Raw genomic sequence first — 144,179 nt, 5'->3', positions numbered from 1 at the left:
TGCTGTTCCTCCGGATGGGATTCAAGGCTTGGGTGGACAAGGAATCCTGTGATCTGGTTAGTAAAAATAAAATACTCTAGTATTCGATGAAGAGTGTCTGTAGATAATATTAATTTACTACACTGTAATTGCAGATCATGGCACAAGACCCTCTGCACTGGGCATGGACAAGAGAGCGGCAGATCCATCATGGTGCGGCTGTTCGCTCATTCCGGAGAAATGATGAGGAGTTCACCATCTATGGCCCATGGAGCATCCCTCCATCCTACCCCATCTGTGAGACCATCCTTCTCCATCCATGTGAGGTGAAAGAGGCTGAAAACATCGTGTGCCAGGCAGACACAGAGGAGGAACCTGGAACCTTACAGTCATAGTCATCTCTGGTAAGAAAAAGACTGGTGTGGAACCTACAGTATATTTAACATATATCATTAATGCTAAATTACTATTATGCACTAAACATTATTAAAACCATACTTGAAGACCTTAGCAGTGCGGCATTTGCCCTGTACACACTGTGAGGCTGATGTATGTACTGTAATGCACAAGTGCAGGCAGATTTTAGTCTGCACAAAGACAAAATGTGGATACAGCGGCTCAATGACATCATAGGCAGTGGGGGATCAGTGACATCGATGGCACAGGAGATGGAACTGGGGGTCCAAGGAGAGGAACTGGGACCAAGAAAAGTGGCTGATTTGGGCTCTTTGAAAGATTTAAAATGGCTTGCTGGGCACTTGGTTTCCTTGTTTTACATGTAGTATCACATCTATCACTTCTCTCTTTAGGTTTGATAATATTCATGTTCTGGTGCTTAGAATAAATATTTTCATCTACTTTCTTTATTTATCTATTTATTACCAAGCTATACTGCTGCCAAGATGGAAGACAACAACTTCAAGACCATCAAAGAAGAGATCTCCAAGACCAGATGGATGAAGACCACCAATATATCCTTTTTTTGGTCACACACATGCACATAGACGTCACACGCTCATGAAACATACTCATATAGGAACATCCACTCATTGTTACACACACAGTCCCAGCACATAATGACAGACACAATCACTGTAGGTAGACACATGCAGACACTAGAGGTAGTCACACACACCTGCACTACACACATTTGTATAGCGGTCACCTCCCTTAGTATGCCTGGAGGAAGGGCAGTACAGCGGCCATGGCTTCCCACAGGTTTCCTCCACAGGGGGTTTTTCCTGTCCTGAGTGTCGCTCTACACTCTTCGTGAGTGATGAGAGGTAACAACATATACACACACATATAATAGATATACATAGAATAAATATCACATTATTTTACACCTTATACTGTGTCTGACTCATTTCTTTTATTTCTGTGTGTGAAAGCCAAAGGTCATTTAAAGGGATTCTCTACAAATACTAATCAATGGCATATCTAGGATATGCCATCGATATGATGCAGGTCCGAAAAACTGGGACCACCACTGATCAGGAGTAGTGATGAGCGGCAGGGGTTATATTTGAATTTGTGATATTTCGCAAATATTTTGTAGAATATTCGTTGAATATTCCCAAATTCGAATATTCGTTATATTCCACACTCTTTTCTTTCCCTCGAAAATCGGCAAGGTAATGATCACGTAATATGCGAATATTACATGATCAATACAGGCGTGTGTTAAAAACGAATATATAGCACTATAGAAAATAGTGTTAAGTGTTCACTTCAGATGGAAAAAAATTACAACTATTCTAAAATACGAATATATAGCACTATATTCAACATAGTGCTATATATTAGTTTTTTAGAATATTCGTCATTTTTTTCCATCTAAAGTCATGATTCCTCCCTGCTTAAGTTGCTTGTGGGCCAATGACACATTAGCCCACAAGCAAGGAGGAATCATGTGTTCAGATGGAAAAAAAAAAAAGAATATTCGATATAACAAATATATAGCACTATACTCAAAATATTCGCAAATTCTCGAAGTGGCGATATTTGAGATAAAAATTAGCTTTTTGAATATTCATGCTCAACACTAATCAGGATAATGCAGGGTCTGCTGCAGTTGGTGGTCCATTGCAGTCCTTTCTCTTGCTTTATATCTTATTAAATCTCAGTTTCAGCTCAGTCCCATTCACTTGAATGAATGAAGATGTCACAGTTCAGACCCAACCTGATCATATACTAATAACATATCCTAGTGATCTGTCATCAATTTGTATTAGTCTAGCACAGATACTTAAACTCTGGTAAAATTAGATGTTTCATGTGTGGTTTACATTTCCCCTTCTTACACTCCTAGTCCTACCAGTATAAGGAACACTATTCTACTGCGAGACCTGCATGTGATACAGAAGACAGGACTGTAGGAAGAAGATCTCATAATCTGTCATTCTGCCACTTATCTCCAATCACAAGATCATCAGTCATGGGGACATTTTACTGGGGGGCTGATTAGTTTTGTTCCAAGAGCTGTGACATGGGACATGGCTGGATATATTCTGAGGTCTCTTCCTTGTCTTTGTATCTGCCATATTCATCACCACTTTGTGTGTATATATATATATATATATATATATATATATATATACTGTATATATGCATATATTAAGACAATTGTGGATATGTCAGCCCCTTTAAGCAGTTTACAGGTTGGGTGATATGTTAAAAGTCTAAAGCAGCCAGGTACTATTTATCCTCAACATTGTTAAATGCTCTTATTTAAATAAAATATACATATTTCTTGTTCTTACAAGTGTGGTAGTGTCATTGATTGGTTTCTAGTGATATTCTAATAGAAACAGTTAATATGTACTAGTATAAAACACCTGATATATTAAACATATTTTTTTCTATGCTATCTAAAACTATATATGAAATAAGATCACAAACCAATTAGAATCCCAAATAAAAAAAAATAAAAAAAATTACAGAGAAAAGACATAATGAAAGGCCAGCATGTGGCAGGCGCAGCACTATGAAGTGCCTTTTGCGCTGTGGCATTAGAGGAATTTTGATATCTCTTACTTTTAGTATAACCAGACTGTCTGTTACTCTGTAATTCCTCTACTGCCGTTCTATGGAAACAGTAGGTTTAAAGAGCACACCAAATGCTTGAAATAACTTCTTTATTAACTTCAACTTTTCTTCATATAACACTACCGACTCCGCAGAAGATAGTCCATGTACATAACACATGTTGAAAAGATATCACAAAATGGCGGTATGATTAAGATGGTGGTTCAACTGTTCAATCTTGTCATTCAACACAAAACGGTGGATATATTTCTCTCTTGAGTATCTGTACTCTCACTTCAAGTTATTTAAGCACTTTATGATCTCTCTGAGAGGTATATCTGAGGTCTAACTAATAGTTCTGCTTGCTCAACTTGGTTTGCAGTTTGCAGTATGCAATTGCTTATGATCTGGTGTTCGCAGGCCTCTTGTTCCCATAAAACTCAGCTCTCAGTGGAGTGAATGTCTCTTTAGCTCCTGTATTTGGTGAATTATGATTCTAGCAGCAGGAGCTGGGGGAATTCCCAGACAGGCTGTCTGTGAGGCTGGCTGTAATTGGTGAAAACTTTTGCTGTGTGAGAAGCTAGCTGTGATTGGTCTAGACTTCTGCCTAGCAACAACAGATTAACACTATGCTTTCTGTTGTTTTTGCTGTGTCACTGAGCTTACCTTACGCTATAAAATGAATCTTAAAGGCATATTATCTTTTTCTGCTTCTGTGAACACAAAATATAACAGTTATATGACATCCAAAACATGTTGTCACAATAAATAACTCTTCTTTTGTCTTTAACACATAAACATAGGAACTGTATTAAGGCTATTGGCAGGTCCAGCTGCATAAACATACAGGCTATATTAGCAACCTAGGACAGGTCTTAGCTGGCCAGCTACACAGCATAACTCTAATGATGACTTATAAAATGTAATCATCTTTAGTAATATATCCATTAGGCATATGCAGGATCTGAAGTACAGACAAAACAAAAAAAGCAGACAAGTGGATGATGCCCCTGATAATATAACCACCAAAGAAGAAGTGGAACAAGTGATATTGAAGTATGATCATGTGGGCTGGAAATGCAGTGGCCATGACCTGGTCAAAACATGCAGCTTCAGTTAAAGAGGCCCTTAACAAAAAAAAGTGACCAAATTCAGATTTGGCAGGTGTTATCTCCACTGCAATATTAATAATGCACCATAGCACCACTACAATATGAACTTGTTCACCATTCTGATAGAAAGTATATAGAACAGCGCACAAGTTATCCATGCCTGGTGCATTATGAAAGCAATGTACCACGCTGTGTCAGTATATAAAATGTTCAATGCAAATTTACCATCAAGTATGATCAGTTGAATATAAAAAGCGGAGTTTTAAGAAATATTTGTGAAACATCTGATATTACTCTACATACACTAAGCAAAAATATAAACGCAACACTTTTGGTTTTGCTCCCATTTTGCATGAGCTGAACTCAAAGATCTGAAATATTTTCTACATACACAAAAGACCCATTACTCTCAAATATTGTTCACAAATCTGTCTAAATCTGTGTTAGTGAGCACTTCTCCTTTGCCGAGATAATTCATCCCACCTCACAGGTGTAGCATATCAAGGTGATTAGACAGCATGAATATTGCACAGGTGTGCCTTAGACTGCCCACAATAAAAGTGAACTCTGAAATGTGCAGTTTGATCACACAGCACAATGCCACAGATGTCGCAATGTTTGAGGGAGGGTGCAATTAGCATGCTGACCGCAGGAATGTCCACCAGAGCTGTTGCCCATGCAATGAATGTTTATTTCTCTACCATAAGCCGTCTCAAAAGGCGTTTCAGAGAATTTGGCAGCACATCCAACCGGCCTCAAAACTGCAGACCCGGTGTAACCACACCAGCCCAGGACCTCCACATCCAGCATGTTCACCTCCATGATCATCTGAGACCAGCCACCCGAACAGCAGCAGCAACAATCAGTTTGCCTAACCAAAGAATTTCTGCACAGAAACCATCTCAGGGAAGCTCATCTGCATTCTCGTCGTCCTCATCGGGGTCTGGACCTGACTGCAGTTCATCTTGAGTGGACAAATGCTTACGTTCGATGGCATCTGGCACGTTGGGGAGAAGTTCTGTTCACAGATGAGTCTCGTTTTTCACTGTTCAGGGCAGATGGCAGACAGTGTGTGTGGCGTTGTGTGGGTGAGCGGTTTGCTGATGTCAATGTTGTGGATCGAGTGGCCCATGGTGGCGTTGGGGTTATGGTATGTGCAGGCGTATGTTATGGACAATGAAAATAGGTGCATTTTATTGAATGCATTTTGAATGTACAGAGATACTGTGATGAGATCCTGAAGCCCATTGTTATGCCATTCATCCACAACCATCACCTCATGTTGCAGCATGATAATGCATGGCCCCATATTGCAAGGCTCTGTACACAATTCCTGGAAGCTGAAAATATCCCAGTTCCTGCATGGCCAGCATACTCACTGGTCACCCATTGAGCATGTTTGGGATGCTCTGTATCGGCGTATACGACAGCGTGTTCCAGTTCCTGCTAATATTCTGCAACTTCGCACAGATATTGAAGAGGAGTGGACCAGCATTCCACAGGCCACAATCAACAACCTGATCAACTCTAGATGACGGAGATGTGTTGCACTGCGTGAAGTAAATGGTGGCCACACCAGATACTGACTGGTTTTCTGACACCCCCAGTAAGGCAAAACTGTGCACATTTCAGAGTGGCCTTTTATTGTGGGCAGTCTAAGGCACACCTGTGCAATATTCATGCTATCTAATCAGCACCTTGATTTGCCACACCTGTGAGGTGGGATGGATTAACTCGGCAAAGGAGAAGTGCTCACTAACACAGATTTAGACAGATCTGTGAACAATATTTGAGAGTAAATGGGTCTTTTGTATAGGTACAAAATGTTTCAGAACTTTGAGTTCAGCTCATGCAAAATGGGTGCAAAACCGAAAGTGTTGCGTTTATATTTTTGCTCAGAGCATAATATTCTTCACACACAATTCATTCTGAATTTCCAGAACGAGGTTGCTTACAAGATTTGGTCAAGAAGGATCTTGTTAAACTTAGTAATTCTGTGGCTTGCAGTACCAAGATAAACCTGTCCTGATCTTAAAAAGGACCCATAACCTCTCCTGACAGGTCTGTTTTAGTAACTACTCATATTCAATAACAATTCTTATGACTCTGGAATCTATTCTTATGAATCTATGTTGTGTTTTTCCTTTATTATTCATTTGTGAATATATCTTAAAAATCACAGAAAAAAATACAAAACATCCTGCACAATATGATAACTAAATATGCGGATGTCCATGGCTACATTTTGTGACACAGTGTGAGATTTGGTCTGGAAAAACAGGTATTTTCCTCCCAGCATGTGTTGCTGGGCTGATTTATAGCCAGGTGAGGTCAAATACCAGACGGGATTTTAAGTGCAGGTCAGGGTTTTGGCAGCACCTGGTTATCCTTGATAGGCAGCTGGGCTTAGAAGCCATATCTTTGTGTTGGGATCTGGGAGCCTTGTGTCTAGATGAAGGCTTGCTATCTGTTTGGCGTGAAAACAGGTTGGTGCTGCTATGAGCAAGGACATTTTGAGGCAGAATTGCTGCATAGTGTGAATTACCACCAACACCGCAAGGTGACTTTTTGTTTGATTATGACTGCTTGTTTTGTCACTTGCCTAAGTGTGAATAAAACACTGAACTGGTTGATCCAAAGAACTTGTTGTTGCCTCTATACTGCATCTGCTAATCCTGTCTACTAGAGTGAGTCACCACAATTGGTGGAGGATGCGTGCATCAGCAGTGAGGCTAGCGTGATCGCCAATATTTTTGGTTTCTGCATTTTTCAGGCATGGTTGTATGTTGTATATTAAACCAGCTGTATTATAAGCAGTGCCCCACGAAAAAATGGAGGCTGTTGTGAAGGTCCTCATGGAGGCTAATCTGCAGCAGCGAGAGACAAACCTGCAGCAACGCAAGGCTAATAAGCAGCAGCAGGATTCTAACCAGGTGCTGCTACAATACATGATGGCTTTGCAGACAGCAGGAGCAACCCCGAGCGTCCAGGATGCCCGGACCACCGCAGTCTAAGATGACCCCCGCAGACGACATTGAAACCTACCTGGCGATGTACGAGAAAGTGGACATCAGGGAAAAGCTACTCCGTGACCAGTGGGCTGAGGTCGTCGTTCCATTCCTGGCATCCGATTCCCAGCGGGTGTATTTTGACTTGCCGATCGATCAAGCGGCCGACTACCAAAAAGTAAAGGGTGAGATTTCGCAAGACTGGGGGGAATGTGTTGGTCCAGGCCCAGGGCGTGCATCAGTGGGGGTTTAAGCCGGCTGAGCCTGCGAGGACCCAGTATTATGACTTACTCCACCTCTTGCAAAAGTGGCTACAGCCTGAAGTGCTGAGTCCCTCGGCTATGCTGGATAGCCAATATGTTCTGGAGGGCTTTGCCATACCCTCTCCAGCACTGGATCAGTCAGTTGTCACCTGGCAATGCCCTTGAGATGTGGACCTGGTGGAATGCTATGAAGCTACCAGGAATCTAAAGGAGGGTTCTGTCGGGAGAGGGGTCGGCAATACCCGGAAATCTCCACCCCAGGCCCAGAGATTTGAGCCGATAAAACCCGCTCGGGATGTACCCACGGCAGACCTGGCTCCGATAGTCTGCTGGTGGTGTCAAGAGCCTGGCCATGTAAGGGCTGACTGTACCCATCAGGTTGAGCACATGGACACTATGGCTATCGTCAGTCGCTATATGCCAGGAGGCTGTGTGCAACAGGTACCCCAGTGTCTCTAGATTACTTGTACCAGGTGGAAGTGGGAGACACTCCGGCGGAGGCTCGGCTGGACTCAGGGAGTCTGGTGACCCTAGTAAGGGCTACCCTGGTGCGGTCCACTGAGTTTACTGGCCGGAAAGTCGGGGTGATGTGCATCCACAGAGACTTAAAAGACTACCCCACTGCACTGGTGTCTCTAACCATGGAGGCTGGTAAAATGATCCACAAGGTGGCTGTCGCCACAAATCTGCATTATGAACTTATAATAAGGAGAGACTTCCCGGGCTTCCCGGCACTGTGGCCTGCTATGAGAGTGACTGATACCTATGAGACAGGGGTAACCCAAGAGACAAGTGTGATGGTGGGAGACGTGGAGGACTTGCCGCCGGGTCCTGAATTGGCAGACCTCAATGTCTCCGGGGATAATTTTGCTACCGCCGAACGTCGGGACCCAACCCTATCCTGCGCCTGGTAAAATGTGTTAATAGTAGATGGTGAACCACAACAACCTGGAGCAGAGTCAGTGTTTGCCCGTTTTGTGGTTCATCAGGATATGTTGTATCGGGTAAAGCAACTACAGGGTGATTCTATTGAGCAGTTGGTGGTCCCCAAGGCTTATCGCAAGCTTGTGTTAGATATAGCCCACTAAAATGTTCTCGGGGGTCACCTGGGGCTGCAGAAAACTTAGGATCGTATTCTACAGCGGTTTTACTGGCCCAGCATATTCAAAGAAGTGGAAGAGTTTTGTAATTCTTGCCTGACCTGCCATATAACTAGCCCCCAGCCAAATTTCTGTAGTCCCCTAGTACCTCACTCGATTATCGAAGTACCGTTTGACCGAATAGCTATGGACCTCATAGGCTCAGTACTGAAGTCCGCCAGAGGGCATTAACACATCTTATTCATTTTAGACTACGCCACTACCCGGAGGTTGTGCCACTGCGACATACCTTGGCCAAACTCATAGCTAAGGAGTTAATTGAGATGTTTTCCCGAGTAGGACTACCTAAAGAGGTTCTGACCGACCAAGGGACCCCTTTTATGTCCAAGGTGATGGGGGAACTCTGTAAGTTGCTGCACATAAAACAACTACGGAAGGTGTGGTAGAACGGTTTAACCAAACATTAAAAAATATGTTGAAAAAGGTAGTGTTTAAAGATGGGAAGGACTGGGACCTTCTTCTGCCCTATCTCATGTTCGCAGTGCGAGAGTTACTCTAGGCCTCTACTGGATTCTCGCCCTTCGAACTGCTGTATGGCAGACACCCTCGCGGTATCTTCGACGTGGCCAGTGGAACAACAATCCACTCCACATAAAAGTGTCATTGAGTACGTTACCCAGATAACCAAAAACACACATATAATGTAATGACATTTTATTGGTAGAAATACACTCAACACAAATTAGACATCATATAAAATGTAGAAGCAAATACATAAAGTGCAATGACAAGAAACGACTCCCATACAGGTAACCTAGTTAGATGTAATTACTCAGCTATGGAGTCCCCGGTTTTGGTGACTCCCGCTTTCAAAAGGGAGTTTATAGTACAGACCGATGCCTCCGAAGTCGGCCTCGGTGCTGTATTGTCTCACTGTCTCAGAAAGTCAACAGGGGGGAGCATCCTGTTGTATTCCTCAGCCGTAAGCTCACCCCAGCCAATATCCGGTATAGTATAGTGGAGAGAGAGTGGCTGGCTATCCAGTGGGCACTTGAATCTCTCTGCTATTAATTATTTGGGAGAAAATTCCGCCTGGTGACTGACCACTCCCCTCTCAAGTGGATGAGCCAGGCCAAGGAGAGAAAGGCCCGGGTCACCTAATGGTTTCTCTCCCTGCAAAACTTTACGTTTTCGGTGAAACAAAGGGCAGGCCAGTTACAGGGAAATGCGGATGCCCTGTCCCAGGTACACTTTCTGGAGTGTGTTCACCCCCTCAGGGTTGAACAAAGGGGGGGTATGTGACACAGTGAGATGTTTGGTCTGGGGAAACAGGTATTTATCTCCCAGGATGTGCTGCTGGGCTGATTTAAAGCCAGGTGAGGTCAAATACTGGACCGGATTTTAAATGCCGATCAGGGTTTTGGCAGAACCTGGCTGTCCTTAATAGGCAGCTGGGCTTAGAAGCCATGTCTCTGTGTTGGGATCTGGTAGCCTTGTGTCTGGAATTAAGGCTTGCTACAGATACTGTAGCAGGGGTAACACACACACTCTTAACTCAAATTTCTTAACTCATCATGTTATCTTGAAACAAAAGCCATTGAAAAGCAATTGCTTAACGCTTTTAGTTACATTTAGTTTAGATAACATGTCTCATAAAGCATGTGTGTTAACCCTGCTACATCCGTACCTGTTTGGCGTGAAAACAGGTTGGTGCTGCTATGAGCAAGGACTCTTTGAGGCAGAATTGCTGCATGGTGTGAATTACCACCACCAACACCGCAAGGTGACTTTTTTGTTTGAATATGACTGCTTGCTTTGTCACTTGCCTAAAGTGTTAATAAAACACTGAACTGTTTGATCCAAAGAACTTGTTGTTGCCTCTATACTGTGTCCGCTAATCCTGTCTACCAGAGCGAGTCCCCACAATTTATAAAATAAAAATCACAGAAAATAATGCACTCATACAATCAAAAATCTGAGACTCTCATCCAATATATTTTGATCAAAACGCATCTGTGCCCACCTACCAGCTCCAAGGTGGTCTCCGTCAGGCAGGTCCTACTCTACACCTACCTATGCCATTGGGCATCTATTTTCAGGAGAGCAGACCCTGCACATATAGTGTGCTGCTCCTGGTTACCTCTGTGTGCATCGCCTGTGGGATAGGCGGGGTAAAAAGTGAATAAGAATGCTACACCCAAGATAAAATAGGAGCGCATTCACACATGAAGGTGCCACTCCTTCAAGAACATATACTTTAAAAATCACAGAATAAAAATACAAAACATACTGCACAATATGATAACTAAATATGTCTATGTACATGGCAAAATCACATAAAATAATGCAGTCATACAATAGATAAAAAAAATTATATATATGGACTAAGCCCTCACTCTGATATGATAAAATCTGAGACTCTTGATCAAAACACATCTCTGCCCGCTACCAGGTCCTACTACGATTTTTTTTTTTGTGAATTTATAGAAAGCAGCTACAGTATGTTCCTGATTCTGATATCTCATCATGGTTATGAGGAAATAACAGGCATATGATCAAGTGATGATGACGACATTCAAGCTAATGATGAGCTGCCAATCTCTTGTACATTCCTACAAAGAACGCTGAAGCCTTGCAGCCTCTGGTGAGAGACCTAAATAAAATAAACCAAGATGTGAGACAAATTGGTTTCAGATTAGAGGTTCTAGAAATGAGTTGAGATGCAAGAAAGAATGCTGAAGTAATCTTAAGTGAGCACTCTGATGCACAAATGTTCCAACAATGTCAATCCCATATAAACTCTCCATATAGCTATATACATGATCAAGACAATAGAGGCAGAAGGAACAACCTCAGGATAAAAGAAATAACCAAATCTGTCCTATCAATAATGCTACTATCAATGGTGATATTGCTCCCTCCGCCCTAAACATAACTTGACAAACCTCTCAAGAGATGCCGTTTCATGTCTGTTAGACTTTAGAGTAAAAGAGGCAGTTTGAAAAACAGGCAAGGAGTGCAGTTCCCTTTGGGTTACAAACAGTAGTAGGTGGCAACCGTTACACCATTAACCAGATTGAAGACACTAGGAACCTCATGCCTTCCACTGATAAGCCTGTAAGAAACAAACCTCACACCAGGAAATTCTTTATGGAATGCATATTATCACATGCTCCTGGATGAATCCAACCACATAGTAGAAGTGGAGCCCTACTGGAGTTCCTACTTGCTGGTGAAGTAACTGGCTTTCATGTATATCACATATCAGTTCATATGCTTTTATCTGTTTTCCTTCTTTACAGGTACAGTATCTACAGTTGATTTGGGTACCCCTAAACTTTTGACCATGTTATGTCTATGTAATATTTTTGTCAATTACCCTGTTGTATACTGCATTGTAGTGGGAGAGGCAGGTACCATGTTTATGGACATATGTACATACTATCTCCTTCTATGTGCTTACATATTCTACTGGCTACCCTATCGGTTATTTTACCCTATGTTTGAGCCTATAGTTCTCTCTCCCTAATCTATGCGTGGTAAAAGTGTTGTATGTAGGGTTGAGCGAACCCAAACTGTAACATTTTTGGACCCCGAACCCGAACATTTCAGTGAAAGTTCGGGTTCGTTGTTCGGCGATTTCTGCAGAGCAGCCAATCAACAAGCGTTTAACTGTGTGACCTTAGAAGCCATCACAGCCATGCCTACTAATGGCATGGCTATGATTGGCCAGTGCAGCATGTGACCCAGCCTCTATATAAGCTGGAGTCACTCTGCTGTTCTTAGTGTAGGGAGAGGATGCTGCTGCTGTGAGGGAGAGAATAGGACAGAATCTGTTATTAGATTGAACTCTAATTGAACTCAGCGATCTACATAGATTTAGTTGTGTGGGTGCAGTGCACAATCTTATTACCCTGTTCTGAGCCCAGTGACAGAGAAAAATTACTTTTATCCGTCTGTTAGTTAGGTGGGCGGCGGCGGCCATTTTATGCAAGCTCAGTGCAACAGCACTGCATCTGAGCTTTTGTGACATTTAAATCCAAGCTTGGAATGCTGCACTAATAATCTGGTTTTAAAAAAACACCCTTTTTTTTGGCAATATACAACATCTGGTGCCTTTGCAGGATTAGTCAGTGTGCAATTTGAGCTAGAAATACAGCCATAATTTTCTGGGTTTTTAAAAGCACCCTTTTTTGGCAAAATACACTATTTTACAGTCGTTGCTGCATCTGCACGTGTGAAATTCAAGCGTTACCGTATTTTTCGCCCCATAAGACGCACTTTTCCCCCCCAAAAGAGGGGGAAAGTGCCCTTGCCTCTTATGGGGCGAATGCTGGCGATTTACATCGCAGTCTGCGATGCTGCAGCATCACAGACTGTGATGTATTAGTGAGGAGGGAGGAGAGACTGTAGTATGCAGGGAGAGCGGCGGGGCAGTGCAGGCACTGTACTCTGACCCCACAGCTCAGTATGTACTGTATTATACGTAGTGTTAATCATCAGATCTAAACAGAATAATGATGCGCTCCCCCTGCTCCCCATGTGTACCGTACTTACCGGTACATATCACGCTCCTGTAGTAAGCACTAGCAGCTAGCAGGCAGGCCGGGCGGCTGTAACTCACTGAGGTCACGTGCCTGCTCTGCCTACTTTATGAATGAAGTAGGCGGAGCAGGCACGTGACCTCCGTGAGTTACTGCCACCTGCCGCCCGGCCTGCCTGCTAGCTGCTAGTGCTTACTACAGGAGCGTGACATGTAAGTACGGTACACATGGGGAGCAGGGGGAGCGCATCATTATTCACTTTAGATCTGATGATTAACACTACGTATAATACAGTACATACCAAGCTGCGGGGCCAGAGTACAGTGCCTGGACTGCCCCGCCGCTCTCCCCGCCTACTACAGTCCCTCCCTAGGAATCTGTGAATGGTATAATGATAGGGAGGGTCTGTGGATGGCATTATGATGGGGGGGATCTGTGGATGGGACTGCTTTGGGGGGATCTGTGGATTACACATATAGCAGTGTCATCCACAGATCCACCACCCCATAACAGTGCCATCCACAGATCCCCCCATCATAATGCCATCCACAGATCCCACCCACCATTATAATGCCATCCACATATCCCCCCCCCCACCATCATAATGCCATCCACATATCCCCCCTACCATCATAATACCATCCACAGACTCCCCCCATCATAATGCCATCCACAACTCCCCCATAACAGTGCCATCCACAAATTCCCCACCCCATAACAGTGCATCATCCACAGATCCCCCATAATAGCATCATGCACAGACCGCCATTAGTTCAAACCCACCAAAAGCACACCGTTTGGTTATTTTCTTATTTTCCTCCTCAAAAACCTAGGTGCGTCTTATGGGCCGGTGCGTCTTATAGGGTGAAAAATACGTCTTATAGGGTGAATATATACAGCTTTCATATTCTGTTAGTAAAAAAAAAAAAAACAGAACACTTTTTGGGCAGTATACAACATCTGGTGCCTTTGCATGATTAGTCAGTGGGCAATTTGAGCTAGAAATACAGCCATAATTGTCTGGGTTTTTAAAACACCCATCAGTACGTGTGAAATTCAAGGGTTATATACTGCTGTCATATTTTGTTATTAAACAAACACCCATTTTGGGCAAAAAACCTTAATTGCGGCCTAGTCTGCATCTATACGTGTGAGATACACCCTTTACATACTGTGGTTGTATTCAGTTATTTGAAAAACAGCCATTTTTGCAAAAAACTTTAAACTGTGGCCTAGTGTAGATCTGTACGTGTGAGATACACACTTTACATACTGTGGTTCTATTCTGCTATTAATAAAACACCCATTTTGGGCAAAAATCTTTAATTGTGGCCTAGTCTGCATCTGTACGTGTAAGATACAACCTTTACATATTGTAATTCTATTCTGCTATTAATTAAACACCCATTTAGGGCAAGATCCTAAATTTGAGAAACATGAGGAGAGCGTCAAACAAGGGACGTGGCCCCGGTCGTGGTGCTGCTGGTGGAGCTCCTGTTGCAGGGAGAGGATGTGGTCCATCTGTGCCAGCTACACGCACAAGTGAAACACCTTCCTCAGGTGCGAGTAGGCAACAGAACCTTTAGCGTTATTTGGTCGGGCCTAATGCGGCTCTACGAATGGTGAGGCCAGAACAAGTACAGGCGATAGTAGATTGGGTTGCTGACAGTGCCTCCAGTTCCTTCACATTGTCTCCCACCCAGTCTCCTGCTGAAAGATCAGAGTTGGCACCTGCAGCCCATGGCCATCGGTCTTTCACCTCACCCCCTTGCAAATCAGCCAAGCAGTCTGAGCCCCAAGTCATGCAGCAGTCTCTTCTGCTTTTTGATGACTCTGCTAGCAGGGTTTCCGAGGGCCATCCACATAGCCCTGCCCCAGAAGTGTAAAAGATTGAGTGCACTGATGCCCAACCACTTATGTTTCAAGATGAGTACATGGACCATCGCAGCACGTCTCGGATAATGAGGAAACACAGGTGCCAACTGCTGGGGCTTTCGAAAGTGTGCAGACTGACAAGAGGGCAGGGGTGAAGACTGGTTGGAAGATGATGTGGAGGACGATAAGGTCCTCGACCCCACATGGAATCAAGGTCATGCAAGTGACCTGTGTAGTTCGGAGGAAGAGGCGGTGGTCGCACAAAGCCACCACTACAGCAGAAGAGGGAGCAGGGTACAAAAGCGGAGCGGCCGTCACCTAGACAGTACGCCTGCTACTGCCCCCTTCAGCAAGGGACCAAGCAAAGCAAAGCAAGCTCCAAGGAGTTCCCTGGCGTGGCAGTTCTTCAGACAATGTGCTGACGACAAGACACAAGTGGTTTGCACGCTGTGCAATCAGAGCCTGAAGCGAGGCATAAACGTTCTCAACCTGAGCACAACCTGCATGACCAGGCATTTAAATGCAAAGCACGAGCTGCAGTGGAGTAGACACCTCAAAATCCAAGAAAGGTCTCTGGCTCCTCCTGCTTCCGTCTCGGCCTCTTCATCCACCTCTGTAATGACAGTGCCACCCCGCAAACAGAGGATCTGCCAGCAACACCACCACCTGGGTCACCAAGCATCTCCATAATGTCCCACGGAAGCGTTCAGCTCTCTATCTGCCAAACACTGGAGCGGAAGAGAAAGTACCCCCCTACCCACCTGCGATCCCTGGCCCTGAATGCCAGCATTTCAAAATTACTGTCCTTTGAAATGCTGTCATTTAGTCTGGCGGAGACAGAAAGTTTTAAAAGCCTTATGGCGGTGGCTGTCCCACAGTACGTCATGCCCAGTCACCACTACTTTTCCAGGCGAGGGTTGGACGATATCAAAAATATTCAGACGATAACGATATTTAAAAAATTATCGCGATAACGATATATATCGCGATAAATACCCGTTTAAAAGAAAAAAAAACACAAGGAGACGTTATACTGTATGGGGGCAGCCACAAGGAGGCGTTATACTGTATGGGGGCAGCCACAAGGAGGCGTTATACTGTATGGGGGAAGCCACAAGGAGACGTTATACTGTATGGGGGGGCCACAAGGAGACGTTATACTGTATGGGGGGCCACAAGGAGACGTTATACTGTATGGGGCAGCCACAAGGAGACGTTACACTGTATGGGGGCCACAAGGAGGCGTTACACTGTATGGGGGGCCACAAGGAGGCGTTACACTGTATGGGGGCCACAAGGAGGTGTTACACTGTATGGGGGGCCACAAGGAGGCGTTACACTGTATGGGGGGCCACAAGGAGGCGTTACACTGTATGGGGGCCACAAGGAGGTGTTACACTGTATGGGGGCCACAAGGAGGCGTTATAATAAGGTCTTGTGGCCACAGGCCACCACACATGCAGTAATACTTTGCGATATACCTTTCCCGCGGCTGCCTCGCTTGTGTGCTCTGATTCTGACATCAGATGCCGGTGGGCAGAGATTTGAATATAGGAGCAAGGAGGAGGGAGAGCCGGGGCAGCCGCTGGGGAAGTAGTACGTTTATAATTTCGTCACCAGAGCACACACTAGTGAGGCAGCCGCAGGAAAAGTCTCTCCAGAGACACCAGTACTCACACAGGGGATCGATTCGCCACATATACAATAGAGCCGGCACTGGTGGGTGACGGACGGTGATGATGTCAGATGGTGGGTGGAGACTTGACTAAGGGAGGCGGAGCAAGAAGGAGCCAGGCCAGGAGCGAGAGGAAGTAATGTTACTCAGCGGCAGCGCTATGCAAGGTGCAGGGGCGGGAGGGCGCACGTTTAGAAGCGGTCAGCGCACAATGTGCGCTGACCGCTTTGATGACGTCACAAAATACCACAGTATTTTGGAAACAGCGATATCGCCGTTTTTTTTAATACCGCAGTATATCGTGATACCGGTATATCACCCAACCCTAGGAGTGCCATCTCTTTCCTGCACAACCAAGTGGGGGACAAAATCAGGTGTGCACTGCTCAACGCCATCTGTGGCAAGGTGCACCTCACTACGGATACGTGGACCAGTAAGCACAGTCAGGGCCGTTATATCTCCATAACAGCACACTGGGTAAATGCAGTGGCAGCTGGGCCTGAGGCGGATAGCAGTTTGGCGCATGTCCTTCCACCACAGAGGATTGCAGGGTGCTTCAGTTTGCCTCCTGTTGCTTACTCCTCCTACTCTGCTTCCTCATTCTCTACCAGCTCATCATCCGGTCAGCGTAGCACCTTCACCACTAACTTCAGCACAGCCAGGGGTAAACGACAGCAGGAAGTTTTAAAACTTATCTATTTGGGGGACAAACCCCACACTGCGCAGGAGCTGTGGACGGGCATTGAACAACAGACCGATGAGTGGTTAGTGCCAGTGACCCTCAAGCCCGGCCTGGTGGTGTGCGATAATGGGTGAAATCTCGTAGCAGCTCTGGGACTAGCCGGTTTGACGCACATCCCTTGCCTGGCGCATGCACTGAATTTGGTGGTGCAGAGATTCCTTAAAAATTCCCCCGATATGTCAGAGCTGCTGCATAAAGTGCGGGCCGTCTGTGCACGTTTTCGGCGTTCTCACCCTGCTGCTGCTTGCCTGTCAGCGATGCAGCGTAACTTCGGCCTTCCCGCTCACCGCCTCATATGCGACATGCCCACAAGGTGGAACTCCACCTTGCACATGCTGGCCAGACTGTGCGAGCAGCAGCAGGCGATAGTGGATTTTCAGCTGCAGCACGCCCAGGTGAGTCGCTCTGCAGAACAGCACCACTTCACCACCAATGACTGGGCCTCCATGCGAGACCTGTGTTCCTTGTTGCTCTGTTTCGAATACTCGACCAACATGGCCAGTGCCGGTAACGCCGTTCTCAGCGTTACTATCCCACTTTTATGCTTCCTTGAAAAAACGCTGCTGGCGATGATGGAAGAGGATGTGGCACAGGAGGAGGAGAAGGAAGAGAGATCATTTCGTAGGGTTTCCGGCCAGTCATTCACAAGTGGCTCCGAGGGTGGGTTCCTGCACCCACAAACGCCAGGTACACTATTGTCCAGCCAGGGCACAGTTCTGGAGGAAGATGAGGTGGAGGATGAGCTGATGGAAGAGGAGGAACCATGTTCACAGCAGGGTGGCACCCAGACCAGCTCATGGCCATCACTGGTGCGTGACTGGGGGAATACAGAGAACACAGGCGAGATACCTCCAACAGAGGACAGCTTTTCGTTCCCTCTGGGCAGCCTGGCACACATGAGCGATTACATGCTGAAGTGTCTCCGCAACGACCGCCGAGTTGCCCACATTCTAACTTGTGCTGATTACTGGGTGGCCACGCTGCTGGATCCCTGTTACAAGGACAACGTACTGTCCTTAATTCCTTCACTGGAGCGTGATCATAAGATGCGCGAGTACAAGCGCACGCTGGTAAAGGCGTTGTTGGTAGCACCTGACAGCGGGGGCACAGTGGAAGCACAAGGCGAAGGCAGAGGAGGAGTAAGAGGTCGCTAACGCAGCTGGGGCACCGCCAGCACCTCAGAAGGCAGGGTTAGCATGGCCAAAATGTGGAAAAGCTTTGGCAGCACGCCACAACAACCAGTACCACCAGCTGATATGGAACGTCTTAGCAGGAGGCAGCATTTCACCAACATGGTGGGGCAGTATGTGTGCACACGCCTACACATACTGAATGACGGGTCTGCCCCCTTCAACTTCTGGGTCTCCAAATTGGAGGTGCTGGCCTGCCCTGCAGCCAGTGTATTATCTGAATGTGTGTTTAGCATGGCAGGGGGCGTTATCACAGACAAACGTAAGCCGCCTGGCCACAGCCAATGTGGACAAGCTCACGTTTATTAAAATGAACCAGGCATGGATCCCACAGGATTTATCTGTACCTTGTGCATTATAGACATTTATACCGGCCTTAACAGCCACTGTTATACTACAGCGCAATTGCTCACTCTTGTATTTTGGATATTTCACACTCTTTTGGAGTGTACCTTAATTTAAAAAAATGAACTACCTCGTCCTCCTTCAACGCTGCTTCCACTTACACCGCTACATTCAACTCAAACTCTTACTCCGTATGGACCTCCACCTCATTTTTTTTTTACATATTTAATTTTATTTCATGTCATTTCACTACTTTGTCTTTTACATTTTCGGGTGAAATTCACCAATTTTTGGGTGTAATGTACCACTGCTATACCTAGTAGACAGGTTAATAAATTTCACTAATATTTTTTTTACATTTTCGGGTGACATTAAACAATTTTTTTTGTCATAGACCCCTGCTCTACCAAGTAGACAGGTTAATACATTTCACAATTGTTTCTGTTACATTCTTGGGTTAACATTTTACAATTTTGGACGTGAATAAACCCCTGCTCTGCATAGGTAACAGGGAATAAAATTTCAGAAATTCTTTACTTGATGTGCGCCACCTCCTTTCATTTAATGCTTAAACTTTAACAAATTGTCCCACATTTGCGCTTTAATAATTTGTCCCACATTTGCGCTTCAATAATTTGTCCCACATTTGCGCTTCAATAATTTGTCCCACATTTGTGCTTCAATAACTTTTCCCATATTTCCACTCGATCAAAATAAAATTTCATCCATTTATCTCCCTTGGATGTGGTCTCTCTTTCTCACACTCCCTCTCCGGCGTGGAACCCTGATTCGCCGATAACTGTGATCAACATGGTAGGCTCAGAAAAGAACATCGAAAGTTGATAGAGAAGATATCCAAATGGATTGTGGACGTCACGGGAGCACCTCTGCATAGGTGACAGGAACATAAATTTAAAAAAATCGTCTGTTACATTGTCAGGTGACATTTTACCGGATAGAAACCCCTGCTCTGCATAGGTGACAGGGAATAATATTTCAGAAATTCTTCTGCAATTGATGCGCGCCACCTTGGATGTGGTCTCTCTTTCTCATGCTCCCTCTCCGGCGTGGAACCCTGATTCGCCGATAACCGCGATCAACATGGTAGGCTCCGAAAAGAACATTGAAAGTTGATAGAGAAGATATCCAAATGGATGGTGGATGTCACATGGACGTGCGATCAGGCAGAAGTTATCTAGAGTCAACAGTCAAAGTGGCAGCAGGGCCTCTCCTGGCTAACGTTTCCAAATCCAAAATACTGCAGTGACATTCCCTATAATTTTTTATTAATCATTTTAATAACAGGGCATTTTAAGAGTCCTGTATTGTTATTTATCGTCACTACCTCCCCGAGTCATGAGTGGGTAATTGCCGCGCGCCCCCTTCTTAACTTGGAAGCTTATGCTTCAATACTTTGTCCCACATTTCCGCTTGATTATATTTCATTTCATCCATTGACCTCGATTGGATGTGGTATCCCTTTCTCAGGCTCTCTCTCTGGCCTGGAAACCTGAATCCCCGCCACCCGTGATCATCATGGAAGGTGCAGAAAAGAACGTTGAGAGTTGATAGAGAAGATATCCAATTGGATCGTGGACATCACGGGGACGTGCGACATGGTGGAGCAGTATGTGTGCACATGCCTACACGTAATGAATGATGGGTCTGCACCCTTCAACTTCTGGGTCTCCAAATTGGGCACATGACCTGAGATTGCCCTTTACGCCTTGGAGGTGCTGGCCTGCCCTGCAGCCAGTGTATTGTCTGAATGTGTGTTTAGCACGACTAGAGGGGGTTATCACAGGTTATATTTCCCAATGTTTTGGGGTGTACCCTAATTTGAAAATATATAAATAAATTTAAAACCAAAAAACGGTGTAGGCTACCTCCTCCTCCTCCATTGCCGCTTCCACCTACATCGCCACATCCACCGCCTCCTCAACCTCCTACTCCATATGGACCTCGTCCTCCTAGATCAAGATTATTATTTAAAAAAATTACGAATTTTATGTTATTTAAAGTAATTTCCCTATCCACTTTTGTTTGCAGAGCACTTGCCATGCTCTTAACCACATTTTGCTGGTATTTGCAGCCATCTAACCCTTTCCATGACATTTTTACAGCCATTTTAGTGCTCAAAAGTTCGGGTCCCCATTGACTTCAATGGGGTTCGGGTTCGGGGTCAAGTTCGGGTCCCAAACTCGAACTTTTTTGTGACGTTCGGCCGAACTCGAACATCCAGGTGTCCGCTGAACTCTAGTGATAAGGATAGATATGAACCTTTGCTCTGCTCAAACTATGACCAATCTCGGATATCGGGTAGTATTGCTACATAAGTTATAAATTATCAAGCCTGATATGACTATGGGATGATTATTCCAATCAGAGATTCTCTCTGATATCAATATTAGATCTTTTATTCAGTAACATGCATCTTTACTGAATAGTGCTAATATTGATGTAGTACATCTAACATTACACATCCGCAATAAAGCGGGAAGTTTTTAAATATTAGGCCAATTAATTAAATTGATACTACACATAATAAAGTTATACGTTACCCGAGAATGCAGATGATATGCATGATTCTAAGGGAAGTCAGCTCTAAGGTCCGTTCTGATCATGGGGAATTTTCTCCTGGGGTCTCTCATTTCTTTCTTTCTTTCTTTCTTTCTTTCTGTGTCTACTGTTGCTCCCTGTTGTTGTTTTTTCCCCTTCATGATCAGAAACTTATCAGTTAGACACACCTTCCTAACTTGGAGTTTTCCAATCATTGTCGGTTAGACATGTACATATGATAATGACTGTGATGTCATTGTATCACCCAGAATGCATTTCAGCTGTTGGTGCAATGTTACCTACTCATACCTAGGTGGCACTATTGAATAAGCTACTAGCATCATCACTATTAAGGGTTAACTGTCCAGGTCAGATTTCTCTTACATTCTATACACATAATATATGGAATCCTAAATCAAAACTAAGGAATTATCTTTGACACATAAACCAATTAAGACATAGACTTTGTGGTACCATTTAGACTTTTCCCATACTCTCAAATTTATGTATCGATAAGAATATAATGGACCTTCTAAACAGATGCATTGACGTTCATAATATTCAACAATATAGTACAATACATATGTCCTATTGATTATCTTATACTCAAATGTAATGTTCATTATACATGTACATCACAGATTTTCTGCTTCATCAATAGACATTGAACCATAGGGATAATTAGTACCAGATACGTCTAGAAAATATTCTTCTCTCAGTCATAAATCTATAAGGAGACAAGAATGACTCTTCTCAGACTAGTATATCTACAGAGAAGAAATTATATGAACTCTGTGCTCTCCATGAACCTATTTCGGCCTACTTTAAAATACATACACAATGGTGAATATAACACAATATTTATAAGGAATTAAAGTGGGGCACTCACTAAAAGTATAGGGATCTTGAATTTATTTGAGACAATAAAAGTACAATAAACGTCATAAAATATCAATAGTGCAATAAAATAACAAGGTTATGCTAAAATTGAATAAAGGAGATACGGTACTATCGATTATGGGCAATAATAATAACAACAATAAAATGAATAAAAGAGAATTAAATACAATAGATAGATGAATAAATTGATAAAGATCCCGATGGATATGATTAAAATGTAAAGTTCATGCAGCAACTGTGAAAGCGTTCACTAGTTGGATCCTGAAGAAAAAGTTCTGTGTGTGATAATCCGTTCCGGCAAACAGTCTTTAAGTGATTGTCTCAAGCAAAAGGGATCAGGGTCCCAAGCGTATGCAGCTAACTGCCTATGTTATGTGACAGTTTGGCTGCTAGTACGCACAGCGGCGTCCCGCTGTAGTGGTGCGATCGCTTGCAAGTGGGATGTACAAGTGCTTACCCGAGGCTTCTGGATGGTGATTCCTCGACACGGTGTGTTGGTATACTATACCGGTCTCAAGGGTTGGTAGCTTATTTCAAATTTGGCGCCAGTTAGAAAGTTTGTTGCACGCGGTTTGGGTTACCTGCGTGGTGCAATACCGATAGTTCCGGTGATTGCTCTGGCCCGCAGATGATAGCTTCCAGGCTTCTCGGACTTGTAGACCCACTTTGTCCTGGTGGGGGGAAGGATACCAGACGCGTTTCGGGGATTTACAAAGCAGACCCCTTCCTCAGTGGTTAACGGCCCCCTGTTCGTATTCCGTCTTTATAGGGCATAGGAGACAAGGAAAAACTGGTTCGGAATTCGGATTATAAGAATTAGGATCAAATAGGACTGTCTGTTGTATTATATCCGGCATATCGTCAGTCATATCGTTCATATAGTTAGATAAGTACATCATATAGGTAAAGAGCATCAAAATAAAAATAAAATGTTAGTATAAAACCGTATATACATATAAGCAATTACGGGCTCTCCATTTATAAAATCCTCCATATCCTGTTAAGGTGCACACCATAGCGGTTTCTCTGGAATCACATCAAGTGCAATATATATCAATCTAACAGATGAGTCCATGCGGTTCTACCGCGTCTTTTTATACAGCTATTGGGAAGAAAAAGACGCAGTCTTTTCAATATGTATTCATAATTTAGATACACATATTATTGATATGGTTACGGAGGAAGATAATAACCAAACATGATAATTTTAGATCCCAAACATTACATGGAATGTCTATATAGGGACAGAAAAAATGGTTATAAATAATCCCCATATATACAAAGCTATCAAATAAAATTCCAATGCTCATTTGGCAATCTCATCATACAAAAAAGCGCATCAATAATCGCACGTGTTTTTATGCGTTCACGGTGCGTCTTTTAGTGATGTAGTGCTATTTTTATTTTTATTTTTTATTTTCCACCTAATTTTTTTAAAAGCAAATAAAATAATTTTTGTGAGATTCCTCAGAATAAGTCCCTTGTTTTTTACCAGTATGTCTTTATATTCACAACTTCTTTCAAAACGGTTTGTGAAGATATAATGGATGGGGACCAACTGTAGAGGAAGAACAGCACGACTTTAAATATCGTGCTGTCGATCATCGACAGATGGCGCCCATCCTATAAGAAACCAAATAATTCGAAGTCAGCATTTAGGCCTGATGGTTGTAGTGTATTTAGCTCGAAAATACGTTTGGTTTCTAAACGTGACATTTTTTCCACGTGGTTACCTCCTCTCCAGTCTTTATGTACCTTATCAATTGCTGAGAATGTCATGCAAGAGGGATCTTGGTTGTGAGTTGTTTTAAAATGGTATGACAGGGAATGAGTTTCGAAGCCTTTCTTTATGTTGCCTATATGTTCCGCAATGCGCTTTTTTAAAGTTCTTTTAGTCCTTCCTACATATTGAAACTTGCAAGGACATTCTATTACGTAAATCACATCCTCTGTGCTGCATGTAAGAAATTCATTTATTCGGTGGCAATGTTTATTTGTCGTTGATCTAATTTCCGTAGTTTTTTTTAGGGAACGAAGTTAATTTGCAGTTGCCACATTTACCGCAGCGATAGAAGCCTTGAATATGCGCCCAGGATTGGATATTTAAGGTACAGCTTTTCTTCTTCTGAACCGTCGGTGCAATTTTTATGCTCAAATTGGGGGCCTTGGTGAACACAATTTTAGGTTTTACTGGTATCACGGTATTTAATGTCTTATCATTTTTCAGTAAATGCCAATGTTTTTTGACAATATTCTGGATTTTCCTAAAATCTCCGTTAAATGGTAAAATCAGACGTAAATTGGAATCCACAGGTTCAACCTTTTTACTTTTGACTTTTTTGTCTATAAAAAACTCTTCCCTGTTCATCTCTTTAACTTTAATAAGTGCCACATTTAAGCTCTCTATCGGGTAATCCTTAACAAAAAATTGGTCTGTCATGGCTTTAGCTTCCTTTTCGAATTCAGTGTTCAATGTACAATTCCGTTTGGCTCTTCGTAGCTGTCCCTGCGGGATGTTGATTAGCCAATTAGGGAGATGACAGCTATTGAAGAGGATGTAGCTGTTACATGCTGTAGGCTTCGCGAAAGTTGTACATTGTAATTTTCCCTCCTGATTTAAAATTCGTAGGTCTAAAAATTCCAATGAGGTCTGACTGGTATTTCCCGTAAAAGTTAAGTTCCACTCGTTAACGTTAATATCAACTAAAAATTGTTGCAGGGATTCCCTACCTCCCTGCCAAATAAAAAATATATCATCGATATATCTTTGCCAGAGCACCAGACTCGTCCCCAGCTTGGGTTGAATGTTTTCATATTCCCACTGTGCCATAAAAAGATTGGCATAGCTGGGGGCGAATCTGGTGCCCATGGCCGTACCTTGTGTTTGAATATAAAAATCTCCTGCAAAGTTAAAATAGTTATGTGTTAAGATAAAATGTATAGCTTCAACCACGTAGTCAATCTGGGTCTGCTTCAGAGTGCCCTCCATTTGTAATTGTGATGCAACTGACTTTTTACCTTGTTCGTGTTTAATTACAGTGTAAAGTGACTGAACGTCAAGGGTACCCATGATCCAATTTTCATTAAACTCCAATGGTTCAAGGGTTTTTATGATCTGTGTGGTATCCTTGACGTAAGAGGGCACTTTTTTCACTCTAGATTGTAAAATAACATCTACGTATTTTGATAAATTTGAGGTTAATGAGCCGATCCCTGATATAATCGGGCGGCCAGGTGGATTGGTAATGTCTTTGTGAACCTTAGGTAGGCAATAAAAAACAGGAGTGCGTGGGAATCTATTCATTAATTTTTTTTTCTCATCATCAGTTAAAATACCTATATCACCACCCTTAGTGCATAAAATATTAAGTTCTGCTAAGAATGACTCTGTTGGGTCATTCGTGAGTCTTCTATATGTACTACTATCAGAAAGTTGGCGCAGGCACTCGGAGTTGTAATGTTCAAGGTCCTGCACCACTATTGCTCCTCCTTTATCCGCAGGGCGGATCACAATGTTTTCTTCCTTTTGTAGTTCTTTCAGGGCCTTCACTTCAGCATTAGTTAAATTATTACGTTTATACCTAACTTTATCTTTTAGTTTACGGATATCATATTCAACGTTTTTTTTTAAACTCACCATTTCTTGACTTATCTCGTTTATAGGGTATTTTTTTTGACGTTTTCTTGAGATCAGTGTGGACAAATTGGTTATTATTTGATGCTTCTCGATTCATAGGATTTTTCATAAAGTACTTTTTTAGACAAAGACGTCTTATAAATTTTTCAATACCTATAAAGGTGTCGAATTTATTTAATTTATTGGTGGGGGCAAATTTGAGGCCTTTATTTAGTAAAGTGATCTGTGCATTGGTCAAATTTTTAGTGCTTAAATTAATAATAGAGTCATTAGTGATTATAGTACTATCTATCTGTGTCTTTTTCCTTTTCTTTCTCCCTCCTCTACGTATCTTTCTCTCTCTCCGTAATTTCTTGTCCTCATCCGATGCTCCTGATTGTTGTAGTGTTCTTGTATCTGTGTTTTCTCTATTCTGTGGTGTTGTGATCTGTGTAGTTCGTGTGGAGTTTGGGGTCTGTACCAATCCACCTGGCCGCCCGATTATATCAGGGATCGGCTCATTAACCTCAAATTTATCAGAATACGTAGATGTTATTTTACAATCTAGAGTGAAAAAAGTGCCCTCTTACGTCAAGGATACCACACAGATCATAAAAACCCTTGAACCATTGGAGTTTAATGAAAATTGGATCATGGGTACCCTTGACGTTCAGTCACTTTACACTGTAATTAAACACGAACAAGGTAAAAAGTCAGTTGCATCACAATTACAAATGGAGGGCACTCTGAAGCAGACCCAGATTGACTACGTGGTTGAAGCTATACATTTTATCTTAACACATAACTATTTTAACTTTGCAGGAGATTTTTATATTCAAACACAAGGTACGGCCATGGGCACCAGATTCGCCCCCAGCTATGCCAATCTTTTTATGGCACAGTGGGAATATGAAAACATTCAACCCAAGCTGGGGACGAGTCTGGTGCTCTGGCAAAGATATATCGATGATATATTTTTTATTTGGCAGGGAGGTAGGGAATCCCTGCAACAATTTTTAGTTGATATTAACGTTAACGAGTGGAACTTAACTTTTACGGGAAATACCAGTCAGACCTCATTGGAATTTTTAGACCTACGAATTTTAAATCAGGAGGGAAAATTACAATGTACAACCTTCGCGAAGCCTACAGCATGTAACAGCTACATCCTCTTCAATAGCTGTCATCTCCCTAATTGGCTAATCAACATCCCGCAGGGACAGCTACGAAGAGCCAAACGGAATTGTACATTGAACACTGAATTCGAAAAGGAAGCTAAAGCCATGACAGACCAATTTTTAGTTAAGGATTACCCGATAGAGAGCTTAAATGTGGCACTTATTAAAGTTAAAGAGATGAACAGGGAAGAGTTTTTTATAGACAAAAAAGTCAAAAGTAAAAAGGTTGAACCTGTGGATTCCAATTTACGTCTGATTTTACCATTTAACGGAGATTTTAGGAAAATCCAGAATATTGTCAAAAAACATTGGCATTTACTGAAAAATGATAAGACATTAAATACCGTGATACCAGTAAAACCTAAAATTGTGTTCACCAAGGCCCCCAATTTGAGCATAAAAATTGCACCGACGGTTCAGAAGAAGAAAAGCTGTACCTTAAATATCCAATCCTGGGCGCATATTCAAGGCTTCTATCGCTGCGGTAAATGTGGCAACTGCAAATTAACTTCGTTGCCTAAAAAAACAACGGAAATTAGATCAACGACAAATAAACATTGCCACCGAATAAATGAATTTCTTACATGCAGCACAGAGGATGTGATTTACGTAATAGAATGTCCTTGCAAGTTTCAATATGTAGGAAGGACTAAAAGAACTTTAAAAAAGCGCATTGCGGAACATATAGGCAACATAAAGAAAGGCTTCGAAACTCATTCCCTGTCATACCATTTTAAAACAACTCACAACCAAGATCCCTCTTGCATGACATTCTCAGCAATTGATAAGGTACATAAAGACTGGAGAGGAGGTAACCACGTGGAAAAAATGTCACGTTTAGAAACCAAACGTATTTTCGAGCTAAATACACTACAACCGTCAGGCCTAAATGCTGACTTCGAATTATTTGGTTTCTTATAGGATGGGCGCCATCTGTCGATATTTAAAGTCGTGCTGTTCTTCCTCTACAGTTGGTCCCCATCCATTACATCTTCACAAACCGTTTTGAAAGAAGTTGTGAATATAAAGACATACTGGTAAAAAACAAGGGACTTATTCTGAGGAATCTCACAAAAATTATTTTATTTGCTTTTAAAAAAATTAGGTGGAAAATAAAAAATAAAAATAGCACTACATCACTAAAAGACGCACCATGAACGCATAAAAACACGTGCGATTATTGATGCGCTTTTTTGTATGATGAGATTGCCAAATGAGCATTGGAATTTTATTTGATAGCTTTGTATATATGGGGATTATTTATAACCATTTTTTCTGTCCCTATATAGACATTCCATATATCACAAAAATTATATGTAACCATAATGTAATGTTTGGGATCTAAAATTATCATGTTTGGTTATTATCTTCCTCCGTAACCATATCAATAAGATGTGTATCTAAATTATGAATACATATTGAAAAGACTGCGTCTTTTTCTTCCCAATAGTTGTATAAAAAGACGCGGTAGAACCGCATGGACTTATCTGTTAGATTGATATACATTGCACTTGATGTGATTCCAGAGAAACCGCTATGGTGTGCACCTTAACAGGATATGGAGGATTTTATAAATGGAGAACCCGTAATTGCTTATATGTATATACGGTTTTATACTAACATTTTATTCTCATTTTGATGCTCTTTACCTATATGATGTACTTATCTAACTATATGAACGATATGACTGACGATATGCCGGATATAATACAACAGACAGTCCTATTTGATCCTAATTCTTATAATCCGAATTCCGAACCAGTTTTTCCTTGTCTCCTATGCCCTATAAAGACGGAATACGAACAGGGGGCCGTTAACCACTGAGGAAGGGGTCTGCTTTGTAAATCCCCGAAACGCGTCTGGTATCCTTCCCCCCACCAGGACAAAGTGGGTCTACAAGTCCGAGAAGCCTGGAAGCTATCATCTGCGGGCCAGAGCAATCACCGGAACCTATCGGTATTGCACCACGCAGGTAACCCAAACCGCGTGCAACAAACTTTCTAACTGGCGCCAAATTTGAAATAAGCTACCAACCCTTGAGACCGGTATAGTATACCAACACACCATGTCGAGGAATCACCATCCAGAAGCCTCGGGTAAGCACTTGTACATCCTACTTGCAAGCGATCGCACCACTACAGCGGGACGCCGCTGTGCGTACTAGCAGCCAAACTGTCACATAACATAGGCAGTTAGCTGCATACGCTTGGGACCCTGATCCCTTTTGCTTGAGACAATCACTTAAAGACTGTTTGCCGGAACGGATTATCACACACAGAACTTTTTCTTCAGGATCCAACTAGTGAACGCTTTCACAGTTGCTGCATGAACTTTACATTTTAATCATATCCATCGGGATCTTTATCAATTTATTCATCTATCTATTGTATTTAATTCTCTTTTATTCATTTTATTGTTGTTATTATTATTGCCCATCATCGATAGTACCGTATCTCCTTTATTCAATTTTAGTATAACCTTGTTATTTTATTGCACTATTGATATTTTATGACGTTTATTGTACTTTTATTGTCTCAAATAAATTCAAGATCCCTATACTTTTAGTGAGTGCCCCACTTTAATTCCTTATATTTATCCTCCTTTTCAGACTGGGTGCTGTCTGTTAGTGGGTGCACCCGTTTTGGATCCCCTTCTCATTTTAGTGCGACATTTCCTTGCATTCAAATAACACAATATTTATTTATTTTATGCACTTATATAGCACTACTATATTCCACAGAGCTTTACAGACATTAGCATCCAACTGTCCCCAATGGGGCTCACAATCTAAGGTCCCTATCAGTATGTCTTTGGAGTGTGGGAGAAAACCGGAGTACCCGGAGGAAACCCACGCAAACACGGGGAGAACATACAAACTCCATGCAGATGTTGTCCTTGGTCAGATTTGAACCTAGGGCCCCAGTGCCGCAAGGCACCAGTGATAACCACTGAGCCATCGTGAATATATCAAATCGATTATAATTAGGATATTTTGATATAAATGTTATACACCTATGAAAAGGCATAACACTATGAAATGTTCCATTCCACTCCAATTCCTGCTGGGCCTACAGCAGTCATGTCCTGTTCGTCAGTCATGGGACACAATAGACAACCACTAGCATTGACATGCCTGCTAAAGCCAGTGAATGGCTGTTGTGGTCACTAGAGATTGTCTTGCAGTTCGCCCGGCGGTTGTTTCGCTGCGAACTTTGCTTGTTCGCCGAATGGGCGAACATATGGTGATATTCGCGCCTGCCATATTATTTTACATTGTGAAGAACTTTGACCCATGACACATCCATCAGGTAGTACAGGCCAGCCAATTGAGACGTTACAGCACATGGACATACCCCCTACCTTATAAATAAACCTGATCTGGCCGCCATTTTACATTCAGTCTTTTGCCAGTGTAGGGAGAGGTTGCTGTGTGGAGCAGGGACAGACTGTTAGGGACACCAAACGCTAGCTAATAGGGCCACAAAAGTCCTTTTAAGGACTGGTTTAGGTGTGCTATCGATATGTGAGATACACAGAGGGGTGCGATATACTTATAATATACTTTCTAACATAGAAAGTATATTATAGTGCAATTGTATTGTGCAGCAGTTGTTTGCGGTTTTGCTGCGATACTGCAGCCACACAGAGTGTCAAACGCTATTGGAACAAATAATTTCTACTGGTGTGATTTACCAATTGCCCCCCCCCCCCAATAAACTGATTGAGGCAGGAGTGTTATATACCAATAATATTCTTTCTATATAGTGCATTTAGGTAGTGCAGCATTTGTTTGCGGTTTTGCTGCGTTACTGCATCTACACAGAGTAACAAACGCTATTGGAACAAATAATTTCTACTGGTGTGATTTACTAGTTGCCCCCCAAAAAAACTGATTGAAGCAGGGGTGTTATATACCAATAATATACTTTCTATATAGTGCATTTAGGTAGTGCAGCATTTGTCTGCGGTTTAGCTGCGTTACCTCAGCTACACAGAGTGACAAACGCCATTGAAACAAATCATTTCTACTAGTGTGATTTACCAGTTGCCCCCCCAAATAATTGATTGAAGCAGGGGTGTTCTTTACACTAAAATCATTTGCAGTAATTTCTTGTGAAAGAGCATAGGGCAGTATTTCAGTAATACACAAAACATTTAAACGCACTGCACGGTTGCATTGATTTCTGGTGAAAGAGTATAGGGGCTTATTTTATTAAGAAAATAAAAATACATACGCTGGTGAAAGCATAAAGTGCCCAAAAGGAAAAATTAATTTTCAGTTCACTTCTGCAGTTATTTCTGGTAAAAGCGTATAGGGGCGTATTTCAGTATTACAAAAAATATATATTCTCAGTTCACTGTTACAGTTATATCTGGTAAAGCCTTTACTGGCGTATAGCAGTAGAAAAAGAAATACACATTCGCCATTCACATTTATTGACGCATATCGGTAGAAAAATAATAATATATTCAGCTTTCACTGTTGCAGTTATATGAGGTAAAGCCTTTAGTGGCATATTTCTGTACAAAAATCAAGATATATTCAGCGTTCAGCACTGCAGTTATATGCCGGAAAGTCCTTTTTGCGGTATGGACTGAATTACAATGTGTTAAAATTTTGTATTCACGTTTCACAGACTACGCGCTTACGTTACGACGTCCATAAGAGCGGTGCACCAATACAGGTGAATACACTATTCACTAACCCTGCACAAAAATGCTAAATAATTCACACCAGCCCGCATCTATCTACGGTATTGCTTACTGGACACTACGGGGACTTTTCTGCAGCACAGAAACCGCACAAACTCTGCGTTTCGCTCTTCCAGCGCGGACCTACTTCCTCCGCTACGTCCCGTTCACTTCAGAAAAAATATTGTATTCTGTGTTAACCGCTGCACTGATATGCGCTAAAATTTCTTTAGAAATATTTGGGTGGCAAAGAATATTGTATTCAGCGTTAAGCATTGCACTGATATGCGCTAAAAAAATTTTTTTATATATTGGTTGTTAAAATAACTTGTAAAAATGTCCACCTCCTCCATTAACTTTCTCATCTCTTCATTAACATCCGACACACTAACTTTACACCTCCCCAGATATATATATATATATATATATATATATATATGTGGTTCCTGCACCACCTAGTGGCGAATAAAGGCAAATGATCCTGCCTGCCTGTTAACGGGAACTACAGCATGATACCACAATACATTTGATATGACATTTAGCAAGAGTTTAATGTGCCCACATATAGCACATAGTGGGACACTGCATCAAGATGAATCAGGCGTGGATCAGCCAGGATTTCAACACACCAATGCCTGATGCATCAGACTAGATTATCCATGGTGCCACACCAACATTTTGACAAAAGAGACCGTTTTCTTCTGGCCACCTGCCTCAGCTACTATTCTGATGCTGTTTCCCGCCTGATGCTAAACATCTGATGCCAAGTGCTCCTTCTTTCACCCACCATCTTCAGCGAGTACTAGTATTGCCACCCACCTCCACACTGTCACCTTGCCACTCTGTGGCCTACTGATGCTGCCATGTTCACACTATGTCACCTTGCCATTCTGTGGCCTCTTGGTGCTGCCATATCTACACTATGTCACTGTGCCAATCTGTTGTATCATGCTGCTGCCATGTCCACACTATGTCACAGTGCCACTCTGTTGTATCATGCGGCTGCTGCCATCTCCACACTATGTAACCTGGTCACTTGCTGGCCTCCACATACTGCTGCCAACTAGATACTCTGTGATTGTGCCACTTGGTGGCCTCCTCATACTGCTGCCACCTCCATACTGTTATTGTGCCACTCTGTGGCCTTCTGATGCTGCTGCCACCTCCAGACTTTGTCATTGGGCCACTGTGTGGTCTCCTCATGCTGCTTCTACCTCACCACTCTGTCATAGGGACACTCTGTGGACTTCATGCTGTTCACACCCTCCCCACTTTATGACTGGGCCACTATTTTGGCTTTCGGCCTGGCTGACATCATCATTTATTTGACCTTTCTTCTGATCTGTCAGAAGGAAGGAAAAATGAGATGCAAAATGGGTACAAAACATAGAAGACATGCAAATATTCCATTCACGTGTCATCTTTGTTTTAGATCCACTCCTGTTTTTATTGGCATTAGCAATACTGAGCAAATGTTGACCGGGTGAAGGGGTATGTTCCAAAGACAGGATCCGTTTTTTGTGGGTTATTGTTCTGATGGATCATAGGAAGGGCAAATTAATTAGTGACGTCAATACAAACTTACTGCTGACTCTCTCTCCACTCTGTCTGGGGGCTCTACTTGTATAATAGTTTAATAAAACAGGTTCTGTAGACATCTATGTGGAATCAGCTGACAAGGGTGTAAAAGGAGTGCACTTCTTCTGGACAATAACATCAACCTTTAAGGCAGAGTTCATACTTGAGTTATTAGGCCAGTTTTGGCAAATTTAAGTATACTTTCTTATAATTTTAATCAAGTTTTGGTTTAATAAAATGAATGTTAAAATATTTAATAAATGTAATAATAAAAATTAAATGTTGCGTAAGACAGGAGAGAATCGGCCAATCTTCTGTTTATTCAACGATGTGGTGATGCGATGGAGGAAGCATAAAAAAATATATATATTCTCCACCTGGAGCCGAAACCTGTCAAGATTGATGCAAGAACGGCATTGGCTGCTCATTCAGCAAGATACTTCTGGTGGAATTTTCCTGGCATGCTTAGGCCTCTACTAGCAACAGACAATGAGAAGAAGACCAAGTTTCAAGATTGCTTGGAGCCCGGAAGAGTTGCGAATTTAATCAAGATTTAAACCAACCAGGGCCCAGTCTCTTTGTCAGGGTTTCCCAGTCATCATGGAATAGAAAGGAGGGCATTCTTATTATATTTAATACATTTAATAATAAAATGTTTAATACATTTTATAATAAAAATAAAAAATTTCCTAACACAGGAGGAGGACATCCTGTGGTGCACGGAGATGGAGATGGTCTTTGGATTCCCACACAGACGTCTCAGAAATGAACCGTGGCTCCCAAAAGCAGCTCCTGGGAAGATCATGGAGCATCCCGATCATCCGTCATCTTTTCCCCCCACTTTATTTTGGAAGTGTGTAGAACCTGTGTGGGACCCCCATGCTGCAGATTGATCATGGAGACACCGAATTTTATAATATATATGGAATCAATTTCATAATAAAATGTAATTATTTTTTTATAATAACTTAAAGGACGTGAAGGGTGTTGCGATGGAGAAAGCATTCCAAAAAAACAATTGCTCTACACCTGGAGCCGAATCCTGTCAAGATTGATGCAAGTGTGGTATGGGCTGCTCATCCGGCAAGATACTTTTGGGGAAACCTGCCTGCCAGGCTTAGGCATCTACTAGCGACAATGAAAATAAGACAAAGCTTGTTCTTTTCTGTATATTGAATTAATAATTTTTAGGGCCTGTACTCCACTGGCCTGCAGCAAAATTTATAATCACTAGATCTTTTCTGTCCGTAGGATGCCTTATGTTTCGGGCCTGTACTCTCGTGGCCTAAAATAACATTTTCAAGGCTCCAACATGGCACATTTTTGAGAGTTTTAATTTAAGACGCATAAAAATGGCCCCTGATTAAAATACATATTTTTGGTGGGAATTTTTGCCATTGATCACCCTCAGGTATGTCACTGTCCACGTTGTGGGACGATTTGTGCACTCCTTGTAATTATTTGGTAGCTGCAAATATGAGCTGAAGGTTTTTCAGGTTCGCCTGCCATTAAAGTGAATAGGGCCCACCGCGAACTTGCGGTTCACAAACTGTCCCGGGCCAATGTTCGTCCATCATTAGTGGTCATGGGACCAATAAACATGACATCAGCAGTACAAGTCCAACTGCCATCAGGGTCATGGACAATGAAGCTAAGGTATGGAATATTTTAAGGGTGAATGGTTTTCTACATCATTTTAAAAATTTGGGGAGAATTGCTAATGCACATCCCTAAGTTGAAGTGTCTTTGTAAATAGCATTCTGTCCCTTTCATTCCTATAATAGGAAACAACATCCCTATTTGCCTCGGCTATTGAGAACCTGGCCTTCTTGCCTGTTTGACAGCATTTAAGGGGTTGTCTGAATGTTTTATAATGATGATCTGTCTTCAGTAAAGGTCATCAGAATTTGATTATTAGGGATCCAACTTCCAATCAGTTTTTTGAAGTGAGCACCACAGCCTATTCCTAGGCCAGTAACATCACGTTCATAAATTCCTGTGGCCTAGGTACCGCTCAGTCACATTCATGTGAATGGGGTTCAGCCGCAATACCAAGCACAGCCCCTATCTAATGAATAGCACTGTGATTGATGACCTGCAAGGAGGCCACAGCCTATTCAAACAGCAGATTGGCAGGGATGCCAGGAGTTGGACCCCCACTGATCACTTATCCTGAGGATAGCTCATCAGTATGTAACCCCCCACCCCCCATCAACCCTTTTAAAATTGTCTATAAACTATTGGTATTTTCTGCAAACCTGGTAATAATTAGGGATCAAGCTTAAGAGAGTCGCTCAGGTAACTGCAGTTATTTGTCAGTTTAGATCCTTCCCTAATGCACTTTTGCGTTTTTTGCACCTGCATTTTTTGTGATAAAACCTCCAGGGCCAGATGTTAGCTGAAGGTCTATGGGAAATATAAAACACTGCACACAAGCGGCTTTTTTTCAATAAGATTTTTTTTGTCTGTCTTCATTTCAAAAGCAGCATGCTGGATATCTGGTCAGTTTTTTCAGGTGTTTTCACATTACCTTCTATGTAGGATAAAAATGCCACAAAGAAAATGCCAGTGGTAAGGCACATTGTATGAAATTGCCAGAAAAATAAAAACGAAACCATGCAGGTGCTAAAAAATAAAATAAAAATTGACGTATTTTAGGTGTAAAAAAACAAACAAAAAAACTTTATGGGTGTAGGAAAGGAGTCTATCTCAAGTTTGTCCACAGACATCAATAATAAGAAAGTTCATTTTCATTCTAGTTTTAATCCAGCTTTATTGTTGTAATAAAAAAATAATAATAATCTAAACTTTATTGTCCAACAGTTTTATTATAAACCATATATTGGAAAGACAGAAATATGTTTAAATATAAGACTTAAAGAGCATCTGTCACCTGAGACCATATTTAAATACCACCTGGTAGACTTGATGACAGTGAATCACCCCTCATGGCCTGTTTCACAGGGTCAGGCACCCTCAGGCCTTGTTCACACTTCAGTGTTTAGTCAGTGATTTCCATCAGTGATTTGTGAGCCAAAACCAGGTGCAACTCTAAACACAGAACAGGAGCAGATCTTTCCCTTCTACCTCATGTCTGTGGAGGCTCCACTTCTGGTTTTGGCTCACAAATCACTGATGGAAATCACTGACCAAACACTGAAGTGTGAACGAGGCCTCACTGTTCGGATGCCTGGCCCTGAAATCTCATGTTTGCACTTGATGCATGTGCAGTTGATCTCACAAGGCTCTCCCTGCTGGGATATGCTCTGTGTAAGCGTTTATGACAGGGGTCAGCAACCTCCGGCACTCCAGCTGTTGTGAAACTACAAATCCCAGCATGCTCCATTCACTTCTATGGGAGTTCTGAGAACAGCCAAGCAAGTGTGCATGCTGGGAGTCGCAGTTTCACCACACCTGGAGAGCCGAAGGTTGCTGAGGCCCATGATGTCAGTCTGCTCCCAGAAGCATCTTCTCCTTCGGGAGTAAACGGACATCATCAGCGCTTAAAGGGGTTATCCGAGCCTGGAAATGCCCCCTCACACTGATTCTACTTACCTATCTCCTTGCGCTGTTCCTGGTCCCTGCACAGGCGCTGCTGCCTCTCCCTGTGCGCCAATGAAAACATCTGGTGTCGGGGGAAGCGGTCAGCCAATGGCAGGCGGTGACGGGGACAAGCCTCCCTAGCATCGTAGGTGACGCTAGGAAAGCTCGTCCTCATCTGCCATTGGCTGCTCCCCTCCCCAACAGCGGATGTTTTCATCTGCGCACGGGTAGAAGCGTCAGTGAGGGGACCAGGAGTGGTGCGGGAAGCGGGGTAAGTACAATCAGTGTGAGGGGCCTAAGCATATGGGGGGGCATTTCCAGGCTCAGATAACCCCTTTAAGGAGTGCAGATCTCAGCGGGGGAAAGCCTCATGAACCGCACATGCGCCAAAGTCTCACCAGTGCAAGCATGAGAATTCAGGACCGGGCTTCTAATAGTGAGGATGCTCAACCCTGTGAACCGGACCATACAGGAATAGCAATGGGGGCCGAGGAGGAGGTAAAGTGGTGCTCCAAAGGGCTAGGCCTGCTTCCCAGTGCTCTAAGCACCTCAATTACAAAAGTAAAGATTTTGCTGCAACCATACTGTCACGAGGGTGTCAAGAACCACGCCTCACTCCGTTATACCCGGGGCCAGGAAATCGCAGCGGTTGGCTGCGCGCTCTATGTAGGAAGATAGGGCTGTTTCTTTATGGTAGCTTTCTGGGTTTGCTTTGCAACCCTTTTTGGCTCACTCAGGGATCCGTAGCTCCTTCTCCTCATCTGTTCCTTGTCCAGCACTCCCAACATCCTTATATTCTCCTCTCCCACTTCTCTGGTTGCCAGATATAGAGCTTCCTGCCTGGACTTCTATACTGACCCACTGGAGCTGTGTTGCTGCGTTCCCTGGTTGTTGTTCCAGAACGTTACCCTCCGGATCCCTGTTGGTGTTGTCGCCCACCTGGGATTATATGTTTGTCTGTATTGTCTGTCCTCTCCTTGGTGTTTTCCTCTTAGTGTCAGTGGTGCGGACTAGCGATCCCACCGGCCCGTTCACTACCTAGGGCTCATCTTAGGAAAAGCCAGGGTTTAGGCACGTGATCGGCGTACGGGTGAGGAACCCGTCTAGGGACGTCAGGGAAGTCAGGTGCCAGCCGCAAGGTGAGTCAGGGGTCACCACCTTTCCCTCTCCCTTGGGCAGGGCCTTCCCTTTTCCCTCCCTTTGCGTGACGCCGGTCATTACATTATATCTGGCCCTTATTTGTGTAGGTAAAAAAAAACAACTTTTTTTTACCTACTTAGAATCCAGTATGGATCCAATTGCTGCTTTGTCAAAGCAATTTCATGGCCTGTCTTTGGAGGTGGCAGGATTAAAGGCGTCGGTCCTTCAGCAACAGCAGCAATTACAACTGACCGCAAGCCCAGCGGTTGCTACAGGTAACCAGGTTGTTGCAGAACCCAAGGTTGCTCTCCCTGACAGATTTTCTGGGGGAAGGGACAAGTTTGTGACATTCCGTGAGGCCTGTAAATTATATTTTAAGCTGCACCCTTACTCCTCTGGTAATGAAGAACAGCGGGTGGGGGTTGTTATTTCCCTGCTGCAGGGGGACCCGCAATCCTGGGCGTTCTCTTTACCCACTGATTCCCAGGCTCTCCGGTCAGTGGATGAATTTTTTTGGGCCTTGGGTCTCATATATGACGACCCTGGCCGAGTTGCACTGGCTGAATCAAAATTACGGAGAATCTGAACTAGGGTTGGGCCGAGTATATGTTCGGAGACAATGAACATTAGTTAACCAGCAGGGCAAACAGTCTCTCTCTCTTAGGATATTGATAGACTTGATAGACTTAAATAGTCTTACGAATGGGCGTAATTGATAGACTTAATAGTCTTATGAATGGGCGTATACATTCCCCCCCCCCCCCTTTTCCTTTTTTCTTTTTTTCCCCTGATCTCTTCTTTCTTTCCCGTCTCAACTTCTCTTTCCATATTATTTTCTTTACATTAATGTCTATGTCTTCTGTTGCACATATGTAGCATATGACCTACATTTCGTCATATAGCCAGGAGGACCCTAAATAGTCAGAATTATGGTACTTTGGACTTATGACTGTTTAATTGAATGTAGCATATAACTATGTACCTTCCACAGCTTATTTGGCTGCCGTTATTTGAGTGTCTTTGACATTACTGTATGTTATTCAATATTGTCATGCCTGGAAAATCTGTAACCCCCTTTCTAGATGTAAACTATTGCTTCCAGGATATCTTTTGTTTGTATCCTCATTAAAATTCTGAAAATAAAGAATTTATAAAAAAAAAAATAATAATTACGGAGACTCCTACAGGGAGAGCGGCCAGTAGAGGAGTATTGCTCTGAGTTCCGTAGGTGGGCTACGGATACCCAGTGGAACAACCCGGCTCTCAGGGGTCAGTTCTGCTCTGGGTTATCCGAAAGGGTTAAGGATGCGCTTGCGCTCTACGAGACCCCCTTTTCCCTTGATGCGGTTATGTCCCTTTCTATCCGAATAGATAGACGTCTTAGGGACAGATTGAAAGACCCGGAGCAATTGGTAACCCCTCCCAAGCAGCAGTTAGTCTGTACAGACTTAGGGTCCATTCACACGTCCTGTTTTTTTCCATCCTGAAAAACGGTCCGTTTTTTGCGGATCCGTTGTTCCTGAAAATGTTTCCGTATGTCATCCGTTTTTTGCGGATCCGCAAAAAACGGGAGCATGTATACATTTCAATAATCAAATAAAGTTGTTTGGATTTCTTTGAAAAAAAATTGGAAAAAAAAAAAAAAAAAAAAAAATTTGTTATGTGTTTCCAGGAACGGAATCCGCAAAAAACGGATGACATACGGAATGACATCCGAATGTCATCCGTTTTTTGCGGATCCATTGACTTTGTATTGTACCAGGATCCGATTTTTCAGGACAAGAATAGGACATGTTTTATATTTAAACGGACATGCGGAACGGAACAACGGAAACGGACAGCACACATTGTGCTGTCCGATTTTTTCCAGGACCCATTGAAAATGAATGGGTCCAGATCTGGTCCTGATCTGTTCCTGAAAAAACGGAACAGATCAGGAAAGAAAAAACGGACGTGTGAATGGACCCTTAGACGAGCCTATGCAGCTAGGAGGAACTACTCGTCAGGTCCATCCTCCTGAGGTTCGCCGTAGGCGTGGGGTTTGTTTTTTCTGTGGGGAGAGGGGTCATTTCATTAATGTCTGTCCTTCTTTCCTCGAAAACAAAAGACCGTCGGAAAACTACTAACCCCAGGCTGTGTGGAGGATGTCAGCCGGGGGGTATATGTTTCCTCCATACGTACATCGCAATTTGTGTTACCAGCGGTTGTTGTTTTTGGCGTTAAGACGGAGACTATTTCTTTTTTTTTTAGACAGTGGAGCAGGAGTAAATTTGATAGATGCCCATTTTGCCCACACTATGGGTTTGTCTCTCTGTACGCTACAGAGACCTATTCCCATTTTCGCTATTGATTCTGCTCCTCTGTCTCAGAGAAACCTCACCCACGTTGTCCATAACTTACACCTTCGGGTAGGGGACCATCATAACAAGATGCTTTCATGTTATGTTCTGGAGGGGCTTCCCACTCCGGTGGTGCTGGGCCTTCCCTGGTTGGTAGCGCACAATCCAGTGGTGTATTGGCAGGCCAGGGAGATATTGGAGTGGAGTGAGCATTGCAGAGAAAATTGCTTAAATAGCAATTGCTCAGTCGCCTCCATAGCTACCCTACCTACATTTGTTTTGGACTTTGAGGACGTTTTTACTGAAAAAGGTTGTCAGAAGTTACCACCTCACCGTCCTTATGATTGCCTGGTTAACCTTATTCCCGGCGCAAAATTACCCAAGACCAGGTTATATAATCTTTTGGGTCCGGAGAGACAAGCCATGAAAGATTATATCTCCGAGAGCTTGGCTAAGCGACACATCAGACCCTCTTCTTCACCCGTGGCTGCAGGGTTTTTCTTCGTTAAAAAGAAAGATGGGGGCCTGCGTCCTTGCCTAGATTTTCACAAATTAAACCGGATAACCATCCGAGACCCATACCCTCTTCCTCTCATTCCTGACCTGTTTAATCAGATTGCAGGTGCTAGGTGGTTCTCCAAACTTGATCTTAGGGGGGCCTACAATCTGATTCGTATCAAGGAGGGGGATGAGTGGAAGACAGCTTTTAACACCCCTGAGGGGCATTATGAAAATCTAGTCATGCCTTTCGGTCTGACCAATGCTCCTGCTGTCTTCCAACATTTCGTTAATGATATTTTTAGTCATCTTATCGGCAGGTTTGTGGTGATATACCTAGATGATATTTTAATTTATTCGTCTGATCTGCAAACACATGAGGTACATGTCAGACAGGTACTGCAGGTCCTACGGACAAATAAATTATATGCTAAAATTGAAAAGTGTGTCTTCGCCGTTCAGGAAATACAAGGTTATTTATTATCTGCTTCAGGTTTCCGTATGGATCCTAGGAAGGTCCAGGCAATTTTAGATTGGGATCTTCCCGAGAACCTCAAGGCACTGCAACGGTTCTTGGGCTTCGCAAATTTCTATAGGAAATTCATTAAAAATTATTCAGTTATTGTAAAACCCCTTATTGACATGACTAGGAAGGGGACTGATTTTTCTAAATGGTCTGACGCCGCTAAAATAGCTTTTTCCTCTCTAAAAGAGAGGTTTACCTCGGCACCTGTACTAGTCCAACCTGATGTCTCCCAGCCTTTTATTGTTGAAGTCGATGCGTCAGAGGTGGGAGTGGGGGCTGTGCTGTCTCAGGGTCCGTCTCCTGGCAAATGGCGTCCTTGTGCTTTCTTTTCTAAAAAACTATCTGCAGCAGAAAAGAACTATGATATTGGCAATAGGGAACTATTAGCTATTAAACTAGCGTTTGAAGAATGGCGTCACTTTTTAGAGGGGGCAATCCACCCCGTCACTGTGATTACGGACCACAAAAACCTTCTGTACCTCGAATCAGCTAAGCGTCTCACTCCTAGACAGGCTAGGTGGTCGCTATTTTTTACCAGGTTTAACTTTGTTATTACCTATCGTCCTGGGGCAAAAAATACCAAGGCTGATGCACTATCTCGTTGTTTCCCTGGAGGGGCTAATGTGAGTGATCCGGTACCCATTCTACAAAGAGGAGTGGTTGTCTCTGTGGTACACTCTGCTCTGGAGGGGAAGGTGTTAGAGGCCCAGGGGGGCGCCCCGGTCTCTTGCCCCTCAGAGAAATTGTTTGCACCGTTGAACCTGCGTTTCGAATTATTAAAGGAACATCATAATTCGGCACTTGCTGGGCACCCGGGTAGTAAAGCAACCTTGGAGCTATTGTCTCGTCGTTTTTTGTGGCCAAGGTTGCGTCAGGATGTAATGGATTTTGTGTCTTCTTGTTCTACTTGTGCGCGCGCGAAAGTCTCTCATACACGTCCTGCAGGGTCTTTATTGCCACTTGTCATTCCCAATAGACCATGGACACATCTGTCAATGGATTTTATCACTGACTTACCTTTGTCTGCGGGTAAAACAGTTATTTTGGTAATAGTGGACAGGTTTAGCAAAATGGTACACTTCATTGCGTTACCCGCACTACCTAATGCTAAGACTCTTGCTCAGGTTTCGGATCGGGGTACCCAGTTTATTTCTAAATTTTGGAAAGATTTTTGTTCCCGTTTGGGTGTACACTTGTCGTTTTCCTCAGCTTTCCATCCTCAGTCGAATGGACAGACTGAGCGTACCAACCAAAACATTGAGACATATCTAAGATGTTTTGTGTCTGAAAACCAAGAGTTGTGGTCATCATATTTACCGTTAGCTGAGTTTGCCATAAATAATCGTCGTCAGGAATCCACTGGCAAGTCACCATTTCTTGGTGCATATGGTTTTCATCCCCAATTCTGTACTTTCAAAGAGGGGGGGGTCTTCTGGGGTTCCCGAAGAGGAACGGTTTTCGTCATCTCTTTCATCGGTATGGCAGAAGGTGCAAGCTAACTTGAAAAATATGGGAGGTAAATACAAATGCATGGCTGATAAGAGACGGTCGCCAGGTCCGGACCTAGGAGTGAATGACTATGTATGGTTGTCTACTAGGAATATTAAATTAAAGGTTCCCTCTTGGAAACTGGGTCCTAGGTTAATTGGCCCTTACAAAATTGTAGCCATCATTAACCCCATGGCTTTTCGCCTGGAGCTACCTCAGACTTTTAAAATCCATAACGTCTTTCATAAGTCGTTACTCAAGAAATATGTTCCACCTCTAGAACCGTCACCGCTGCCATCCCCTCCTGTTGTTGTGGATGGTAATCTAGAGTTTCAGATATCCAAAATTGTTAATTCTCATCGGGTCCGCCGCTCTCTTCAATATCTGGTGCATTGGAGAGGTTACGGTCCTGAGGAAAGAATGTGGGTTCCTGAGTCTGAGGTAAACACCGACAGGCTAGTTCGGGCTTTTCATGCTTCTCATCCTGAGAGACCTGGTCCTGAGTGTCCGGAGGCCCCTCGTAGAGAGGGGGGTACTGTCACGAGGGTGTCAAGAACCACGCCTGACTCCGTTATACCCGGGGTCAGGAAATCGCAGCGGTTGGCTGCGCGCTCTATATAGGAAGATAGGGCTGTTTCTTTATGGTAGCCTTCTGGGTTTGCTTTCCAACTTTTTTGGGCTCACTCAGGGATCCGTAGCTTCTTCTCCTCAGCTGGTCCTTGTCCAGCACTCCCAACCTCCTTATATTCCCCTCTCCCACTTCTCTGGTTGCCAGATATAGAGCTTCCTGCCTGGACTTCTATACTGACCCATTGGAGCTGTATTGCTGCGTTCCCTGGTTGTTGTTCCAGAACGTTACCCTCCGGATCCCTGTTGGGCCTTTGTGGTCTGCTGTTGTCGCCCACCTGGGATTATATGTTTGTCTGTATTGTCTGTCCTCTCCTTGGTGTTTTCCTCTTAGTGTCAATGGCGCGGACTAGTGATCCCACCGCCCCGTTCACTACATAGGGCTCATCTTAGGAAAAGCCAGGGTTTAGGCACGTGATCGGCGTACGGGTGAGGAACCCGTCTAGGGACGTCAGGGCAGTCAGGTGCCAGCCGCAAGGTGAGTCAGGGGTCACCACCTTTCCCTCTCCCTTGGGCAGGGCCTTCCCTTTTCCCTCCCTTTGCGTGACGCCGGTCATTACACATACATCGGATTAATTAAAACAGAAAAGAAAGGGCACACTCAAAAGGGATGCACACTTTTATTTATGCTAAAACACAACCCCTAAAATCTATAAAACATGCAAAGGGCTCAAATGACATAGATGCCCTCTAGAGCTATGAGGAATAAGTCCCGTATATTGAAGCACCTATCTCAAGGTGATGGCTACACCTCGATAAAAGCCGCACAATTCTGTGTATAATACATTTACTCCAATCCCAAAATGGTGATAACTGCACCTTCAATACCGGCAAAATGCCACGCTGATTCACAGAGCCATTAGTCCATCCAAATCAATGGTGTAGTACCTGGAATAAAATTCTTAGTCCATATGCATCAATAGTATGATGCTGGGAATAAATCAGTATGTCACAGCAGATTTCGTATGTGTATATAACGATTGCAACTGTCAGGGAGCACAGCTCAATTGTATGGCGATGTTCCACCTTTAGTTTACACAGCAGAAAAGTCTCCTGGTACGTTAATGTAGACTCCACAGGAGTCGGGTCTTACCCATCTTCACTGCCTAACTGCAGTGTTGATCCCAGGCGGCCGCACACCAGCGGTGTCCCACGTGGTGTGCTCGACCTTAGCGTGGCGTCCCACGTAACCTGGTTGCTCGGGAGACCGACTGGAAGCTATAATGACATCACTGGTAGGCGACTGCTTCCTCCGGCACCGGATCCAGATAATTCCCTTTAGTCTTTCTGCCTATTGCTTGTAACCTGGGAGATTTTTTGTTCCTTTTTCTTTGTCACAGATGTGCTAATACCGCTCACTCTACGGTGAGAGGGTGAGCCGCTGAGTTTTTCAGATTCTCATTTGATTAACCTTGATCAACCATATTAGGCAGTATTAAAGGGAATCTGTCAGCATGATCTTGGACGTTTATATGCAGCACTACAGACACAGAGTCCAGATCACCATTTTTCTCCTAATGCCCCACATTACCCCACTGTCAGTGCTCAAAACTGCACTGAAATACACAGCCAGGACTGTAATACTGGCTTTAATAAGGCCGACCATAGTGACTAGGGATGAGGAATTTCATATTTTTGAGTTCGTGTGCAGGGTCGTGTTGTGGTATTTACTGAATTGCGTTATGGATTCCGTTACCACGGACTATAACGCAATTCCATGACTGAATGCCTTTAGAGGCATTCCGTTATTCATTCCGTCATAATAGAAGTCTACGGCCTGCATAACGGATCCGTCCAGTTTACGATATGCAGGAGAGGACTACCACAACACAAACCCACACACGAACTTCAAAATATGAAATTCGCTCATCCCTAATAGTGACAGATGCTCTTTGACAGCATAAATCTGTAAACTGAAGACACTTTGTAAATTGGTGACATTACTAATATAGGGGAGGGGGACAACGCTGGCATTAATACACTTGGGCTGCTGTTCAGTGTTACACGTCAGGCACTCATCAGATTCACCGACCACTTCTCCAAGTTCCTGGGCAGTTCTGTAACAACGCTGAGTGTTCATAGGATGGGGAGGAAAAATAATAAATGAATAAAGAGAAAACCAAAAAACGTTACAGCCCTATAAACACAGCTTTATGGCCTCTTTCACACTGGAGTGTGCGGCCCGTTGCCATTGCAAAATGTGGGCTGCAATACACAAGCACAGTCCGTGGGGCAGTCGCAGCGGATCACGGACCCATTTAGATCCGGCCGTTCCGCAAAAAGATAGGACATGTTCTATCTTTTTGCGGAACGGAAGTACGGGACGAAACCACACGGAAACACTCCTTGGTGCTTCCGTAGGGTACCGTTCTGCACCATTCCGCATCTCTAGATTTGCGGACCCATTCAAGTGAATGGGTCCGCATCCGTGATGCGGAATGCCCACGGAACGGCACCCGTGTATTGCGGATCCGCAATACGGCAAAGGCCCGCACACGCCAGTGTGAAAGAGGCCTTATACCTAACTGAAGCAACTCCATTTTATGGGCCCCCAACAAAGAGTCCTATTATGCAAAACAGCCCTACCTCCAATGTACAGTCCCATGTAAATAATGTCATTCCCCTCCAACATACAGTACCAGGTAAATAAAATAATTCCCCTGCCCATATGGAAGAGAAATATATTTCAAATATATTTAGCAAAATAATTTATATATAAATGATTTTGCTAAATATATTTCTCTTCCATATGGGTGCCTTCAACCCCTCCAACACAGACCCATATAAAAAAAACAAAAAAACACCACTCCCCTCAGTTCAGCCACCTATATTATATATATATATATATATATAGATATATATATATATATATATAGATATATATAGATATATATAGATATATATATATATCTATAGACGCTCCGACCAGACTCCGCCTTTTCCTATGACATCATCCCTACAAGGAGCAAGTCCATTCTAGTCAGTACCATGTGACCTATGTAAGGTCCTTGCAGGGTAAAGGAAAAAGTGATAAGAAACTCGCTAACCGTCTCCTCCGAGCGCTACAGCTTCCAGCCAATCACGTCTCGCGGCTCTTCTTCTTGCTTGTGAAGTCTGTGAAGTCCTCGTCTGTGGTTGAGTGGAGACATGTGATTGGATGCTGACAAACTACAGTGGGCGGGAATGCAGGCGGCAGCGACGTGTTGTCCCGGTTACCAGCTCCCAGCCGGTTCCATGGCTTCCTGCGAAATGCGTAGTAGCAGTTGGGAGGCTGAGGGTTGGTTTGTAGTGTAGTCTGCCTGCAGGAGCCATGGCTCTCCGGGTGTCTAAGGAGGATCTGGATGAACAGTTTGAACAGTTCTTAAAAGAGGTAATCCACCGTGTATCCAGTGTTACTGAGGGACACTGGGGCTTCGTGTCATTGTCACTTGTGTCACATGTTCCATCTGATGAGGTATATATACGAGGGGTCAGGCACCTCCGCCTGCTGGGTACTAACATTATACACCAGTAGTTGCAAATTGTGGCGCACATAGTGTTGAGCGAACTTGTGTTTTAAGTTTGGCGTCCAAAGTTCTGGTTATCTAAGATCCCATCATGGATTCCGCTAGCACGGACCATATCGGCATTCTATGACGGCATGCACCGCCGCAGCCTATAAGAGGCCTTCCGTCATAAATGGACGTCCATGGGCTCTTTCACACTTCGCGTTCTTTTCTTCCGGCATAGAGTTCCGTCGTCGGGGCTCTATGCCGGAAGAATCCTGATCAGGATTATCCTAATGCATTCTGAATGGAGAGAAATCCGTTCAGGATGCATCAGGATGTCTTCAGTTCAGGACCGGAACGTTTTTGGGCCGGAGAAAATACCACAGCATGCTGCGCTTTTTGCTCCGGCCAAAAATCCTGAAGACTTGCCGCAAGGCCGGATCCGGAATGAATGCCCATTGAAAGGCATTGATCCGGATCCGGCCTTAAGCTAAACGTCGTTTCGGCACATTGCCGGATCGGACGTTTAGCTTTTTCGGAATGGTTACCATGGCCGCCTGGACGCTAAAGTCCTGTTTGCCATGGTAAAGTGTAGCGGGGAGCAGCATACTTACCGTCCGTGCGGCTCCCGGGGCGCTCCAGAGTGACGTCAGGGCGCCCCAAGCGCATGGATCACGTGATCGCATGGCACGTCATCCATGCGCATGGGGCTCTCTGACGTCACTCTGGAGCGCCCCGGGAGCCGCACGGACAGTAAGTATACTGCTCCCCACTACTACTATGGCAACCAGGACTTTAATAGCGTCCTGGGTGCCATAGTACCACTGAACACATTTTGAAGACGGCTCCGTCTTCAAATGCTTTCAGTTCACTTGCGTTTTTCCGGATCCGGCGGGCACTTCCGGCAAATGGAGTACACGCCGGATCCGGACAACGCAAGTGTGAAAGAGGCCTATGGCCAGCATAACCTTCTGTTATGACGGAATGCCTCTTATGCTGTTATGGTCCGTGGTAGCGGAATCCATAACGGAATTGCCAAACTTGAAACTAACAGTGAGCGATGCTGTAACTTACAGGGAATCTGCCAACCCGATTCGGCACTACTATCCGGATTAACACACATTGTAAGTCAGGACGGATCCGTTTGGCTCTGCATCTTCAGGCGGACATCAAAACGCTGCAAGCAGAGTTTTGGTGTCCACCTCCAGAGCAGAATGGAGACTGATCGGAGGCAAACTGATGCATTCTGAGCTGATCCTTATCCATTCAGAATGCATTAGGGCAAAACTGATCCGTTATGGACCGCTTGTGAGAGCCCTGAACGGATCTCGCAAGCCGACCCAGAAACGGCAGTGTGAAAGTAGCCTTAGTATTACTACACATAAGGATTTTCCTACTGCCCCCTTCCCCCACGTTCCTCCTCTGCTGGGGCACATTTTACTGAAGTGTTGTTTTTAAGTCTCATTTATCAACTGTTTTTGCACCTATTTTGAGTGTTAAGACAAAGGTCCACAGGTCCACCCTGCATGCAGTCGCCAGCTAGAATGGTTGTATGCAGAGGGATTCTTCCGGTTCCCTCTGATGCTGTAGCGCTGCCATTGGCGTTGTTCCAGCCAATCGCAATGCTGGCAGGGGACGCCAAACAATGGAGTCCCCTGTCTGACCTGGAGGGAGACAGGTGCTGGCTAGTTAAGCACAAGTCACCTACAAATGACCCGCCCCCCACTGCAGCGCCATACTGTGCTGGTCCTTAAGTCATGTCCCTCTACGCCTTACCTCTACCGGTTAAATTCACTTTTAGGCTACATGCACACGAACGTTGTTGGTTTCTGTGTCTATTCAGGTTTTTTTTTTTTTTTTTGCAGATAGGATGCGGACCCGTTCATTTCAATGGGTCTGCAAAAAATGCAGACAACACGTCCGTAATGGTAGCCCCGCAAAAAAAAAATAGAACATGTCCTATTCTTGTCCGTTTTAGGCATTGTTACAACGGATCTGCAATTTGCGGACCACAAAACACATACGGTCGTGTGCATGTAGCCTTAATGTTTTTTTTATTTTTATCTTTTCATTTTGAGGTCAGTTGTTGCATTTCCTGTACTTACCACTAGAGAGAGCTGTTTGCTTAAATTTGTAGTATATGAGAATACTTTTATAGACTGTCCTTGTTTAAGGCTACTTTCACACTTGCGGCAGTGTGATCCGGCGGGCAGTTCCGTCGTCGGAACTGGCCGCCGGATCCGCCGATCTGCCGCTGACTGAAAGCATTTGTGAGACGGATCCGGATGCGGATCCGTCTCACAAATGCATTGCAAGGACGGATCCGTCTCTCCGCTTGTCATGCGGACCGACGGATCCGTCTTGTACATCTTTTCTCATTTTTACCGATCTGCGCATGCCGGAACGACGGATCCGGCATTCAGAATACCGGATCCGGCGCTAATACATTCCTATGGGAAAAAATGCCGGATCCGGCGTTCAGGCAAGTCTTCAGTTTTTTTTCGCCGGAGAGAAAACCGTAGCATGCTACAGTTTTCTCTTTTGCCTGATCAGTCAAAACGACTGAACTGAAGACATCCTGATGCATCCTGAACGGTTACTCTCCATTCAGAATGCATGGGGATATACCTGATCAGTTATTTTCCGGTATAGAGCCCCTGTGACGGAACTCTATGCCGGAAAAGAAAAACGCAAGTGTGAAAGTACCCTAAAGGGCTTCTGTCACCCCACTAAACCGTTTTTTTTTTGGGGTTTACTTATAACCCCTATAGTGCGATTTCTGCATACATAAGCTAAATAATCATTTCGGTTCAGTAGAATTTGTTAAAATCGTAATTTTAAAATATGCAAATTACCTTGCTACCAGCAAGTAGGGCGGCTACTTGCTGGTAGCAGCCGCATCCTCCGATCCTAAAGACGCCCCCTTCGCATGCTGATTGACAGGGCCAGGGAACGGGATCGTTCTCTGCTGGCTCTGTTTGAATTCAAAATTTCGCGCCTGCGCCGTACCTGTCTTCAATCGGCGCAGGCGCACTGAGAGGCGGCCGCTTCATCCTCAATGCGCCTACGCCGGGTGTAGCTGTGACGTCATCGGCGCAGGCGCATTGAGGATGGAGCGGCCGCCTCTCAGTGCGCCTGCGCCGACTGAATACCGTTACGGCGCAGGCGCGAGATCTTGATAGCAAAAAGGGCCAGCAGAGGACGATCCCGTTCCCTGGCCCTGTCAATCAACATGCGGAGGGGGCGTCTTTAGGATCGGAGGATGCGGCTGCTACCAGCAAGTAGCCGCCCTACTTGCTGGTAGCAAGGTAATTTGCATATTTTAAAATTACGATTTTAACAAATTCTACTCAACCGAAATTATTATTTAGATTATGTATGCAGAAATCGCAGTATAGGGATTATAAGTAACCCCCCCCCAAAAAAAACAGTTTAGTGGGGTGACAGAAGCCCTTTAAGACTCTGTTTATATAGGAAGACGCAATGCTGTGTTGGGTCTGACACATGACTGACACCTGTGGTACCCAGCAGACCCCACTAACTTAAAATAGTTTCTCTCATGTTCCACCAAGGTACAGCACTATATTTTTTTTTTTTTTTAGAACTGGGTAGTCGGTGACTTTACATTGTGACCTAATAGGGTCTCAGGGCAGGGATCCTCTGGAAGGTCATCCACATAGCAGAGCTCTAGTTATGAGGGCCAGATTGAGACTTTATATTATTTTATTTTATTTTTTGTCTTCTTGCATACTATGTACACTATGGGGCACATTTATTAAGACCAGCGTTTTAGACCCCCAAAGCTGGTGGTGGTTCCGCTGAAGTTATGAAGAGGCAAGGCCACTCCTTAACTTCAGGGCATCCATTGCCAGTTGTAAATGTAAGACCCCTTCCTAGCTAACTTACACTTAAACAATTTTCTACGAAGTCGCAGATAGCGGCGCAATTAACCATTGCGCTGCCATGTGCATTTGAAATGCGTTTAATTTAGTCGTATTTCAGAATAGTAAATGACCCCCCTATATATTTACAGTGTCTCACTATTTGAATTCCCCTTAGTCTCTTTCAGATGACTCATTTGACAGTAACAAAAAATCAGTTGTTCTTGAAAATCTTGGAAAGCCTAAAGTTACAAAAACAAAAAAGAAAACCGCTTCTCCTTGGTGGATGACTGAAGATGACTCTGATGATGGAGGTATGTTAAAGGGAGCTTGTCCGCAGATATTATACTGGTTGAGGGACCAGTATTTAAATTTTTCCATCCATGTGACTCAATTGGGGTCATTTATAAACTGGTGTAAAGGAAAAATGGCCTAGTTGTCCATAACAACCAATCAGATTTCACCTTTCATTTTCCAAAGGAGCTGTCCAAAATGAAAGATTTAATCTGTATGGTTGCTGTGTGTAACTAAGCCACTTCTACTTTACACCAGTTTGATAAATGAGGCCAAATAAGTTTGAGAATGCTGGACAACATGGGCTCACATCTGTGGGGCTAATGAAAACATGTACAGTTTTCTGATATACTTTCCTCTCAACCCCTTCAAGCGACAGCCTGTTTGGACCAAATGCCGGAGCCCCATTTTTCAAATCTGACATGTCACTCTATGTGGTAATAATTTTGGATCACTTTTACTTATCCAAGCCATTCTGAGATGGTTTTCTCGTGACACATTGTACTTCATGATAGTGGTGAATTTGAGTTGATACATTTTATCTTTATGCATAAAATAAATCCCAAATTTGCAGAAAACTTGGAAACATTCGCTATTTTCAAAATTACAATTTCTTTGCTTTTAAGACAAATAGTGATACTTCATAAAATATGTATTACTTTACATTCCCCATATGTCTACTTTATGTTAACATCATTTTGTAAACGTAATTTAATTTTTTTAGGAAGTTAATTAGGAAGTTAAAAGGCTTAGGCTAGTTTCACACTAGCGGCAAGGAACTCCAGCAGGCTGTTCCAGTGGGTGACCTAGTGAACGCGTGCCCCCGGACTACCGCTCCGGCCCCATTGACTCATAATGAGGGCGTGCCGGAGTTCTGGCGGCAGCACCACAAACATGCCAAGAGGCGGCCGGAATAAAACTACGACATGTTGTAGTTTTATTCCGGCCACCTCTCGGCATGTTTGCCGTGCTGCCGCCAGAGCAGCCTGCCGGAGTTCCTTGCTGCTAGTGTGAAAGCCAAAACCCACTTTTTTATGAAGTCACTTTGTGGGGCTTACATAGTAGAAACCACCCATAAATGGCCACATTTAAGAAACTGCACCCCTCAAGTTATTCAAAACTGACACTACAAACGTTATTAACCCTTTAGGTGTTCCACAAGAATTAAAGCAAAATGAAGGGGGAAATTTTAAAATTTCTATTTTTGGGGGCAGATTATCCATTTAAACCCAATTTTCCTGTAACACATCAATGGTTAACAGCCAAATAAACCCTAATATTAATTATCCTGATTACAGAACCCCCCCCATATGTGGTCATAATCTGCTGTATGGGCACAGGGCAGGCTCAGAAGGAAAGGAGCGCTAAATTGTTAACGGGGTGCAGATTTTTGCTGGAATGGTTTCCAGGTGCCATGTCATGTTTGAAGAGACCCTAGAAAGAGGACCCCATTTTGGAAACTACCCCCTCAAGGAATAAATTTAGTGGTGAAGTGTATGCTTTGACCCAACAAGCGTTTCATAGAATTTAGAAACAGAGGAAAAAATTTACTTTTATTTCCAATATAAAGTTGCTTTAGACCCAAATTGTTCATTTTCACAAGGTGTAACAGGAGAAAATGCACACCACAATTTGGCAGTCTTTAATATTGATTGGACCCTGGGCAAAAATGTACTTGGGCCCCCTGGATCCCAGTTTCCCACACCCTAGCAGGCAATCACGCCCTCCACCACAACACACACACACACACACACACACACACACACAAAAAATCCACACAACTGGTAGAGTACAGTGAATGACTGTAAATACTTCCGGTTCTGAAGACTCCAGCGGCTAAAGGTCAGTGCTCTGGGCAGCTGGGCTCAGGGCTGGAAGTGGGCACCGCTCTGCAGGAAGAAGACCGGGGCTCGGCTCACCCTAGCGTTACAGAGCACCCCACAGTATGCAGTATAGCACCCTATAGTATACAGCACCCCACAGTATACAGTAGAGCAGTATAGCACTCCACAGTATTCAGGAGAGCAGTATAGCACCCCACAGCAGTGATGGCCAGTTTGCATTGTTCGGCTGCGAACACATTCAGGCTGCCATCTTTTCTCACAAGTCCGGCGAGGCACAGTTTTTTTGCGGAACGGGCTGTAGTTTTTATTGATATAATTTTGGGGTACATATGTCTTTTTGATCACTTTTAATACCATTTTTTGTGGAGTTGAAGTGGGCAAAAATGGCAATTTTGTCAGTGTTTTTTATTATATTTATGGGGCTCTTCTTGTGGTAAATATGATATGATTATTATTCTGTGGGTTGATACAGTTATGGCAATACCAAATTTATGTAGTTTTTTTTCATGTTTTACTACTTTATCAGCCAAAAAATCACTTTTGTGTTAAAAAATAAATTATATTTTGCATCGCCATATATAAAAGTCCATAACTTTTATTTATTTATTTTCACCAATGTAGCTGTGTGTATCATTTTGGGGTACAGATGTCTTTTTGATTACTTTTTTTTTTTTTGTGGACGTGAGGTGACAAAAACAACAATTTCCATCATTATTTTTTTTTTTTTTCAACATTATTTTCTTTACGGTGTTCTCCGCACGGGATTAGTAATATAATTTTATAGATCAGGTCGTTACGGACACGGCGATACCAATTATGAGTTTTTTAAATGTTTGAATTTTTTTTTTTATGACATAAATGAACGGATATGAGGAGACTATTTTTATTTAAATTTGTATTTTTATTTTTTTTTTTCACTTTGTTTCAATACTGTATGGAGCAAGCGCTCCGTACAGTATTAGAATGTATTGGCGCCGATGAGCCGTAGTTATTACTTTGTGAAGTCTCGCGATTTATACTGTAAAAAAACATTTCCCATGCTCTGGTTCGGTTCCAATGTACCACTTGAAGCTAATACTGTACATGGAGCACTCACTCCATACAGTATTGAAACTAAGTTTAATGCGAATCGACTTCAGATGTTTCATCCAAAGTCGATTCGCTCATCCCTAATCAAGACCCATCTGGATCTTGAAGATCCAGTGGGCCTGATGGCTATACAATGCATTCCAATAGTAGTCTATTGCAGTTACCTCTGATCAGCCTTAGGTACATGGCAGCCCGGACACCTTTTGTAAGGTGTCCGGTTGCCATGGCAACCATCACTCTCCGCTGATGGCAGTGGCTCCATTTCTGAGCCGCTGCCATCACACTGAGGCCGGCTGGCAGAAGGCAATGTGACCATTTGCTTACCCTGTGAATGGACAGGGGAACTAGAACATGCGCAGTCCATCTATGGTGTAAGTGAATGGAGGCCTCTGGTGGACTACACTGGTCATTGATCCTCCATCGGTGGCCATTTTGCGAACACAGTGCCAAAAAGCAGGTAAGAGGGCTTGTTAATAAACACGAATTAGCCATATTAAACCATTGTGCATTGGCACCAAAGACCTAATAACGCCTGTTACTAGCTGCATGTTTTATTGTACTCCCAGCACATGTACAGTAGTAATATATAGTGGCCGCCACCTTTATTCAACTTTCTGTCTATCTTCATCTTTTTACTTACTTGGCTTTCTTTTTGTTACCTTGCTTTCTGTCTTTTGTTCTTTAAGCACATCAACCAAGATCATATTTAAAAAAGAAGAAGCAAAAGAGCCAGGTGATGGCAGACAGAGATCTTTCTGGATTGGATGATAGAGAGAGATCTGCTCCAGGCTTCCAGACTGGTACTTTTATTTAGGGCTAGTGCATTAGTAGTAGACATTCCAAGGACCTGTCTCCACCAAGTGCAGTGGACAGGCTTGATGGTCAAGTCTCTTCCTATAGGGAGTTACTATAGAGTAGCGGCCTGCAGGGTGAATGCATCCATTGTTTAACTCGCTATCTATATTCAGAGAACCAGAAAGTAGTGAAAAATAAGCATAAAGATTATATCAGAAAGTATAGTATCAAAAGATTACACATTTTAAAATTACAGCAATTGCATCATAACTTTATGAGCTTCAAACTAGTGGATGTAGAGGAGAATGCCGACACTAGATCGCACACATTTGCTACACGTGAAGCTTAGTATTCCTTGTATTTGGCACAAATACATGAAAAAAATAATTCTGTACTGCTCTGTAAACCCGGGAGCAGTCAGAATTCAATAATCTGCTAAATCGTGTCACACAATACTTAAAGGTGTTTTCCAGGATTTTTTATTAGCCCCCATAGCACATGGTGCCTATTGAAAGAATCATACTCGCCCAGTCCCCACTGCTCCATTCCGGTGACCTATCTCTGTTTGGCAAACTCCTGGTCCCTTGCTTGTTTGCTTCCAGCCGGGGTATAGACAACAGGGGCAGACCAGCCATAGACCCTTCAGGGAATGTTCCTGGTGGGCTGATGTCCCGTACCCTCCTCACTGCTGCTGGCTAGGTACATACAACTGGGGGAACTATAGGGCTCCTTATTAGAGGAAGCCCAGGCAGCATGTAAAAGTATGGCTGGCTTGGTGCTGTGGCCCACATCTCACCTCCTAAGGGTCCCTTCACATGTCCGTAGAATGGGTCTGCATCCGTTCCGCAATTATGCGGAACTGGTGCGCACCCGTTCATTCTCTATGAGGCAGGAAGAGATGGAGACATCACACAGTGTGCTGTCCGCATCCGTGTTACTGGAGCGGGGCCCCAATCTTCCAGTCCGCAGCTCTGAAAAAAATAAATAAAGCATGTCCTATTCTTGTCCGCAATCGCGGACAAGAATAGGCATTTCTATGGGGGTGCCGGCCGGGTGTATTGCGGATCCACAATGTACTACGGACGTCTGAATGGAGCCTAAGCTCCTGTTTCATTAGAGACAACTGGAGAAGGAGGACAGAACATGGCAGCAGATGGTATTCTGTGCTGCACTATGGTATTACTGATCCTGCCAACATCAACTCGTGCTGCCCAGCCTTCTGTCAGTTTGGATCCACCTACAACATCTGGGCCTATTTTTATTTTATTTTTTTCAGGGCCACTTTAAGTTTCCAAGGTCACGTGCAGCTAATCAGTGGTGATGTGTCCCCAAGCAGAGGAACTAGAATATCACCAAATTAAACCAGATCAGTTTGTAGCTCACATGTATGATTCTTCCATTAGGTACCACAATCTACTGGGGCTAATTAAAAGAAAGCTCTGCTATCTAGGGAACATGGGTTCCAGGATTAGCTATTGCTTTCTTTCCTCTTTTTCCTCTTATTTTGAACATTTAATAACTCACTCTTATGTTATCCCATATTCAGATTTCCTCCTGATCTTTCTTTTTCTTATCCCGTCATATTTCCTGCCCCTTACCATACACTAGAACAGAGTCCCCGTAGTTCATCTCTTAACAGGATACTGGATAAATCCATGAAATTGGAAAACTATTACAAGTCAAAACAGAAATTCGGCTTTGATGAACAAGAGGACACTCTTTCTTCTGACAGTTCTGAAAGCCCTGATGGTAAAATATCACTTCATGTCTTCTATGTTGTTGTAGAAGTACATTTTACAGTATATAAAATGGATAATGTAGTTTTATGATTGGAATCACTGTCCGCAATGGCATGAGAAGGTTTAGTAAAATAAGGGGTGAGTCATTTTCTCATTTGAAGTTCATAGGGCCCCATAGCAAAATTTAGTCTGTCTTCACTAAGTTTTCCATTACACATGCAGCAATCGCTCTCGGGCAACGTGTCAGATTTCTGCCAATTTTTATTTTTTATTATTTGTATTTAAAGTACCAGTAACTTTTTTTTTTTTATTAAAAAAAAGTCCCCCACCTTAACCACTTTATTTGACTGCTATGTTAGGAAAATTAGAATAGGTCCTTCATAAATATGACACTCATTTGGAGCACCTTTTTTTATTTTTTTATTTTTTTTCTCTCCAATGTATTTCTTCCAAGCAACTGACAAAGTACATTGATAAATCTGCTTCCTTTCTATTAGCAAAGCTGGTTACCTGCAGCCACCTTTAGGGGCAGCTCGGCTCATACAAATTTAACCCCTTAAAGACCCTGCCATATTTAACCTTAATGGGGTTATCTCATCTTAGACAATGGGGGCATATCGCTAGGATATGCCCCCATTGTCTGATCGGTGCGGATCCCATCTATGGGACCTGCACCTACAAGGAGAACGGAGTCGGGGAAAGTTGTGGCTGGAGGACCCCGGATTTCCCGGGGTCCGTCCACCACCAGGCTCAGCTCCCCACCTCTCCCATTGAAGTGAATGGGAGCGCACCGCCGCAAGCGCGGCCACTGCTCCCAATCATTTCTATGGGGCCGACGGAAATAGCCGAGCCAGCGCTCTGCTATTTTCGACGGCTCCATAGAAATGAATGGAGGGCGGCTGCGCATGCGCAGTGCGCCCTCCTCAAGTTTCTCTGCTCTGTTCTCCTTGTAGGTGCGGGTCCCAGAGGTAGGACCCGCACCTATCAAACAATGGGGGCATATCCTAGCGATATGCCCCCATTGTCTAAGATGGGATAACCCCTTTAAGGACCAGGCTATTTTTGGAAAATCTGTGTCACTTTAAGTGGTGATAACTTTAAAACGCTTTTACTTATCCAAGCCATTCTGAGATTGTTTTCCCATCACATATTGCACTTTATGACAGTGGTAAATTTGAGTCAAAATATTTCATTTTTATTTATTAGAAAAAAGCCACATCTACCAAAAATGTTGAAAAAATTAGCAATTTTCAAAATTTCAATTTCTCTGCTTTTAAAACAGATAGTGATACCTCCTAAAATAGTTATTACTTTATATTTCCCATATGTCTACTTCATGTTTGGATTATTTTGTAAAAGCCATTTTCTTTTTTTGGGACGTTAGAAGGCTTAGAAGTTTAGAAGCAAATCTTAAAATTTTTAGGAAAATTTTCACTTTACATAATAGAAACCACCCATAAATGGCCCCATTTTAGAAACTACACCCCTCAAGGTATTCAACCCTTTAGGTGTTCCACAAGAATTAAAGGAAAATGGAGATGACATTTCAGAATTTCACTTTTTCGGCACATAACTGAGCTGAACGGAGCCTACGGACCGCATAGACTATAATGGGGTCCCTTAGGTTTCCGCTCAGAAGATGATTTTGGAGCAGAGACAAAAGTTCTGCGCGCAGGGGTTCATATTCTCCGTTCGGCTCAGTTGTGTGCCCAATCCGTCCTTTCCGTTCTCCTGTTCCTATAACGGAGCAGGAGAACGGAAAGGCTGAACACTGATGTGAACCCAGCCCAACAAAGCAAGGGTTAATGGCCAAACAAAACTCAATATTTATTATCCCGATTCTGTAGTTTACAGAAACGCCCCATATGTGGTCGTAAACTGCTGTATGGGCACACGGCAGGGCGCAGACGGAAAGGAATGCCATATGGTTTTTGGATTTCAATGGGATAATTTTAAGTTGCCATGTCACATTTGTAGACCTAGAGTAGAAACTCCAAAAGGGACCACATTTTGGAAACTACACCCCTCAAGGTATTCAAAACTGATTTTACTAACTTTGTTAACCCTTTAGGTGTTTCACAAGAATTAAAGGGGTTGTCCAGGTTCAGAGCTGAACCTGGACATCCCTCCATTTTCACCCCGGCAGCCCCCCTGACATGAGCATCGGAGCAGTTCATGCTCCGATGCTCTCCTTTGCCCTGCGCTAAATCGCGCAGGGCAAAGGCATTTTTCTGAGTTCCGGTGACATACCGGGCTCTCTATGGGGCTGACAGGCAGCCCGGTGACGTCACCGGCACTGATGGGCGGGATTTGGCTCTGCCCTAGCCAGTAAAACGGCTAGGGCAGAGCTAAAGCCCGCCCCTCAGAGCCGGTGACGTCACCGAACACACTGCTGGGCGGAAGTTACCGCCCGGCAGTGTGTTATTGAAAACACAAGAGCCTGTGCCCTGCGCGATCTAGCGCAGGGCACTGGAGCGCATCGGAGCATGAGATGCTCCGATGCCAGGCTCAGGAGGGCTGCCGGGGTGAAAATAAGGGTATGTCCGGGTTCAGCTCTGAACCCGGACAACCCCTTTAAAGGAAAATGTAGATGAAATTTCTGAATTTTACTTTTCCAGCTCATGACAGCACCACAGGAGGTTGTTCCCCTTTGACCTTCTTGAGACAGGAAACGGAGAGGTTAAAAGGTCCCCACCTGTGTTTTTCCTGTCCCTAGAGGGGATAGACGCAGAGAGGTTCCCTGCTCTAGGGTTGAAGAGACTCTACAAGAACTTTTAGGGCCTAAGGCTGGAACTAGGATTGTGGGGGGTCCGGCCTCTCCTAAACCTTGAATAGCCTTGCTAACACCTCTTGGGGAAGAGGTCCCTTAGCAGCTCGGAACCCACCTGGCGGAGTCTGAGCCTATAGGTGGGTTCTCTGATGGCCTGGGTTAGATCGTTCGGTTTATCCTCATCCTTCCTACCATATAAAGTGGCCGTGCCAGTAAACCCCTTATGTGGGTCCCTCTGGCTTGCTCCTAACCCTGATAAGTGGGTAATGCAGCTGGTGGTTACCTCACTATGGACAGCTGTGGGCTTATAAAGCTTAGATTTGCTGCTGTTCCTTAATGGAGTTCAGCAGGATCGCACCTCAGTGCGCCTGAAACAGTCAGCAGCTGGATGTGGCCTTGTCTCCTTACCAATGCTCCGTATGCAAGTGTTGACAGATGCTGCATGACAGCTGGCAGCACATATTCAAAGACTGGTAAGTAAACCATGCAAACTAGTTGTCAGGTAAGTAAACCATGCATGTGTTTAACCAGCTGGATTGCCTTAGCAGTTCTAATTACTTTAATTGAGAATCTGTGTGTGGCTCTAAATAGGAGCTCAGGTGATATTAGCATCACCTGTTTCTTTAATGAGGATGAATGTGAAGTTTAAATTTTCAGGCTGCATTTAATTAACAAGGTCACAGACTTAAATCTCCCAGGCTAGCAACCTGGCTTAGTATGTCTGACTTGATTCCTTATCTAGGAAAAATTTACTCTGTGCCTGGCGTGCAGCCTCATGGCCCCTGTGCCTGGCGTGCAGCCTCATGGCCCCTGTGCCTGGCGTGCAGCCTCATGGCCCCTGTGCCTGGCGTGCAGCCTCATGGCCCCTGTGCCTGGCGTGCAGCCTCATGGCCCCTGTGCCTGGCGTGCAGCCTCATGGCCCCTGTGCCTGGCGTGCAGCCTCATGGCCCCTGTGCCTGGCGTGCAGCCTCATGGCCCCTGTGCCTGGCGTGCAGCCTCATGGCCATCCTGGTGTAGTAATCTGGAAAAACACTGGTGGGTGGAGGTGGGAGGGACCTTTTTAACCTCTGTTTCCTGTCCCAAGAAGGTCAAAGGGAAACAGCCTCCTGTAGTGCTGTCATGAGGGAATCTCTAGACACCAAATTACCGGTAAGGCTAATTCCAATTTTTGTTGGCAGATTTTCAATTTTTCCCCGCTAACAAAGCAAGGGTTAACAGCCCTTACGTTCATGGGCAAGAGGCCTAAGGGTTGGATCTCACAGGCTTCCATAGAAGGCAAGATCCGATGCCTATGGAAGGCATCGGGCTTGCCTTCTCTGCCATCGGGTCCATGCCACTGGAGCTGCGGGGACCTGATGGGGAAGCGGAGGACACCCGTACCCTCCGCGAACCCTCTGCATGCCGTGGTTAGCTTTGACCGCAGCATGCAGGTGGTTAACTCGCCGGCATCAGTGTTTTCACCAATGTCAGCGTATGCAGCAGGGGCCTGGCTATCAGTGACTGCCCTGCACCCGCTCGATCAGCCCGCCGTACATGTATGGCGCGGGTCCTTAAGGGGTTAAACAATTGCCAAGGAAGCTGTAATAATCTGTTTGCATTGCGTTTCCCCCAGTGGCGGCTGCAAGAAAATTGCTGTGTCCCCCCCCCCTTCCCCCCCCCCCCCGGGCCCCATAGCAGTTGTGTGGTCTGCCTCCATTGAAGGTACTCCACTGGTCTTGAAAAAATTGCTTTTCCAAGGTGAAATATGTGTGAATACAGTAACCTCCTTAAAAAATAGTGATTAGAAAAGGAGGATAAAAGCTTCATAGCCCTATTTAGAATTTAATAAGAGTCTTAAAGGGGTTATGCCACAAAAAAAGAAAAAAAAATGTCTGAAGTGATAAACGCTATTCTTTTAACTATACTCATGCAAAACAAAACTGCTCTCCAGTATAATTTTCCATTTTTAGCTTATTTACTCACCCTTCTGCAGCCCTGGTCTCTGTAGGTAGCAGCAGCTCATCTCATGTGACCATAAAGCACCTGCATCTCCCAGGAGTGCATTGCGGTCAGCTTTCCCTATTTTCTGTCTTCTTTCCCTACATATAGTCCCTCATAGACAGGCCCACCCGTTCCATTAATAAATAGCACTATGGTATGTAATGCCCCCATCCCTGAATTTCCATCTCCACTGTCTAGAGAGAGATATAGCTACATATTTCTATAAACTTATAAATGGGAATAAATGAATACAGTCTGGGTCATGCCACCTGCTTCAAGATGAGATTACTACGCCAGCACTGAGAAGAGGAAAAGAGCAGGGAACCTACAGAGCATATTGTTCTTCACTCAATGCAGAAGATGGACCAGAATTTCAGCCACAGGAGAAACCTCAGGGGAGCTATCGGAGAGAAGGAAAAATATGGGGGAGATTTATCAAACTGGTGTAAAGGGAAACTGGGCAATAGCTCCTTTGGAAAATAAAAGGTGAAATGTGATTGGTTGCTAATGGCAACTAAGCCAGGCAGTTTGATAAATCTCTCCCAATATACTGGTACATACCACAAATATATTACAATAAGTCATTGCATAGTAGCACCACAATCCCATTTATTTCTATAGGATCACCGCTACTTAGCAAACTATTGCCGTGTAGCCCTAGCCTAGAAAAGAGGCAGAGAGAGACACTGCTGCTGGCTGTAGTAAGTTATCTGTCTCGCCCCAGTGCTGGATTCACAGCTACACTGCTCAGTACTGCACCAATATAATATCCTCCATGATGCTGCTGCCTCTGAAAGTATGCTACAGAGAGAGATGGGAGCAGGAGCTCATCTTCACACATGGGAGATGACATAGCAGCTAGTCTCCACCCATTAGCACAAGTCATGTGATGGTGAGACATAGTGCTACAACAACGTATTCTGAGAAGGTACAATATAATACCGCACTGCACTCTAGATGATCATTGTGTAAACTAGATTTTCAGATTCATAGCATTGCTTGCTCCTCAGACTCTTTCACAGATCCAGATGGAGAAAAACGTTGAATCTCTCTGTGGTTACCTGTTACGTTAGATTGAAATGAAATTCACTTCCTTTTGAGCATCCAGTACGGACTACGTATATATTATCTGGTGTTCATATTGTACCATTTAATGGATTTGGGACCCCTTCCATGTGGTGCCAAGATCTGACATAAGTGCAGACTTGTTAAAGGGGTCACTCTCCGGAGGAGAGATGCACTGGATTTAGTTCTTGTTAACCCCTCCCGCCACCAGCATATAAAAATAGTCCCTCACATAGAGCCCCAGAGATATGCATGGTATGCAATGGCCCTGTAATTTCCTTCTCTACAGTAAAGAGAGTTAGCTATATATTTCAATACATTTGAATGAGTGAAAGGTGCCTGGGATGCTTCTCTAAAACACTATTGCAGCACTGGGGGTGGTGAACAGGGCTGAGAGCTCCACAGATAGCCGGGCACTGTACTCGGCAATCTCCGTAACGCTCATCAAAATGAATGGAATGTCTGCGCGCATGCCCAACCAGCCTCTCCAATAATTTTGGGGGGCTCCACGAGGTACAGGGTCCCCGTTCTCGTGATCGGTGGGAGCCCTGGTGGTAGGACCCCCACCGATCCTGCGTATAGGGGATAACTTGACATAACCAGATTACCCCTTTAAGTGTAGCAATGATAGCATGAAGCTAGCTGGATGAGATTTGTCATATTTTAGGTCTGTTTTATAGATGCAGGATTTGTAGTCTGCAACAATTTCAACCTGTGATGGTATACATTTTCTGAAGATAGTGTTAGAGTGAATACACGCACACAGCTAACCAATCAATATTTTTTAGTTGCCATTGATACACAATATTGGGGCATCATTCTGTACTAAAGCAGAGCATAAAAGCTATATAAATAAAGGTAAAATGTACATATTGTTCTTTTCTTTAGAACTGGCTAGGACAAGCCGCAGCTTTGTAAAATCTCAAAGTATGTCACAGCCCATTGAGGAAGTAGAAGAAGAGGAGCATGTTGAAGAAATGCAGAAATCGATTGATCCTCTGATTGCATCAATAGAAAAGGACAGCTTGGAGATTGATGGTGGGTGGTCACTGTGGATTTGGCATGTGTATTAAAGGAGTTGTCCTTGTATAAGAGAAGCATCGGAACATTTCCTTGCTTGGCTGCTCCCCTTAGTCTCGCTGCATCGCAAGCCACTGTTTGTCGTGAGCTGGTGATGTACCAGGCTTCACAAAACTATGTGCTAGGTGGAGACTTCCACCTAACAGTGAGCCCGGTGACGTCACCGGCACTAACGCTGTGCACAGCATAGTTGCATGGCACATGCTCAGCGTACCGTGCACAGTGTTAGGCAGCATGCACACGACCGTGACGTTTTTTGCAGTCCGCAAAAAACTGAAGCCGCCCTTGTGCCTTCCGCAATTTGCGGAAGGGAACGGGCAGCCCATTGTGGACATGCAAAACGGACAAGAATAGGACATGCTATATGTTTTTTGCGGGGCCATGGAACGGTGCAACGGATGCGGACAGCACATGGAGTGCTGTCTGCATCTTTTGCGGCCCCATTGAAGTGAAGCAGGCTCGGATGCGGACCCAAACAACGGCCATGTGCATGAGGCCTTATTGAGTGGAGACTGCTGATGGATACATCTGGTCATATGTCCCTCTTTCACTGACCATTTTGGGGCTGGACTGGCCGTAATACAAGAAGGGAGCGTGAGTCAGTGGGAGACAATGATGCTGATGGGCTTACAACTGTATTGGTCAGTGCTCCTAGTGCTGTTTCCAGCACATTTGTAAAAAAAAGTTATGGAATATGATGGGAGTCCCTACCCATCGTGTGATGAATCTATTGATGCCATAATTATTTTTTGGGTTGTTATGATGGAACTGGGAAACAGAAATGAAGTACGCAGATGGGAACAAAGCCTAATGTCCACTTATTGCCATGGATCTCAAGCTTTGTTCACACTTGCTTCAAGACTCCGGATTATGGATTGATTTTATTTTATTTAATTTTTTTTAACACGCCAAACAAATGCTGTTAATTTCAGTAGTAATAAACCTGCACAACAGAAAAATGGGAACATTAATAGACACCTTTCCCTTTGTGTGTCTATAATAATGACAGAACAGAATAACAGAGCGAAGCGCAAGTGTGAACAGGACTTTAGTAGTAAAACACTGAAAATAAATTAATGATGTACTTTAGATTCAGTAGTGGCTTCTGGACCAAATCAAGCCTTTCATGGGGTCGGACTTGATACTTTAGAAGAACAAGAAGAGAAAGAAAGATTTTTTGCCAGGCTTGAAAAAGGTGCTTCATCTACAATTGACTATTCTAAGTTAATTAAGGAACTGGATTCTACTGATTCAACTCAACTTACAACTTATATGCGGTAAGGGCTTTTTTTGCAGTATGTTTCTTTTGGTCCCTTTACAAATGCAGATTCTTGAGATTCTATGGCAACTACTGCAGGGAAAAACTATCTATTATATATTAAATTGCAATGCCGTACATTTGTGATCTTTAGGAGTCCGACTAAAATTTCCACCCAATAGGGCGGTTTACTAATCCCGTCTCATTTAGACAGTGTAAACCAGGCAGTCTAAAGTGGGGCCAAGTTAATCGCAATGGCTCCTGCTGTATGATACATTTGGTGCATCTAGCCAAAAGATAGTCACTTTTATTCACAAACTGAGTTATTTTTTTGGGCAAATTTGCCTTTGTAAAATGTGCCATACTGGGGGCATTTCTAGAACATTTCCACACCTATTTTTATTAATCACTAGTGGTTTAACATGTAAAATGTAAGAGATGCATCCAAAATCTCTTGAGGTTGATGCTGTAAGAGAGGAGTCTGGCACCTGTGTATATGGACGAACACTGCCCTGATGTTTGTATGGAATCATGTGTATTATATTTTCATATATTTTAGCAATAAAGACCATGCTCCAGCAGATGAGGATGAACATAAAGATGAAAGTAAAGATGTGTCAGGTAAATTTTATTTCTTTTTTATTTATTTTTTATTTTTTAGTACTTGTTTTTTAGGATTTACTGAAGGGGTTTTACACTGATGACCAAGGGGCTAAGCTCTGTTCACTTGAATGGAGCTTAGCCCTGCCCAGGCCATTGATACTAGTCGTGACATCACTGGGCCTGCGGTAAACAGCGAGTAGGTCGCAGCTCTACTGCCAGCGCCGCTGCCTTCTTAAACAGTGGATCGGCAGGGGTCCTGGGTGTCGGACCCCCGCCGATCAGATGCTGATCTATCTAGAGGATAGATCATCAGTTTAAAAAAACTGCAAGACATGCTAAATTAAATTAAATGGGTTATCCAAAGTATAAAACATGCCCCCCCCAATGCCTGGGCTCCTCATATAGATTATACTTACCCTGCTCCCCGACACCCATGTCACTGATCCCTGCACAGCTGCCACTGCATCTCCCCATCGTGCAGATCAAAACATCCAATGACGGGAGGAGCTGCCAATAGCAGGCCGCGACAGGGAAGCGCCTCTCTAGCGTCACCCATGATGCAGAGGTAGCCATACGGGGATCCAGAGCGATAAGTATATTCTAGGGCTCTTAACTCTGATGTCCCTTTTTTTTTTAACATGTTTCACTTGACTTATTTGGTCCTTGGATGACAGAAACCTCTTCCAGAGCCTTTCTTCCAGACCCCTCTCCCTCCCCATATGGCATGACTTGTGAAGGAGAGTATACTTACCTGATCCCCCATCGCTGGTTTCTGGCTCCTATGCTCCCCAGCTGTTCACTACTGTTTCCAAGTGTCAACATCTTGTTTGACCTGGGTCACGTGTCCACTGAAGCCAATGACTGAGCGTATAAATGACGTGTCCCTCATGTGTCACATCACTGGGTCTCATGAACCCAGCTGAAGCATGCTTTCCTCTGCAGGTCCAGCCACGTGGTGGGGGTTCTGGCAGAAAGGCCCCCCGAAGATGAAGTATTTGGTTCACTGGGTCCCATCTACGTAGTAATCTGTCTACTACTACACTGTGGCAGTCCCCACATCATGCACTGAACTAAACTTATACCATTACATAAAGTGCCCACATAAGTCACAGCCAAGGATTCTGCTCCTATATAAGGGCATAATAGAATGGAAATTTCTCAGCATTTCTGAAAATCTGTTCTTTTTCTGAGAATGGCAATGTTCTTGTTTACCCCCAGAGGCTGAACACTTATTCTGTTTGTGTCTCCCAAGAGAGTACTCTGATACAAGTATCTACCGCCAATTATATTTCAAGCATAATATTTTCTAGCATGTGAACATTTATTTTTGTAAACTACCTTTCCTTCACTGGTTATTGAAGTAGAGAAGTCGGGGCTTGAGAGCTCTTGCCAAGGCTACTGTAGACCAACTGCTCCGTAGGCCTCATGCATGCGGCCGTTTCGTGCATTGGGGACTGCAATTTGCGGTCCCCAATGCACGGGCAACGTCCATGTGGCAGCCGGGATGGATCTAGACCCATTCAACCCATTTAAATGGCTCCGTGATCTGTCCACACTGCAAAGAAATAGAACATGTTCAAGTGAATGGGTCCGCATCCGTGATGCGGGGAGCACACAGCCGGTACCCGCATATTGCGGGCCGCAATAGGGCCACAGCCAGGCAACGGCCATGTGCTTGGGGCCTTAGAGTAAAATCAATATCTTTAAGAAGTCGTTCACCTGTGTCAGTTTGACCCTATTGGGATAGATGTTCAGACTCTGAATAGAAGCAAGACTTTTTTCTCTTATTAGCAGTTTTCTTTTATAATTTAATTATCAGAAGTAGAAGCTTTCAGATAATAATTTAAAGGACTGCTGGGAGTTTTTAGTTCTGCACTTAGGGGCGCACCTAGCCTTTCTTCTGCCTGAGGCGAAAACTGAAGCAGTGCGGTGGTCTTACAGTTGATTGCAAAGGAGTTGTGCTATGAAATATATTCTACATTTTTCAAACCAACACCTAGATCTGAGTACTTTTGTAATTGCATATAATTAAATTAATTACATAATTTATTAATGAAAGTAATACAAAATTTGTATAGCCACTGAACTATATAGCGCCACCTTCGGTTTGCTCTTTTCTTTATTTCTCTTTCCATCTCACCGAGGAGGCCACATGCACTCAGGTTAGGGGTCCATTCACACGTCCGCAATTCTGTTCCGCATTTTGCGGAACGGAATTGCGGACCCATTCTTTTCTTTTCTATGGGGCCTCACGATGTGCTGCCCGGATCCGGGATTGCGGATCCGCACTTCCGGGTCCATGTTTACGGTCGCGAAAAAAATAGAACATGTCCTATTCTTGTCCGCAATTGCGGACAAGATTAGGCATTTTATATTAAGTGTCAGCAATGTGGGGTCCTCCCCCTCCCCCCCCCCCCCCCCTGCCAAGTTGCCAGCCTGAAATAAATCTGGCAGAATAATTGGAGAAATGAACGATGAGATCTCTGGATCCATGTGAGCTACAGGGCTGGTTCTAGCTTTGTTAGAAATAGGCCTCTTTAACACATTCAGTATTTGGTCAGTATTTTTGCATCAGTATTTGTGAGCCAAAACCAGGAGCGGGTCCAAAACACAGAAGAGGCACAAATTTCTATATCTTCTGTTCCCATTTCTATTATACCTTTTTATTGTAGGTTCCACGTCTGGTTTTGGCTAACAAATACTGATGCCAAATACTGACCATGTGAAAGAGGCCATAGATTGTCATGTACTAGATTATGTATGAGTTTAATTTTTTTTTACATCAATTATGGCATAACCTCTTTTAACACTATGCATAAAAAGTCTATATTCTTACATTACCAGTTAATTATAGTGAAGACTTTGAAGATGAGCCGGAAGCTAACAGTCATTTGGTCCAAAAACCTGAAGAAAGTGATGATCTTATGGAGATTAAAAGTCAGGTTAGACTTCTACTTGTTTTTTTTTTTTTTGTTTTTTTTTTAGGCTATGTTCACACGGCAGATTTTCCATGCAGATTTTGGCACATGTTCTGCACCACAATCTGTGTGGAATCTGTCAGTCTGCCACCCATTACTTTCGCTGGGAAACCAAGACTTCACTTCTTACAGAGTGTGTGTGTGGTGTGTTTTTTTTTTTTTTTTTTTTTTTTTTTTTTTTTTTTCTCTTCTGTGTTGGTTTTAGTCCACGTCGAAGGCAAAAAAAAAAAAAAGTTCATTCTTGGTGTGGATTCTGCATGGCAATTCCCATTGAAATGAATTGGAAGCCTACAAACTAAGCCTAAAATCAAAATCCGCACCAAACACTGCTTCAAATGGAGAACTGCTTAAAAAACTGTGGAGAAAAGACATGCAATGTTGATGCGTATTCCATTAATATATATTACATATATATATACAGTAATATATTTTAATTTTATATGCCCTATGTTGCTTCTGGATTAATGTTGTCAGCACACTGCATTGCATCATAGGGTTAAAGACGCACACAAAAAAAGGCAAGTTCTGCACCTCTCTGAACCCAAACTAATTAGTAATAGACCTGTGTGCCAAATGTCAAGTGCTTGTGTTATGTGCATATTCATGGTGAATCCTCAGAACAGGCTGCGAATATCTAATCAGTGAGGTCTGATTCTTGGCACCCCTGCTAAATAGATGTTTGAAGGGCCAAAATCTAACCTATGTATAAAAGAAAGTCGGGATTGCCTTTTTCTTCATTCGCCTCTGAGATAAAAGTAATAAAAGTTAATCAGTTGGTCCTATGTAACCCAAGATCTTACTAATGCAAACTACTATACAACAACTTGTCCCCGTAAAGAACGAGCCCATATAAAGCTATATTGATGGGAAATTAAAAAGGTATTCCCATCTTGGACATTGGGGGCATATCGCTAGGATATGTCCCACCTCTGGGACCCACACCTATACTTAGAACGGAGCCTGCAAAGTTCAGGAAGATGCACCGCACATGCGTGGCCGCCCTCCATTCATTTCTGTGGGACTGCCGAAAACAGCTGAGCGATTTTCGGAAGGCCCATTGAAATGAATGGGAAGTGCACTGCGCAAACGCGACCACAGCTCCATTCACTTCTATGAGGCTTACGGAAATAGCTGAGCCAGCGCTTGGCTATTTTTAGCAGTCCCATGAACGGATGGCATGTGTGGGGCGCCCTCTGGCTCTTTGCAAGCTCTGTTCTAAGTATAGGTGCGGGTCCCAGAGGTGGGACTCCCACCTATCAGACATTGGTGGCATATCCTGGCAATATGCCCCCAATGTCCACGATGTGAATACCCTTTAAAAAAAGAGATCCTTATAGATCATTTAGGGCCCGTTCACATGATGTTTTTTGATGCACCAAAAAAGCCTCTCATTTCAATGGAAGGTAGTACTTGCTTTTTTCCTCCATGCTGCAAAAGAAAAGTGTGGGGAAAAAAGATGCAACATTAAAACGAATGAGAAGTTGAAAAAATAGGAAGCTGAAAAAATGCAGAAAATCAGTGCAGAATTTTTCAGCGCATTTTCAAAACCTGTTGTGTGAACATCCCTTAAGGCTGGGTTCAGACCTGAGCGTTCGCGATGGAGCGCTCTTTATGCGCGATTGTATGCACGTTTACAATCACGGCTCCGGAACAAGCAAACGCCCATTGTCGCGCATTCCCGCTGAAGTCTATGTACAGGAACGCGCGACAAGACGCCCCAAAGAAGCTCATGTACTTCTTGGGGCGTCGGGCATTTTACAGCTCGATCGTACGCGCTATAAAACGCTCAGGTGAGAACCATTCCCATAGGGAATCATTGGTTCTTGCCTGTTGAGCGTTTTACAGCGCGTAGGAACGCGCTGTAAAACGCTCAGGTCTGAACCCAGCCTTAGGGAGACGGAGAAATAATCCTCTTTACTACAATGCAGCATTCTAAAAGGTGACATTTTGCTTGGGCTTCAAGGCCCCAAATTCATGAAAGGATCAAAGTGGAAAAGTATGGTAATAGCTCTGCATGGTCACTCAACTGTCACTCAACTGTTTATGGAAAGTAATGCGATATGATCCCCCCTGAACTATACTGAGTAATGTACTAGGTTACTGCTATACAATATTATGTTTACCTTCTTTTTCTGTAGGAGTGGAAATTTCTCTTTCTCCAACTTTGGCTTATTTTAGCTATTTTTAGTTAATATTTCTTTTAAAAGAGTAATTTTCTCTCATTTAAAGACTCGTCCAGAAGAAGAAGAAAAGCATGGGATGCTTGCTAAAGGTGAGCCCTGTTCTATAAAAATAGGCTTTAACAACGAATGAGTGTAAATGGGAATAAAACATCCTAATAATAGTGACGACATAAAAAAGATGCATACATATAGTGCTTTGTATTTCACATTTAATTACAGGTTATCAGTTTCTGAAAAAAGGAAATGCTATAACACAAAACAGCACTACTTTTCCCTCCCATCAGAGAATTCAGTTGGTTTCCTTTTGCCCAAGGTAGTGCTGCATTGTGGGATATCGGACAACCGTTACACATTGACAAACCTTTTTTTACATGTTTGTTGTAGTTACCATAATTAGGGGGTTGAAAAAAGACTTGGGCCCCCTTTTAGACGAGCGAGTGTCACGCTAGGGACTTGCAGCACCCATCCTGAACTTCCAGCACTGCCGGGGTTGCATAGCATTATATAGATTTATGATGCTATGTAACACTTAGAGGTCTGGAATGTACTGGATAAAACTGACATGATGTAAAAAAATAATGATAATTATTAAAGTATATTAGAAATATTATTTCCTTCACATGTAGAATAGAATTTAATAAAGTTTACCCAAAGGTTTAGGTACACTTTAACAAAAAAATGTGACTTAAACAATAGGTAATTTCTCGCCCAGTTTCCTTGGGGGACACAGAAGACCTTGGGTATAGCTCATCTCCATAGGAGGCGTGACACTAAGTGAAAACTGTTAAGCCCCTCCTCCACAGCTATACCCTCAGCCTGGAGAGAGAGACTGCCAGTTTTTGCTTAGTGTCCAAGGAGGCAAGACACTCCCTGCTACTGCAGGGCTGTTTTCTCCTTTGTTTAATTTTTTGATTTTTACTTTTTTATTTCTTTTTGTTCCAGATCATCAGGGACAACAGAGTCGCACTAGACCTCTCTGTTCTCCCGGGGTTGAGCTGCGCCAGTGCCGGGCTCCCGCACTGCTGCCTCCCCCACAGAAGGCAAGGTGGACCAGGGCAGCCCAGCTCCCCTGCATCCCGCCAGCGCAAGGGTCGCCCGCACGCCAAGTCCCTCGCCAGCGTCCTGCCACTACGGTGCCAGTAGCTGAAGGGGCGACCCTGCTGGAACGGACCGAGGGTGAAGACGGCTGTGGTAAGAGAGAGGCTTCTCCAGCCCTACGTCCCCCTCCCTGGCCATCCTGCGTGCTGGACTCCCATGCTGGTCCCGGCGGACCTACGCTGGCTCCTGGGCTAGCTGTTGCCCAATAATTATATAGCCCCACACCACCACCATACTGGTGGCCGCAGGGCGACAATACAATGCCCCTCCATAGGGGATTGCACAGGGGTGAGCATGGCATTGCTGTGGAGGAATATAGGGCCAGAGACCTGCTCCTAGCTGCCCCTAACACAGGGGTTATGCCGTCCATCCCCCTTGCCGGTCGCAGTTCAGTAGGGGGCCCACGCTAGCTGCCCCTGTCTCTCTCTCCCTCCTTAGGGGAACTACAGATGTCCATTAGGGCAGGGGGTGCAGTGCTGGCTTCCGGGGTCTCCCTCCTTACCGGTGTGCTAGAGCCAAAGGGCCGCTCCAGGCGCTGCCAGACGCAGGGCCTCGCGGCCTGCACGATGCTCCAACAGGCCCCGGCCGACTGCTGATGCTTCCGATCGGCCGGGTGCCGCAGACTTTGACCCAGGCTTTGGCCTGCTGCTCCGGACCTCTGTCTCTGCCGGCCCGCGGGTTGGGCACCCGCGGCCGTTTGGTACATGCGACAGCCGGCTCCCTCCAGGTCCCGGCTCACCGTCGTTGCCTCTTGGCCGGCCGGGCGCCGCAAAAATCTAGGCCCCGGCTTCGGGTCCTACTAGGCCGCAACATCCCGGCCTCTGTTGGAGGGGGCGGGAACGTCTCGCGGCGCGAATTCTTCCCGCCCGCACGTCCTCCGCCCCCCCAGAGGATCGCAGCGCCGCCCCCCAGGCCGGATCTTTGTTAACCTGTTGGGTGCCGGCTATCTCCAAGGGCCGGCTCCCTTCTGGAGGACCCCCTCTATGTCCTGGTGGGCTTCCTAATAAGCCTATACGAGGCTATGTCTCTCAGTGCCTTGGGAGGACTGTATGGTGGCCCTTTCTTGCCTCAGAGTGGCTATGTTTTAAAAAAAAAAAAAAAAAAAAAGGGCTTCCATGGCGGAGTTATTAAATAACGGAATGGCTGCGCAGGACGCTGCAGCATGATACAGTGGTGCTGGCTGCATGCTATGCTTCCCTTCCGTAGGCGGCATGTCGCGCTCCCCGGCTGCGGTGCTGACCGGCTGCAAGTCTCCTCTTTAGGCGGACCCTTGCCATCTACCGGGATACGGCGCTAGCCAAGTGTAGGCGCCCCCTCTTCCGCCCGTTCTATGGCAGGACATCACCTTTCCAGTTATGGTGCTGGCCATGGGCATGAACCCCTTCCTGAGTGGAATTCTGCGCTCTCTGGCCGCAGGCTAGCCATGTGCATAACCCCCTTCTATAGGTGGAATACTACATTCACCGGATCGGTGCTGACCATGGCACGACACCCCCCTTCCTTAGGGGAACGCTGCACTCACTGGTTGTAATGCTGGACAGGTGCATGTCCCCCTTCTGGGGCGGAATAATTGCACTCACCGGATTCAGTGTTGGCCATGGGTACGACCCCCCCCCCCCCCCCCCCCCCCCCCCTCCTTAGGGGAACGCGGCACTCTCACTGGATTCCCTGCCGGCCATGTATGTAACCCCCTTCGGCGGAACGCTGCACTCCCGCTGTGTTCGCTGTCGGCCATGTGTATGAAACCCTTCTATAGGAGGAATTCCGAATTCTCGCCAGATGCGGTGCTGGCCATGTGCACGTCCCCCTTCCATAAGCGGAACACTGCTCTCTTACTGGATTTACTGCCGGCCATGTGCATGACTTCCTTTCGTAAGCGGACGGCTGCACTCTTATTGGTTTGCATTTCTCGCGGTAGGTTGCTGGCCACGTGCCTGAGTGCTTGCACTCTCACCAGATCCGCTGCCGGCTATATGCATGGCCCCCTTCCGTGGGCGGTGTTCCGCACTCGCGCTGGATTGCTGCCGGCGTGGCCATGCCTCTTCTCCTCAGGCGACATTCATGCACCTTTTTTACTGACTGGGTGTCATTGTGCCAGCACGTTGCCGGCCAGGTGCATGACCCCCATCCATGGCGGATGCTCGCGCTCTCCTGGGATGCGATGGTAGCCTTGTGCACCCCCCCTCCCCCCTTTTTGTTTGGGTCACTGCATTTTCACCAAATGCGTTGCGGGCCGTGAGCATGGCTCTAGCAGGGGTGCGCTGCTTGCACCCCCTTTGGGAATGGTGCTGGCCTTGTGCTTCATTCCATGGGCGGAAATTTGTACGCTCACGGGATTCACGGCTGTCCGTGTGTATGCTGTACTGGACGTTCCCCTTTCATGGGCGGAGTAGTTGCACTCTCGCGAAATTCGGTGTTGGGTAGATTATTGCACAATCTTTTATTGCTAGGATATCCGGTGCATGCCCCCCCTTTTCAGGGCCTTTCCACTCTTGCCATCGGCAGAGTTGCCAGGTACCTTCCCCCCCTTTTTTTCCGGGCGGACTACTTGCGTTCCTTCGCATGCCGGTACTGGTCTTGTGCATAACTCCCTTTCGGGCTGCACTTTACACTTCCGTGGATACTGTGGGACGCTGTGGCTGTGCGCTCTGTGCGTTGTTTTGGGCCGTGTATGCCTTCTCCTCCCTTGGGTGGGTTGGCCTTCTCGCTACCTGCAGGGTTGCTAGTACGTATGCCTCCCTTCTTCCTGCGACATACTTTTTTTTTCTCTCTGGGGTGTGTTTGCTTGTCGCAAGCTTGCACTTTCTCTGAGGAGATCGTTCTGTCCACTTGTGAGCCTAAGGTGTTGTTGTCCGACACGCGACAATGGATGCTCAATGTATTCACAGCTGTATATCTTGTATGTACGTAGACGGGCTCTGCTGGCTCGCTACTGCACTGAGCTGAGTGGTACCCATTCTCCGGTGGGGTCCCGTTGTTGTCGGCACCCACCATGTTCGTTGGCCTTTCCACCTGGGGAGTGTTCGGGGTTCCTTGATGCGTACCCATTCGTCATTTAGTGGCATTGTTTCCCTACGCAACCGGTCGGGGTCGAGAGTGTTGTCTACAGTGCCGCTCGACCTCTACGTTGGCTCTGGCGGGACTACGGTTCCCTCGCCTACTACCATTTCCTCTTCTCGGATGCAGTGTGGTGTGGGTCCTTCCTATTGGCGCCCTTTGCGCTCCAGTCTGTTGCTGCCAGGTTCAGACTGCTCCTCTCGGGTAGGTCGCCCAACTCTTCTTGGGTGCTTGATTGTCCAGGTCCTGGGGACCTCCACCTTGGTTTCTTCAGGGTATTCGCCTGCTGCGACGGTGTGCAGGTAGTCTCACAGAGTAGAGGGGATTCGGCTCTTCCTTTCCTCGCCGGCTCGGTTTTTTTGGCTTCTGCTCTGGGTTTGTCGTTCCAATGTGGCTGCTGCCCCGGCCAGGCCTCAGTGGCTGTTCCGTCGTTGCCCCCCCCCCCCCCCCCCTCCTCTGGGGTGAGCATGGTTGTTCGCTTGGATGGTTCCGGTGTTACTTGCGGTCTCGTACCATCTCCCTCGTTCTCGCTGGCGGTGCTAGCGGTTTGCCGGGCCTACCGCGTTTTGTCCTCCCACTGGGTGCAGGTTGCCTTTCCGTTCTGGGTGTATGGTCCTGTGGGACTTACTTTCTCAGTGCCTTGGGAGGACTGCCCTTCGGTCAGGATTGTCCTTGGATCTCCCACACGGGGCTGTGGAACTCCTTTTTTTGGTGGCTACATCGACTTGGACTTGGCCTGTCTGGTTTGGGCATCTGTCGGATGCTGGGCAGACCCTTCGGGTTTCTTCCGTCTGTCCTTCTGCTCCCCCACTCCGGTCGGATACGGGGCTATGTTGTTCGGGGGCCGACAGGACCGTGGTTTCCGATCCTTCGGCCGTGTTACTGGTCTGCGCCTGATCCCATTGGGTTTTCTTCCGCTTACTGGGTGATTCCTGCGAGCACGCTAGTGTTCGCTCCCGACTGTTTAGTACAGGTTTGGTTGTCGGGCTTAGGGTTCTTACCTGGGGTTTTGTGGGAAGCGGGGCATTCCCCCACTCTGCCTTCTCGCCCTTGGTTCTGTCTTTCGCTAGTCCGGCCTGACCCTGGGACTTCTGTTACTTGAAGTGTCAAGTGTCTGCGCTGTCCTTCCCCTTCCAGCGTTTCCTGGCCCTCTTGGGCCTTGTCATGTCCTTCTGCCACAGAGTGGCTCTGTGGATCCTCTTTATCGTTTCCTGGTTCCGCCCTGGGAACTACATACTGAGCTCTCTGCGCTCCGGTCTTTCCCTTGGAGCCGTTGCAGGAGTTCTTCCTACTCCTTCTGTCTTGTACGGTTGTGTTTCTGTTGCCATCATGTCTGACGGGTGCCTGATTGATGGCCCTTCGTGTTCTGTGCCTTCTGTCCTTTTCCAGGACAGGGCTGTTCTCCGTCCTGTTCCTTTCTTCCTTCCTTCCTTCTGAAGGTGTTATCTGCCTTCTTATCAACGAGGCTTTCGTCCTTTTCCACCCATCCCCGGGTACGGACGCTTTGCCGTTGGGAGGTTGTTGGACCTTGCGGTTGTTTACTTGGAGATCTCCGACTCCGGTCGGCGTTCGGTCTCTTGTGTTTCCAGGAGGTCAGTGCAAAGGTTGATGGCCTCCAGGGTGGCCTCCTCCGCTTTCTCAGTGTGGCTTTTTGCTGTGGTTATCGCACCAATGGCAGGGTTCTGCTTTCGGTGTCACCGTTCATTTCATCAGAGCAGTCGGTGCCTCCTGGGGCGGGGGTGTTAGGTTTCGGCCATTCATTTGTGCAGGGCGGTCACTTCTTCCTTGCACACCTTACCGAGTTCTACTGGGGGCATACTCGGGCTTCGGCGTATGCTGCCTTGGGCCGCCTGGTCTGCAGGCGGTGTTTTCTTGATGCCTTCGGGTGCTTCGCCTTGGTGCTGTGGTCCCTCCCCTCTTGGACTGCTATTGAACGTCCCAAGGTCTTCTGTGTCCCCCAAGGAAACTGGGCGAGAAAACGAGATTTTTGTATTACTTACCAGTAAAATCTCTTTCTCGCTCTTTCCTTGGGGGACACAGCACCCACCCATTCTTGTTTTTTCTTGCACGGTTTCAGAGTTTGTTTTACCCGTTGGGTAGTTGGCTTGTTGGTTCCACTTTTGGACTTTGCCTTTTCTCACTGCTTGGACACGCAACTGGCAGTCTCTCTCTCCAGGCTGAGGGTATAGCTGTGGAGGAGGGGCTTAACAGTTTTCACTTAGTGTCACGCCTCCTATGGAGATGAGCTATACCCAAGGTCTTCTGTGTCCCCCAAGGAAAGAGCGAGAAAGAGATTTTACTGGTAAGTAATACAAAAATCTCGTTTTTCTGATGCTTTCCATGCTTTTAGCCAATACCATATCCTATTTGGGAAGAAAGGGGTGCAAATGAGCCCTTAGCAAGCTCTGCCTCTAATGCCACCAGATGTAAGGCAGTTATCCTATAAGTCAGTGATGGTGAACCTTTTAGAGATCCAGTGCTCAAACTGGAACACAAAACCCACTTATTTATAGCAAAGTGGCAATACGGCAAATTTACCTGAATACTACAGTCTAATATAGTATATCTTCCATGTACTTTATCATTTAGCTATAATACCCTGCCTACATTCAATGCGCTGCCTGTGCTGTTCATAGTGCGCCTGCGCTGATAAATGGCAGGAAAAGTCTAAGGCATATTGGTACAACATAGACTTTTTCCAGAGTACGGGTGCCCACAGAGAGGGCTCTGAGTGCCGCCTCTGGCACCTGTGCCATAGGTTCGCCATCACTGCTATAAGTCAATGTTCAACCCTTTAACTGTACCTTCAGACATGACCGGGATATTTAAATAAGCCAGCACCTCATCAGCAGACAGCTGTTTCGGGGTGATTGCCCCTCATCAGTGCAGAGCAGAGAGTACGGGCTTAACTGGGTCATGTTCTGTAACTTTACGGTTCAGACAGTAAACTGGTGCTTCTGAAATTTTTGACCAAATTGCACCTCATTTAACTGTAGGCAGTAAACCATTTTTTGGGGATCCATAAAAAGAATAATATAGTACATTTGTGATAGACAGATTAGATAGATATTCCCCAGCCGTCTTTTCTTGGGTAAATATGTTTGATGTTGAATCCTATTTGTAGATATAGCAGCTTTCAATCTTCTACTAGCTGCCTTTGTCAACCTTACCATTCTGCTGTCTGACATGTGAGCATATTGAAATGCATCTATGTATATAAAAAGGGTTAAAATTGTTACAAAAATAGAGTAAAGCTAGATTTATGTTATGTACGTTGCCTTTAAAAGGGGTTTCTGAACCTTTGTGCTAAACACTTTCCGGGCCATTAGAACCGGTCAGCATGAAAATGAAGTGTCATTTTCAGACATCATGTTATATAGAGCAGGAGGAGCTGAGCAGATTTATATATAGTTTTGTGAAAAAAGATTCAGTAAAGCTTGTAATTTATCTCCACTCATAATGAGCTATTAATTCATGTGGACCACCCTACTCATTGACAGACAGCCTTTCCTGTGCGAGTGTGCATACACACATGGCCGTCAGTCACTCGTTAGGATTGCCCAAATGAATCCTTAGCTCAGAATGAGCAGAGATTTAGAAAAGTAAAATACAACTTCTACTAAATCTTTTCCCACAGGACTATATATCATCTGCTCAGCTCCTCCTGCTCTAGAACATGCTGCTTGCAAATTGCACTGTATTTTCATGGTGGCAGGTTCCCTTTAACTAAAATTGGTTTGGGGTATGGATAACCCCTTAGATATACTGATAGATTGTCAGAGTTTAATTTACCTTAATTAACTTTACCAAAGTGATGGGGGCCTGGTAAAATAATAATAAAATAAAAAAAACTTCCCTTATGCCCACTCTGATCCTTTCCCCTGTCATCTTCTGGGGCTGCAGCCAGTGACATATTGTTTGTTCTGTATACCACTGCAGCCAGCTGTTGGTCTCATCGGTATACTGGGTGACACCAGTGAGGCCAGTGATAGGCTGCAGTGGCGTAATCGGAGCAGGCCAAGAAGGAAAAGTGCTATTATTTTTTTTCCATTCTTTTTTTCCATGCCCCCCATCACTTTTTTAAAATGAAAAAAAACTTGGACAACCTTTAAGAACTGAACAATTTTATTTTAATGTAATTAAATTCCTTTTTAGTCGTGCTGATTGACTCAATGGACTCAACAATTGATACTCAAAAGATTTTGCAGCAAAGACAAGATGAAATTGAATCCGTTATGCCCCATGGGACACACGAAGCAATGGGTTCAGGTGGGTTACAGTCTTTTCTAAACTGATAGATCTAGCATTGTCAGCATATGTCACCGTTTTTAAGGGAGCTTTGTTTGGGAAATCAATGGTGATAGTTAGTTAGACTGGTATCCTGTTAGTAAGGCCCTGTTCACTGTTGCTCTGAAGGTTGAGTTGCTAATACGGTTTGAGTTGACCTGGAGCTGCATGCAGCGCTATTCTTCTTATGAAAATAACAGACACCATGGCGGAACCCAGAAGGAAGCCATTGTAAGTGGGTAGTCATTGTGGTTTGTTGGATCTGGCAGAATATTGGCAGTTTTCCATTCACTGTATAATGACTTTTAAGCAAGTGTCCACAGCCTGCCTGCTGAAACAGAAGATTCATCCTTCCCTGCTCCATGTTGCTCCGGTCCTCCATGCTGCCCCCACTGTCTCCATTTTCCGAAACCCCACACTGTATACATCCGGCAGTGCATGAGCAGGGTCACATGCACCTCTCCAGCCAATGACTGGCTTCAGTGATGACTTGCTACTTGTGGCCAGATCACTACTAGATGTAAACAGTGCAGGGACTGGAAGATGGAGACAGCAGAGGACCGGAGCGTTGTGGAGCAGGCAGGCTGCAGGCACTTGCTTAAAAATCAATAAAACCGGAATACCTATAAGAAGGACCGCAAAGAAGCCACTTCCCTCCAAGAAAAACACAAGGACATACTGACATTACGCACAAAGTACAGGAATTGGACTGCAGAGGACCGGGTCAAAGTTATTTGCGCTGATGAATCCCCATTCAGACTGTTTGGGATATGTGGAAAGATGATTGTACAGAGAAGAAAAGGTGAGCAGTGCCATGAGTCCTGTATCATGCCAACAGTAAAGCTTCCTGAGACCATTCATGTGTGGGGTTGCTTCTCATCAAAAGTAGCAGGCTCACTCACAATTTTGCCTAAGAATGGTATCAAAACATCGTCCAACAGCAATTTCTCCCAGTGATCCAGGCGCAATTTAGAGAGGAACAATGCTTTTTCCAGCAAGATGGAGCACCATGTCACAAGGCAAAAGTGATAACTAAGTGGCTCAGTGAACAAAACATTAAAATTTTGGGTCCATGTCCAGGAAACCCTCCACATCTCAATCCCATTGAGAACCTGTGGTCAGTCCTCAAAAAGTGGATGGACAAACAAAAACGCAGAAATTGTGATAAATTCCATGCACTGATTAGGCAACAATGGGTTGTCATCAGTCAGGATTTACCCAGAAGCTGATATCCAGCATGCCAGAGTGAACTGCAGAAGTCTTGAAAAAAGAAGGGTCAACACTTGAAATATTGTGAAAACCAAAATTTGTGTCAGTCTCAACCTTTGGCCATGACTGTAGTTTTGTTGAGTACAGTATGTCAGGTGACTGTTTAGTTCACTTGAGTTATGTTGACACAGTAGAGCAGAGTGCCTTAGGACCCCATTCACACGACTGTATTTTTGGTCTGCATCTGATCCACATTGTTTGCAATTTTTGCGGACCTATTGAAAAGAATGGGTCCTCATCCAATCCACAAACAGCCCACCGTGCACTGTCCACATTCGTATGTCCGTCCGCAGTCTCGCAATTTTTTTTTAATAAGTCCTATTCTTGTACGTTTGGCGGACAAGAATAGGTATTGTTACATTGGATCCCCCAACAAAGTGATGCAACACACACGTCACATAGATGTCATCCGTATTTTTTGCGGATCCACATTTTCTGGACCGCTAAATACATACGATTGTGTGAATGCACCCTTATGGAGAACTCAGACTGTCCTCTCCTCTGCTTGGGAGCTGAACAGTTGCTGGCAATAACAGCTGATTGTGGGAGACCCTTGCAGCAGAATCTCCCTAACATTTTGATGATCACAGGGGGATATTGCTGCAAGGACCCTTCCCGCGGTTGGCTGTTATTGACATGTTAAGCAGCCAATGAGTGTACTTTTACTCCAGCAGCAAATGAGCTGTGACCTTTCAGAAAGTTAATGGTTTTCCAAAGTGGACAATACCTTTGTTTCACAACTGCATGTCAGATGTTAGGCCCCTTGCAGACGAGCGTGTCCGGATGCGTTCCGGTGCATTGCGGCAAACCCGCGCGAGTAGGTACGCAATTGCAGTCAGTTTTGGCTGCGATTGCGTTCCGTTCAGTTTTTATTGCGCGGGTGCAATGCGTTTTGCACGCGCGTGATAAAAAACTGAATGTGGTACCCAGACCCGAACTTCTTCACAGAAGTTCAGGTTTGGGTTCAAGGTTGTGTAGATGTTATTATTTCGTCTTATAACATGGTTATAAGGGAAAATAATAGTATTCTGAATACAGAATGCATAGTACAATAGGGCTGGAGGGGTTAAAAAAAATAATAATCTCCTTAATCCATTTGTTCGTGCAGCCGGCATCTCTTCTGTCTGTCTTTTGTGAGGAATAGGACCTTTGATGACATCACTGCGTTCATCACATGGTCTGTCACATGATCCATCACCATGGTGATGGACCATGTGATGAACGCAGTGATGTCATCAAAGGTCCTATTCCTCACAAAAGAAGACAGAAGAGATGCCGGGCTGCGCGAACAAGTGGATTAAGGTGAGTTAAATTGCGGAAATCTCGCCCGTGTGAAAGGGGCCTTAGTGTTACATATTTGTGTGAAGGAGGTGTAAAGCTTTAAAAACAGGATTAGGTCCATGTAGGGCAATATAATAAACATTTCTAGTCCTGTACTTAGACTTGGACAAAGTGTTAACATGGTGCCTGCTCGCACGTGCAGCAGGCGTCAAGGCCGGCGAGCCTCCGCGGTTTCAAACAGCATAGACCCGTGACTAATGACCGCGACTGGCAATAATTTCGATTTTGGTCATTAAAGCCTTGATCTCACTTGATCAGTCTCTGAAGGGTGAAAAACTCTCGCTTCCGGGCCAATGAGGATGCCAGTTATTAAACTCAATACCCTGGATCTCTCTGAACACAAAAAAATTCGGTATCCTAAGGGTTAATAATAATGTGTCTGCTTACTTTTTAGTTTTATTATTTTCATTTCATCCTTGATACAATAAATTTACAAACTTTTTAGAATGTTATTTTTGTTCTCTTTTGTGTATATTGAAGGTATTTCAAATCAGTACACAAACAGTGACATGGAAGCTTTGCATCAGGCGTACCAAAACCTTGAGGCATCAATAAAAGGAGCAGAGGAGCAGAACACTCATCCAACTATCATTGGTAACACAGGGACACTAGATCATCATGGAATCAATTCACAGAAAAATAGCCTCAACAAAGCCCTTGCTGGTGATTCAGGTAATGTTTACTTTAAATAAAGTGTATGACATGGAGGTCTGAACAGAGCTCATATCAAGACAATGAACCAGCAGAAATTCATTCGCTTTGAAGTACTCCAAAGTGGAGCCAAGGAAAACATTAGCTCATCCTATTAAAAATGAGCTCCCACACAAGACCATCTGCAGAAAAATAGAAAAAAGTATGGCTGTCAGAAAATGGCTTTGCAAAAACACGACTGTGTGTAAAAGTAGCAAAATGTCAAAAATCTATAATGCTGGTATCTCTGTAATCGTACTGACCAGCAGAATAAAGAGAACATGTCATTTTTCCCGCACACAGCTCATTACAATAGCAAAAAAGCAAAATAAAAAGGTGTATGTACCCCAAAATAGAACCAATGATAATGGCAACTCATCCCCCAAATGATAAGCCTTCATGCAGCTCCACCGAGAGAAAAATAAACGTCTGGTTTACCGGCACCATGTTGCTTTTGAGCAGCCTCCGGGGACCAATCAATCCAAATCTACACTGCAGTGTACCGAAATTTTGGACATTTCAGTACCCGGTAGAATCCACCTAACAATTTAAAGGGTGTGTTGCGCCTTAGATGGCAAAAGCTGGGCACAGCATAATGGGCACTGAAAAGCAATATTTGCACGTGTATGGAGTGGGCCTCTGCAGCGGGCCTGCTCCATACACGCCAGGTGCTGGCCTGCATCATAGCCAGCACCTGCCCGCACTGACAGGAAGCAGTGATCGCGCCACCCCTGATATTTAACCCCTTAGGTGCCGCAATCAACTTTTTTTTTTTTGCGGATCGTATACGGAACCATTCATTTCAATAGGTCGCCCAAAAAATAAATAAATGAAGTTACTCCGTGTGCATTCCGTTTCCGTATGTCCATATTTCCGTTCTGCAAAAAACATTACGGACAAGGATAGTACTGTTCTATTAGGGGCCAGCTTTTCCGTTCCACAAAATACGGAATGCACACAGACGTCATCTGTATTTTTTTACGGATTTTTTTGCAGACCGCAAAATACATACGGTCATGTGCATGAGGCCTGATACATCTCTATAAGGCCTCATGCACGTGGCCGAGAGCGGACCGTGGAAACCCGGCCTGGGATTTCTTGCTGACGGCATGAGTGCACGGCGTCATTGGTTGCTATGATGCTGTGCGCCAGTATAGTGTATTACTGTACAGCAGCAGCTGCATGAAGCGCATGGCGTCATAGCAACCAATGACGCCGTGCGCTCATGCTGTCAGCAGGAATCCCGGCCGGGTTTCCATGGTCCGCTCTCGGCCGTGGAACACGGCCGTGTGCATGAGGCCTTAGGGTGAATAGGAGAGGGGATTGAAAGATCCAATGTACTAGCACCCTATAGTTATAAAAAAAAAAGTTTAAATAACCCTCCTTTTCCCAATTTTACATATAAAAATATTTAAACAATAAAAAAATAAACGTATTGGGTATTGCCGCATCCGAAAATGTCTGAACTATTAAAATAAAAATTCCTGTGCAGTGGAAAAAAAAGAATGGAACGGGGGGGAAAAAGGAAAATAAACGTGATTTGCGATATTCAAGTTTGGTATCGCCACATCTGTATTGAGCCACAGAATAAGGATGTCGGGTCAATTTTAGTGCATTGTGAACCCTGTGATGTCAAAACGGCAAAAACCTTGGCGGAATTCTTTTTTTTTTTTTTTTTTTTTTTTTTTTCCTGTTTTCTAATACAAGACATGGTAAATTAAATGGTGGCATTAAAAAAAATGCATCTTGTCCTGTAAAAAAAAATAAGCCCTCAAAAACTATGTGAATGAACGGAAAAAAAAAAGTTATGGCTATTGGAAGGTGGTGAGGAAAAATGGAAATAGTCCTGGTCTTAAAAGGGGTTAAAAGTCAGTCTTGAAAATTTTCTGTAAATTTTGGGGATTTTTTTAATATTTTTTTTATTTTATTTTTTTTAATACATTTACCACTAACATGGAGTACAATGTGTCCTGATGAAACAGTCTCAGAATGTCACATAAGTAAAAGCATTCCAAAGTTGTTACCCCATAAAGTAACACATTTCAGATCTGCAGAAATCGGCCTGGGCCCTAAGGTGAAAAGTGGCTAGGTACTGAAGGAGATTGAAATGAGTAATATACAATTAGTCTGTGTATAGCTCCTTCTGCTCTGTAACATGAGGCTGGAAGATGAAACTGCTTGTTCTCTGGGAAGATATGTCAGCAGTGCATCTGATACCATAATATCCAGATATTGGACACCCTGGTAATGTCCCTTATCATATGGAATTCATCAAATGTGTCGATGAAAACAGCTGTATGGGAACATCAAAGAGGTTGTCTCAGACAGTGAAAATTATTGGGACAAGCCCTGCAATAGCTTAAAGGGGTTGTGTAACTTAAGCAAATTGCATTTATCATGTAGAGAAAGTTAGTACAAGGCACTTACTAATGTATTGTCTATATTGCCGCCTTTGCTGGCTTCATACATTTATCATCGCATTATACACTGTGGTGGCCGGAACTGGAAATGCTGCTGCGCATGCATGCCGGTTTGCACTCCAGTGGTCCTTGCCACCAGAGGGTCTGACACTTTTTCCTGTTGTGTCTAAGCACGGCCACCACAGCTGGATTGCTTGGGGGCCCTAAACTTTGGGAACGAGTAGTGTTTGGAAAAATGAATCAAGCCAGCAGGAGGAGGCAATGTGGACAATCACAATACATTAGGAAGTGCCTTTATTACCTTTTGTCTACATGAGAAGTGACATTTGCTGAAGTGAAACAACCCCTTTAAAATAACAACAACAAAAAACGCCTTATACTCGCCCCTGTCTTCCCCCGCAGTACAATACGTCCACTGGGTCTTCTTCTGCACAATACATCTGTCAGTGTCACTGCCTGTTTTAGTGTTGAAAATAACTTCCACCACGCAAACTTCTAGTACTGAGGAATCCCCTGTAAGTTCTATGAATATGTCTGGAGATATGCCCAATTACCTTGCTGACATACATGAGGGCTGGGGCATGTCCCCAGATAAACCAAACCTCTGGTCCTACAATTGGCAAAGGCTTATATTTCATATTCTTCATCTGTCACTGTACCTCTGGTTGCTAAATGTTCTGAAGGAGCACTTCTCCTAGATAATGACACTCCGATATCTATGCAATAGCGATATTTATTAAAGGAGAGACAACATAAACTGGTCGCAGAAACCCCTTGGAAAACTCTGTCCCTTTCTTAAATTGCTAAAATCTGCATGTAACCCCTCCGCTGCCACGGTCAGTAGCGACCGCAGTATCTGTGGGAACTTCTTAACTTGTGAGTACAGCCCCTCACAGGAGAAGAATAGAATCGATCCTCTCTTCCCCACTTTGGTGATATCATTCAGGCACTTGTCGTCTTTGCCCCATTCACTATATAGTAGTGAAGTGCTAAACACTAATTGCTCCACTGCATTATAGAAGATCAGAATGTGGGTGTCGAGCTTTTTTCCATAGTAAACCAGCAGGATAATACATTTTTAGCTGTGAACTGTAATTAATACAGTTTGACATATCACGTACAGGATCAGTACTAGATAAGTAAGTTGTGGATGTATGTGTAGGTTTATCTCAAACTTAAAAAATGTTTGTTTAAAATTGATAAAGTAATTTATAACCTAATCTTATTGTGCAATAGACCTATCCACTGTGGATGAATTAATGCAACGTATTCGAGGAGAAGAAGGCTTTATTTTGTCGAGGTAAGGCAAAATGAATTGTCAATAAATGTTTTTTTATTTATTTACTATTTTCTGTACAAATTAATAATTTGAAATGCTTTTAATATGTTCTCTAGTGTCAACATGCACGTGGACAAGGGTGTGCTTCCATATACTCTGCATAAAGCAGTCGGAAAAGATCTAAGTCAGTCATTACCAGAAGAGCCGGTTTCACAAGACTTGCATAATTCGCATGGCGAAAAAACAAGTGAGGTCTTTCTTGCACATGAATTTGATAATCATTTTAAAGGCGAGCAAAAGATATCAACGAAGGACTTGGAAAGTCGAGGGCAATCTACAGAGCCAAATCGTTCAGAAATAAATGTTATGTACTCTGGTGAAAGAAGTGGGCAAGTAAGAATGATACTATGTGCTTTAAATGTTGTGAAAGTCATGCATTAGCTTAGTTATTATTATTTTATTTATTTTTCAACTATATTGGCAAGTGCAGTCCAGAGGTGCACAGCCTGTGGCCCAGGGGCTCCATGTGCCCTGGGACGCTATTCTGTGTGGCCCCCAAACCTCCCTGACACATCCATATTCAGGACTCCCCTCTGTTCTGTATTTCACTCCACATCCTGTGCTATCCCCTAGTTGAACTTGATGTTCATATTTTTTCAACTCTACTAACTATGTAACTATAACTGCAGTATATAGGAAGAGATGAGGTAGCTGTGCATGGATGTGGCTCTCTGAATTGTAGGTTTTTAAAGCTTTAAAACACTTGGCTGCATCTGCAACTCTCATAAACTGCAAAGGTGTACTGAAAGGGAATCTGTCACCATTGACTTCCCTCTCCAACTGGCTGCGTAGACACATAGCTGTGGTTCACCTTATTAAAACGCAGTTTTTCTTTTGTTGATCTGATCAGATCAACAGAAGAATACCAGTGTTTTAATCAGATGAACCATAACTACGGTATGTGTCTATACACACAGTTGGATAGGAAGGTCACTGGTGACAGATTCCCTTTAAAGAGAACCTGTTGCCACAAAATGCAGTGCCATCTGCAGGCAGCTTGTTAGAGAGCTGAACGGGTATATATAAAGCTTGTACCACCGTACGTAAAATGCTGATAGATTTTATTCCTTATCATGACTGGTATTTTAATATTTGATCAATAAACTATTGGATTTTTTATGTACACTGGATCAAGCTTTTTCAAAATTTTCATAAGATAATCCTGTAATGGTCCCTCCATGGCGAAATTCAGTGTTACAGTAGCACAGAAAGTACAAAAAAACTCCAAAATTAAGGCATTACAATGACAGTACAGATAAAAAGTAAAAAAAAAAAAAAAAAAGGATATCGATATCACAGTTTATATACAATAAACCATAATACACAAGAGGGGTGGGTGCTGTGTCCCCCAGTAAATGAGACTGGACAGACAGAAGCAAGGACTATCTCCTTGTTCAGATGAAACGAGGAGACCACCTTGGGCAGAAAGGAGGGAATGCAGAATCGGAAAAGGAGGCCTAGTTGAGAGGGCCGCAAGCTCAGGCACTCACCGTTATGGCCACAAGAAAGGCGACTTACCAATAGAGAAGGGTTAGAGGAATCTCCCCAAGGGGTTCAAAGAGGAACAGCTGCAGTGTGTCCAGAACAAGTGAGGTCTCAAGTTAGTGTACGGGGGTACCTGTCACGTAACTCCCTGGGAAGATGTATGTACTGCCAAGAAGTCAGCTAAGGGGTGTTGAAGAAAATGGAAAAGGACAATAACTGGACTGGACTAAGAGTGAGCTTAGGGTGGACTCCAGATCAAGGCCTTCTTGGGAAAAAAAACGAGAATGTGAGGAACAGAAAAAACTAAAAGGATGAAGGTGGTTACTCTCCTACCAGCAAAAGAAAGACCTCCATTTGCTATAGCATATCTTGGAGGAAGTAGCGGTGTTTGGATCACTGGGTTTGACAAAATCACGATCCCGTAAAATTGTTCCAACCACCATGGCAACAAACAAAGCATGTCTGAATGCAAGTGGGAGAATGGACTTTTGGAGAGGAGATCTTCCCCAGAGCAACCGTATTAAGAGCTAGCATAAACACAAAACCTGTGGGAGCCACAGCACCCATTGCTAGTAGAACATGAGTAAAAGTTCCAACTGTGGGGGAAGGAGATCTAGAGACCAAGTCCAACACCTAGGACCATCGGAACGGCTCCCCTATAGTAGAGGGACTATGTAGCAGCTACCTCACGCAATGTCAGGGCTGAGACTCCCATGGAGGAAAAAGGTAATATGGTAGAAACTACATATCCATTAGCCAGTGACTCGGAGTCACTCAATACGCCACCTGAGAAGGAAATCATACATTAGTAGCCACGGAAAAAGTAGTAGCAAAGTAATCTAGTGAAGGAGGCCATACCGTAGTAGCCACAATATCTAGAGTTAACGAAAATCAATACTCCACCCAAAAATGAGGAAGCTGGCAACCCGAGCAGATGCTCCACGTGTTGAAGGTGTCAGTGACCACAACTAACATAGTAGTGCGTTTGCCTCACATGGACTCAAGTCACAATCATTATGTTGTGGGATCACACCCTGGGAAGGCAGAGGTCACCACAGAGGCGCTCAACACTGACACACAGAGGGACTACCCGACTAAAGGGATAGTGTGATAGTAGTCACAGTATCCAGTGGTAGTGTCCATATTCCACCTTTTGAGATTTAAAGGCAATAGTAGGTACCATCTCTCTCAAATAGTCCACCCGTGGAAGGGGGGATAATGCCACAAAGAAGTAGTGAGGTAGGAGTCGCAGTAGACAACGTTGGGTAAACGGAGGTTAATTCCACCCTGGGCCCAATTTTGTTTCAAAATGGCAAGACCTGCAGAGCAGATGTCTGCCTGCTAAGGGCCCTAAGCTAAAACTGCTCAGTGCCTGCTGGAGGGGTATAGATGGTGGGAGGAGTTAACAATTTTTGCTTTGTGTCTGCCTTCTAGTGGCAGCAGCTATACCCCAAGGTCTTTGTTGCGTCCACCAATGACACAGACGAGAAAAGATTGTGCACCATTGGCAGTGTTGAAGAAATTAGCAGCCCACAAAAAAAAAAGGAATATCGATGACAGACCGTTAAAGGGAACCTGTCCCCATGAAAATGCAAAATAATTTGCAGGCAGCATGTTAAAGAGCAGGAGGAGCTGAGCAGATTGATATGGGGAAACATTTTGTAAAACTTTTATTTTATTTATTAAAATTCTTGCTTATTCTGGGCTTTGAAGTCAAAGAGGCGGTCCTATCAGTGATTGGCAGCTCTCTCTATATACACAATCATAGTGGGCAGGTTGTCAGTCACTAATAGGACCGCCTCCTTGACTTCAACGTCCAGAATGGGCGAGAATTTAAACAAATACAATACAATTTTGAATGACAAATATTACCCCACAATGGATTTTTATTTCATTTGATCATTGTTCTTTAAATGTACTTTAGCAACAAATGACTTTCATAGATCATTATGCAGCTGTCAGCAAGTGCTGCTGCCATATGTACAGTATGTGGCATAGACAGCATATTGTAAATGATTCATATAAAACCTTCTGCACTTTTCATCTTGCCTATCCATAAACTTCTTGAGATGTAGTCTATGGTCCCTGTAGTGCAAGAGGTGCATTTTGTATATGCTATTTTTATATATATTTTTAGCATTAATGATGATGGGGAATACATTAAAGGAAACCTGTCATCACATTCTAAGCCTATTTATCCACTCACTTTTCTATAAATACTTTTTAATACATTAATAATGATATTAAAATCAATTTTGAACGAACTATCAGTTCAGAGAAAAACCTAAAATAAATGTTCCCGCCATATAGGTAAATTAACCTTAGATGAGTCCTGTCTCCTCCATGCTTCAGAGATGAGTCCAGCGTTCTCTGACTCTGAGCACCGCCCCGCATCCTCCGAATCTCCTCCTTGCTCCCCGACGTCACAAAGCTAGAGCGCCGTAATCTCGCGATGCCAGCACAGGGAAGGAACACTTTGCCGACACTGCACATGCGCTAGCTTGCGCATTGCGAGATTACGGCGCGTGCCCATTGACACTATTGAGGCTGTTGCCCTCTGGAACAGGAGAATCGTGCAGGCACAGGCACTCACCGATACTGCGCCTGCGCGGGATTTCGGAGGACAAGAGAGGAGGAAGGAAGGTCCGGTGCAATGAATAAAATGACGTAATGGGGAGGGGGCGGCGCCTTAGGCCAATAGAGGAATAAGTAACGCCCGATGAAGTGAATAAATTAAGTGACGTAATCGGGAGGGGGCGGTGCCGTAGGCCAAGAGAGGAGGAAGCACGATGGTGCAATGAATAAATTAAATGACGTATTGGGGAGGGGGCGGTGCCGTTGGGCAAGTATGTGGGAGGACATTTATTTCTTAGGAGGCCGGCTGGGCTTGGAAGAGAGGCGGGCTGGGCACTGCAGGGGGGGCGATACTGGGCACTAGAGCAGAGTAATAACGCCCCATGGGGCACTTGGAACCTCATTTGCATATCGGACAAATTTGCTTTTTTTATAAGAATGAAAAGTTGAATAAAAGATAGAAGACACATGTAGGTAAGAAGGTACTTTATAGAACATTGCTATGTAAACGATTTTATATGGTCAGAATAGGTGACAGATTCCCTTTAAGTTGCTAAGGATGTTTTTTTTTTTTTTAACATAGGCTGACAAATGTGGAAGTGACCTTTCTGTAAGTGCAGCTTCTTCTGCTCCGTTCTATAATAAGCATCCGAGCAAGATGATAAAGAGTCCCCCGTCCTCTTTAAAGAAAGGTCAGAGCCATCATTATTCTCATGTTAAAAGCTCTGGCTATGGAAAGATTAACATACAAATTAAACGGATGTCTGATGACGACGGTTCAATATCCAAGGAGTTGCATACGGACATAAAGTGGAAGTCACCTACTGAGCGCAAACAAAAAGGTATTGATGTCATTAACATGATCACTTTTTCACATGTGTGTTCTTGACAACGGTCATGCGCAGTAGGTAAGGAAGAACAAGGGAAACGGGACCTTTGTACTAGTGGTCAATCAATCGTGAATATTTGATTTGTTTATTGTATGAAAGCCCCACTAGTTATTACATTGTGTATTTAAATACTAGAACATAATATTTTGGACTTATTTACATATTCATATACTTTGTCTATATGCGGTAGTTAAGCATCTCTTGCAAGCATTGTTTTTTATTTATGTCTCCTCTCAAAATTAAATCACTTTAACGTGAAACTTGTTTTGCTACGCAAAATATTTTTGAAAAATTCTATTGAATTGTTATTTACACAAATTAGGTTTGTCAAGAAGGTTTGAAGTACTTTTAGTAATGTGTGTGCTAAGCACATGTTTTATTCCATTCTGTCTTTCTCTGTTAGGTGTGTTATCTGCTGCAAAGTCCATAAGGTTTGCAGAAAACGCAATCAGATTTCCAAGGGATAAGGTGGAGCATCAAGACTCTGCTGCACAAGTCAATATAGTAAAAGCTAAAGACACTGAAAAGGTGTGACTGAAGATTGCAACGTCTGCAAATGTTTAACCAGGGTTGTCCCAACAGGGCTAGACAGTTTAATGTTTACAGGGGGAAAAGGGAGGGGATTTAATGTTAAAGTTTTTTTTTTAGGGATTTAAATGTTATGGCTACTGGGGCTATGTAAGACAAGGCATACACTTAGTAATTAAAAGCATTGACATTTCTTTATATGCAGTTGAGTGTTCCTGTCGGTCCAAATGGAAGACCCTCAGAAATCCATTATTCAGATGTCAGTGGCAACAACCTGACCATCCTCCAGAGACTTCAGAATGTCGAAGAGAAGATAAATGCAGCACATGGGCAGACAATAACTGTCAAAGAAGATCCTTTAAGAAAAGAGCAGGAATTTAAGCAGGATATAGAACAGCTGAAAATAAATTATGAGAAGGAAATAAAAGAGTTAAAGCAGGAAAACTTTCTTCTGCAAACAAAGGTAATTGGTTTTGGTTTTAGAATATTGTGAAAGGAACAGATCATGTTTTACTTACTTTAGGCTGTGTTCACATTGTGGTCGGTGGCTGTGTTCAGCGTATATGGCAGGGAAATATGTGCCGAACTTTGCGGGGGCGGGCAGAGAGAGAGAGAGGGAGAGACAGTATGAGAGAATACATACAGTATTTTTTATTTTTTTTTAAAGGGTTTTCTGGGACTTATATTCTGATGATATATTCTCTGGATAGGTCATAGGTATCTGATCGGTGGAGATCCAACACCTGGAACCCCTGCCGCTCAGCTGGTTGAGAAGGCATCCGCGTTCCTGAGAATGCCACTGCCTTCTCCTTGCTCACCCAAGTACAGCGCCATATATTCTTTAGCAGCTGTGCTTGGTATTGCAGGGGAACCCCATTCACTTCAATGGGGCTGAGCTGCGTCTCGGCCATGTGACCAATGAACTTGAGGTTATGGCCTAGGGAAAGCTGAGAACGGGCCGCAACGCTACTGGGAGCGCCGGTGCCTTCTCAAACAGCTGATCGGACCCTGACCAATCAGATATTGATGACCTATCCAGAGGATAGGTCATCAGTATATAAGTCTCGGAAAACCCCTTTAAGAGGAAAGGAGAATGTATTCCAAGAAAAATTATACATTTGAAGCTTGCATATCAAAACTTTTCACTGCGAAGGATGGATGTAATATTTCATGTCTTCAAACACATGTCATAGCAAGAACATTAGGCTTAGAATTGGATATTACCTTTTTCAAATTATACTAGGCTCGATATTTTAGGTGTTCAGCGAGAAGCACTAGTTGAAAGTTGGGAAGCAGCATGAAACAGTTTACCTCCTGGTTCTATCTCTTTATAACGAAGTTCGAGGGAATGCAAGAAAGATGCTGTGGCAGGCACAGCACTATGAAGTGCCTTTTGCGCTGTGACATTAGAAGAATTTTGATATCTCTGACTTTTAGTATAGCCAGACTGTCTGTTACTCTGTAATGCCTCTAGTGCCGCTCTATGGAAACAGTAGGTTTAAAGATCACACCAAATGCTTCAAATAACTTCTTTATTAACTTTAACTTTTCTTCATATATAACACTGCCAGCTCTGCAGCAGATAGTCCATGTACATAACATGTGTTGAAAAGATATCACAAGATGGCGGTATGCATAAGATGGTTCAACTGTTCAATCTTGTCGTTCAACATAAAATGGTGGATGTATTTCTCTCTTTAGTATCTGTACTCTCACTGAGAGGTATATCTGAGGTCTAACTAATAGTTCACTTGCTGAATTTGGTTGCAATTTGCAATATGCAGTTAGCAGTAACTATTTGCAGATTGGTTGAGGTATGATCTGGTATGGTTGTATGCAATTTGGATTGCAATATGGAATTTAAATGGTTGCAATTGTTTGTATGGTATTTGTAGTTTGCAATTGGTGGAACTGAAAGTATATACACATATAACTGGTTCAGTATACAGTTATAATCACTATAGTAACAGTAGGAACGTTATATAACTGTTTTAAATACCTATTTTGGCCTCTATGCTTCCATAAAACACAGCTCTTAGTGGAGTGAATGTCTGTCTGCTCAGCTTCTCTCTTTGGTGAATAATGATTTCTAGCAGCTCCTGCTAGGGGAGTTTCCCACACAGGGCTGTGATTGGTCAAATTCCTGGGCTGTGTGAGGCTGGCTAGGATTGGTCAGCAACAACAGTTTAACTCTATGCTTTCTATTGTTTTTGCTGTGTAATTGAGCTTACCTCACATCCATATAATGAATCAAAGGCATATTATCTTTTCTGCTTCTGTGAACACAATATATAACAGTTGTACGACATCCAAACACAATGTCACAGTAAATAACTCTGCTTTTGTCTTTAACACACAAACATAGGAACTGTATTAGGGCTATTGTCAGGTTTAGCTGTATAAACATATAAGCTATACTAGCCAACTAGGAGAGGTCTTAGCTGGCCAGCTACAGATGCCACTGGCAGGGCTTGATGGGAACATAGCTGTGGCAGGCCTCAGATCTTTCAGAGGGCCTAAGCTGCCATACCAACCAAATGGCTTCCTTGATTGCCATAGCATATGAGCCCTGCTAGCACAGCACTCCGAAAGCCCTCTCAGATGCCATGGTCACTGGAAGTAGCACTTTGAATATCAGTGTGCTAGCTCTGGTGAAGAGGCTGCAGGGAATAGCTGATCGCTGGGGGTTCCGGGTGTTGGACTAACCACTATCTGATATTGATGACCTATCCTGAGGATAGGTCATCAATATTGTTAACCTGGAAAACACCTTTAATCAAGACATGTAAATATGTGAGTGTCACATGTCATAGGTAACAATTGTCTGTTCTGTGGTTTTTGCATTGTTATTTTAAGGCTACTTTCATTGTGTGCCAGGACAGGTCCGTTTGGCTCAGTTTCATCAGACGGACACCAAAACACTGCAAGCAGCGTTTTGGTGTCCGTCTACAAAGCAAAATGGAGACAGAACGGAGGCAAGCTGATGCATTCTGAGCGGATCCTTTCTATTCGGAATGCATTAGAATGCAAACTGATAATGCAAACTGATCCGTTTTGGACCGCTTGTGAGAGCCCTGAACGGATCTCAGAAACGGAAATCCAAAACGCGAGTGTGAAAGTAGCCTTACAACTGTATATTAGTCAGTGCTCCTAGTGCTGTTTCCAGCAAATTTGTACAAAAAGTAATGGAATATAATAGGAGTCGCTACCCATCGTGTGATGAATATGATGAAGTTCTATTTAGAGATTGTAGTATAGAATAGAATTTTCTGTTCAAAAATATTAAAAATGATTTGCAAAACATAGTGTATGCTGCATAGGGAGCACCTAATTAATGCTGCCATGTAGTCAGGGCTGTCTTCTATTTACCTTGTACTTTCTAGATGCGCGTATTGAAAGGCATAGTCTAAAAGCATAATTATAAGTCTTTTTCTACAATCAGCTGTGTGTATAGCCAGGGTGATGTGTAAGTGGCTAGTGAGAAATCCAAGCAATGAAAGCCTAGGCATGCAGTCAGTAATTGAATTCTCTGTACCAACTTAAGGGGTTATTGAGTTTATTGTACCTTAAAAGGTTATTTTGCTCTTGCTATTTGATTTGCGCCAATACTTGCTTTTTATGTCTTCTAATTATTGAAACTCAATGGTATTATTATCATCCTATTTAAAATATCCCTGAGATCATCTAATCAAAGACTTGATGTATAGGCCAAGGGCTACCTGCCCCCCCCCCCCCCCGCCAGTATAAAGGAAGGTAATGGCGGCATTTAATGGCTCTCAGAGCATCTTAACTTTCCATTATCCAATGTGGCCTTTTAAGTATAATTTGAGCAAATTATGCAATGTGATGATGACACTGACCCACATTTACTATTGTGGCTGCATCTTAATTTGTGTAATTTTTGCCAAAATGTGGCACATTTTTTGCATTTCATTTAAGCCTTTATGTATGAAGAAAGCACACACAATAAAATACTCCACTGCACCTTGCCCATGGAGGTGATAAGCCGCATAGAATTCTCCAAGAAAAAAAGCTTTGTAAATCCACCTCCACTAATTCAAATATGGTTAAAATCCTTATGGCAGCTTCCTTCCTGCTTACGCATTTCGTGAACACAATGCTGATTGTTGGATATAAACAGTCTAGTGACGTGATTGTGACATTGATACACTGATTTAGTCCTATCATTTGCAGCATTTTATTTATTGACATGTGTAACATGAGTATGGAAATGCACACAAGCGATATATATGTCACTACGGTATATACAAGGGTTACTCTTTATCACTAGCATGAAAAGCCGCAAGGGCCGGTATATGTGGCATGACTGGAGGATATAAGTTGAGATTTCAAATATGAACATGTCCATGTAACATAATCACAACGTAAAGCATGTGCCAGTATGTGCAAAAGTTTCTATAAGTCACTGGTCAGAAAAGTCGCATCAGGAGGTATGAGTGGCACTGACATAGAATATAAAGATAATTGGATACATAGGTTGGGACTTGTGAACGCTGTTGTGTCGGAAGGTGTAATTGCATGTTGACTGTCAAAGGTGGAAACCAGTGTGTGAAAATAAAAAATGGAGAATGGACTAATATACAAAATGTGACTATAATTACATTTGAACATAAATCAATAGCCAGGGGCTATACCAATTCTGTTTTAGGCCTAATTATTTATTTTCTTTCTTTAAAAAAAAAAAAAAAAAACCTTTTATTATATTCTTTTAAAATAAACACAAGACGAGATAATATATCGTTATAGCCTTTGGTGATATAAAAAAAACTCAAACATTTGTGTTTTTTTTTTTTTTAAATCTTCTGAATGTATTAATGGTATTATTTAGGTCTAGATATATTATGGCGGGGGTTGTTAGCTTTCACCCCTCCACACTACAATAATAAGGAGATGTCTTTTATCAGTTGTTAGCAGCTGCTTTGTTAGAACCCCTTATTTGTATCTAAACCTTGTGCTTATTTCCTGAGTGTACTGGAAAGCTCTAATAATCAGTTGCAACATTATTATTAGTAAGAAAGTTAGTTACACTGTTCAACTCGCTTAATTTCGCTTACTTTCTAACTATCACAACTGCCAGTCTAATACTCATTCCCTGCTCGATTTGCGCTATCTTTCTCCAGTCTATTTCCTAAATATCCTCCATTATGGTTCTCAATTCTATTTCCCGCAGTTATATTCAGGGGGACGCCTGCAGGTCGGCCCCCTTGTTTCACAACTCTAATGCTTTTGTATTTACGAAAAGAGATCAAAGCTCCCCCAACATTTCACCACGTATATGGCGTCTTCAGGGGTTAGGAGCTTGTAACACGAGCGCTGGGTTCGTTAGATCTTTAGAAGGGGAGAGAACCCTCCTCTATCAGTCTAATGCATAAAATGACAATATCGGTCACCTACTAGGATAGAGGCACAAAGGTTTCCAGACCTATAGGATACATATTTTTTACCTGATATCACTACTGAGTAGACTAATACCCCGTTAGGGCCCGCGCCTGCGTGTGGGACTTAGATAAAAAGAAGCGTCCTCTTTCGTCTTTGCTCTACTAACATCCCCACTCTCTCCCCTTGCCTCTTACTGCACATGTTTATGGACTTAGTTCATTTTGCTTTGATCCCCTCATTAATGTTGTGCTGTATCCCTCACTCTCACTGTGCATAATTATTCAACTTAGGCTACTTTCACACTGGCGTTTCTGGGTCTGCTTGTGAGATGAGTCATGGGCTCTCACAAGCATCCCAAAATGGATCAGTTTAGCCCCAATGCATTCTGAATGGATAAGGATCCGCTCAGAATGCATCAGTTTGCCTCCGATCATCCTCCATTCCGCTCTGGAGGCGGACACCAAAACGCTGCTTGCAGCATTTTGGTGTCCGTCTGACGAAACTGAGCCAAACGGATCCATCCTGACTTGCAATGTAAGTCAATGGGGACGGATCCGTTTTCACTGACACAATATGGTGCAATTGAAAACGGATCCGTCTCCCATTGACTTTCAATGTAAGTCAAAACTGATCCGTTTGCATTATCATGAAAAAATAAATAAAGCGGATCAGTTTATTATATGCCTTATCTACCATATTAAATTATGAATTTATACCTTTAACATCATAATATCAGAAAATAAATCGTACAGATTACTAATACATAATCATGTTAATACATTATTTTATTTTGATCATTTTATCAATTCATATACCCTCTTCACTGGTTCTTTGTTAGTGCATAATAATGTTATTATTTATTCATATATTAGTGTGGAATTTATTCATATAAACTTCACTTAGTTCATTTTATTTATCATTTATTTTACTTTAATCCTTCTTTCAAGTCATACATTTCACTGTGATTTATCTATATATATATTTTGCAGATTTTTTTTTTTTACATGTTTTTGATTGTTAAAGATCATGCCTCTAAATTATTTTTTATGTAATAATCTCATATGTCCTAGTAATCTGAATATCCTCCATCCTATCTTTTTATGTTGTCTTTTGGTCACTTTTTTTCGATTTATAAGTTTTATTGTTTTAGGTGATAAGATATTTGTAATCTATTGAATAATATTTTTTATATGAATAATAGTTCTTCATTTCTCTATCTCCCATATTTTTATATGAAGGCTGAGAAAGAAAAACCTTTGTTTAGGCCTGTGGGACTCATTGTATGTATCTATGTATCTTGCCTCATTTTGTAATAATCTTTTATCCAAATCGCTCCCACCTTGGTCCCATCTTTCCTTTCTCAATACCCCAAAATTTCAGGTTGTTTGGGTTATGTCCATGAAAATATTTTATGTGTCGCGCGATTGATGTTTCCTTATTTGTTTCAATAGCGCTCAGGTGGCCAGATATGCGTCGTCTTAGTTCCTGTGATGTTTTGTCCACACGTAATTACTGTCACTTTTGCCAGAAATCGTAATAAGCAGAATGTTTAGATAATACAAAAAAGGTGTTCTAACAAAGCAGCTGCTAACAACTGATAAAAGACATCTCCTTATTATTGTGGGGGGGGGGAGCTAACACAACCACCGCCATAATATATCTAGACCTAAATAATAATACCAAGATTTAAAAAATAACACACTAATGTTTTTTGAGTTTTTTATTATCACCAAAGGCTTTTGAAAAAAGAAACACAGAGATATAAAGATATATTATCTTGTATTGTTTAGTTTAGAATTGTTATAGCCCGTGGCTATTGATTTACATTCGTTTTCTAAATATTCTGGGCCAAAAGGGTCATTCTTCTAAAATTCAAATTACATTATAATATTTTATTATTTAAAATTTGAAACATTTTGTGAATTTAGAAATATAGGGGGACTTTTATGAAACCTGTTACGCCAGTTTCTGGCTTTAAAATGTTGCTTTTTTTTTTCTGCAAAATTTGCACCACCCCGCACCACTATAAAAAGCGGACTTGGATTAAGGCCAAGTTTATAGATTAGGCCTCTTTCACACTTGCGTTGTCCGGATTCGGCGTGTACTCCACTTGCCGGAGGTACACGCCGGATCCGGAAAAACGCAAGTGAACTGAAAGCATTTGAAGACGGATCCGTCTTCAAAATGCTTTCAGTGTTACTATGGCAGCCAGGACGCTATTAAAGTCCTGGTTGCCATAGTAGGAGCGGGGAGCGGCAGAGCCTCATACTTACAGGCCGTGCGGCTCCCTGGGCGCTCCAGAGTGACGTCAGAGCGCCCCATGCGCATGCATGACGTGCCATGCGATCACGTCATCCATGCGCCTGGGGCGCCCTGACGTCACTCTGGAGCGCCCCGGGAGCCGCACGGACGGTAAGTATGCTGCTCCCCTGCTCCTCCGCTCCCCACTACACTTTAGCAGCCATGGTAACATTGAGAAAAAGCTAAACGTTGTATCCGGCAATGCGCCGAAACGACGTTTAGCTTAAGGCCGGATCCGGATCAATGCCTTTCAATGGGCATTAATTCCGGATCCGGCCTTGCGGCAAGTGTTCGGGATTTTTGGCCGGAGCAAAAAGCGCAGCATGCTGCGGTATTTTCTCCAGCCAAAAAACGTTCCGTTCCGGAACTGAAGACATCCTGATGCATCCTGAACGGATTTCACTCCATTCAGAATGCATTAGGATAATCCTGATCAGGATTCTTCCGGCATAGAGCCCCGACGACGGAACTCTATGCCAGAAGACAAGAATGCAAGTGGGAAAGAGCCCTTAGATCACTTTTAAGTCTCTTCTGCGGCATTCTCAAAATCACAAAAAAATGTCACAACTCCATGCCAGGCAAGCCCTAGGTGTACTTTTATTGATATAGGCGTAGACTACATCATATTTGCTCCAAAGTCATTAAGGGTCCATTCACACGTCCGTAAGTGTTTTGCGGATCCGCAAAACACGGACACCTGCAATGTGCAAGCCTCAATTTGCGGACCGCACATCACAGACACTATAATAGAAAATGCCTTTTCTGGTCCGCAATTGCAGACAAGAATAGGATATGTTCTATTTTTTTCAGGAACGGAATTGCGGATCCCGAAAAAACAGATCCCGAAAAAACGGATACGGATCCCGAAAATGCGTACCCAAATTACGGATGTGTGAATGGACCCTAATACTGCATGACTTTTCATAAATAAGGCAGACTAATAACGGACACAAAAACCCAGCAAACAATACATTTCCCCCACAATGTATATATGGCACAACGGAGAGAGTAGTAAAAATGACTCCAGAAGTAAATGCAGTAATTGTTCCTATTCTCTCCGCTTTGCTATATATTTTATTGTCCGCCAAATGCACCCGTGGATCAGTCTACCATGGAAAAAAGTACATAAGAATGTACACACTATACCACCAGATGGATTTTGAAAGAGCTCTCAAAGCAGTTTGATCTGCTTGATGTTTCAGTCTGATTTATACATTTTTTTGGGGTTTAGTTACATGCAGGGGAAGGAAAAATCAAGAAAAGGAGCCATCTGCTTGGAGATCAGAATGCGCCTATAACAGAAGGAAAAATTCAGCAAATAAGACAAGAAATTTTGGAACAAGAGACACTTCTTCATGGGTATCAGCAGGTACTGTATTGAGCAGCACAGTAAACCTTTGGGTTGTTTCTTGATTGTTGGATCTCCTGTATACCAGCTGTATTGGAAAGTATTAGATTCTTTCATGAAATATAAGATGTTTTAACATATTTCTTTTTTCTTAAAGGGAGTCTGTCGTTAGGAAATTCACTGTTAGACCAGGCACACTGCTTTGTAGCGCTACCTCAGCTGAATGTAATGATGCGTTTCTCTTAGAGAATTATTGCTTCATTCTAGAGAGAAGGTATCTTTTTAATCCGTATGCAAAGGAGCAGTTAAGTGCATCAGGAGTGTGCCCTAACCACTGTGCAGCCCTTCCCTCTCCATTTTGGTTGATGTGCCAGGTTCCGGTTTCTTGCCTGCCCCCGACAGAGCAGGTGGAGTCATAGCTTTTTAGCTTTTGCATGATTTTTGTTCCATATTGGAGGAACAAGCTTGTGCTAGACACCTAGAGCCAGTTTATTTCCCCCCACTTCTGCCGTTGAGTCGGGACCACCCCCTACACATAAGACAGCGAGCCGATCCCAAAAATTTGTAGATTTGGCCAACTTTTTTCTTATTTCTATGAGCTCCTTAATTAACAGTTGTATCTTGAGACCTGTTATCTAAGACCATTAGACTGCTTTGGACAGGATGAGCGCCTGATCAATGATGGACACATAGATTGGCTGATGCAAAGTAATTGGGGGAGGGGGGCAATTGCTACTGCAATCATTCTTCCTTCATTCAGTTCTAATCAGCAGTGCCTCACTGATTACACAAGGACACGTGCTGCCGATAAGTGTGCATCTTTCATTCTAAATTAGAAATGCAAATCTGTCAACAAACGAGAGTTTGCTTGTTTTTCAGTGGATCAGCAGCACAATTATACAGGAAGAAGTGATTCTTGTTGTACAGGAATGAATATCGCTCAATTTAGTCCTAGCATTTTCCCTAATAAAATAAGTATAGTGCCGGTGTAACGGACCCCTGACCAACACATAATGTTACCTCTTTTCATTTTATCGGAGCCCAGACCTCTCTCTCTACTGACACTGCACTTATGGGCTTCTCTTTCACTAAGTCTAAGGGCTCATTTACATGGGCAGATGATTGTTCAACTATTTGTTAATGATAATTGGTCCAAATACTCGTTCCAAATAATTTCCCAACATAGGTTTGCCAGGGATCAGTTGACATACAAACATTTGTTGGCTGATGCGATCATTAAAAAAAAATCACGGTTTCTCTGCAACACATCATCTTTTGAGCGTTCTTTTAGTACATGCCTAAGCATCCAGTTCCTTTGGTGAGGCAGCTTTCTCATGTTGCTTTGTGGGGGGGTTTATTTTGGGAGGAGTGTATAGTAAACTGTATTTGCCTCAAAGCTGATATAAATGGAGAGGCAGTGGCATAGAACAGGTGTACAGTGGCAATGCCCTGTGCTGCCCCACTAAAAGGATGAAGACGTGTTAGAGGGTTATTCTCTTATACAGGGGCAGATTGGGAACCCTGGAAAAAAAATAATAATGTAGAAGTGGTTCCATGTTGTAGGGGGACACAAACTGACAGAAGGTGTGGCCAAGCCAAGTAGGCAGGTTTGTTTTGTTGGACAATCAGTAGTTTTTATTGAAACTATTTTAGACATGCCTTTCTGATCATTTTTTTATTGAGTTTGTTGGGGAATAAAACGACAACCAAAAACTGCCACAGTTTTAAGGAGAACTTTTAACATGCTGCTCCCATAGAATGCGCATGCACAGTTCAGGTCATGAAAGTGTTAAAATAAATCATTCACTCATATAACTAGGGCCTTGAGCATTATAATAATGATTGAGAACACCCCTGTGTATTTAAAAACTTTTGCACCCCTTTTATCCACATTGTCACTGGTGGATCTCGAACCAGGGACCTTCTGTATCAGAGGCAAAAGCTTTCCTAGCAAAGCCTCAGGCTTCATAGCTTTTTGTCAATGGAATTTCTGTAACTAAAAACCTTTTACTGTAGTCCTGTAAAATGCACTGGTATCTACTGATGCATCTCCGTATACCAGGAGATTGGGATAAAAGCAAAAGTCTAATTTAATGATCACAAAAATGTAATGGATTTTGCTGTTGTAAAACTACAGCTCATACCATGCCTTGCTGTAGGCTGATAGCTGTGGGCAGACTGGGCATACTAGAAGTTGTAGTTTTGCAGCAGCTGGAGAGCCGCAGGTTGGCCATCCCTGTACTAGCATAAGGACCCGACTTCGCACGGGTATATTTAATCCATTTCATTTAATGTTTCTGCATGTCATTAAACAATATCATAAGTATCCCCCATAACATTGACCTCTACAGCACCCTGCCCCCTTAAAACAGTGACCTCCACAGTGCCCTGCCTCCTTAAAATGGGACCTCCACAGCAGCCCACCCCCTTAACTTTGACTATCACATCAGCCTGCCCCTTTAACAGTGAGTTCCACAGCACCACACCCACTTGAGTGACCTCTGCAGCACCCCGCCCCTTAACACTGACCTCCATAGCAGACCACCCCCTTAACTGTGACCTTCACCGTTCCCTGACCTTCACAGCACCCGCCCCTTTAACAGTGACTGCCACAGTACCCCGCTCCCTTGACGGTGACCTCCACGACTTTCAATAAAGTTATAGTATTTTGCTTCCCTTCAATATTATCTAGCATTTTGCCCCAATTGTATAGACAGGAGACGTCCAGAGGGTAGTCCTGGCATTCTCATCCATGGTCCCCATATAGACTCAAACTTCTTAATCGTTCCTCTTTTAAGATACACACCCCTTTCTAATCAAATTATAACATTCATGAGCAGCTGCTCCTTTAATAGTGACCTCCACCCCCTTAACAGTAACCTCCACAGTACCCCATCTCGTTAACAGTGATTTCCATAATAACCCGCCTTTATAAGCTTTTCTCTTAGCGTCTGACGTCAATCGTCCAATTCCTTTTCTTATGGGGCATTATTGTCATATTAACTCACACATAAGCTGTCTTATACTAAGAATGTCCTTCTTTGCCTATAGCAACTAATCAGAGCTCATATTAATGACATGTAGCAAAATAGAAGCTGAGCTGTGATTGGTATATGCAACCTGATGAATAGCTAGGCTACCTGCCACAACAGACAATGGCTCCTGTAGTCTGGCGGTTAGGTTACTAATAATTGGAAATTTAAAATCAGTTTTTACAAAAGAAAAAAAAGAAGGACCTCCACTAGAAAGGATGACTAATAAATCGTTTGATGCATGTGTCTTTACAGAGGAAGATGTTCTAAGTTTGCTGTCTAAAGTGAAGACAAATAAGTCACAGGGGCCTGATGAGATACACCCAAAATTATTAAAAGAGCTTAGTGGTGAGCTGGCAAAACCGTTAACAGATTTATTTAACCAATCATTAGTAACAGGAGTCGTCCCGGAAGATTGGAAATTGGCAAATGTCGTGCCCATTCACAAGAAAGGTAGTAGGGAGGAATCGAGCAACTATAGACCAGTGAGTCTGACATCAATAGTAGGCAAATTAATGGAAACCCTATTAAAGGATAGGATTGTGGAACATCTAAAATCCCATGGATTGCAAGATGAAAAACATGGGTTTACTTCAGGGAGATCATGTCAAACAAATCTTATAGATTTTTTTTGACTGGGTGACTAAAATAGACGGTGGAGGTGCAGTAGACATCGCATATCTAGATTTTAGTAAGGCTTTTGACACTGTCCCACATAGAAGACTTATCAATAAACTGCAGTCATTGAACATGGACTCCCATATTGTTGAGTGGATTAGGCAGTGGCTGAGTGACAGACAACAGAGGGTTGTAGTCAATGGAGAACATTCAAAACAAGGTCATGTTACCAGTGGGATTCCACAGGGATCTGTACTGGGACCAATTTTGTTTAATATCTTCATAAGTGATATTGCAAAAGGCCTCGATGGTAAGGTTTGTCTTTTTGCTGATGACACAAAGATATGTAACAGGGTTGATGTTCCTGGAGGGAAACGCCAAATGGAAAAGGATTTAGGAAAACTAGAAGAATGGTCAGAACTCTGGCAACTGAAATTTAATGTGGATAAGTGCAAGATAATGCACCTGGGGCGTAAAAACCCAAGGGCAGAATATAGAATATTTGACACAGTCCTGACCTCAGTATCTGAGGAAAGGGATTTAGGAGTAATTATTTCAAAAGACTTAAAGGTGGGAAGACAATGTAATAGAGCAGCACGAAATGCCAGCAGAATGCTTGGGTGTATAGGGAGAGGTATAAGCAGTAGAAAGAGTGAAGTGCTCATGCCGCTCTACAGAACACTGGTGAGACCTCACTTGGAGTATTGTGCGCAGTACTGGAGGCCATATCTCCAGAAGGATATAGATACTCTAGAGAGAGTTCAGAGAAGAGCTACTAAACTAGTACATGGATTGCAGGATAAAACTTACCAGGAAAGATTAAAATACCTTAATATGTATAGCTTGGAAGAAAGAAGAGACAGAGGGGATATGATAGAAACTTTTAAATACATAAAGGGAATCAACTCGGTAAAGGAGGAGAGCATATTTAAAAGAAGAAAAACTACCACAAGAGGACATAGTTTTAAATTAGAGGGGCAAAGGTTTAAAAGTAATATCAGGAAGTATTACTTTACTGAGAGAGTAGTGGATGCATGGAATAGCCTTCCTGGCGGAAGTGAAGGAGTTTAAGCATGCATGGGATAGGCATAAGGCTATCCTTCATATAAGATAGGGCCAGGGACTATTCATAGGATTCAGATATATTGGGCAGACTAGATGGGCCAAATGGTTCTTATCTGCCGACACATTCTATGTTTCTATGTTAAATCGCGTGGTGAAAATTTCCACTCAAACATAGTATGTGATGTTCCTTGAGTCACAGAAGGCGGCTGTGCAAAATCTTGTGATTGTAAATGCAACGGTGCGGATTCCTTTAGTGGACAGACATACATACACTCATCTTTATATATAGTACAGCATATTATAGAATGAATCAGAAGATCTGCTGTTGAAGTCCCCTTGTGGAACTTGTAAATGGTAAAAAAAAAGTTTAAAGGGAACCTGTCACCGGGATTTTGGGTATAGAGCTGAGGACATGGGTTGCTAGATGGCTGCTAGCACATCCGCAATACCCAGTCCCCATAGCTCTGTGTGCTGTTGTTGTGTAAAAAAAACGATTTGATACATATGCAAATTAACCTGAGATGAGTCCTGTCCCTGACTCATCTCACGTACAGGACTCATCTCAGGTTAATTTGCATATGTATAAATTTTTTTTTTTTTTTACCCAATAACAGCACACAGAGCTATGGGGACTGGATATTGCGGATGTGGTAGCAGCCATCTAGCAACCCATGTCCTCAGCTCTATACCCAAAATCCCGGTGACACGTTCCCTTTAAGTATTTTTTAAATTAAAATTGCATTTTTTTTCAGTTGGAAAAAAGTTTTTTCAATGGAAAAAAACCAGCAAAAAAAATCCACATATTTGGTATCACCATATCCACACTACACAATTATCATGCAATTTATCCTGCACTGTGTATGACGTAGAAAAAGGCACAATTGCAGTTTTTTATTTATTCGACAAAACAAAAGAATAAAAAGCAATCAAAAACTGTTATATACGCCACAATAATACCAATGAAAGTGTCCTGCACACATCCCTCACAAAACCTCACACAGCTCTGTAGAAAATAAAAAAGTTATGAGTTTTGGGATGTGGCAATGCAAAAAACATTCTTTTAAAAAACTAAAATGAAGGTTTTTATTGTGCAATAGTAGTAAAATGTCAAATAAAACCTATATTTTTTTAATATCTCTGTAATTGTACTGACGCAGAGAATAAAGTTAAGCCAAAAAACGAAAACCACAAAATTTAGAACGCAAAAACAATATTATCTTTTTTTTCATCCATCCCACCCCCCTTGAAAGAGTTTATAAAAGTTAATCAGTTAATTTACTCTCCAGTCAAGTTGTATGTACCCCATTTTAAAAACTACGAATTGTCCCTCAAAAAACAAACCTAAATACTGCTGCATTGACAAAAGTAAAAAAAATTATAGCTCTCGGAATGTGACGATCAAAAATGAACAAAAATTGCTTGGTCACTAAGTACTAAATGCATACAAGGAGGGAGGGTTAAAGTATTTCATTATTCACTGATTTTATTGTAATTTTTTCCAGGAAAATGAAAGGCTGTATAATCAAGTTAAAGAGCTCCAAGTTAAAAACAAACAAAATGAAGAGCAAATGTTTCAAGAAAATCAGGCTTTGAAGGCCGAACTTATTTCAGTAAGGTAAACTGACATGACCATGCATAATCTGGTAATGGGTGTAGTATTATGAAACCGATAAAAATGTACCAGTAATCCATGTTATAGTAATACATTTTCTTTATGTGCGGTTTGACAATGAAAACTTGTTAATTGTTAAAATAACCTTGTATTAACATGATGACAGTTATCATATGTACCTTCATTTTAAATGGAAGTGCAGCAACAGACATGTAGAATATTAGCACAGTAACACAAAAGTAGGAGGGTGATAAAAAATTGAATACATTTTGGAAATAGAAATTGCTAAAAAAAAATATACCGGTAGTTGTTTTTGTGTCTCCATCTCCTGTGCAGACCTACATCTCCATGGTTGGACTCCAAACAAATCCCTTTTCTGATGTTTGTATGTTACATGCAGAATCTGACTACCCACAGCAATTGTTCGTAGTCTGTAATCATGGAGACACAATGTTTATCACCACGCAGACCTACTATAGGTCTATTTTATTCTTCACATGTTCAAAATGTGGGTAATATTGTTCAGTTATCCAGTTAGCTGGAACATATTCCTTTGCCTTGGATCTTTAACACAACCAAAGTCTTCTGATGATGTATTACTTAATAGTACTGTTAAAGTTACTTATTCATAATATATTGCCTCATAATTTGACGGCTTTGTAAAACAAGATATCAGCATATGCAAACTGTAAAATAGACATATATGTCTAGAAAAAAAATCTGAAATCCTAGTGGAACGTCATTTCTGTATGCCAATTTTAAAATCATTTCTACAGCAGTGAAAGTGATATTTGGCATTATTCATAAGTATGTTTGACTTTGTAGGGAAAAGGTGACTAGTGTGACACTGCATGGTCAGTATGCTGGCACTGATGCCAACAGTTCTAAAGATCTGGCTGCTGAACTGAGTGCTATTCAGGTAAGTAGAATCATGCTACTTAGGGCACATTTATTTTACTGTCCTGAAAAGTACATTCACATGAATATACAGTAATCTAATTCAGATAAAACCAAATGTCTCTTAGATTGGATTGTTTCCTTGCACATCCCCTGGTCAAGGTAAATAACCCTTTGTACCAAAGCATTTCCCATTGCATTAATGCTTCCTGCAGTGGTTATTCAGATAATGACTCTACATTCAGTAAAATGAAGTGTAAAATAAAGAATTAACATTTCATTAACAAAAATAAACACACGCATTTTTCCATTCAAAAACATGCTTTTAAATTGAAAAAAAATAATATACCCTACAGTTATGTTGTACTGCCGCATCCTTAATGAACAGAACCATGCAATTATCACATAATTTATGCGGCGCAGTGAATGCATAAAAAAAGACTGAATTGCTGTTATCTCCACCAAAAAAGGAATAAAAAGCAATCAAAATGTCGTATGTAACCTGAATTGCAGATTAGTTACTAAGGTGAAATTGTGTTTGCCTTTTTGTTTTAAAACAGAAAAGAGAGAGCAATTTGCTAGAAGATATAGCTCGGTTCAAGAAGGACAAACAGGCGTTGGAAGTAGACCTGTTGCAGATGAAGAAAGAACGAGATCTTCTGAAAGGCCAGTTAGCCAACATTTCAGGTAGATTTTACATTTTAAATGTACAGCTGTGACATTTTGCATTGCCTTGTGGAACGTGGGGTCATGGGTTTAAATAGTACCAAGGGCAATGTATGCATGTAGTTTGTATGTTCTCCTCATGTTTATGTGGATTGGTTGTGGGTACTTCAATATCACACAGGTTAACATGTCACCTTTGGGGTCCCTGCTCCCAGAGCAAAAGCAATCTCTGTACAGGACTGTATAATGTAAATGAATAAAACTAAATCCATAAATACAGTTGCCTAAGTTTGTTTCCAGCATAAGGAACACATGGTTATGAGCTGAAATACATATGTAGTCAATAGGTGGTTATACACCTTGTGGCCAATGAATAATTCTGAACCCCATGAATCAGATAGTCGATCAGATAAAATAGATGAATACGGCACTCAATAGATTCTTTTAATTCCTCGAACGCCACCATCCAACAACACAGAATACTACATCATGTTTTGGCTGTGAACAAGGTCCTGGGAGAGGACCGAAATGTTGGCCACTGTATAACCTCAATTTGGATGGATAAATCAACCCAGAAGTGTTCAATTAAAAAAATCTATTGAGTGCTGTGGTTTTTTTCAACTAATCAATATCGGATTAGCGGAGAGCCAATTCCAGGCACCCCTTCCGGTCAACTGTGAAGAGAAAGCAGCGCTCGTATGAATGCTGCCTTATCTTCATTGTTTACCTGCTCACCATCACAACGGCAGCGATGAATAGGTGTAATTACAACTACACCATCCCATTCACTTCAAATGGACGGCTCCTTCCTATTCATTTGAACAGGAAGGAGCCATCCCATAGAACTGAATGGGATGGCTGAGATATAATTACAACTGCTCATCGCTGCAATGTCCACGAAGAGCAGGTAAACAATGAATAGAAGGTAGCGCTTATACGAGCGCTGCTTTCTCTTCAATCAGTGGGGGTGCCTGGAGTTGGCCTCCCACATCTGATATTGATGACCAATTTGACGACAATTTAAAACAATATAAAACAGCAATCCGAAGTGTGCTTTGGTACTGAGGTACCAGCCAGTACCAAGCCCATTTTGAATTCCTATTTTAAATTGTTTTTAAATATGCTGATAGGACTACAGTAGTAGTTCACTAAAGTCTTGCACGACTTCGGCCGATACGGACATTGGCTCCATGGAACCAATACATTTTGATGCTGTACAGAAACAGCATTAAAATCAAAGTATTTGAACAAATTGACTTCGATCCGCTCAAGCCTAGAGAATTTCCCGTCACGTCTTTGCTGTTTTTAAAGGGAACTTGTCACATGAAACATAAGGTCATGTATCAATGTGCATACAAAAATAGCATTCAGTCACTGAGTAGAACCACTCAATGGACCCCTAGGCATAGAAAAAGCTGGGATTTCTACCAGTAACTTACAAGTTAGAATAAATCTATCCCTCAAAGCTATAGATTAATCTGCTCAGCTTTTCTATAACATGCCTGCCTGTTTTTATGTGGATGGCCTCTCCTCAGGATACGCCATCAATATCTGATCAGTGTGGTCAGTCCCCCTGCATCCCCATGATCAGATGTTTTTCAGTATTGCCGTAACTATACTACTCAGTCTATTATGTAGTGAACGGAGCTAGTTACAGCAATGGTGCGTGCTCCCATTCACTTCAGTGGAGCAGCAGTGCACTAACCAGCTTAGTCCACTATATAGTGGACAGAGCTGTATGGTTTTGGTGTCTGTTTTGGGATCTACTCAGGAACAGCTTATCGCTGTGGGTGAGAGGTGTGGGATATTGATGGCCTATTCTAAGGCGAGACCATCAATATCAAAATCCTGGAAAACCTTTTTAAGAGTTATCCAGGAAGTATACAAGATGATCTCTTGCAACCCCTCCTAGAATGTGAATAGAATGGCTTGCGTCCATTTGCCGAGTTTGCTTGGCAAGTAATTAAAGGTGCTACACACTGCACTTAGTTGCTTTCCTGTGATCCTGCTATACAGTAGACAGTAATGGAGCCATACTGTGTGAGATACTCTGTCGTGGCTGAGCAGCCTGACAGGAACTGTGTGGAGCACAGTGTTTAGGGAAGCCCTGTCTTCCCCTTGCCCCCCAGGCAGCTAGGACAACTTGCTGGAAGCCATAAATTCTGGAGAAACCCTTTGACTATTGAATTGTTTGTGCATACTAGGGATCGACCGATATTGATTTTTTTAGGGCCAATACCGATAATTTGTGAACTTTCAGGCCGATAATTTATACCGATATTCTAGAAATTTTCATTTTTGAATTTTTTTTTTATTTTTTTTTGGGTGGGGGGGCGCACTGTGCCACCAATGTTTTTAATGTGGGGGTTGGGGCGCACTGCGCCACCAATGATTAATATACTGGGGGGGCTTGAGGGGGGCGCACTGCGCCACCAATGAGTAATATACTGGGGGGCTTGGGGGGGGCGCACTGCGCCACCAATGAAGTTAAATCTCTCATTTATTCATGTACAGGAGGCGGGAGCTGACTGCAGAATGACATAGCCGGCTCCCGACCTCTATGAGCGGTAGCTGCGATCCACGGCACCTGAGGGGTTAACTATCGCAGATCGCAGCTACCGCTCATAGAGGTCGGGAGCCGGCTATGTGATTCTGCAGCTCCCGCCTCCTGTTCAATTTGAATGAATGAGAGATTTCTCTTCATTGGTGGCGCAGAGGCCACAGCCCCTCCCCTTCTCTTGTCCCCTGTCCTCCCATTGGCTGCAGCGGCAGGAGCAGCACAGGGGGAGGAGACACTGCTTCCTTCTCCCCTGTGCTGCTGAGGGAACACAGAGAGCGCTGCCAGCAGCGCAATCTGTGTTCCCAGTACGTTAAAATAAATGCCGATACCGATAACAGTCAAAATCTTCAATATCTGCCGATAATATTGGTAGAGCTCTAGTGCATACTATACTGTTATTCAGAAAAAATGTCAGTAATGATCTCTCTTTTTTTTTTTTTATAGATGATAAATCATACGAAATGAAGATCATGGAAGAGACAAACAAGAAGGAAATCGCCCGATTGAATAAAAGATTACATTGGTTTGCAGAAAACCAAGATATAATGGATAAAGATGCTGGACGACTTAAAGATGCATACGAACAAATAGAAACTTTGAAGATACAGGTATTTACTTTTTAGTAGAAATCTAATTTACTAAGAGGTCTGCCCAGCGAAGTGCTCAGTGAGGCAGAGCAGACATCCCCAACAAGAAGCAGCTGTCGCTGGAGCCAGCTGGAGTCGTACTATATTACATGGACAGCGGTAGTAGTGTACTATAAACCTAAGCTGTTCAGATTGCATACTTTTTTTTTTCTTCAAGGTTGAAAAGCTACAACATGATTCTGGAAGTCAATCTGTCCAACAACAGAACCGAGTAAAGGACAGAGCTGCAGATGCAAAGCGTATTCAAGATCTAGAGCGGCAGGTGGGATTTTATTATTGGGGGAAGCCAATTTTTTATGTGTCTGTAAATTGATCTGTCTTGGTTATGGTTTTTATCACTGGTTGCTGTGTTTATGATTCTTTGAAATCGCAGTCACTAGCATTTCTGGAAACCATCTTACTACCACTTTTTTACGGAATCTTTCATTCAAAACTATATACAGTGCCTTGAAAATACAGGGCAATCCTGGAGGAAAGCCTGTTAGAGGCTGCAAAAGACTTGAGACTGGAGCGGAGGTTCACCTTTTATCAGGACTACCACCCTAAACATACAGCCAGAGCTACAATGGAATGGTTTAGATCCAAGCATATTCATGTGTTAGAATGGCCCAGTCAGTCTAGACCTAAATCCCATTGAGAATCTGTGGAAAGACATGAAAATTGCTGTTCAGATTCTCTGCATCCAATCAGGGGGCTGAATACAAATGCACACCACACAATTTTCCAGATTTTTATTTATTACAAATTTTGAAAATAATGTATCATTTTCTTTTCACTAAACACATACTTGCTACTTTGTGTTGGTCTATCACATAAAATCCCAATAAAATACATTTAAGGCCTCATGCACATGACCGTTCCGTTTTTTTGCGGTCCGCGCGAAAGCCGCCCGTGTGCCTTCCGCAATTTGTGGAACAGACGACCCATTGTAGAAATGCCTATTCTTGTCCGCAAAACCGACAAGAATAAGACATGCTATATTTTTTTTGGCGGTGCACGGAACGGAGCAACGGATGTGGACAGCACACGGAGTGCTGTCCACATCTTTTGCGACCCCGTTGAAGTGAATGGGTCCGCACCCGAGCTTCAAAAACTACTAACGTGAAAAAATGTGGAAAAGTTCAAGTGGTATGAATACTTTTTCAAGGCCCTGTACCTGTCTTCTCAGCTCTTCCTGCTCTGTAATGTTATGCCTTCAGCTCATAAACTATATTCAGCGTGACAGCTTCCCTTCAAAGGTATGGTTTCATCCTAGCCATTCATGCATGAGATCTGAATACTAGTCATATTTTTTTAAACAGATTTGCGATGCTGTTTCCCTAGCTCCACTTTATTCTATGGGGGCTATTGAAACGGTGTAGCAGATCCCCCTCCAATGTTTTTCAGTAAACCGCTCACCTCTGTCCGTCATATATGACAGGTATTTCAATCTCAGACACTATGGCAGAGATGGGACTACCCCTTTACCTGACAGAGGCGTAGCAGCCTGATAGTGTAAGCTGTAAGGGAGAGCTCCTATCTCATCAGTGGCTGCTACTCCAGCCTTCCTTTAACACTGAAGCTTTGTGTGATGAGAGGCTGCTTGGCCTTCTGACAAGCAGCCTTTAAAATTGTATGCGACATAAAGAAGACTGTCGATAATTTCTAGAAATAAACTACGCTATATGAGCTTTAAGCCCCATTTAGACTAGAGATTTTATGAGGCACAAGCATTCATAGGAAAAGTCGTTCCTGATAATTGGGATGAAAAATGCAGTACATCTCCCTATGAAATCAGGTATGTGCTGCTGATAATCATTAGAACTGACTGGTAGCAATTGGCCCTCCTCCATTCACTTTCAATCAGTCTGTGCATTAGGCCGCCATGTTTATCCTGAAATGGCGCTTGTCCTGCCCCAACATCAGGGTAAATAGGGTCCTTAAGACATAATGAAATGCAATCTGCTTATGTGTGAAAACATTCCCTAACAGTAAGGTTACTCGAGCAGGGAAAGTCATATTCGGGTTACTCGAGCAGGGAAAGTCAGACCCTATTGTAGCTTTTGTTTTTCTTTTGTTTGCTACATATCGGTGCTATTTAAAAATGTTGTTTCTCTAATTCTGTGTTTGCGAACAGGTTAAAGAAATGGAAGCAATTATTAGGAGAAGACACCCCAACTCCATACCTGCACTCATGTTTGCAGCTGCATCAGTGTCTGAAACGGACAAGCCATCAAAAAATAGTACAGTAAGCTTCTTGGAAAGAAGAATACAAAAATTAGAAAATGACCTTGAAAGCAAAGATGAGGAAGCCAAGAAAAGCCTGCGCAGCATGGAGCAGAACTTTCAAAAAGTCAAGGTGAGCTCATTTTGTCACAGGTTCCTATCGGTTTTCAGAAATTCTTTTGAATACAGAAACAGAATCCTGTTTGCACTGTTGCAGTATAGGTAAGTGGTAGCATTTCTAATACCAATTGCTTAAAAAAAACAACTATAGTTTAAAGGTATTTTTCAGAGGAATGGTGCTATCAAAGGTGTAGAAAAATAGGAACCACCTGCCTGTAATTGCTTGAGCAGACAGTAGCTATTTTCTTGAATAGACTATCGGTGTCATTTATTGGGACAGATATACGGCAGAAAACTAAATGACCCCCTATGAATTACGGCAGTGTCCCACAGCAATAACACCCCTTTATCAATGTGTGGTCATTACTAAGCTTTCTTATGGCTCTTGTCATTTGTAAAATCTGCAGAGGTGGTTGGGAAAATTTGGTGTAAGGTGCAAGTTTGTGTATTTGACAAATATTTTATTCCTAGAAAACTCCTTAATGGTATGTTCACATGGCGCATATACGTTGTGGGTTTTCTGTCTGGAGTTTGTGGACAGAAAATCGGTCGCATATCAGATTAGCAGCAAAGTGACTGTTATCAAGCCTCACCCACACGTTGTAGACAAAAAAAACTACCTGTGATGCATAGTCATTTTATTTTGCAATGCATAGAGCAAAAGCCACACCGAAAACTGTAACAAATTCACACGTAACTCAGGCGGATTTAGCTGTGGATTGGTCACAGTTTATTTTACACTTAGTTTATGTCCCATATTATTATTCACTTGCACATCTACTGTTTTGCTGGTGGTGGGGACTCGGAGGTGATCTTAAAGATCATTCTAAACCTTAAACGGAAAGTGTTATCAGAAAATGACATATAGCTTAACACATAAGTCTTTATACATACGCTTTACAGCAGCCACATGGGCCAGAGACACAATAAACTGGCGATGACCTTATTGACTTCTATGGGAGAGTTTTCTAAGCATTCTGTGGGAACTGTGCAGAGGTCATTGTGCAGGGAGGGGGAGTAAATTTGCTTGTTGTGAACGGTGCATCCTGTGTTATCTATGCAAAGCTTTTTTCTGTCTTTGTCTTAATCCTGTCTCTAATAATAATGAGTTGACTGCTAAAAAGTCATCTTCACAGAACAGAAAGTGTCGTCCCATATGTAAGGCTTAGTGGCCAGTGTGACAATTTCAGGATTTTAGGATGGCTAACCATTTTCATTTCTATTTAGATACAATACGAGAGTAGAATAAATGAGCTTGAGGAATTACTGGCTCAGGGACCACGAAATGAACCCCAGAAGAGTAGAGACTACACCGTAAAAGTTAAAGCCCTTGAGCAAGAACTTTCTATATTTAAGGATGCTCATCACACCACAGTAATAAATTTGCAAAAAGAAATTGAGGTCCTGAAAGCGAAGAACTTGGTCTTGGAACATAAACTGATGCTTAAAGAAGGATATATTGAGTCAAATAGTAACGTGGAGGAGACTTCTGATCAAGCAAGGTTGACAAGACTTAACCAGGAACTTGTCTCTAAAAGTAAGGAGATTCAAGAGCTTTCAAGAACAGTGGAGCGGCTTCAAAAGGAAAGGATGATGATGCTTTCTTTGAAAACCCATTCAAGCACAGTCCGAAACGAGAATGGCAGGACTGACTGTGTTTTACCCCCTCCCAGCACAACAGAGAAGGAAAATTTTCCAGCAATATTGGAAGATAATTTATATCAGCCATATACTTTTACAGACGTTCATATTTCTGATCTGCAACAACAAAATAAGAGACTTGAAGCTGAAGTGCTCAAATTATCTCAAGACCTGAACCAACAAATTACACATTACAAAACTTCTCTGGTTAATGCAGAATATACTTCAAAAAGGTAATTAATCCAAGTCTGATATTTTTATGATTGACTCCAGCCACAAAAACACCCCCACTCACCCAAGAAAACAAGCGGGGAAGCTCTAATGGTGTTGCTTCTTAACAAATGAACACCTTTTCATAGCTTTAAGCTATAATTTTGTGAGCTATAATTTTAGTAAGCTATAATTTTATAAAGTGGGACTACTGTATTTTCATAGATAAAAAAGGCAATTCTAATAAAGATGACACTAGGAGTAAAAACAGGGCAGGAGTAGTACCGTGTACAAGATTACTTGTCATTTTCTAAAAAGAACTGGAACCAAGTTCACGTGAACTTGTTCCCAGCCGTCAATGTGATATCTCAGCTATGGATACCCTCAAGAACAACAAATGGACACACTAGTTTTAGTAAACTGTCAAAGGGCATCTGTCAGCAGATTTATACCTATAAAACTAGCTGACCTGTTGCATGTGCGCATAACCGCTGAAGGCATGTGTTGGTCCCATGTGCATATATGCCCGCATTGCTGGAAAAAAAAAACTTTTAAAATATGCAAATGAGCCTCTAGTTGCAATGGGGGTGTTGCCATTGCACCTAGAGGCTCAGCTCTCTGCAACTGCTGCGCCCTCTGCACTTTGACTTCTTGAGTAGTTGTGATCATATTTACACTGCCTTGCCCTGTCAATCAAAGTGGAGAGGGCACGGCAGCTGCAGAGAGAGCTAAGCCTCTAGGAGTAATGACAATGCCCCCATTTCTCCTAGAGGCTAAGTTGCACATATTAAAACTTCTTGTTTACGCTTGGAAACTGCTTGCTCATTCCCATTGATTTGTATTGAGGCACAATACAAGTCTATGACGGCTGTGAACTGCAACTTTGTTTCTGTTAGTGCTCAGGCACAGTTGCCTGTTTTGCGGTTCGCAAATTATGGATCTGTAAAACGCTAATACCAGCCCTGTACGTTCCACATTTTGCGGAATGGAATGTTCGGCCCATAATAGAACTGTCCTATCCATGTCTATAATACGGACAATAATAGGACATGTTCGATATTTTTGCGGAATGGGCATGCGGACATAAACGGAATGTCCACGGAGTAAATTCTGTTTTTTATGTGTACCCATTGAAAACTCATTAAAAAAATATATATATATCAAAAAAACTCATAAAAAATAAGTTTTGTGTGTATGAGCCCTTTAGGGTCCATTCACACATCTGTTTTTCTGGGTCCGCATCCGTTCTGTAATTTTGCTTAGCCATTCATTTTAATGGGTCTCAAAAGATGTGGACAACACACCATGTGCTGTCCGCATACGTTGTTCCATTCCGCGGCCCCGCAAAAAAGATAGGGCATGTCCTATTCTTGACCGCAATCATGGAGAAGAATAGGCATTTCTATCATAGGGCCGGCCATGTGCTTTTGCGGATCCGCTATTTGATGACCGCAAAACATTTTACGGAACTGTATAAAAGTAGAGCAATCAGAGCACACAGGTGTCTGCAGATAGTGACCAGTGTTTAGTAGAAGAGACACCGTTGGCCTGCAGATGACTGAGCCGCAAACCAGCTCAGGCCTGGAACCTTCTTCTGCCAGTAAGGAGACTGGAGAAGCCAGTAGTTTTCTTAGCCATGGGGGCACACATGAACATGGGACCAACACGAATGCCTTCAGCTGCCAAGCGCACATGTAACAGATCAGCCTGTTTCATAGGCACAAATCTGCCGAAAGATACCCTTCAACCTTCCTGTTTGGACATTGAAAACATCCAGTACATTTTCATGTTGATTTGCAGGATAAAAGAAGAGGCGGCTGAACAGGTGGCAGCTCTTAAACAGTCGCACCAGAGAGAGATGGAAAGACTTATTTGTCAGCAGGCATTAGAGCATTCTTCATCTAGGGTGGCTGAGCTAAGCAGTAAAATTTCAACTCAAGAGGTAAGTGCTCAAGGCAGCGTTTACATGTTTTCATGCAAACCAAGTTTACTGACATAATGACATATATTTGAGTGTTGGGTTTTGTTTCCATTTAGGACTACAACACTCAAGTTAACATTGGAAAGCGGTCACAAAAATATTGTTGTAGATATTTATCTTTTGTTAAAGGGGCTGTCACAGACTACAGATATTGATTACCTATACTCAAGATAGGTCATCAATATCTGATAGATGGGCGTCCAGAGCCTGGCATCCCCACTGATTAGATGTTTGAAGAGGTCCCGGCGCTCATGCAAACCCTGCATTCTCTTAAGTGTTTAACTGCACACCATCTCCTTTGTTACAGTGGTGCAGTGTAATTACTGTTTCCTCTCCTATTCAGTTCAGTGGGATAAGCAGCTGTAATTACCCTTCACCACCGCTGCAAAGGAGACAGCGTGCAGGTAAACAATGAAGAAGGTGTAGTGCTTACACGAGCGCAGAAGACTCTGACGCAGGGTCACAAAGTACTTTTTATTAGATCTCCAAGTGGACCACAACATGCAATCATTAGATGCAATTTGTATAGGGTAATGGGATTTTCTCCATTGTCCTATACAGAAATTGGTATATTATAGTTCACCTACTGGCATGAACTGTAATATACAAGTAATGAGTCTGGAAGCCTAATACAGGCTCATTACTATGAATAAACGTTCTATATCTCCACTGCGGGGAGGTGTTCAAGCCCGTGAAGCACGCGCTTCCAGGTTTCCAGCTTCTCATATGCCATGGTGACATTTGACCATGGCATCTGAGAGGTTAAATATCTGCGATAGGCATTACTGTCACTCGCGGACATTAGCCATGGGCATCTGCTGTATTAAACGGCAGGCACCTGCTCGCTAGTATGCTCGCATTGCTTCGGAACAGGTGCCATCTTTAAAGACTCAAGATGTCGTGAAGGTCACCAGGGGTGCTTGTTCTCAGACCTTTACCAATCTGGTATTGATGATCTATCCTAAGGATAGGTACTCAATAATTGTATCCTGGGCAACCCCCTTAATATAGCTGACACAGAATTTCAGTCCCCTAAGTGTATAATAACCTCTTTAATTTTGTATTTCATATACATTTTTTTAAACTTTATATTTTATTTATTATATTGCAACCATGGGGAGCTCACTACCTGTGTGAACTCTGTGATAGCTGTATGACTCTGTATATTAGAAGCTTCCCCTAGTGGTGCCTGTTGGCGGAAAGCATTCTCATTTAACTCTGCTACCTAGGGGAAGCTGCACCTTACAGCATGCCACTCCCCTTCCTGTAGTATCTGCAGAGTAGATGAATGGTTGGGCAAAATATTCCTCAGCATATGTGTGGAACTTTTCGCAACTTACATTGTGAAACTGTCCATGTGTTGTGCTGATGATTTGATCCTATACATTCAAATAGTGAAATGGACAGTAAAAATTCACAATATGCTTATATTTCGGCCTCGTGCACGTGACCGTTGTGGGTTTTGCGGATCCGCAATGGCACAGACAGCCTTTGATATAACTGCCTATTCTTGTCCGCAAAACGGACAAGAATAGGACAGGTTATATTATTTTATTTTTTTGTGGACCACAGAATGGAGCAACTGATGCGGACAGCACACAGAGTGCTGTCCGCATCTTTTGCGGCCCCATTGAAGTGAAAAGGTCCACAAAAACTGCTGCTCGGATGCGGACCAAAGCAACGGTCGTGTGCATGAGGCCTTCCATTGCAGTGGATTTGTGGTGCGAATTCTGCATCGCAAATCCCCAGAAATCCACTACACGTGAGCTTGGCCTAAATCTACAGCTTTCAGTTATTCTTCACCTCCCTTTTGGGGTCCACAGCCACTCTGGACTTAGAGAAAGCATCTATGAAATAATTGCAGAAAACAGTGAACTGGACCCTGGCACTCTGGTCACTGACCACTAAATGCTGGAGTGAAAGAGCCACCTTAATATTGTACACATATTCTGTATTCTTTCTTATCGTCCTCAACGACGGCACTATGCTGAGAGGAACCTACTCCAACCAGGTATGGGCAGGAAAAATAAATTTTACCTTTCTCCAGCTCTTCCTCAGTGTCTTCCTGTCCCTTCCAGGTGAGGAGGGGATCCCCAGCACCACTACATTTGTCTGTCCATTTTCTGTGGTGGGCGAATGGGATATACACTGACTATCTTTGCTATCTCATACATAAATTGGACTTGCAACTATTTGACATATGATTAGTTATGCAGATTCTTGCCATGTTACTGTTTTGCTCCTGGTGGTGGAACAATCTTTTTCTTCTTGTATACTGCAAATTACAACCTGTTCTCACATTCCCTAATAGCTCAGTGTGTTAGGTTGATTCCCAAGCAAAAGGGCACTGGTTTGAATCCGGGAGCAGCCATAAAGATGATTTCCCAAAAAAAGAGAAACCGCATCATCCAGCTCATCTATAGAGGTATCTTGGCCAAGAAAATTGGCAAACTGCATCATGGGAGTTCCATGACAGTTGGAAGGATACAAAATGAAGTCCATCCATTCCAAAGCCAAGAGGTGGATGTCCAGGCAATATATCTGAGTCAACAAGTTGGCTCATCCCAAGTTGTATCAGTTCTGGGGCAACAAACACCGCAGTGGAGGTGGCTTGCATGCTTCTTAATAGTGAGATCACAGACATCCATGCAAGAACCGCGCAACGCGGATTGCACAAGTCTGGAATGATGGCCCAAAATAAGGTGAAGAAGCCTCGATCTTAATATTGTCATAAGAAGCGTCGGCTCGAGTTTGCAAAAAAGTGGGCTAATGGATCGAGAAATAGAAGGAACTGTCAAGTTCGGTGGCGGAAGCCTGATGATATGATATTGTTTCACAGCCAAAGGCGTTGGATACTTTGTACACTTGAGTACTATGGGTATGAAAAGGACGACATACAGGTGAAACTCAATTTTTTTTTATATTGTGCAAAGTTCATTTATTTCAGTAATGCAACATAAAATGTGAAACTAACATATGAGACTCATTACATGCAAAGTGAGATATTTCAAGCCTTTGTTATAATGTGGATGATTATGGCTTACAGCTTATGAAACCCCAAAGTCACAATCTCAGGTCCCCTTTGCTCAGGGGGTATGAATTAATTAGCTGACTGGAGTGTGACACTTTGAGCCTAGAATATTGAACCTTTTCACAAAATTCTAATTTTAAACTGCATTAATGCAATTCCTTTTAATTTGCATTACTGAAATAAATGGACTTTTGCACGATATTCAAATTTTTTGAGTTTCGAGTTTCACCTGTAGTGTTCCAGCGGGACAAAGACCCGAAGCATACAACGAGATTGGCAAAGAAATTGTTCAGTGACAATGAAGTAGAGGTGCTGTATTAGCCCAATCGAACACTTGTGGGTAGAGTTGAATAAAAAGCTTTATTTGTACCCAAGTGAATCAACCAGTTTGCACCAACATTGGGAACTGGGAACAGATTTCGGTTGAGACATGCTTGAATCTGATCAAGAGCATGCCCAGAAGGATTCAGGCAGTGTTGAAAGCCAAAGATGGATTTACAAAATACTAACAAAATAATAAAAATTTTAATTTTATTTAGAATTTTAGGAGCAAAACAATAACAATGCGGTTACATGACAAGACTCTAATCATATGCTAAATAGTTGCAAGTCCAGTTTATGTATGAGATAGCCAAGATTGTCTATAAAATGATGTTAGTCTCGCGTTCGAAGCTGCAATGGATGGTGAGATATAGAGCCTGAGAGACAAAAGTTCAAAACATTACCCTTTTGTTCGTCAGTGTACATGGAAAACCTGCCACATGCAGGCAGTGTAGTTATTTAGATACGGCATACAACTCCTCCTTCCTCTTATTTGCTATAGCACCAGACAGTGATCGCGTATGTGGTGTCTGGACACTGGAGTCCATCCGGTCTTAATACAGCCCCTTTGCTTTCTAATATTTTCAGCCTGGCATATGACATCAGAGGGGGCCTGATTGAGGTGGGTAAGTGATGTCTGTTTCCCCTTTCTGGAGTGGGTCCACGCTATGCATGGTGAGGGCTGGAGTAATTGCTGGCGAGAAGTTCAAGGTGGAGGTCTCCCGCTGATCTGAGTTCTAGCTGTCCTCCTATAATTATATCTGAGTTAGGAGACAGCATGGAGACTTCCCAGTGTACTACAGTTGTAAGTTACAGCATATGTGTTGCTCATATGGCTCATGTTTTGAATTCTCTTATGTTTCTTTCCTGGTGTGCATCATGGTTAGTGAGAAAGAAACCGCTCATAAGGCTTAATCTGTACCTAAACTTAAAGGGGTTTTCCGGACATACCCATATTTTCACCCAGTCAGCACCCCTGATGGCATCGGAGCATGTCATGCTCCGATGCTCTCCCTTGCCCTTGCTGGATCGTGCAGGGCAATGGCTCTTTTATTTACCATAACACACTGCCGAACGGAGGCTTCCGCCCAGCAGTGTGTTCGGTAATGTCACCAGCTCTGATGGGTGGGCTTTAGCACTGCCCTATTCGTTTTACAGGCTAGGGCGGCGCTAAAGCCCGCCCATCAGTGCCAGTGACCTTACCGGGCTCACTGCTGGGCGGAAGCCTCTGCCTGGCAGCCCCATGGAGAGTCCGGTACATCACTGGAACTCCAGAAAATGCCTTTGCCCTGCGTGATTTAGTGCAGGGCAAAGGAGAGCAGCGGAGCATGAACTGCAGAGGAAATGTGCCGTAAAGTGAAGGCCATGATTTTGAAGATTGTTGGGTTAAAGTCGTGTTATAGCTCATGAATTAGGCATTTCAGTTGGCACAGTCTCCAGTATCATTCAGTTTTAATTATGTCAAAGGTCAGTTTCTGGTGGGTACCACAAATGTTGACGCCTGAGCAAAAAACTTGTCGCCAGCAATTTAGCCAAAAGAATTTACACATGCTTAGAGAAAATCCAGGAGACTTTGATTCCCAAATTATTACAGGTGATGAAACATGGGTTCACCACCATGATCTTGAGTCGAAACAAGAGTACATGCAATGGAAGCACAAGGGGTCACCAACTCCAAAGAAATTCTGTGTGCAGCAGTCAGCTAGAAAGATCATGGAAACAGTTTTTGGGGATACAGGAGACATTTTATTACTAGAATTAATGCCACACAATTACTGGAGACACCTATGCTTCAACAAGCTTACAAGTCTCACAAATCACAAGCTGCTATCAGGGAGCTTAACCATCCACCCTACAGTCCAGACCTGGTTCCCAGTAATTACTTTCTCTTTCGGAACCTGAAGAAATTTCTGCGCAAGGAACAATTTCCTGATGATAATGCAATCAAAGAGGTGGTAACAGGATTCCTGCAGCAGCAAGAAGTCTTCTTCTTTTCTGAGGGCATCTGATAACTGGAGGCGAAGCAGAATAAGTGTGTTGAAGTCAAAGGGGATTACATTGAAAAGTAGTTCATATTCTCATGTCAGAAATCTCATATAGCTAAAGATTTGGTTCTAAATTTGAGAGAGGAAGTTCGTGGATATTATTAGGCAGGAGATGCGTTCAGCCATAGCAGGTTTTGCAATCTCTGAGCCCATACTTTTTATGTCTAAGAGAGGGGGGGAGAGTAAGGTTATTTCTTCTGGTCGCTCTTTGTCAGATTCTGACTCGGTCTGAGCCTAACTCAGACGCTGATGACTCGTCTGTATAAAGAATATTTATTTCCCTCTGATGACAAAAGAATTAATTGAAGTTTTACGGGCAACTCTAAATTTACTTGATGAAAAAGTTCAAGATGAGCTGTTCAGTGGTCTGGAGCAGAAAAACAGACATGTTTTCCTGTACATAAAAACCTTCATGCCTTAATTGAAATGGAATGGAAGGTCACAAATATGAAGCTGTTTTGGCCTCCAGTGATGATGATGATGAGTCTGTGCTTTCGGCTTGCCCTATGGGGAACATTTCCCTGGCAAAGCTAGTTGGGAATTCTAACACGCTGCCCTTTGTGGACATTGGTTCATTACTGGATCCCATGGATAAAAAATATAGGACATATAAGATACAGTGCTTGGTGTCTGGTGCTGTTCAATTTGTAGGCTTTCCAGATCTAGCGAGACCCTGAGGAAAAGGGGCAATGTATTCTTCCTGTCCCTACATGGTTAGAGGAGGGTCATCTCAGTGTAGTGCCATTGTGGAGGACTCATGAAAGGAAATTACCAGTAAGTATATTCCAGTTACTTCCCTAATGTAAAAAAAATTACTTCCCTGTATTCCTGCAGATCCATATAAAGCACCTTCAAAAGCAAGTTGTTGATCTACAGAAGGACAGAGAGACTCTGGCTGTTTCACGAATCAGGGAGGAAACGCTACAAAAAGAGGTATGTGACGCGTGCTTGACCTGACCCAGAATGACTCATTTGCATCATTTTACATCAATTTGTAGAAATTATGGAAGACGTTTATCAAGAACCACATTGTACACAATCTTAGTTCATTACAAATTTGTATTAATCAAATAAATACAATTTTGGATGTAGTTTACTTTGGGCCAAAAGGAAATTAATAGCTCAGCAAGAAGCATGTAAAGACCAACCAGACGAAAGTTAAAGGGCTTCTGTCACCCCACTAAAGTGATATTTTTTTTTTTGGGCTGGTGAAATTAGTTATATTGCGATATATCACAATATAATTGTGTTACTAAGGCTACTTTCACACTAGCGTTCGATCGGATCCGTTCTGAACGGATCCGATCATAATAATGCAGACGGAGGCTCCGTTCAGGACGGATCCGTCTGCATTATTTTAGCATATAACAGCCTAAGTGTGAAAATAGCCTCGGACGGATCCGTCCAGACTTTCAATGTAAAGTCGATGGGGGACGGATCCGCCTGAAGATTGAGCCATATTGTGGCATCTTCAAACGGATCCGTCCCCATTGACTTACATTGTAAGTCTGGACGGATCCGCACGGCCAGGCGGACACCCGAACGCTGCAAGCAGCGTTCAGCTGTCCGCCTGTCCGTGCGGAGGCGAGCGGAGCGGAGGCTGAACGCCGCCAGACTGATGCAGTCTGAGCGGATCCGCTCCATTCAGACTGCATCAGGGCTGGACGGCTGCGTTCGGGTCCGCTCGTGAGCCCCTTCAAACGGAGCTCACGAGCGGACCGACGAACGCTAGTGTGAAAGTAGCCTTACTTTGATCCAGCAGTTTCTTCAAAAAACGAAGTTTTATCATATGTAAATTCGGTCTCTAACAGCAAGTAGGGCGGCTACTTGCTGCTAGCTGCTGCAGAAATCCGCCCCCTCGTCGTGTTGATTGACAGGGCCAGCCGGGATCTCCTCCTCCGGCCAGCCCTGTCGGCATTTCAAAAATCGCGCGCCTCTGTTGATTCGGCGCAGGCGCTCCTGAGATGAGGAGGCTCGTCTCCTCAGCACTCCCTCAGTGCGCCTGCGCCGATGACGTCTTCTATTTCGGTGATGTCATCGGCGCAGGCGCACTGAGGGAGTGCTGAGGAGACGAGCCTCCTCATCTCAGAGCGCCTGCGCCGAATCAACAGAGGCGCGCGATTTTTGAAATGCCGACAGGGCTGGCCGGAGGAGGAGATCCCGGCTGGCCCTGTCAATCAACACGACGAGGGGGCGGATTTCTGCAGCAGCTAGCAGCAAGTAGCCGCCCTACTTGCTGTTAGAGACCGAATTTACTTATGATAAAACTTCGTTTTTTGAAGAAACTGCTGGATCAAAGTAAGTAACACAATTATATTGTCATATATCGCAATATAACTAATTTCACTAGCCCAAAAAAAAAAAATCACTTTAGTGGGGTGACAGAAGCCCTTTAACCACCTCCCGACCGCTGTACGCATATATGCGTCCGGGAGGTGGTTGCTTTATTCCTCCTGGACGCATATACGCGTCTTCTCGCGAGACGCGAGATTTCCTGTGAACGCGCGCGCACAGGTGCGCGCGCTCACAGGAACGGAAGGTAAGCGAGTGGATCTCCAGCCTGCCAGCGGCGATCGCTCGCTGGCAGGCTGGAGATCCGAATTTTTTAACCCCTAACAGGTATATTAGACGCTGTTTTCATAACAGCGTCTAATATACCTCCTACCTGGTCCTCTGGTGGTCCCTTTTGTTAGGATCGACCACCAGAGGACTCAGGTAGGTCAGTACAGTCGCACCAAACACCACACTACACTACACTACACCCCCCCCCCCGTCCCCCCGTCACTTATTAACCCCTTATAAACCCCTGATCACCCATGATCACCCCATATAAACTCCCTGATCACCCCCCTGTCATTGATCACCCCCCTGTCAGGCTCCGTTCAGACGTCCGTATGATTTTTACGGATCCACGGATACATGGATCGGATCCGCAAAAAGCATACGGACGTCTGAATGGAGCCTTACAGGGGGGTGATCAATGACAGGCGGGTGATCACCCATATACACTCCCTGATCACCCCCTGTCATTGATCACCCCCCTGTCATTGATCACCCCCCTGTAAGGCTCCATTCAGACGTCCGCATGATTTTTACGGATCCATGGATACATGGATCGGATCCGCAAAACACATGCGGACGTCTGAATGGAGCCTTACAGGGGGTGATCAATGACAGGGGGGTGATCACCCTGATCATCCCCTGTCATTGATAACCCCCCTGTAAAGCTCCATTCAGACGTCCGCATGCGTTTTGTGGATCCGATCCATGTATCCATGGATCCGTAAAAAATCATGCGGATGTCTGAATGGAGCCTTACAGGAGGGGTGATCAGTGACAGGGGGGTGATCACCCTGATCACCCCCTGTCATTGATAACCCCCCTGTAAGGCTCCATTCAGACGTCCGCATGTGTTTTGTGGATCCGCTCCATGTATCCATGGATCCGTAAAAATCATGCGGACGTCTGAATGGAGCCTTACAGGAGGGGTGATCATTGACAGGGGGGTGATCACCCTGATCATCCCCTGTCATTGATAACCCCCCTGTAAGGCTCCATTCAGACGTCCGCATGCGTTTTGTGGATCCGATCCATGGATCCGTAAAAAATCATGCGGATGTCTGAATGGAGCCTTACAGGGGGGGTGATCAGTGACAGGGGGGTGATCACCCTGATCACCCCCTGTCATTGATAACCCCCTGTAAGGCTCCATTCAGACGTCCGCATGTGTTTTGTGGATCCGATCCATGTATCCATGGATCCGTAAAAATCATGCGGACGTCTGAATGGAGCCTTACAGGGGGGTGATCAATGACAGGGGGGTGATGAGGGAGTCTATATGGGTGATCACCCCCCTGTCATTGATCACCCCCCTGTCATTGATCACCCCCCTGTCATTGATCACCCCCCCCCCCCCCCCCCTGGTAAGGCTCCATTCAGACATTTTTTTTGGCACAAGTTAGCGGAAATTTTTTGTTTGTTTTTTCTTACAAAGTCTCATATTCTACTAACTTGTGTCAAAAAAATAAAATCTCACATGGACGCACCATACCCCTCACGGAATCCAAATGCGTAAACATTTTTAGACATTTATATTCCAGACTTCTTCTCACGCTTTAGGGCCCCTAAAAAGCCAGGGCAGTATAAATACCCCACATGTGACCCCATTTCGGAAAGAAGACACCCCAAGGTATTCCGTGAGGGGCCTATTGAGTCCATGAAAGATTGAAATTTTTGTCCTAAGTTAGCGGAAAGTGAGACTTTGTGAGAAAAAAACAAAAAAAAAATCAATATCCGCTAACTTATGCAAAAAAAAAAAAAATTCTAGGAACTCGCCATGCCCCTCATTGAATACCTTGGGGTGTCTTCTTTCCAAAGTGGGGTCACATGTGGGGTATTTATACTGCCCTGGCTTTTTAGGGGCCCGAAAGTGTGAGAAGAAGTCTGGGATCCAAATGTCTAAAAATGCCCTCCTAAAAAGAATTTGGGCCTCTAGGCTGCAAAAAAGTGTCACACATGTGGTATCGCCGTACTCAGGAGAAGTTGGGGAATGTGTTTTGGGGTGTCATTTTACATATACCCATGCTGGGTGAGAAAAATATCTTGGTCAAATGCCAACTTTGTATAAAAAAATGGGAAAAGTTGTCTTTTGCCAAGATATTTCTCTCACCCAGCATGGGTATATGTAAAATGACCCCCCAAAACACATTGCCCAACTTCTCCTGAGTACGGCGATACCAGATGTGTGACACTTTTTTGCAGCCAAGGTGGGCAAAGGGGCACATATTCCAAAGTGCACCTTTCGGATTTCGCAGGCCATTTTTTACACATTTTGATTGCAAGGTACTTCTTGCACATTTGGGCTCCTAAATTGCCAGGGCAGTATAACTACGCCACAAGTGACCCCATTTTGGAAAGAAGACACCCCAAGGTATTCCGTGAGGGGAACGGCGAGTTCCTAGAATTTTTTATTTTTTGTCACAAGTTAGCGGAAAATGATGATTTTTCTTTTTTTTTCTTTTTTCCTTACAAAGTCTCATATTCCACTAACTTGCGACAAAAAATAAAAAATTCTAGGAACTCGCCATGCCCCTCACGGAATACCTTGGGGTGTCTTCTTTCCAAAATGGGGTCACTTGTGGCGTAGTTATACTGCCCTGGCAATTTAGGGGCCCAAATGTGTGAGAAGAACTTTGCAATCAAAATGTGTAAAAAATGCCCTGCAAAATCCGAAAGGTGCACTTTGGAATATGTGCCCCTTTGCCCACTTTGGCAGCAAAAAAGTGTGACACATCTGGTATCGCCGTACTCAGGAGAAGTTGGGCAATGTGTTTTGGGGTGTCATTTTACATATACCCATGCTGGGTGAGAAAAATATCTTGGTCAAATGCCAACTTTGTATAAAAAAATGGGAAAAGTTGTCTTTTGCCAAGATATTTCTCTCACCCAGCATGGGTATATGTAAAATGACACCCCAAAACACATTCCCCAACTTCTCCTGAGTACGGCGATACCAGATGTGTGACACTTTTTTGATGCCAAGGTGGGCAAAGGGGCACATATTCCAAAGTGCACCTTTCGGATTTCACCGGTCATTTTTTACAGATTTTGATTGCAAAGTACTTCTCACACATTTGGGCCCCTAAATTGCCAGGGCAGTATAACTACGCCACAAGTGACCCCATTTTGGAAAGAAGACACCCCAAGGTATTCCGTGAGGGGCATGGCGAGTTCCTAGAATTTTTTATTTTTTGTCGCAAGTTAGTGGAATATGAGACTTTGTAAGGAAAAAAGAGAAAAAAAAAAAATCATCATTTTCCGCTAACTTGTGACAAAAAATAAAAAATTCTAGGAACTCGCCATGCCCCTCTCGGAATACCTTGGGGTGTCTTCTTTCCAAAATGGGGTCACTTGTGGCGTAGTTATACTGCCCTGGCAATTTAGGGGCCCAAATGTGTGAGAAGTACCTTGCAATCAAAATGTGTAAAAAATGGCCTGCAAAATCTGAAAGGTGCACTTTGGAATATGTGCCCCTTTGCCCACCTTGGCAGCAAAAAAGTGTGACACATCTGGTATCGCCGTACTCAGGAGAAGTTGGGGAATGTGTTTTGGGGTGTCATTTTACATATACCCATGCTGGATGAGAGAAATATCTTGGCAAAAGACAACTTTTCCCATTTTTTTATACAAAGTTGGCATTTGACCAAGATATTTTTCTCACCCAGCATGGGTATATGTAAAATGACACCCCAAAACACATTCCCCAACTTCTCCTGAGTACGGTGATACCAGATGTGTCACACTTTTTTGCTGCCAAGGTGGGCAAAGGGGCACATATTCCAAAGTGCACCTTTTGGATTTCACCGGTCATTTTTTACACATTTTGATTGCAAAGTTCTTCTCACACATTTGGGCCCCTAAATTGCCAGGACAGTATAACTACCCCACAAGTGACCCCATTTTGGAAAGAAGACACCCCAAGGTATTCCGTGAGGGGCATGGCGAGTTCCTAGAATTTTTTATTTTTTGTCGCAAGTTAGTGGAATATGAGACTTTGTAAGAAAAAAAAAAAAAAAAAAACATCATCATTTTCCGCTAACTTGTGACAAAAAATAAAAAGTTCTATGAACTCACTATGCCCATCAGCGAATACCTTAGGGTGTCTACTTTCCGAAATGGGGTCATTTGTGGGGGTTTTCTACTGTCTGGGCATTGTAGAACCTCAGGAATCATGACAGGTGCTCAGAAAGTCAGAGCTGTTTCAAAAAGCGGAAATTCACATTTTTGTACCATAGTTTGTAAATGCTATAACTTTTACCCAAACCATTTTTTTTTTTTGCCCAAACATTTTTTTTTATCAAAGACATGTAGAACAATAAATTTGGCAAAAAATTTATATATGGATGTCGTTTTTTTTTGCAAAATTTTACAGCTGAAAGTGAAAAATGTCATTTTTTTGCAAAAAAATCGTTACATTTTGATTAATAACAAAAAAAGTAAAAATGCCAGCAGCAATGAAATACCACCAAATGAAAGCTCTATTAGTGAGAAGAAAAGGAGGTAAAATTCATTTGTATGGTAAGTTGCATGACCGAGCGATAAACGGTGAAAGTAGTGTAGTGACGAAGTGTAAAAAGTGCTCTGGTCATGAAGGGGGTTTCACCTAGCGGGGCTGAAGTGGTTAAAGGGGTTGTCCGGGTTCAGAGCTGAACCCGGACATACTCCCATTTTCACCCGGGCAGCCCCCTGATTTGAGCATTGGAGCAGTTCATGCTCCGATGCTCTCCTTTGCCCTGCGATGAATCGCGCAGGGCAAAGGCATTTTGTGGAGTTACGTAAAACGGCTATGGCAGCGCTAAAGCCCCCCCCATCGTAGCCGGTGACGTCACCGAACACACTGCTGGGCAGAAGCTTCCGCCAGCAGTGTGTTATTGTAAATAAAAGAACCCTTGCCCTGCGCGATCATGAACTGCTCCGATGCTCAAGTCAGGGAGACTGCCTTAGTGAAATTATGGGTATGTCGTCCGGGTCAGCTCTGAACCCAGACAACCCCTTTAACAAAAATTCATAGGATGATAGATTCTTTTTTTTTTTTTTTGTGTTTGCTAATGTTTAGATCTGATCAAATAATACAGAGCTTTTGCTCTAAATGTATGTGGCCATTACCTGTTTTTCGACTAGCAGTATATAGTTGTTTGTAGATTCCAATCATTCTCTCCTTGTTGTAATTCTTGTGCTTACACAACACATACAAACCATTCTGAAGTAGCTACAGTGCAAAGCATGGGGGAGAAACAGAACAGCAACTTGAGCCTCTGATGCAGGGGTCAGCAACGTTTTCTGTACGGCGTGCTGATTTAAAAATAAAATCAAAGCTGAAGCGCACAGTGTGCCGAGCCATATGGGAAAGTAATATAACTATGTGACATAAACCAGGTATTTACTAGCTTTGTCCCAAAATTCTCAACAACACTGCCTGACCTGCACGGGTTAGAGGTTTACAACTTTTCAGAAAAATAGTAAAGATTGTCACTGCTCCACAGAATCCTCCTAAGGGACCAATATATGGGTGACTAGCCCCCACCAACCGTACACTTACACTGACAGTAGGGAAGAGCAGCCCTCACTCATTTTAAGTGCCTGAGGGCCTTCCTTCCCCACCACTGTCCTACATATATTGGTACCCCATATACTGGTGACCCCTACAGAGATGCACCAATCACACTTAGATCTGACCATCCCCACTGTGCCCCCCAAAGTAGTCAGTTAGTTTGTTCCCCATCCCCCCCAGAAATCATTTTCAGGCTCATCACTCCCTCCCACAATCCCCCAAAGTATTCCCTTCATAACCAGCCTCCCCTATCTCCCAGCAATCTTGTTCAGGCTCACCAACCCTCAATGTGGTCACAGTGCTCATCCCCCATGTCCCTAAGCTCACAATCCTGCCCCCCCACCCATCCCAATCTGGTCACATGCTCATTACCCCGAGCTCACCCCCCCTCCCTTCCCAAAATCTGGTGACATGCTCCTCTCCCCAAGCTCACCTTCCTGTTCCCAGTCCCAACCAGGTCACATGCTGGTTTCCCCACCCCGAATCTGATCACACACAAACTCTCAGTACATTTAAATACCTCTGGTAGCATTTTGTGGCAGTCCTGAGGAGGAGGAGATGCACAGCGGTGAGGCACCGTAGCAGCCAGCCTGTAGGGTAGCAGAGTGCCACTCTCTGCTATCGCTCCTCTGGGCCTAGCAGATGTGTCGTTCATGACTCGTCTGAAGATCTTTATGTTCAGAGGTACAGCGCGGTGGCGTGCCATCCAACTAATGGCCACAAGACTGAAAAGTCTTGCCGTCATTTGGTGACAGCTGGAGTGCCATCAGAAAGCGGTCTGCGTGCCACCGCTGGCATGCTTGCTGCAGGTTGCCGCTCTCTGCTCTGATGAGACCAGAGTTGCATTTTAGATTACTTCATAGTCGCTGTAGCTTCTCTCAAGTCACTGGTCGCAGCTGAGATAGCTGGATGTCTGGTTTAATGTAAATCATTGGTATAATCATCATTATGTTTTATCCAAAAGTTGTGATATTTGATTAACTATGGGAAGAATAATGTATGCATATTATGCAGAGCGCTTGCGCTCCTCCGAAAGTTCTAAAAGCAGTTACCTTTGGCTTAGGTATATTATTAAAGATTTCTCAAAATAACATTTTCACTTTCTGTCCAAAAGATGGCAAACCTGTTCGAGGAATTAAAGATGGCCAAGGAATGTCACAGTCCAGAAATGAGGCACTTTTTAACACTTGAAAGTAAAATCAAACACATGGAAATCAGGCATTCGCAAAGGGAGCAAGAACTCCAACAGGTAGACTGGCAGACCTCTTCTAACTGAAATGCATGTCTAACACTGGAAGCATCATGAATATGTTTGCAGCTTCTCTTGCAGCGACTCAAGCTTTCATTAGCTAACTTTTACCAACTAGAAGCACTCGTACAATATTTAATGAATAGGTAAATTATAGCAAGACATGAATGATGCTGACACGTCTCATCAGATGACTAAGTGGGGGATTGTATGGATGATTTAAGACATTAAATGTTGTAGATTCCACTAGTCTCACAATGTCAATTATGAGACTAAGGGCTCATTCACACAACTGTAGGCCATTCATGCCCATGCTGCGGACTGCAAATTGCGGTTTGATTTAAATGGGTCCGCGATCAGCAATATTTGGCAAAAGATAGGACATGTCCTATCTTTTGTGGAGGCACGGACCCAAAAGCCCACCGAAGCGCTTTGAAGTGCTTCCGATCTGTGCCTCTGCTTCCCACCGCGCTGTATATTGCAGACCCATTCAAGTCAATGATACGTTGTAGTTTTGCAACAGCTGGAGGGCCGCGGTTTGGACATGCCTGATATAGTGGGACTCAACAGCATCTCGCCATTCGCTTGAGTATCTAGTGGGCTGGCTTGCACTCATTCTTTTCACTAGTGTATGTGAGCTTTATCAAATTACAAAACTGTGCCACCATTTGTCAGTAGAAAAAAATACTGCTGTCTATTTGCAGATAATTGACCGAACACGTCACGTGGCTGAAGCTGCACAAGTCAAAGAAGTTGAGAAATGGAAGAGGCTTGTGCAACAAAAGAACACGGAGCTGGAGAAGTTTAGAACAGAGTTAGATGCAATATTGGATGTCCTTCGAATGTTACAGAAGCAGGGAGTTGTTATACCTACTTCCGCATCAGAAGCATCTGAAATCTACTAAAATGGGACTTAACAGCACAATGAGAATTTCTTAATGTGTCTTGTAATTTATTACATAACCTATTTATAAATTGTATTTTGTTTATTAAAAAAATTCAAACAAGTTTTCTGTTTTATATATTCACATTTCAATATAGTACACAATTTACATGAAAAGCATGAGTTGTAACAGAAATGACACCGAGAGGCTTTCCTGTAACAACCTGACATCACAACAAGCACAATTCTCTGATTACATCCAATGACTATAGTAAAAGTACAACACAAAGTGAAGCATAGAAAGCAACATGTTAATTCTCACCTGGCAGAGTTCTGCAATTTGTTGGGAGTTTGTGGTAATTTGACCCAGTGCTGTTTTATAGAGGCATGAAATAGAGGTAGTGTTTTATCTAATGAAGAAACTAGTCAGTAAGGAAGATTTCTCTTTACTCAAAACAAAATTCCAGGTCAACAAACAAAATTGACCTTAACTGGGAAACGGACACATCATTTACATAGTGACCTCCTTTCCATCCTTTTAGTTCCACAAATCTTCAGACCCTCTTCTGCCATCCTAATTGGCCACATTTCTTTCCAGACTGGTGCACTCTATACATTGCTAGCCTAAACCACTTCCTACTTGTCCAGTCGTGCTCTTGGATTGGCTAGCACTGCTTAAAGGGGTTCTGCAGTTTGTTTAAACTGATGATCTATCCTCTGGATAGATCATCAGCATCTGATCAACGGGAGAGCCGCTGCCTTCTCGCTGTTTACCGCAGGCCCAGTTACGTCATGACTAGTATCAACTGGACTGGGCGGGGCTAAGCTCTGTACAGACCCCCGCCGACAAGATGCTGATGATCTAACCAGAGGATAGATAATCAGTTTAAACAAACTGCAGAACCTCTTTTAGTGAACTGTGCTAACCAATCCAAGAACAACAGGAAGTGCCTTAGGCTACCAATTGCACATTATACATCAGGCATCAGATGAAAAGAATGGCATCATGTAAGTGGTCTGTTTGTTCCCCAGGTAATGTAAAAAAATATATAGATTTTTATTTTATTTTTATTGAATGGGGGTGGGCTTTAAAGTGTAACTGTCATTCTTTTTTTTATTTTTGTAATGTGTTGGGGCAATGATACTATCTATTATACTTTAATTACTGAAATTATACATTTGTATTAGAAAAATAGCTCTAAAGTGGCCCATTTTGAGCCTTAGCAACACTCTTCTGTCTTCTGTTAAACAGAAGACAGAGCAGCGTTGCTAAGGCTCAAAATGGGCCACTTTAGAGCTTTTTTTCTAATACAAATGTATAATTTCAGTAATTAACCATCTCCCGACTGACTAACGCAGGGATGCGTCCTGCAGGCGGCCGGGTTATTCACAGCGACGCGCAGCTAAGAAGTTGATCTACAGCCTGCCAGCAGCGATCATTCGCTGGCAGGCTGTAGATGCAATTTTTATTTATTGTTTAACCCCAAAAAGGTATATTAGATGCTGTTTTGTTAACCGCATCTACTATACCTGCTACCTGGTCCTCTGGTGGTCCCTTTTGCTTGGATCGACCACCGGAGGACACAGGCAGCTCTGTTAGTAGCACCAATCACCACACTACACTACACCCCTCCCCTTTGTCACTTATTAACCCCTGATCACCCCATATAGACTCCCTGATCACCCCCCTGTCATTGATCATCCCCCTGTAAGGCTCCATTCAGAAGTCAGTATGTGTTTTGCGGATCCGCAAAACACGGACACCGGCAATGTGCTTTCCGCATTTTGCGGATCCGCACATTGCCATAACTATATAGAAAATGCCTTTTCTTGTCTGCAATTGCCAACAAGAATAGGACATGTTCTAAAGGCTCTGCAAAAAACGCAACGTTCGCCCGATCAGGCCTGATCTTGTGCGCACACTTGCGTTCTGTCCGCCCCACCGCAGTGACAGAATATTTTTTTTGAGGGGCATGGCAAGTTTAATAGAATTTTTTTTGGCACAAGTTAGCGGAAAGTCTCATATTCCACTAACTTGTGACAAAAAATAAAATCTTACATGAACTAACCATACCCCTCACGGAATCCAAATGCGTAAAAATGCCCTGTGAAATCCTAAAGGTACTCATTGGAATTTGGGCCCCTTTGTGCACCTAGGCTGCAAAAAAGTGTCACACATGTGGTATCGCCGTACTCAGGAGAAGTAGGGCAATGTGGTTTGGGGTGTATTTTTACATTTACCCATGCTGGGTGAGAGAAATATTTCTGTAAATTGACAACTTTGTATAAAAAAATGGGAAAAGTTGTCTTTTACAGAGCTATCTATCTCACCCAGCATGGGTATATGTAAAAATACACATTGCCCTACTTCTGAGTACGGCGGTGACACATGTGGGCAGTATAAATACCCACATGTGACCCCATTTTGGAAAGAAGACACCCCAAGGTATTCTGTGAGGGGTATGGTGAGTTCATGTAAAATTTTATTTTTTGTCACAAGTTAGTGGAATATGAGACTTTTCCGCTAACTTGTGACAAAAAATAAAATTTTACATGAACTCACCATACCCCTCACGGAATACCTTGGGGTGTCTTCTTTTCCAAAATGGGGACATTTACTGCCTGGGCATTGTAGAACCTCAGGAAACTTGACAGGTGCTCAGAAAGTGCGTAAATTAATTTTTTTGTACCATAGTTTGTAAACACTATAACTTTTACCCAAACCAATAAATATACACTTATTGCATTTTTTTTTTTTTTTTATCACAGACATGTAGGACAATAAATTTAGAGAAAACTTTTTTTTACAGAAAGTGAAAAATGTCTTTTTTTTTTTGCTAAAATTTTGGTCAATTTTGTCAGCAGCAATGAAATACCACCAAATGAAATCTCTATTAGTGAGAAGAAAAGGAGGTAAAATTAATTTGGGTGGTAAGTTGTATGACCGAGCGATAAACGGTGAAAGGAGTGTAGTGCAGAAGTGTAAAAAGTGGTCTGGTCATTAAGGGGGTTTAAGCTAGGGGGGCTGAGGTGGTTAAAGTATATTACCAAAATAGACAATATCCTTGCCCCAACACATTACAAAAATAAAAATAGAATGACAGTTATGCTTTAAGCTTGTTCATCTATTTGTACTTGGGCAAGTAAACACTAGAGTGAAGTGATCTCCCAGTAATGAGTTTTGTGAGATCTTTGGTTAAGAAAAGTATCTTGATCTTGAGGACTAAGGCTACTTTAACACTGGCTATTTGAATTCAGTTTGTGAGATCCGTTCGGCACTCTCACAAGCGGTCCAAAACGGATCAGTTTTGACTTTGATGCATTCTGAGCGGATCCTTATCCATTCAAAATGCATTGTTTGCCTCCGTTCCGCCTCCATTCTGCTCTAGAGGCCGACACCAAAACGATGACGATGATGATGCGGAGGCAAATGGATCCGTCCGAACACACAATTGAAATCAATAAGGACGGATCCATCTGTGATGGTTCCATCTGAGGCGGATCCGTTTCCATAAATTTTAACATCTGAGCATGCTCAGAATGTATGTAACCTCCCCCTGCAAACACAGTGGCCATCTTGGATGCACAAGTCGCAAACAGGTACATTTTCCTATAATCTTTCTATCTGTCATGGAGGCATATAATGGCACTTGGATGGGGGTGCTTGGACAGATGTCACCGAAGTGGTGTGGGGGTAATGGCAAGGGGGGGGGGGGGGTGTTTGGGTCATTGAGCATTGGCCTGATTATTGCAGGGGTGGGAAAGATGTCAGAGGGGTCAGATTTCAGAGCAGTGTGGCTGATGGGGGGGGGGGTTTGGTGTGCGGGGGTGGTTTATGAAATTTCGATGCGGTCATGGGATAGGCGGCCAATTGTTGACATGCGATGGGAGGGGGTTGGGCAGATGGCTCAGCGGTCGGGCTGATGGCAATTTTGGGTGTGAACAACGCACTTTGGTTAGGTCAGTGAATAGGGGCCAGATTATTGCACGTGTGGGGTGCGTCAAATACGGCACCGATTGGGGGCAGATTGATGACAGGTGTGGGTAATCGCAGGGGGGGGGGCAGAAGAGGCACCGATTTGGTGCACGATTCATGTGGGTAGATTATGGCGGGGGGTTCAGTTTATGGTAAGGGGGAAGATGGCAATGGTGTGTCTGTCAGCATGTGGGCAGTTTATGGTATGGGGGGACTGGATGGCACTCGGAGTGGGGCAGATGGCATTGAGGTGGGGAATCAAAAACTATTTTATATATATATGTTTATTTAAAAAAAAATTTAGCATCTACAAGCCAAAACTAAAATTGTGACATCTGTCAGAAAAGTATCCAAAAGTAAGTAACAAAAATTTGGGATATCTATGTCAATTATGTTGTTTCACATGTTAAAATATACTTTTGTATTATATCTCTACTGATGTCCGAATCAGAACATGGAAGACGTAGGCCTCCAAGAAGGCGTCGTCGAATCCAAGAACCAGTAAGTACACGCAACAATAGTTTTCTATATTCCAATAGCATTCTTTTTATTATTATTATTCATTTTTTCATCATCGACCAGCTCTGCCGCCACGCCAGCACCATCATCTGCTGGGGCCCGGTCATCAGGGGGCCTCTGAGTCACTGAGGGGAGGTGGAGATAGCATGGACCAAGACCGGCAGCAATAAGTATATTTCTATATATCTATATTAAACAAATATTTTTAGTTTTAACAATTTTTCTTATGGTTTATTAGGAACCTTCTACTAGATCCGCCAGGCAGAATCCCCCAATCCCCTCCGGAGTCTATGGGGAATGGACGTGGGGGTCAGGGACGTGTAAGTATCGAATACTTAGTTTTAATTAGAATTTTTCTTTTGTACATTGTATAATTTTTCGTTTCCTTTTTCTTCCAGGGTTCCAGAGTCTCCACCGGGAAAGATAGGGAGTTCGTTGTCCCTCATATAGACAACAAACTCCTTTTATCCAGCTGGTGGAGGTGCGTCTCACATTATGGGACCATGCAGACCATCACCTGACCCAGGGACTCTGGAGGCAGATCTGTGACTCTTTGTTCAGTGGCTGGGAGGATCTTAATGCGGCGGATCAAAAAGAATGTGGTAAGTACAGCACTAACTCATGTATAATGTAAACCTAAGTCCATGATAATATTGTTAAATTACTTTTTTTTTTTTCACAGTTGACAAGGTTACCACTCTGTGGCGGTCAATGCGGGATCGCTTCAAGAGGGACTACGGCTTCCTGCTGTCCATGGTGCTGATTAGACTTCTGCTAAAGGCAGAAGTCTGACCAGACTTTGTAAAGTGAAAATACAGTACAGTACACTATACACTATATATAGAAAAAAAAAGTAAAAATAAAAAAAACCTTTATCACTGATTAAAAATTTAAAAAATAAAATTCCCTACACATGTTTGATATCACCGCGTCCCTAACGACCTCATCTATAAAACAGTCATGTTACTTTCCCCGCACGGTGAACGCCATAAAAAAATAAAAACTATGATGACATTGAAATTTTGCCCACCTTACTTCCCAAAAAAGGTAATAAAAGTGATGAAAAAAGTCGTGTATGTACGCCAAAATAGTACCAATAAAACAGTCGCCTCATCCTGCAAAAAATGAGCCCCTACATGAGACAATGGCCTGCTCTATAAAAATACCACATGACCTAAACCCTGAGGTGAACACCGTAAAAAATAAAAACGGTATCAAAAAAGCCATTTTTTTGTCACCTTACATCATAAAAAGTGTAATAGCAAGCGATCAAAAAGTCATATGCCCCCCAAAATAGTGCCAATCTAACAGTCATCTCATCCCACAAAAATGATACCCTACCTAAGACAATCGCCCAAAAACAGAAAAAACTATGACTTTTAGACTATGGAGACACTAAAACATGATTTTATTTTATTTTTTGTTTAAAAAATGATATTGTGTAAAACTTAAAAAAAAAAATAATTAAGAGAGTATACATATTGGGTATCGCCATGTCCGTAACGACCGGCTCAATAAAAATATCCTAAGACATAACCCCTCAGGTAAACAGTCAAAAAATAAAAAATAAAAACTGTGCTAAAAAAACATTTGTTTTGTCACCTTATGTCACTAAAGGTCCAACACCAAGCAATCAAAAAGGCGTATGCCCCCCACAATGGTGCCAATCTAACCGTCACCTCATCCCGCAAAAAATTATACCCTTCATAAGACAATCGTCCAAAAAATAAAAAAAACTATTGCTCTCAGACTATGGAGACACTAAAAATAATTTTTTTTTTTTGTTTCAAAAATGATATTATTGTGTAAACCTAAATAAATAAAAAAAAGTATACATATTGGGTATCGCCGCATCCATGAGAACCTGCTCTATAAAAATAGTACATGATATAACCTGTCAGAGGAACGTTGTAAATAATAAAAACGGTGCCAAAACAGCAACTTTTTGGCAAATTTTTCATTTTAATCCTTTTTTTTTCCCGTAACAAAGCAAGGGTTATCAGCCAAACAAAACTCAATATTTATTGCCCTGATTCTGTAGTTTACAGAAATGCCCCATATGTGGTCGTAAACTGCTGTATGGTCACATGGAAGGGCGCAGAAGCAAAGGAACGCCATATGGTTTTTGGAAGGCAGTTTTTCCTGGACTGGTTTTTTGACACCATGTCCCATTTGAAGCCCCACCCCTCCCCCCCTGATGCAGCCCTAGAGTTGAAACTCCAAAAAGTGACCCTATTTAAAAAAAACTACACCCCTCAAGGTATTCAAAACGGATTGTTAACCTTTTGTTAACCCTTTAAGTGTTCCACAAGAGTTAATGGCAAATGGAGATTTCAGAATTTCTATTTTTTGTTACTTTGCCTCACAAAAAGTGTAATATAGAGCAACCAAAAATCATATGTACCCTAAAAAAGTACCAACAAAACTGCCATCTTGTCCCGTAGTTTCCAAATTGGTTCACTCTTTTAGGCCTCATGCACACGACAGTATTTTTTTCTCGGTCCGCAAAACGTGGTTCCGTGATCCGTGGCCGTTTTTGCTTCCGTTGTGCTTCCGTTTGTCCGTGTTCCCGTTTTTTTGCGGCCCGTCAGAAATCTTGGAATGGTTAAAAAAATGTCATTTTAATATCTCCACCCAGGATACTGCTATAAATCAAGGGCACCTGAGTATGCATTGGTGGCCATTTTCTGTAGTCTTTCCAGAGTACAGAGGTTATTTTGGCTGCTCTCTTTGCTGTATCACCATGTCTGATTCTGAGGACGAGGTATTGCTGCATTGGCTGGTTTCTCGGCGTTGGGGACAGCGCACTCCTTTGATGAATGAGGAACCGAGTAGAAGGCGACGATTTTGGGTCCATCCGATTGTTTCACAACGGTACCGGAAAGGACACTTCCATACGCTATACCAAGATCTTCGCCGCCATCCGGAGAAGTTCTTTTCCTTCTGTCGGATGTCAGTGGGTACCTTTGATCGGTTGCTGTCGTCTCTACGTACTGTCCTTACCTTTATGGACACCAATATGAGGTGCAGCATTACTCCTGAGGAAAGGCTCGTCGTCACATTGAGGTAAGCAGTATAGTACTTGTTAAGTTTCAACAGAAATGTGCACTGCTTGTGTTAGGAGTAACATGTGCTCCAAAATGGCTGCTGTGAGACATGTGCTACTGTTTGCTGAAGTAGCATTTCTTTGCCCTTTTTTTTATTTGGGGGAGTTTAATGGTTTGTTTCTTAACACATTAATCTCTGTCACATGACCTATCATTTTTTGATTAATTTTTACAATTTGGAGAAAGTTCCAAACTTGTGTTCAGCCATCGTCCTCCAGACACTCCAAAAATACACTGCACTCTCCAGGCATTTGCTAAAAATGGTGTTTAATACACTCAGTCCGCCGTGATTCAGCAGCTGTAACCTTCCTTTCTGAGTTATTAATCTGTCAACAATTTTCATCCAATACTGGCAAGTGCCGTGGTTTTTGGTAGTGTCTGAATGAAATTGGTCCCTCTGTCAGGATCTCTCTCTGCGTGCACCACCTTGGTCAAAGTCGATGTACCGGTCTGGACCCTATTTGGGATGATTGTGCTGCTGGCAACCCACGAGATTTCCAGCTAACGTCCTCATCATGCATAATGTTCACATATTTGTGCACTTGCACAGCATTTACTGCATTAAAAAGGGGCTAAACATAGTTGTTGTCACTTAGTTGTGGTAGTACTGCCCACACACAGGGCCTTGAGTGCCGACTATGGCACCCGTCCCATAGGTTCCCCACCACTAGACATATGGTGTTTTCAATCGTGTAGTGTATACAGCATTATACTAGAATCCTGAATATGTTCTTACATGCGATTTGTTGATGACTGTTTTTTATTTTATTTATTTTTTTATATCCTTTTTCCTACAGATTCCTTGCCACTGGGAACTCTTTTGCATCCCTGCATTTTGAGTTTCTTTTAGGGACCTCAACGAGCTTGAGAATTGTACGACACACTTGCCATGTCATCTGGCAGCAACTCCGAGAGACGGTGATGCCACAGCCCAAGGTGGACGATTGGCTTCGGATCGCTGAGGGCTTCCAAAATTCTGCGCAGTTCCCAAACTGCATCGGGGCAATGGATGGCAAGCACATCCGTGTGAAGAAGCCGCCACACTCAGGGAGCCGTTTCTTCAATTATAAACAGTTTTTCTCGGTAGTGCTGATGGCTGTTGCTGACAGTCATTACCGGTTTATAATGGTAGATATCGGGTCCTATGGAAGCACTGCGGATGCTCGCATCTTTAGTGCTTCTAGAATGGGTGAGCGGCTTCGTGCCAACCAGCTTGCCCTGCCCGAGTCCAGAAGACTGCCCGGATATGCAGGTCCGCCGGCTCCGTTTGTCATCGTGGCGGATGAAGGGTTTGCATTGACTCCACATGTTATGCGGCCCTTCCCAAAGCATGGTTTGGATGTTAGGAGGCGTATCTTCAACTACCGGTTGACTCGTGCCCGTCGGTATGTGGAGTGCGCTTTCGGGATACTCTCTAGCAAGTGGAGGGTGTTTCTGTCATCCATACAGATGGATCCGGAGAATGCTACCCTGGTGATTCAAGCTTGTGTTGTTCTACACAACTTCACCAGGATTCACGAGGCTTCCTCTTCTCTTGACATGGAAGATCTTCCTACGTCATCAGATTTGGGTTTGGAAAGGACCCTGCATAGACTACCTGGGACTGCAGGCATTGCAGTTCGGGAACTCTTTGCAGACTACTTTATCAGCCCAGAGGGGTCTTTGCCGTGGCAGAGGGACGCTATTCGTGGCAGTTTTTGAAATCTTCTGGGCTCTTTAGTTTTTTTTATTTTCTAGCTAAATTACTATAAATGATTGTGTTAGTTGAGTGTAGGGACTCGCAAGATAATGAGGACCCTTGACGTGGGCTTGCGGGCTGAGATTTTTTGGACATCACATATTTAAACATACATATAACTAAATATTAATGATGTTTCTGTCTAAATGGAATTTTTCTGAAACATCTTGATATTTTGCTTGTATGGTCCAAAAAGTTTTCTAATACCTCATCTGCACAGGAACCCTAAATAAAGATATTGATCGTCCAAATAAAGTGTGGCTTTGTGAGATACAGTGTGTGTAGCTTTTGTTTTAGAATGCATTTTTAAATGTACATGTTGTGTGTAGTGTGTAAATAAAACAATAGTCAATTTTTTGGGACCCAAACCATACTTTACTCCAAATTAGGGGTCACCCAAAACACTGGCAAGGCTAATTATCTAACAACACACAAATAACATAAAAATAAAGTGCTTGATAAAAAACAACCATCCCAAATTATAAATCAAGAAGGTCCCGAGTGAATGAGCCAGGTGCAAACGTGGACCGTGGCCTAACCTGGGCCTGTGGTGGGGCCCCAGTTGGTAAACTGGGCTGGCCCCCAGAATGAATAGGCCCCTGAGGTGGAAGGTACTGTGGGGGGGGGCGGCGGCATAAGAAGGGCCTTGGGTGGGTTGGGGAGGGAATGGATATGGCGCAGGATTTGGCTGCTTGCCTGCATTTTCGATGTTGATTTTCATTGCATTTAATTGCCCAATGAGGTCCCCATGGTTGGGGCAAATGAACATTTTTATCACCATGTTCAAGCAAGCCATGCAGTCAGGCTGCTCATTCTGAGGGACCTGCTGCAGTAGCGGCCCGAGTCCCCTCAACATTTTCTCCTCCTTGCCATCACTCCTCCTCTGGGCCAGAAAATCGAGGACTCGGGCATCAATTGCTTCCCGACTCTCTGGCACAGAGGAAGAGGGAGGGACGTGGCGGCGACGTCTGGGCTGGGGTCTAACAATCCGCGGTGGACTGGATAGTGGTTGGGGGGCTTGGCTCTGGGTGGAGTCCTCGGGGTCCTCAGCCGGCGTGGGAGCAGGACTTGTGGCGGGGGAGAAAACCGCAGGGGTCTCACTCCCAGACGTCTCCGAATCAGCCGAGGGATCCAGACTGTCCACAGTTCTGAAATGGAATTACCAAAAAAAAGTACATTACATTTTGGCCTTGATTACATTTATAAATACACAGACTATATTAGTTAGAATCTGGCGTGTGTCTCCAAATTAGATACAGAGTGGTAGCATAGATCAGACATTTGATTTTAATTACTCACTACTAGCTTAGAGGTGAACAGTGCAAAAT

General features: G+C 43.3%; 1 protein-coding gene across 2 annotated transcripts; it reads left to right on the top strand.

The window, feature by feature from the left end:
• Positions 1 to 46,581: 46,581 nt before the first annotated feature.
• Positions 46,582 to 133,629, top strand: CEP162 (centrosomal protein 162). Of its 2 annotated transcripts, none has more exons than XM_044289986.1 (26): positions 46,582 to 46,914; positions 51,092 to 51,227; positions 63,378 to 63,527; positions 64,660 to 64,846; positions 65,387 to 65,448; positions 68,275 to 68,372; positions 70,638 to 70,680; positions 78,902 to 79,015; positions 82,124 to 82,315; positions 85,990 to 86,053; positions 86,149 to 86,425; positions 90,735 to 90,993; positions 91,445 to 91,569; positions 91,775 to 92,032; positions 100,502 to 100,639; positions 106,836 to 106,948; positions 107,771 to 107,864; positions 108,403 to 108,529; positions 111,513 to 111,676; positions 111,873 to 111,977; positions 113,832 to 114,053; positions 115,268 to 115,914; positions 117,692 to 117,833; positions 124,104 to 124,202; positions 132,494 to 132,628; positions 133,333 to 133,629. In XM_044289986.1, exons 1-26 carry the CDS (start codon positions 46,855 to 46,857, stop codon positions 133,531 to 133,533), a joined length of 4,212 nt encoding a protein of 1,403 aa, XP_044145921.1. In that variant the 5' UTR covers positions 46,582 to 46,854; the 3' UTR covers positions 133,534 to 133,629. The 2 variants fall into 2 exon arrangements, with proteins under 2 accessions (XP_044145921.1, XP_044145920.1); XM_044289985.1 differs by lacking the exons at positions 46,582 to 46,914; positions 51,092 to 51,227 and adding exons at positions 54,869 to 54,940; positions 56,544 to 56,684.
• Positions 133,630 to 144,179: the final 10,550 nt, after the last annotated feature.

This window comes from Bufo gargarizans, chromosome 4 (assembly GCF_014858855.1).
Source record: "Bufo gargarizans isolate SCDJY-AF-19 chromosome 4, ASM1485885v1, whole genome shotgun sequence".
Taxonomy (NCBI): domain Eukaryota; kingdom Metazoa; phylum Chordata; class Amphibia; order Anura; family Bufonidae; genus Bufo; species Bufo gargarizans.
This window is presented reverse-complemented; position numbering and strand designations above follow the sequence as displayed.

Coding starts and splice junctions, on each gene's coding strand:
- CEP162 (XM_044289985.1), top strand. CDS start 54,877: ATGGCAGACAGAGATCTTTCTGGATTGGATGATAGAGAGAGATCTGCT. Junction 86,426..90,734: donor CTGGTGAAAGAAGTGGGCAA/GTAAGAATGATA, acceptor TTTTTAACATAG/GCTGACAAATGTGGAAGTGA. Junction 92,033..100,501: donor ACTTTCTTCTGCAAACAAAG/GTAATTGGTTTT, acceptor TTTGGGGTTTAG/TTACATGCAGGGGAAGGAAA.